Source organism: Hyaena hyaena, unplaced genomic scaffold, assembly GCF_003009895.1.
Source record: "Hyaena hyaena isolate Hyena2069 unplaced genomic scaffold, ASM300989v1 scaffold_836, whole genome shotgun sequence".
Classification (NCBI taxonomy): Eukaryota; Metazoa; Chordata; class Mammalia; order Carnivora; family Hyaenidae; genus Hyaena; species Hyaena hyaena.
Window position 1 is genome coordinate 152,593 of NW_024081464.1, and position 144,179 is coordinate 296,771.

General features: G+C 45.3%; 1 protein-coding gene across 3 annotated transcripts; it reads left to right on the plus strand.

The window, feature by feature from the left end:
• The first annotated feature begins 11,055 nt into the window (after positions 1–11,055).
• BLK (BLK proto-oncogene, Src family tyrosine kinase) lies at positions 11,056–84,115 on the plus strand. 3 transcript variants are annotated; one of them, XM_039219731.1, is made up of 13 exons: positions 11,056–11,398; positions 64,074–64,182; positions 66,597–66,648; positions 68,234–68,327; positions 69,274–69,372; positions 70,596–70,699; positions 74,856–75,002; positions 75,436–75,588; positions 76,857–77,036; positions 78,225–78,301; positions 81,097–81,247; positions 82,403–82,534; positions 83,250–84,115. In XM_039219731.1, the coding sequence occupies exons 2-13, from the start codon at positions 64,075–64,077 to the stop codon at positions 83,453–83,455; spliced, it is 1,503 nt and encodes a 500-aa protein (XP_039075662.1). In that variant the 5' UTR covers positions 11,056–11,398; position 64,074; the 3' UTR covers positions 83,456–84,115. The 3 variants fall into 3 exon arrangements, with proteins under 3 accessions (XP_039075662.1, XP_039075661.1, XP_039075663.1); XM_039219730.1 differs by lacking the exon at positions 83,250–84,115 and having other exon boundaries at positions 82,403–83,196; XM_039219732.1 differs by lacking the exons at positions 64,074–64,182; positions 83,250–84,115 and having other exon boundaries at positions 82,403–83,196.
• Positions 84,116–144,179: the final 60,064 nt, after the last annotated feature.

Here is a 144,179-nt window from a genome sequence, read left to right on the forward strand (position 1 = left end):
ACAGATACCATATGTTTGCATGTATACGAGGATCAGGAGGAACTTAACAGAGGATCGTGGGGGAGAAGAAGGGGAAAAGTAGTGGGGGAGAGGGAAGGAGGCAAACCATGAGAGATTCTTGAATGCTGAGAACAAACTGAGGGCTGCTGGGGGTGGCAGCGAGGGGAGGGGGTTTTGGGCATGGAGTAGGGCATTTGTGGGGATGAGCACTGGGTGTTATATGGAAACCAACTTGACAATAAACTGTTTTTAAAAAAAGAAAAGAAATAAAATATTAAACAATTAAAATAAATTGAATTAGTTGATAGCATTTCTCAGGTCTTAACCTTGCTGATTTTCTTTCTACTTATTCTATCAATTCCTGAAAGAATACTATAAAAATTTTTACTGTAATTTTTGTATTATAAACTACATTAAAAAAATTTTTAATGCTTATTTTTGAGAGAGAGAGAGAGAGTGTGTGAGCAGGGGAGAGGCAGAGAGAGAAGGAGACACAGAATCCAAGACAGACTCGAGGCTTTGAGCTATCAGCACAGAGTGCAATGTAGGGCTCAAACCCACAAACCATGAGATTGTGACCTGAGCTGAAGTTGAACACTTAACCGACTGAGCCACCCAGGTGCCCTTAAACTACATTTTTTAATTCTGTCAGATTTTACTTCATATGCTTCAGGGTGTTGTTGTTATTGTTGTTGTTTTGTAAGTGCATACACATTTATAATTTTGTACATCTTCTAGCTTTACTCACATTTTGTTACTATAAAATAACTCTCTTTTCTCAGTGATAGCCCCTGCCTTAATGTCTTTTTTGTCTGATATTAATATAGACACTCCAGTTATATTTATTGTTTGCAGCATATATATTTTTCTATCTTTTACTTTTAATTTACTTGTTGGTCTAGCTTTACTGTTAGTCTTAATTTAAAGTGCATGTTTTGTAGCTACCATTGGGTTAGAGCTTGCTTTTTTTCCCCTCTCTATTAAATGAACCTTGTCTTTTGATTGAAATGTTTAATACATTTATATTTGATGCAATTATTTGTAATTAGAGCTATAACTTTACTATTTGTTTTCTACTTGTCTCATCTCCATTTTGTTCTTTTGTTCATCCTTTATTGCCTGCTTTTGTATTAAAAAATATTTTTGGTATATCATTTTAATACCTCTTTACTTTTTCCCTCAGCTTTATTTAGCTGTTCATTTATTTATTACCATGTTGTTACAACTGGCAGGATTTCCTTCTTTTTAATATATATTAAACTTTTATTTATCAATGGATAAATTCAACAAACACCTTGTTTCTATATCCTGGCTACTGTGAACTTAATGCTGAAATCAACATGGGAATGACATTCTCTTTGAAATACCGATTTCATTTCCTTCAGATATACACTCAGAAGTGGATTCATAATGTAATTTAATTTTTTTTATATTTTTTAAGGAAACTCCACATTGTTTTTACATAATTGCCTGTAACAATTTACTGTCTCACCAATAGTGTACAAAGATTCCTTTTTCACCACATCCTTGCCAACTTGTTATCTTTAGTCTCTCTGATAATAACCATTTTAACAAATGTGAAGTGATACTTTATTGTGGTTTTGATTTGCATTTTTGTGATGACTAGTGAAGTTGAGCACCTTTGCATGTACCTATTGGCCATTTGTATGTCTTCTTTTGTGAAATGTCTATTCAGGTCTTTGCCCATTTTTTTTTTAATTTGTTTTTTTTGTTTTGTTTTGTTTTGTTTTGTTATTGAGTTGTATGAGTTCCTTATATATTTCAGTTCCTTATATATTATCAGACATGTGTTGTGAATATTTTCATCCATTCCATAGACAGTTTTCTCACTTCATTGATTTTTTTCCTTTGCTGTGCAGAAGCTTTTTTCATTTTATGCAATCCTATTTAGCGTGTTTTGTTTCAATCTGAAGAACTTGAGCTTTATTGTTAAGTCATGTCTAGTGGTGATGAACTCTCTCAGTTTTTGTTTCTTGGGAAAACTTTATCTCTCCTTCACTTTTAATGGATACTATACTGGTTATAGTATTCTTGGTTGGCAGATGTTTCTTTCAGTACTTTAAATGTATTACCCAAGTCTCTCTGGGAATGCAAGATTTCTGCTAAGAAATCACTGATAGTCATATGGGGATTTCCTTATATGTGATGAGTCTCTTTTCTCTTGCTGCTTTCAAAGTTCTTTTTGTCCTTGACTTTAGACAATTTGATTATAACATGTCTTGATGTAGTCCTTTGTAGGTTAAGCTTATTTAGGGACTTTTGAGCTTCATGAATCTGGATGTCCTTTCTCCTACCAAGATTTGATAATTTTTCAGGCATTATATATATATAATATATATATATATATTAATGTAGTTCATTGTCAAGTTGGTTTCCTTATAACACCCAGTGCTCATCTCAACAAGTGCCCTCCTCCATGCCCATCACCCATTTTCACCTTTCCCTCCCCCCACTTCAACCCTCAGTTTGTTCTCAGTGTTTAAGAGTCTCTTATGGTTTGCCTCCTTCCCTCTCCTTAGCTATTGTTTTTCTTCTTCCCCTCCCCTGTGGTCCTCTGTTAAGTTTCTCCTTTTCCACATATGAGTAACATATGGTATCTGTCTTTCTCTGACTGACTTATTTCACTTAGCATAATACCCTCGAGTTCCATTCACGTTGCTACAAATGGCCAGATTTCATTCTCATTGCCATGTAGTATTCCATTGTATATATAAACCACATCTTTTTTTTCTTAAATAGTTTATTGTCAAGTTGGTTTCCATATAACACCCAGTGCTCATCCCAACAAGTGGCCTCCCCCATGCCCATCATCCCCCTTCCCCTCTCCCCCACCATCATCAGCCCTCAGTTTGTTCTCAGCATTCAAGAGTCTCTCATGGTTTGCCTCCCTCCCTCTCCCCAGCTATTTTTCCTCTTCTCCTCCCCCATGGTCCTCCGTTAAGTTCCTCCTAATCCACCGATATGTGCAAATATATAGTATCTGTCCTTCTCTGCCTGACTTATTTTGCTCAGCATAACACTCTCAAGTTCCATCCACGTTGCTACAAATGGCCAGATTTCATTCTTTCTCATTGCCATGTAGTATTCCATTGTATAGATGAGCCACATATTTTTTATCTATTTGTCAGTTGACGGACATTTAGGCTCTTTCCATGATTTTTGTTGAAAGTGCTGCTATGAACATTGGGGTATGTGTGCCCCTATGCATCAGCACTCCTGTATCCCTTGGGTAAATTCCTAGCAGTGCTGTTGCTGGGTCATAGGGTAGTTCTATTTTTAATTTTTTGAGGAACCTCTACACTATTTTCCTGAGTGGCTGCACCAGTTTACATTTCCACCAACAGTGTAAGAAGGTGCCCGTTTCTCCACATCCTCGCCAGCATCTATAGTATCCAGATTCGTTCACACCTGACCGGCATGAGGTGGTATCTCAGTGTAGTTTTGATTTGTATTTCCCTGATGATGAGTGACGTTGAGCATCATATCATGTGTCTGTTTTCAACCATTATATTTTAAAATAAGTTGCCTCTCTCATCCTTCCAGAAATCCCATAATGCATAAATTGATTCATTTGTTGGTTTCCTGTAAATCATACAAATTTTCTTCACTGTTTTTTCATTCCTTTTTCTTCTCTACCTAGATAATTTCAAATTGTCAAGTCTTTATTTTGCATATTATTTTAGTTGATCAAGTCTGCTGTGATGCTGCCTATTGAATTTTTCATTTTATTAATTATGTTCTTCAGCTGCTGAGTTCTTTTCAATGATTTCTATATCTTTGTTAAACTTCTCATTTTATTTATGTATTGTCTTCCTGACTTCACTGAGTTACATATCTGTATTCTCTCATAGCTTCTAAGCCTCCTTAAAATAATTATTTTATCATAGATTCATAGATTTCCATTTCTTTGAGTTCAGTTATTGAGAAGTTTTTGAGCTCCTTTTATAATGTCATGTTTCCTTGATATTTCATTTTCCTTAGAGCATTGTGTTGATATCTGCACATTTAAGGAAGCAATAGCATCTTCCACACTTTATGAACTGGCTTTAGTGGGGAAAGAACTTCACCCGTGGTTGGGTTCTAGGGCACTGGCTGGGTGAGATGCTATGGCTCCAGCTCTGGGGGGCATAGTTTTAGCTCCAGATCTGAGGAAGACACAGTAGTGTAGTCTCTATGTGTCTCTGGAAGCTTAGACCAACAACAACAAAGAGGTTCTTAGCACCCAAAGTCGCAGGTGTTTACTGTGATGGTGATAGGTCCTTATGTGTTGGAGTCCATGTTGGCAAAGGTTGTGGGGCCCTCCTGTTCTTTTTATTCCCCACAAGTAATTGTTGTAGGCCAGAAGATCTTTCTCGGTGCTTGGTTTGGCATGCAGTCATCCTCACTGTAGTGGTGGTACCAGTGTCTGATGCACATTTAAGTGATCATGGTGCCAGGTGTGGTGCATGAGCGTGTGCAGGGCAGCTGTAGTTTCAGGGTCTGGGGTACAGACATGCTTGTTGCAGCAGGAGCACTGGTGTCTATGATGTAAGCACATGTCAAGTGGTCATGGCTCTGGGACCAAGGACACAGGTACAGTTGTTGTAGCGGTCCGGCCATTGAGGCATGACTGTACAGGGAGCAGCTGCTAAGCTAATGTCTGAGTGTTACTGTTGAGTAGGCGGAGTGGGGGATGCAGCAGTAACACCTTCTCAGGGCAGGGAGCATAGCAATGGCTCTCTTGGGGAGGGGCAGAGCAGTGGCTTCTTCTCTGGATGGGGAGCACAGCAGTATCAAGAGTATCAACTCCAGGCAGCTTCATCATCTGAAGGCAGCACCAATAAATACTGTGGAAGTCTTTGGTGGTGAAAGCTTTGGGTGTCTGCAGCAGTGGTAAGGGGTGCTGGGATGCTCTTGATCTCTTTTCTCCCAATGTGGGGAGGTCAAGTTGAGGGAATCTCTCTTGGTGTACTGAGTTATGTCAGACTGGAGTGTAGGGTGGTCTAGATAAGATACTTTCTATGCTTTTCTATGCAGCCATTTTTGGATTTGTGCTCCACCAAGTTGCTGCAAGTTCTTCATTGTACTTCAGATTTTTCCCAGTGCTATTTTCACCTGTTTGTAGTTCTTTATTCTATACTGGTTGTTGTCTTTTATGTGAGGGACAAGCATTGAGATGTCCTAGTGTGCTAACTTGCTAAGATCTCCTCTTGATTTACTTTTAACTAAGTTTCTTTGAATTTTTTTTCTTTGGTCGCTGCTCTGGGGATTACAATATGCATCTTCAATTTATGACAATCTACTTTAAATTAAAACTGATTTTTTTTGGGTGAGAAAAGAAACTTTGCTTTAGTGTAGTTCCATTTCACATCCCCCCATGTTATTATTGTCATATTCATGTATATGTGTTATAAACCCTCAATCTGATGTTATCATTCCTGCTTTGAACAGTCCTATGTGTTTTTAAAAAGAGAAGAAAACTTAATATATATTTATATTATTGTATATGTATTTTTTATTTACCATCATGGTTGCCATTCCCAGTAACTTTCATTTCCTCTTTGTGAACTGATTACCATCTGGTTTCTTTCAGCTAAAAGAATTTCTTTTAGGGTTTTGGGGTGGTTTTTTTTTTTTTTTGTACTGTAACTTAGATAAAAAACAAATTCTTTCAGTTTTCTTTATCTGGAAAATGATTTACTTTATCTCCATTTTTACAGATAGTTTTATTTGATAATAAATTCTTAGGTGGTAACCTTTTGTTAGTTTTTACTTATTTTTTTATTTGAGAGAGAGAGAGAAAGAGAGAGTACATGAGCTAGGGAGAAGGGCAGAGGGAGAGAGAGTCTTAAGCAAGTTTCATGCTCAGCCTGGAGCCCAATGTAGGGCTCAATTCCATGACCCTGGGATTGTGATCTGAGCTGAAATCAAGAGTTGGATACTCAACTGACTGAACCACCCAGGGACCCCTCTTTTAGTATTTTAAATATGTTATTCCACTGCTTTCCAGCCTCCATTATTTCCAATAAGAAGAAAACCATAAGTTATATAGTTGCCATATAGGTAATACATTATTTTTCCTCTTGTTCTTGCAAGATTATCTTTTTTCTTTGGTTTCTGTATTTTAACCATGATGTTTAGGTGTGGTTCTCTTTGTATTTATGTTATGTTCACTCAGTTTCTTTTCTTTTCTTTCTTTTTTTTTTTATGTTCATTTTTTAGAGAGAGAGAGAGCATGAGTGGAGGAGGGGCAGAGAGAGGGAGACACAGAATCGGAAGCAGGCTCCAGGCTCTGAGCTGTCAGCACAGAGCCCAATGAAGGGCTCAAACTCATGAACTATAAGATCATGACCTGAGCTGAAGTCGGATGTTTAGCTAACTGAGACACCCTGCACCGCTAGTTCACTCAGTTTCTTGATTGTCCTTGTCTGTTTGGGCTGTTATAACAAAATACCATAGACTACATGGCTTTTAAGCAACATAAACTTATTCCCACTGTTCTACAGGCTAGGAAGTCTAAGATCAAGGTGCCACCAGATTTGGTTTCTAATGAGGACCCACTTCATAGGTCATTATGTTTCCACTGTAACTTCACATGGTGGAAGGGAAGGGGGGCTCTCTTGGGCCTGTTTTATAATGGAATTAATTTTCATTCTATCCCAGATAAAGACTACTGAGGGAATTTGATTCTATCCAACTTACATGAGGTTCCACTTTCATGACCTAATTATTACCTAAACAACCACCTTCTAGTGCCATCCCACTGGGCATTAGGTTTCAACATATGAAATTTGGAGAGACACAAGCATTCAGATGATAGCATTAACTCTTTGAGTTAATGTCATTTATTAACACTGGGGAGTTTTCAAACATGTTTTCTTCAAATAATTTTTCTGTGCCTTTTTCTTTTTCCTCTCTTTTGGGGCTTCTATTAAATTGATATTTGAACCCTTTAAATTGTCAGGCAGATCTCTAAAGCTCTGTTTGTTTGTTTGCTATTGTTATTTGGATTGGATGACTTGTATTGCTCTGTCATCAAATTTGTAGCTTCTTTCTTTGCCATCTCAGATCTGCTATTGAACCTATGTAGTGAATTTTCAGTTAGTTTTTGTAGTTTTTAGCTCTAGAAAATATATTTGATTCTTTTTATATAATTTCCATTTCTCTGTTGAGATTCCTTTTTTCTTGGCTCTTTAACATAAATGCCTTTCAGTTTTTGAGAATATTGTCCTTTTAAAAAATTTTTATTGATTGATTTATTTTTGTTTTATTTCTTTAGAGGGGGGCGGGGAAGTGCAAGCAGGAGAGAGGGGCAGAGGAAGAAAGAATCTTAAGCAGGCTCCATGACAGGGATGGAGCCTGACACAGGGTTCAATCTCATGATTGTAAGATCATGACTTGAGATGAAATCAAGAGTCAGATTCTTAATCAACTGATCCACCCAGGCACCCCAAGCATATTGCTCTTTAATTCCTTGAACATAACTCTAATATTTGCTTTGAAGTCTGTCTGCTAAATCCAACATCTGGGCTCATTTGGAATCAGACTAATTTTTTTTTTTCCTGGTCACAATTTCCTATTTCTTTGCATGTATGGTAATTTTGGTTGAAAATTGGACATTGTAGTGACTCTGAATTCTATTTTATTTTCTTGAAAGTTGTTGAATTTTTTGTTTTAGTAACTTATCTATACCTAAATTGTGAAGTTTTTTTTTCCTCCATGGTGTGCAGCCAGTGGTACCACTGTGCATTTTTATTCTTAGTATTTTATTTTGCTTTTTAGTCTAGCTTTCTAAGGGTAACCCTTGCTTCTGCATTGTTTAATGGTCAGGCAATTATTTGCACAGAAGTTATGTTCAGACACCTTGAATATGTAAACCTTCTGCCTTCTGCTGCCCCAGCTGTGTGTGGTTGGAGGAACAAATTCAAATCTACAGAAAGTTTTTAGCTTTGGCTTTCACTTTTTACTTCACTCTCTCAGTTCTCCCCAACTCATGCATATTATAGCAGTCAGTCAAAGGTGTATGGGGTGTTTATTAGCCCAGCCTTTTTATGGCTCTCTGGGTGATTTTCTGCCCACTCTGAACAGAGGCTATAACCTCAGGCAAGTAAAGCTGCAGATTTTCACTTCCTGTCTAGAACTGATTCCATGACCTCTAACCCATAACACTACTGATTTTCATCTCCACATCACAGACCACATCTGTCACCACTAGCTGGTAAAGCTACTGGTTTTCACTAACAGCCCTCAAACCAAGCTTGCCATTCATTCCCACTTGAAAAGCAGTAGAACCAGTAAGCAAGAAGACCACAGACTCATGGTCATTCTAATGTAGTAGCAGTTTTTCAAGTTTAAACATTTCTCTTTTTTTAATGTTTATATATTTATACTGAGAGAGAAAGAGGGAGAGAGAGCACATGCATGCACAGGGAAGGGACAGAGAGAATCCAAAGCAGGCTCCACACTGTCAATGCGGAGCCCTAGGTGAGGCTCCATCTCATGAACTACAAGATCATGACCTGAACCACAATCAAGAGTCAGACACTTAACCAACTGAACCATCCAGAAACCCCAAGATTAAACCTTCTTAATTTGTTATCTGCCTCTGGTCATTTTACAGTGCCCTGAGATGGTTGGTTTCAACAACTGTGTCTAGTTTTATACTTGTTTTCTTCAAAGAGAGATTGCCCAGGTGCTCACACCACAATTCCTGCAGTGAATCTTGGACTGGATTATTTTAATGTTTCTTCTACTCAAATATTTTATTGCCCACAGCTTTTGGTTTTGATCAGAAATGTACTGGTGACAGGAGACTGGCATAGATATATGGAAGGAGAGCTCCAAATTTTGCATAAGTCACCGAAAAAGTACAAAAATAAATGGGGGAGCTAGTGAGGCTGAACAGTAAATGGGGGGGTTTAAGAGTCCAGTCTCAGTGCAGCCATAAAAGCCCTCTCTGAGGTTCTCTAACACACATGTTTAATAATGACACTCTGGTCTCACCTAACACGTTTCACTGCTTCCTATCTTCTCCCCTGGGTCCTGCCCCCACCTCCCATCTCCTTTTCTCATGGATTCTATGACTCTGTGAGAGTGAAAATGGCTGAAATTAATTTTCACTTCTGCTCAGACATGTGAAACCCAAGAGCAAGGTCATTTCCTCGTTCTTTTCTGAGTGGCTACTAGAATCCATTTTTGGTTTTTTTGAAGCCCTGTCTCTGGAGGTGGATAGAAAGGTGATACTTTTTTTCCAGACCACAGAGAGGCCTGCTTACCCTCCCCTCCATGCAAACTCACATCCCCTTGCACTCCAATCTTGAATAGGTGAACCAGAGTCAGAGGAAAATAGATTTTTTCCTTAGGAGGATTGATTTCTTGTTCCCCATTATACTCTCAATATAAAATTTTGTCTAAAAATCACTTATTTAGTCATTTCTTTAATTATACATAATTGGACATAATTCAGGCAGTATCACTGAGTAGAGGACTCAACCTAGTATCTGCCTCTGAGAGTTTAAAGGATTCTTAGTCACAAATCATGCTCTAAACCATCTCCTTGGTAACTCCCCCCAATAATCTCTGATGCTCCTAACGCTCCTGCCTCTGTTCTACTACTTTGCCTTGTTGGGCTCCTATAGCCACACTTACCATATCCATTATAATGTCTGTCTACCAGACACCCTTCCCAACCTCCCTGGGCTGACTCCCTCAGAGGAGTGTCATGCTTATTTATATCTCTACCCTCAGCCTCTAACGTGTGCTTATCAGAGAGCAAACATTTACAGAATCTGTTGTGTTAATTGAATTGAAATAACAAGACTAAATAATCTCATCTCAAGTCAGCAATTTTTTAAATCATACGCTTAAGGAGTTTGAGATTCTTTCAACTTGTGTTTAATGCTTAGATCCAACTCTCAGGTATCAGGAGATGAATAAATAATAAATTAGTAAGAGCTATGATTCATTGAGCACAAGTGGTTCTGTATGCTGTTCTGGGCTCTTCACTACCAAGGATAGAAAACAAAGCAGTGTTAAGGATTAGATTTGGAACTTAGATTAGGCATATTCACATCAGCTACCAGTTATTTGGAGTTTACTATATGCTAAATACTGTAATAGATATTATGTTTTATGCTTTAATCCATTTACTATCACAAAAACTTTTTGGAGAAATTAAGCAGATTGTTTCCAAGGTGTCTTAGAACCCAAAAACTCTAACTTGCTGCTGCTATTGCTATGAACATCACAAAGCTCTTTCTTACTGAAAACTCCCAGCAACTTATTGTCTTAGTCTTAAAATCCATGAGAAAACTGAGATCTGGACTGTGGTCCCAGGCCAGGAGTAAAGCAAGCATTTCCAAATTATGTCTCGGCCAATGTTCCCAGACATAAAGGCAGGAAAGGAGCATGGCCATGGGCTCCCTTCTGTCCTGGGTCACAAAGCAGGTGACCAGTGGCTTACCACGTCTGGCTGGACCCGCAAGCCCCCTGAGGTTGTCTCAGTAATCTTTCTGTCCTGTCGGTCCCTCAGCTGGTGTAGTGCAGGACAGGCAGGATATCGCCACGCCAGACGGTTAGTTCCATCATTCTCTGCTCCCCTGAGTTTTCAGAGTCATGTGAAGTGGCAGCAATGAAGAGGTTCTGCAATCAGAATCAATGACTGGCTAGAGTACCACTTTTTTTAGAAATGAGAAATCACATTTTTATTGATGGGCCAATTTTGTGCCCATCATTCCCACCCATTCTATCATTTGTGCCCACAGTATCTCTGGGCTGGGCGTCATCGGTGTTATTTGGAAGACAAAACAAAACCAACAAGGCTGAGGGAACAGCTGCCCAGGATCCTATAGATGACACAAGGCAGCAGAGACCAAGCTCTTTCCTGTCTTGCTCTGCAAGGCAGAACGAAATACCCTGTAGACTTAGCTTGGAGGTTTACTAACTCTGCCCATTTTGGTACAAGAAAGCACCACCCATGTTATTTAACCAAAACCCCATGAGAAAACTTTCTAGTGGCAGAGGGTCATTGGGATGAGTGGAGCCCAGGGCCTGAGAAAGACCAGCTGCTTGCGGTCCTTCCTCCCAGGCTTTTCTGGGTCAGCGGTGACCACTGGAGCCAGTGAACCCACAGAAGCCTTCAAAGAGCTCAGTGGGAGGGGCGGAGCTCCTTCGGGGAAGCTGGTGAAGCTCTGACCACAGACCCCGGAGCTGGCCACCTCTGCCTGGTGCTCGCCGCCAGCAGGAAGCCACAAGCTACGTGAACTGATTGAGACAACAGGCATGGGCTTTTTCTTTGGGATTGCATCAGGAGTTGCTGGTTATAGCTAGAAGTCTGCTTATTCACAAGGGTGACGGGATTTAAAAAGCTATGGTGAAAAGCTACTGAGCATTTGTCAAGGTAAGACTGCATCTTCTACTTCTTTGACCATCTTATTCTTTTAAAATGTGCAAACAGTGTTCTGAGGTCTGTTGTTGGGAGAATGGGCAGGAGCATCACTCTGGATGTTACAGAGAGAGAAGACATTAACATGATCTGAGCATATCTGTGAATGGATTGTCCCATTGTTTGTTGGTTTCTACTTTGGAGAGTTTTTGGTTGTGTGTGTTTATGTGTTTCTTTTTCTTTCTTCCTTTTTTTAAAAAAAATATTTTTCTATGTTTATTTATTTATTTTTGAGAGAGAGAGCTCAAGCACAAGTATGGGAGAGGCAGAGAAAGACACACACACAGAATGTGAAGCAGGCTCCAGGCTATGCATTATTTGCACAGAGACCGATGCAGGGCTCAAACTTACGAACTGTGAGATCATGACCTAAGCTGAAGTTGGGCACTTAACTGACTGAGCCACCCAGTCAGTTTTTCCTTTTTTAATGAAAGCTCATCCATCCAGGTAGATTGTGCTTCTTGGGGTTTCTAGGCTGGAAAAGTCGGGGAGTGCACCACAGAGGAAAGACAGGAGAAGACTCTGGGGTGGGAACATGGGTGGGCATGCGCTTGCCAGCTGTGTGGGGGGAGGGGCTCTGGGCAAGTTACCCAGCCTTTCTATAAACCAAGGTAATGGTACCTAAGAGGTAGACATAATAGAGGTTAGCAGTGATGGACAGGGGTGTCAGTCTGGCTCATCATAAATGATTTGTTGTTGCCCTTTCTAAATGTTTGTTTTCACATAACGTTTACCATTACTTAGACATCAGGGTTCGGATGATGAAATATGTTTAATGATGATTTTTTGGCTAAGAGATCCATTTCTGAGAAGAAAAGAACAGTTGATAACATATTTTGAGAGTATTTTTTAAAATTCTAAGTTGTTGGGTTTTGGGGGGGGGCTGTTTTTTTTTATCTTTTATTCAAGTTAGTTAACACACAGTGTAGTCTTGGTTTCAGGTATAGAACCCAGTGATTCATCTCTTACATGTAACACCCAGTAATCATCCCCGAAAGTGCCCTCCTTAATTCCCATCACCCATTTAACCCACACTCCCAATTCTAAGATTTTGACAACAGTTCTAGTCATTTTGCAATTGACCACTGCTTTCACTATCCACATTACCAAGGAACTAAAGAATTGTTATCATCGGGGTGCCTTGGTGGCTCAGTCTATTAAGTGTCTGCCTCTTGATTTCGGCTCAGGTCATGATCTCATGGTTTATGAGTTTGAGCCCTTGTGGGCTACACTGGCAGCACAGAGTCAGCTTGGGATTCTCTCTCTCCTTGTCTCTCTGCCCCTCTCTCCTTCCCTCTTTCTCCCTCCCACTCTCAGAAATAAATAAATAAACATCATGCTTCCATAGTTATAGAGAAATATTCCATGTGATATGTGTAGATGCTTCTCCTTTCTAGATAGAGCTTGACTCCACTTACCTTGAGTGTGGAAGGGACTTAGAATAAAGTATGGAAAGGGAAAGGCAGTACCTATAGTGGGGAATGCCAGCAGATCCCACCTTAAGCAGGTGGTCAAAGTTAATGTCTCGAGGGATAAGACGTGTTATATTGTGTAACTTTGGCTGTGGTGAAAGGAGAAAAGTACTTCCCCTCTGTGCTGTTCTTTCCCCAAACCCTTAACCTCAATCTCATCATGAGAAAACATCAGATAAACCCAAAGGGAGGAACAATCTCCAAAATATTTGGCCTTCGTAATTGTCAAAGTCATGGAAAATGAGGAAAGATGGGGAAGCTGTTACATATCAGAGGAGAGTAAGGAGACATGGCAACTAAACCTGGAATTAACATCTGGGATGGGATTGGACGTTTCCTGGCGGTGTGACCTTGGACAAGTCACCAAATATCTTTGTGAAAAGTCCTTAATGAAAAATAGGTGAAATCTAAATATAGCCTGGAGTTTAATTAATACCATTGTGCCAATGCGAATTTCTGGCAAGTGTACCATGGTTAGGTAAGATGACAATGTTAGGGGAAGCTGAGTGCAAGATATAAGGGAAGTCTCTACACTATCTTTGTAACTTTTCTATAAACTGAAAATTATTCAAAACGAAGAGCTAAAAAAAATTATACTCATTCCGCTCTAGAGCAGATGTGGTCAAAACATGAACATGCTTGGGGAAACCAGAATCCATGGCCGAGTGGTCCCTACCCTCTCTTTGAAGTTTCTGGAACATAGCCTTTTGCATTTTTTTTTTTTTTTACCATTGTCTCTCCCAACCTTAGTCCTAGAAAGTTCTATATTTCTCTTTGTGGCATTTCTCATCATTTATTTATTCTTGCATTCAGCACACATGTGTTGAGCCCTCAGTCTGTGTCAGGGACTTTAGCATTAAGTACCCCACCCTCTGTTTGCCCAGCAGAGCTGTCTGTGCTGGTTCAGACTCTCAAGCCTCCATGTGCATGCCCAGAGATGCCAACCTGACCTCTCCTCAGTGAGGAACTAGAAGGTCAGAATGGAGGCCAGTGAGGACCCCAACCCTGTGTGGAATACCAGGATGGAATCTGCCATCTTCTGGGCCAACCACCCCCACACAATCTGTGGCCAGCCAAGCAGCCATGAGCTGTGCTGGAAAGTAATCCCCTAAGCAAAGCTGTGGCCTGTGGCTCCTGCTGGAGTGACACCCTGGCCTTGGGAGCTCATTGCGTTGCCCTAGAATCTGCAGCAGCTGGACAGAGCCACCAGAGGCCAGCATCCTTGCTTGGAAGGTTCAGGTGTGTGGGGAGGTAACAGGGGAGATGGAGAAACCTGACCCCACCCCACCCCCATACAGTCCCCCCGCCACCAGGCCCAGTGGAGCAGGTGTGCCCTCATTCTAGGGCGATGTACCAGCCAGATTAGAGAAAGCAAGAGATAAAGAAGAAAGAATCATGAAGCTGTAAGAAGACAGCACTTAGATAAAAATCACAACACTTAGATGAAGATCACAACCAAGAGTTGTGATTACCACTGGGCCTAAAGTACCTTCCCTGTCACATCTTCTGCTCCCCCCACTGCTAACTCATATGCACTTTCACTGGGCCAGCCATGTACTGCTCTGAAATGCAGGGGGAGACGAGGGGAAGTGAGTGCTCCCACTGTTCCCTCGGCCTGAGACTCACCAATGCCCAAATCCATTCCTGTGTCCCTGTGAACCTCCAGCACATGCTTAGGGCTACTTGTTTGCAAGAGTTCTGGATCTGAGCTCCTCCAGAACAGGGAGCAGTCCCCCTTTGACCCCTCTCTGGATCCCAGCACTCAGGACACTGTCTGGCTTAGGGATGGTACCCTGCAAAATGGCCCTTGAGTGAAAGAAACAAGGACAAGTTCTTGAAAGCAAGTAAAGATTAGGTCATGAGGAAGAAAGCTCAAAGGAGGAAAAACATGTAAGATTTAATGATCGTCCTTAGCCCTATGAGCTAAGGAGGCCCTTGCGGAAGAAGATGGTTGTCAGCAGGTGTCTGCAAGGTGGTGCTGGCCAGAGGAAGGCGCTGGGCCTTGGGGCCAGCCAGTTCTGCACCAGGACCTACCTCTGCCACTTCCAGCTGGGGGGTGTGAGCAAATGGTCCAGTTCTCTATAAAATGGGAGCAGGTGCACCCAGGTTCAAGCACAGATATGAGAATTAAATTAAACAAGATGATTGGAGCCGGAGCCTGAGGCATAGAAGAGGCTACGCCATGGTCCCTGCTGACCCTGCATGACCTCTGCTCACCACTTTCTCACCAAAGGGCTGATGTCTCCCAAACCATGTGGTAGAAGGAGGCTCCCTTTCTTCTGGCTTCTTTGTATACCTTGATACCTAGGCTGCTGGGCTAGGATGAAAGTGAGGCAAGCATGGCACCTGGGAGGTTTAAGAGTTTAAGGAAGCCCTCATGCTCAGGGGCACTCAAGCACAAGAAGTGTTTGTGCATGTTCATGTAGCATCTACAAGAATATGAGATGACTTGTGCTTAGTGGGTCAGGAATTCTGACCTCCAAGACCATGGAAACTTGATGAGTTGCATGGAGTCTTCGAGCTCTGTGAACTTATCTGCAAACTTTTGTGGACATTTATACTCTTCTCCAGAGTGCTCCTGGCTTCTATCACAGTTCCAAAAGGATCTGCTAATCTCAAATATTTGGAATCACCAAGTCAAATATTTAGTGATGGTAATTTAATTTTATTTCTCAGTGTGTTGTGGTCCCAGAATTAGAAAGGACTTGGATATAGGAATATGACAAAGCAGCTGTGGCTGAGAGGTCCTCTTGCATAGAGGGTGGATGGCCAGCCTGTGGACCAGAGGGCTTGAGTTCAAGGTTTAGCCCTGCTGCTTCCTGGCGTTGTGACCTTGGACTAGTCACCAAATGTCTTTGTGAAATAATAACAGTTTGATCTCATTCTCTACTGGCATTACTCAGGTAGGTTACTTTTACCCTGGAGTCTTATTTCTTTATTTGTTAGTAGCAGCCCATCATGGGGATATAAGAATAAATTCCCAAAGCCTTAATTCTTAGTTGAGTTGAAACTGAAGAGTACACAATATTTCCACCTATATTCTATTGAGTTCTCCACGTGAGAACCACCAGAGTCCTTGCAATTTGAAAAAGCACATTTCACATTGTAATGTTTAACATTTATTTTTATGCATGATATTTATCTTGAAATCTGCAAAAGGGAGACCATGGTTTTGTTATGTTTTTCAAAAAAGCCTTGAGTTCAATGTGACTGAAAGACATGAATCTAGATATTTGGGGTATTCCTTGCTCCCCTCCCCCCATATGAAGCTAGTCAGTCTGAGAGCTGTATGTCTGGATCTCAGTGCTTGGAGTGTTCAGGGAATACATTCCAGAATCAAGCTTGGGCACTCTTTCGTGGTGAGGGCACACCATCCTAGGCTCCAGCTGAAGGCTGCTATACGAAACAAGGGAGGAACCTCACTATGTCATGGTTGCTGAGATGCCACTGAGACTGCCGTCCACCATGTCACTCAGGGTCACCCTAAGAACAGCTGCAGGATAATTACTTTCAGACTCCAAACCTGGGAAATCCATGCTTCTCCAGAGCAAAGGATGTCTTAAAGACATTGACTCGTCAAACCGATCATGTCCCACTCTGTGCTTTGGACTCCAGGACACTGAGAGCCTAATTTGCATCCAACCCTACAATCGGGTAGCCCCAGCTCATGGTCTGTATTTCTGTGTACAAGCTTTACCCTCAAATTTGTTTTTCTGCCCTAATTTACCCTTTGGTCTTGATTTCTTCATTTGTTTTTCTCTCCTACAGTTTCACATTTATTTTTATGAGTGGCTTCAAATCTTTTTGGAAGCACCAGAAAATGAATAAATTAAAACAGAACAGCATTTTTGAAAGAGCTTGATACATGGCATGAGTGTTCAGTAAGAACTAGTTCCCTTTCTGTGTACAAAACATAGACCAATTCCTTGTGGTTTTTGTTTGTTTTGTTTTGTTCCTACAAGGGCACCACCTATGGTGAGATACCAGCTGTGGGTCTGTTATACAAACACAGCTTGTTTCACTGCCTGTTCTTACAGATATTCCACCTTGTACTGCTACAAAGATTATATGTAGTTATTTCAAGTTAAGTTCCCTTAATTCCTGACATTTCTATAGTAGATCAGACTTTTTAAAGAGATATTTATTTTTAAAAAAAACTATTTCAGGGGCGCCTGGGTGGCTCAGTTGGTTAAACAACTGATTTTGGTTGAGCTCATGATCTCACGGCCTGTGGGTTTGAGCTCCGTATCACGCTTTGTGCTGAAAGCCCAGAGTCTGGAACCTGCTTCAGCTTCTGCCTCCCCACCCCACTCTGATCCTACCCTGCTCTCTTTTGCTCTCAAAAACAAATAAACGTTGGGGTGCCTGGGTGGCTCAGTCGGTTAAGCATCTGACTTTGGCTCAGGTCATGATCTCACAGTTCATGAGTTTGAGCCCCGTGTCAGGTTCTGCAATGGTGTCTGCAGAGCCTGCTTGGAATTTTTTCTCTTTCTCCTTCTCTCTCTGCCCCTCCCTTGCTCTCACTCTCTCAAAATAAATAAATAAACAACAACAACAAAAAGACCCTATTTCATTTGATGATGGGATCAAAAGTAATATATAGGAAAGGCTCAAATCACTTTTCCCTATGCATTAATGTGGAAAGGACTCATTTCCCCTTTGTGCTATCTGTCTGTCTGATGGACTGCCTGGCACTTGTCAGTGCAACGGGGAGAGGTGAGGTTAAGACAGGTACCTTTTAGACTGAGAGCAGTGGAATGCTGGTAAATTCAACAACCAGCTTTCTGGGAAACACATATACACACACATACACACACACACGTTTATTATACATTTTATTGGTATAAAGAATATATAACACATAATTTACAAATGATAATAAAATATGTAATGTTCTTGGGTCCCTGGGTGGCTCAGTTGGTTAAGCGTCTGACTTTGGTTCAGATCATGTTCTCCCAGTTTGTGAGTTCAGGCTCCATGTTGGGCTCAGTGCTGACAGCTCAGAGCCTGGACCCTGCTTCAGATTGTGTATCTCCCTCTGTCTCTGTCCCTCTCCTGCTTGTGCTCTGCCTCTTTCTCTCTCTTTCAACAATAGATAAACATTTTTAAAAATTTAATATAATACTCTTTGTTATAAATACCATAGAGCCATCGATTCTCCATAGAACGCTTTTGTTGACTTTTGCCAAATTCTTGTATCCATGGTCAAGCAATGGCTGCAACTGACACACATATATAGGGTTGGCATGAACGTCCATTGATATTTTTGTTATGGTAAGTAGACCAAAGAGACAGAGACATGTTGTAATTGCATTCATGAGGCAGTGATGTTAATGGCTTCTTTGCTAAATTGGATAATAGTTTTTAATTACTCAAAAAACTTTTCTCAATGCTTTTGTGCTATAAAGAGCTATAAATAGTGCACATTTTAAAGTATTACCTACATCATTTTAACATTTTCTCCATCATGGAGAAAGGAGAAAGTCTGAAAAATCAACAAAAAACAAATCAACCTTCGAAGTCCTTTCCTATTTCTGTAGTGAAAACACTTCTAGACTGACAATTTCAACCTGCCAACGTGGCCTGGCTGAATCTGGGGCCAGGAAGAGACGTGCAGCAGCACACCACTACACAGCATTTCCGCCTCATAGACACAGCTGATGTAAATGACCTCAGGAACAGTGATAACAGGGGCACCTGGGTGGCTCAGTCAGTTGAGCATCGGACTTTAGCTCAGGTCATGATCTCACGGTTCGTGGGTTCGGGCCCTGAGTCAGGCTCTGTGCTGACACCTTGCTCAGAACCTGGAGGCTGCTTCAGATTCTGTGTCTCCTTCTTTCTCTGCCCCTCCCCTAACCGTACTCTGTCTCTCTCTGTCTCTCAATAATAAATAAATGTTAAAAAAAAAAAAAGGAAAAAAGAACAGTGATAACAGTGAAATGTAGTGAAACAACTGGGGAATGAGGACATTTGCTTGTTTATTGCCTTTGTTTTAAATATAATTCATTTAATTGTATTTTATATAATTTAATTTTGATTTTATATAATTTTAATTTTTTATGGTTTAATTTTGAATAATGATGTGCTTAACAAATGGCTCACTAAGTTCCCCGGAATTTAACAACTGACTCTTACAAACCTGCACGAGTTGGCCCCAGCACACTGCTGATGAGAAGCAGAATATCTTCATTTCAAATCACAGATCAGCATCCTGTCTGCATCTGGCTTTGGGAAGCAGGGACCAGTGGAGAATAACTTGCCCCCTGGGCTTTCCTGAGGCCCAGGAAAAGAGGCCCAGGTACCCAGAGGGTCCTGCTCTCTGCTTGTTGCAGGGAAAGAAGGGGAAGTACATGGCCCTGGATAGAGACCCTCTCCCTGCAATGGTCATGCCCCTGCACTGACCTAACTTTGGGAGACCATAGTCCCTTGATGAGTTTCTTCGAGCTTATAAGCTTCTTTAACTTGCATGCAAGCTTTTGTGGACACAGGCAACCTTCTATAAAGAGCGTTTCTGGCTTTCATCAGATTTCATCCACCCAGGAGGTTTTAGGACTTGAGGGCACAGGAAGGATTCACTTCTGGTTAACTGCCGGGGGGTAGGGGTTAGTGGCTTTCCTGTGTGCTCCTGAGTCAACATGGGAGTTTCTTCTTTCTCCAAGAATCACTCCTGGGAGGCCTTTGCCACCAGCGTCAGCTAGAAGTAGAAAGCAGAGATGTTTCCTCAACTAGAAACAGGGCTCAGTGAGGTACAGAGTGCTCATTGTTGGCAACTGTCTGAGGCCGAGATTGGCAAGGAGACACCTGCTCATGTCTGTCTTGACAACCAGGCCCGGAGGCTCTGTCACAGGTGTGGAGGAGGTAAGGGTGGGATGTCACTTGTACCCATGTTTCTGCTGGGGCCTAACCTCAGCTGAAGCCACTTGTCTCTTCGGCTGCCAGAGAAAGGAGCCAGCTCCCAAACTCTCCTGGTCAAATAAATCTTCACAGGCTCCTTAGCTCCATGTTGTCACTCAGACAAGCAGCCTCTGAGAATGAGCAAATGGGAAGTGAAAGTCATATCCCCAGAGAGGCTTCTGGCTCAGAGATGAAGGACAGGCCCTGTGACTGAGTCTTCCTCGGAGCTAGAAGCCTGGCCTTTAGAGAGGTCTCATTTGCTTACACAATGGTTTCCTCACAGAAAGGTCATACTCCTTTGTGGCATAGGAAAAAAGGTTTAAAATCTTTCTCCATGAGGCCCTTTGATGAGGTTGAGCATGGAGTGCGATGCAACGTTCATTGGATTCCTGCAAAATGACTCTGCCACATTCATCCCAGTGGGTTTGGAGACTTCTGTTTTCAAATCAGGTTCCTTTAATTGCTGCCTGCACATAAAGCCACTCTCTCATGACATGTGCTCCACCCTCCTTCCCATTCCCCCTCCTATTTATATCTGTGCTGTCCAACCCGCCACGGAGAGACAGCCTGTATGTAAGAAAATTGACATCTCCATGTTTGGTCCTTCTTTTCCTGTCGATTGGAAAGCCTGTTGACATTTGGATGAAGAAGAGGCATGAAAAAGAATGGGGAAAGAATTCTGGGCCCTTGGGAGCTGACTCTATCCATATAGAATGTTGTCATAGTTTGATATTTAAGATCAATGAATCTCAAATCAACTTCTATGAATCTTCATGGTTACATATTGTTAGTTCCTTGCATGTGGGAACGGCAGCCAGCCCATCTCCACCGATGTCTGCAGTGTGGTGGTTTGCTGTTGGAGGGTGGCCTGAGTGACTGACGGTGTCCCCCACCTCCCACCTGCGTCTCCCCGAGATTTGGCCTGAGAAGGGAGCCCTTTTAGTCCCAGCACTGCATATCCTGGAGCTCGCTGGCATGTGGTGTGTAAGGGAAGCTGTCCATCGTGGACCCTGTTTTAAGGGTTTTATAACTAGAAAGACAAGAAAGAACATCTCTTTAGGGAAGGAGGTTATTGATGTAGGATATGCTCCCTCTGTGTCTCACAGACACACGGACACACACAGACACACAGGCACATGCAGATACATGGAGGCAAACAGAGGCAACACACATACCGATCAACAACAAAACATCCCCAAACCCACTGTCGCCAAGGCCATCGCAACAAAGTAAGGAATAAAGTCTATGTCATAAAGAAGTTCCCAAGCTTCATCCGTTTTGTAGAAACCCTGTTGCTAAAGCACCATCCTCCCTAAAGTTCTTCTTGTTCATTGTTTTCATCATACAAAGTTCTCTGCTGTCAAATAGCAAGAAGTGCCTGTCTTGTAGACTGAGTGGGTCTTGAGAAGGGAGGGAGCATCCTCCTCCTCCCCTCACCTCAGACCCCAGACTGGTGTGTTGGCAGCCAGCAGCTCCACGGGGGGCGGGGGGGGTGAGATGGGGGGGTCACAGGAGGGGCCCCATCTTCCTCTTTCCCAGGAGCTGGCCTTCTTTCGCCTGACTCCACACTGAAGACACCAGGTCTGAAACCCTCAGGATCTTTGTCTTGTCTTCTAAGGGGTGCCCGAGTCCCCCCACCACGCCCAGCATTTCCTGGAGGAGGCTCTGTTCCCTGCAGAAGAAATCTAAAGTGTGGGGAAAGTGCAAGTCTTAGCAAAGGCCAGAGAGTATGCTAGAACACTCCACCAGCTTCCCTGACTCAGGCAATGTTGCGATAACATCTGTGATAACATCTGTCTCCTCCTTTCTCAAATTTGTCCTGGGATCTCCACTGCTTTAGCTCAGGCCCTTCCTGCCTCTAGGCAGGATGATTACCACATCCCTAGAGCTCCTGTCTTCGGGCCTCCGTGACCTGCACTGCAATCATCCTCTGTGTGGCTGGAAAGGTCTCTCTGAAGCTCAAATGCGGCCTTGTCACCCCCAGGGGAAGATCTCTGTTGACTCCTCAGTGCCTGCGAACAAAACTCAGGCCTCCAAAGACTAGATGTCTTCATCTCCCATTCCAGCTTCTCTCCTGGTGTTCTTCTGCAGGCACGCTGGGCCCAGCAGTCCCATCCCCAGTGACTCCCTGTTGCCCATCACACCTCAGGGCTTGTGCCGAGCCCTTTTCTCCACTTGAAATGCCTCTCTCCCTGAGGAAAACTCCTGCACGTGCTTGAAGTTCCATTCCCAAGGTCTCAGCCTCCATGAGTCTTCCTGTGGCTGTGCCACCCTAGCCCAAACACCAGCAGGCATGGTTGATGGCTTCTTCCAATGAACCCAGCAGGGGGCTTAGGGTAGCAAGGGCCTCATGCCAAGCGAACACAGCTCTCTACCCTCATTCCCTGTTTGCACAACCCCACTGGGTCACCAGTTCCCAGTGGCACACTCAAGGGGCAGAGTCCCTTTTCTGAGGTCACACAGATAATCACTGACCAGCCTGATTTCCTAGCTCCTCACCCTGTCTGGGCTCACCGTGGGGTGTCTCTAATGCAGCCTTCAAACCACCTTGAAGCTCTCCCACGACCCCTTTGCAAATCTAAAGGGTAGACAATGCATGACTGAATTTGTCCCTTTGCTTTATTCCCTTTTACCTTCCCAAGGTCATATGTGTTTGGCTTATTTATCATTCATTAAAAAAAGAATGTGCTGATTGTAAGAACAATGAGATAAGGGGGATTCTTTGGAATTGTTGATAAGGACATCAACTTCAGAGAATGTAGAAGAATGGGTTGAGCGAGTCTATTATGAAGGTGGTCTTGGCCTCTGGAAGAACATCTGGAAGGTTCAGTGAAGTCTTGACAGAGTAAATCCGTGTGGGGTGAAGTCCACACTTGTTGAGCAAAAATAGAATATCTAGTCTGAATATCTTGATTTCTGCTGGGTAGTGTAAAACAGCCCCAGTGAGTTCAGTGCTCTCTCCCTTTCTCTAGGGCTGGGCCCCAGTCCTGAGTTGGGGGAGGGGGTGCTCATGGGTCTTAGGATTTTGGGGCCACCCATCTGGTCTTCATCATCAATCCACACAGGCTGCTGCTAGGATGTCTAGTTCCAGCCTCTGACCTGCATCAAGCCTTCCTCCAGGACTTCTGTGCCACATTCTAGGCACAGGAGTCATCACGCCGCTCCCCTCCAGCCCTGGGCCAAGGGACTCCAGGTGAGACCACCTGGGTTTCTGTATTGCCCAGACCAACTCACTGTATTTCCCTCAGTCTGAGCCAGGAGAATTCTCTTGTTTCTCCTTTCTGTTTCCCTGTGGCAATGGCTTAAATGTGGGTGAGGAGCAAGATACTAAATGAATACAAGAAGAAAAAAATTCATTCATATCTCAAAGAAACCTTCTGCTCTACCTGCTGATGGAAACCCTGGGTAAGCAACACTGGATTGCAGCTTTGATCTTTTTTCCCAATACAGAATACACATGTAAGCCTTGTTTCTAAATTGTATCTACAAACTTCGGGAGCTGTGAGAGCGTCCATGGATTGGGAAGAATGAGGGGAAGAAGACTGAGGCAGGAGAGGGAGGAAGGACAGTTGGCCAACCAGTTCCAGCTGTGGGAGGAATGGACACAGGAACTTGGGAAGAAAGCAGAGTGCCCTAGCTTCCTACCTGTGGCAGACCACCCCATGCCCAGAAATGATCCTAGACCTGATGAATCCAGCCTGGACCACCAGGATGATGTCAAGACGCAGGTGGACGCTGACGGATCCTGCTGAGGTGGGGGCCTGTCACTGCCTCTGAGGAGGACAGATTGCCCTGATTGGAGGGGAAAGCACCACCCATATCACAGCTTCTGGGAGCCACCAGAAGAAGGGAAACCAATACTCTAAAGAGACTTTAAAGGGACAGGAGCCTAGTGACCCCAGTGGAGATAAAGGGTCCAGCTCAAGAAGCCAGCTAGTACTTGGAATCTAGAAGGGGCCAGAGAATTCCAGTGGGCAGATCTGAGAGTTTGGGGAGGGCAGATCCGAGGGTTCGTGTGGAGATAAAGCTGAAAGGGTGCCAAAGATCAACCAGGCATTAGGGATACAAATGACTTTAGTAAGACAGGACAGTGGCCTCAAGTTAGGACTGCAGGGGGAGCCTGAAACCAGGAGAGGGAAGAAACTGGGAGAGCTGAGAAGAGGATGCCCAAGAATGCCAACCTGTGCCAAGCTGGTTCTGTCCCTGAGGTGGTGTTTTATAGCTGGGCACTGGTCTTGCCATCTTGGCTGAGGGACTTCCTCTCTCTGGTCTTCAGGTTCCAACTCTGCCAACCGAGGGGGTAGGGTAAGTGGGCTCTGAGCATTCCTTCCGGTCAACCCTTTGCTGTGCTGTATCTACTTGGCACATCATGTATATCGATCAAAGGTGGTATAGCTGCCAGTATTTGAATGCCAAGAAATGCGCCAGGTGCTTTGTGCAGTGAACTCCCTTAATTCCTTCCTGATGTTGTCATCAGGAACTCACCAAGGGCCCTGGGCTAGAAGGCCAGGGCCCAGATGCAGACTCAGTTCTGTGTGACTCCAAAACCGGTGCTCTTAGCTCTCGGTTATTCAGTCTATCAACTGCCCACTGCGTGCAGAGCACTGACCCAGGCCAACAGTAAGGGCAAGGGAAGCTTATCACCCACATCAAGGCAGAGGCCAAATGCATGCTGTGAAATTGCAGCTGGTCAAGCCACACACAGCAACTGAGCAGAAGTGGACAGCCAAGCATGTGTGATGCTCACTTATCCTCTGGGAAACCTCTGCCTGAGGAGGCATCCGGCACAAGCTTGCTCTCCAGAGAATGCCTCTCTTGTCCTGTGGGCTAGGTCAGCACCTGTCAACTCGCCTTTTCCCTTGCTGGGTGAGCATCACTCATATCTACACAGTAGCTCGAGCCTCCTTGACATCTCCTTTCATTTTTCTGCTTCTCCCCACGTCTGCTCACCCTTAGGGATCAATCCTCTCCTGAAATTCCTCCTGCCCCACTGTCTCCCTGCCCTGGAACTGTCAGCTGTCCATTGTTACTTATTGTGACATGCGCTAAGCCAGACGCGTGCTGGGCCCCGAGGACACAGAAATGAGAGTCACTAAGTTAGACACGTACAGCCAATCTCTCCACCCCCATCTGTCTGTGATGGGGGTGTCGCCGAGGCTCTGCCACACACTTGGGGACATCAGATGAGGAAGCCACTCATTTAACCAGGGGCCAGGAAAGCCTTGATGGAGGAGCCGCAGGAGGAGGGATTTCACAGGGCCCAAAACCCCGCTGGGGCAGGGACTGCCGCCCCCTACTGTTCACATCCCCCGGGGCCAGGAAGTGCCCAGATGAGAGGGAGGCAGTTAGGGGCTTGGTCTGGGGGAAATGAGCCAGAGCGCACACTGCTTTTACGTGGGAGGCTCTGTACTAATGACTAGTTTGCTGACCATGACTTTTAAGAAGGTCAAGTGGCCTCCTTATGACTGAAGCCGACGCCCCTCCAGCAAGTTGCACAGCAGGAAGCTTTTCTGTAATTTTCTCTTCATGTCTGTTTGAGAGCAGCCAACCTCCCAGCACCCACGGGGACCCGTTGGGGATTCCATGCCTGTTGTTTCCAGCATCAGCAAACATTGGACGAGTCATTTACCTCTGCCTCTGTGGGTCAGCCGACTTGTGCATGGCATGAATCTGAACACCAGAGGCTCACATGGATTTAGACATGAATATCTTCAGGCTGCTTGCATGAATCATTCTCACTGGCTAGACTCAGGTGCCAAGGACCTAAAGCATGGAGAATCCACCAGGGTGGGTGGTGGAAGGTGGGAACAATTGAAGGCGCTCTCACTGCTCTTTCAGTCCCAGGCTTGGTTTTGTGTGCAGGGGGGCCTGGGGGAGCTCTGACGGGGTCTGCCCACCCCACCTGCCTTCTCAGCCTGCTCAGAAGAGAAGCCACAGAAAGAGCTGGCTGCCTGGAGGCAGGACAGCGCCACAGCCATTTGGAAGAACAGGCTGATTTTGTACAGATTTAGCATTTATCTCCTTACCTGACAACTGAAAGCATTATGTAATACCAAACAACAACAAAAAAAATGAAAGCAGCTACACACCATCAATAATTCCACTAACCTCGCATTTTTACCCAAGAGCTACTTGTCTTGATTCATATGATACACTTTTAAAAGGCTAGAATTGTAAGGGACGTGGCAGTTTGGATTCTTGGATTCTTTGGAAAAGCATCTTTTCCGTGGCTGTATGTCTTCACAATGATCATTTTTATGGCTGCATAATTTCATTTCGTTGTGTTAACTCTAATTTCAGCATTTCAACTGGACATTTGGTTCACTTTTTTTTTTTTAACATGTAGTTTGCAAAGCCATTCTGAAGCCCATGAGGCAGCTGAAGGCTATTCTTTCCCAATCCCTCCAAGGAAGGACAGACAATTGCACAGGGAGCCCAGATGCTCATTTTGAGGGTGGAGTCAGGTGGATTTTGAATTGCACTTTATGTCATGGCAACAGTGGCCTGGGTTCATCCTCTGCCATCAGCTCTGCGTTGTCAGCAGCTACATTTGCTGGCCAGGGTGACCAATGAGTAGGTCTTTGGCCAGAGAACAGGCGTTCTTCTTCGTGAAATGAAATGACTCATGAAGAAAGAAAACCCATGACCTTGACCTCATCTGTCCCAAGGTTCTTAATCAGAGGTCTGTGAAGTGCTGTGGGCGTTTTTAGGGGGAAGAGTGCTGAAATTGGGCATGAAATTTAATATGTGTGTACAAAAGTGTATTTTCTGGGGAAAATCTGTACTTTCACCAGATTCTCAAAGAAGGCTACAACCCCAGAAAGGTTTTATTTATTTATTTAGTTGAGAGACAGAGACAGAGAGAGAGAGAGAGAGAGAGAGAGAGGTTGGGAGGGAGAGGGGCAGAGGGAGAAAGAGATAGAATCCCAAGCAGTCTCCATGCTCAGCACAGAGCCTGACATGGGGCTCGATCCCACGATTCTGAGATCATGACTTGAACCGAAATCAAGAGTCGGGTGCTCAACCAACTGAGCCACACAGTCACCCTAAGCCCAAAACTGTTTTAAAAGATCTCTCTCTCCTCACCTCCTACCCCAGCTATGGCTCCTTTTGGGAGTCTGAGATTGAAATGAAAGAATCCTAAAGACGTACGTCTATATACAGAGGTCCAGTCATGGTACAGAGAACATATTATCCCCATTTTAAGGAATGAGGATAGTTGAGGCTCAGAAATACTTCTAAGGGCAGGGTGCCTGGGTGGCTTAGTTGGTTAAGCATCTGACTTTGGCTCAGGTCATGATCTCATGGTTCATGGGATCGATGGTTTGTGCTGACAGCTTGGACCCTGGAGCCTGCTTCAGATTCTGTGTCTCCCTCTCTCTCTGCCCCTCCCCTGCTTGTGCGCGTGCTCTCTCTCTCTCGCTCTCTCTTTCTCTCTCTCTCTCAAAAATAAACTTTACAAAAAGAAGAAAAAAATACTTCAAGGGGCATAGAGGCAGCATGCAGGGAGTCTTGGATCTGAACCCAAGTCTGTTTCACTACCAAGTCTGTATATGCATACCCATTATGCTAAAGTGCCCTATGGTTAAAAGAATTGTTTCTGTTTTTACTTCTTTAACCAAAGCTAATTGCTAATAAGTTAAAATGAGAGACTCTGCTATGATTATGGCCATCCAGGGTGCTTAACTAAAGGAAATGTTTTGGCATTTTTTAAAAACCTTACATTTTTCTCCAGGGAGACAGGCTGGTACAGAAATATTTGTGGTTGGCTAATTGTTCTTTCCTGCTACAAACATTAACCATAGGAGGTGAGCTGTGTTTATCAAACTGAAATGTTGTCACTAAAGGCTTGAGGAGCCAAAGAAACTTTGAAATTCAAGAGACCAAATCCAACAGTTCAACCAACGGGTGGGAGATTTCAGCTCATGATTCTCTGAATGTCACTGGGCCTTTTCAAACAGATGTTTTTATTAACAACAAAGTATTTGGCACCAGTAAGTGACTTTGGCTTCCTAAAAGTGTTGATTTCTTTTCTCTTAGTATTCCTGTGCTAAATCTCCTTAAACCGTAGGATATACCTGGAAATATGTAGATGGGGCATAATTCTCCTTGCTTCCTCTGGGAATCTGCTAAATTAGCCACTTATTATTACTGCAAATTGGCAGCACTTAAAGGGGAAAGACTTCCTTAATGGTTTGTGTGGTGACAGACAGGAGCTACACCTGTGGTAAGCAAAGCGGACTATAGACTCCTTATATCACTAAGCTGTACACCTGAAACTAATGTAACATGTGTGTCAGCTATACTTCAATTTAAAAAAGGTGGGGGAAGACTTCCTGAAATATGGGAAATAATTATGTGATAAAAGAAAGGAAATTGTAATTTAATTTTGGGTATTAAATGTAATACAACAGTAAACTTTAAATCAATGTGCTTTCTTGGCCCCCAAATATTGGCTAATAATCAATAATCAGTATTTAGAACAATACTGGCTTTGGTATAAATGATGCCTTTCTGTCATTGTCTTGGTAAATTAAACTGTTTACGCTTTAGGGCAATCCATCTGAGGGGAGATGGATAAAAAGGCATTTTTTCTTTTTTTTTAACGTTTATTTTTTTAATGTTTATTTATTTTTGAGGGACAGAGCAGGGGCGAAGGGGAGGGTCAGAGAGAGAAAGGGAGACACAGAATCTGAAGCAGGATTTAAGCCCTGAGCTGTCAGCACAGAGCTCAATGCGGGACTCGAACCCACGAACCATGAGATCATGATCTGAGCTGAAGTCCGACGCTTAACTGACTGAGCCACCCAAGTGTCCCCAGTAGCTCAAAACTTTTAAGGAAAATCCTCTCTCTCTTTTTTTTAATTTTTAAATGTTTATTTATCTTTGAGAGAGAGAGAGACAGAGCACAAGCTGGGGAAGGGGCAGAGAGAGAAGGAGACACAGAATCCCAAGCAGGCTCCAGGCTCTGAGTGGTCAGTACAGAGCCCAACGGGGGGTTGAACTCACAAACTGTGAGGTCATGACCTGAGCCCGTTGGATGCTCAACCAACTGAGCCACCCAGGCACCCTGGAAAATCCTCTCTATACAAACTGGGCCTGGGTAAGTTCTCTGTCCCTGATCACCTCCACCATGTGCTGCTAATTGAGGAGTCAAGAGGTCATTCCAGCTCAGCCGAAAAACACAACTGAATAATGGGGCCACAGTGTGTGCATGTGGTTCTCCCATCACTGCTCAGTTTACTTCAAGAAAAGCCCAGTTTTCCCTTTGTGAAGGGTGCATTCATGTCTCAGTCCCGCTCTGAAGCCATAGTCATAAGCAGAACTAAATGTGGGGACAAGGGTGTCTGGGTGGCATAGGTAAGACACCAGCAGTGGTGTCCTCAGGGTGTCGGAGGCCCAGCAGGCCCCCTCAGTTCTGCCGGGCCTTGAAGAGCAGAGTGAGGGCCCTTTGTGAGCGCTGCGCTCTGAGGGGTGGGGGGTGGGGAGGGGAGAAATGTGTGGGAGGCATGGGGATGGGGAACAAGTGTCTTTCCTGGGAACCCTTCCCCTGCTCCCCCCACATGGGCCCGGCAGTCACCACCAACACCCACAGTCCTATGCACCTGTCTTCAGGGGTCTGCTGTCTTGCCCGCAGGCACTGTGGGGAAGGGACCCTCCCTGGGCGGGCAGTGGAGGTGGCCATGGCGGAGGAATGACGGTGGACAAGCCCTGGTTTGCAGCCCTGCCCGACGCCACATGTGGCTGAGGGATCGCAGGCAGACGTTGCTTCTGTCATCCTCAGTTTTTCATTTGTACAGTGGGGTCATCGACGCCTGCCTCGTGGGCGGGGGGTGGCGGCAAAGATTAAATGGGAGCTAGAACACGGTGCCAAAAGGCCAGGGAGCACGTCCATGGCCTAACTCCAGGCCCCCAGGGCCTGACGGAGTGCCCGGAACAAGTGGGCATCTGGTTCCCATTGGTTCCCCCCTTGCTGCTTTTAACTTGGCATATTTCTCACATTACTTTCCTCTCCTTTGTTTCTTTGTTTACTGTTGTCCTAATATGTGCATCTTGTTTTCACCCCTCCCATTTTCTTTTTTCTTTGACTTCATTTTTCTCCTACCTTCTTAAATAGTCACTTAGCTCATTCATGTTCAGGTCCTTGCCTTTTCTAATAGTAGTATATGCATTTAAAATATAACTTTTCCTCAGTTGGTTCAGTGTCTGACTTCAGCTCAGGTCATGATTCATGGTTCATGAGTTCAAGTCCCTCATCAGGCGCTGTGCTGACAGCTCAGAGCCTAGAGCCTGCTTCAGATTCTGTGCTCCCTCTCTCTCGGCCCATCCCCTGCTTACACTCTGTCTCTTTCTATCTGTGTCATAAGTAAATAAACATTTAAAAAAATAAAATATAACTTTTCTTGGAAGTGCAATTTTAGCCCCTAACACTCCTTTCTGCCTTGTATCCTACATAGTCGTGTTGTAAGAGGCAGGGAGCTGGTGGGACATCAACTCCCTGAGCCACTTCATTCACCTCTGTTTTCTTCAGAGCAGTGGTTTCAAATGGGTAATCAAGGACCTTTAGTTATTCATAAAATAACTTAGTGGATTGTCACGAGCCTTTAAAAATTGAAATAAATGGAATAAAAAGACAGCCTACAGAAGAGGAGAAAACATTTGCAAATCATATATCTGTTAAGGGATTAATAGCCAGAAAATATAAAGAACTCCTACAACTCAAAACTAAAAAACAAGTAGCCTGATTAAAAATGGACAGGGACACCTGAGTGGCTCAGTCTGACTTTTGATTTCAGCTCAGGTCATGATCTCACAGTCATGCTGGGAGTGATGCTGTTGGGAGCCTCTCTCCCTCTCTCTCTGCTCCTCCCCTCCGTGCTCTCTCTCTCTCTCAAAATAAATAAACATTTTTTTAATAATGAACAAAGGACTTAATAGATATTTTCCCGAAGAAGATACACAAATGTCCAACAAGCATATGAGAGATGTTCAACATCACTACTTGTTGGGAGAAATGCAAATTAACAGCACAATGAGATATCACCTCCCACTCTTTAGGATGGCTACGAAAGGAAGGAAGGAAGGAAGGAAGGAAGGAAGGAAGGAAGGAAGGAAGGAAGGAAGGAAGGAAGGAAGGAAGGAAGGAAGGAAGGAAGGAAGGAGAAAGAAAGAAAGAAAGAAAGAAAGAAAGAAAGAAAGAAAGAAAGAAAGAAAGAAAGAAAGAAAGAAAGGAAAGAAAAGAAAGAAAGAAAAAGAAAAGAAAGAAAGAAAAGAAAAGAAAGAAAAAGAAAAGAAAGAAAGAAAGAAAAGAAAGAAAGAAAGAAAGAAAGAAAGAAAGAAAGAAAGAAAGAAAGAAAGAAAGAAAAAAAGAAAGAAAGAAAAAGAGTTGGCAACCTCGTGGGAAAATTGGAAGCCCCACGCACTGCTGATAGGAATACAAACTGGTGCAGCTACTATGGAAAACAGTATAGCAGTTCTTCAAAAACTTAAAAAATAGAACCACCTTATGATAATAATTCCATTCGTAAGTATATGTCCCAGAAAATTGAAAACAGGGTCTCAAAGATTTGTATGTCCGTTTTCATAATGGCATTGTTCACAGTAGCCATGGTTGAAGGGATAAACAATAGATAAATACACTGCTGCATATCCACACAATGGAATATTATTTGGCCTTAAAAGGAAGGAAATTCAAATACCTGCCACAACCCGAGATGAACCTTGAGAACATTATGCTAAACGAAATGAGCCAGTCACAAAAGGACAAATTTTGAGTGATTCCACTTACCTGAGGCATCTGCAGTTGTCAACTTCATGAAGAAGGATAGGAGAGTGGTGGTTACTGGGGGCTGGGGGAAGAGAAGGGGAGTTATTTAATGGACATGGAGTTTCAATTTTGCAAGATGAAAAAGTTCTGGAATTGGTTACAGAACAGTGTGAATATACTTAGCATCACTGAACTGTCACACTTAAAAATTAAGATGGTAAATTTTATGTTATGTGTATTTTACCAGAATTAAAACTTTAAAAAAAAGGTAGAATAGGGGTGCCTGAGTGGCTCAGTAGGTTAAGCAGCCGACTCTTGATTTCAGCCTAGGTCACGATCTCATGGTTGGTGGGTTCCAGCCTCCTGTCAGGCTCTGCACAAACAGTGGGGAGCCTCCTAGGAATTCTCTCTCTCTCCCCCTCTCTCTGCCCCTCCTCCCTCCCTACACAGGCTCGCTCTCTCTCTCTCTCTCTCTCTCTCTCTCTCCAATCCAAGTGCATTGCTTGAAGTAAGGGTAAAAAATGTTTCATGAGTCTTTGTTTCACGGTGGGGTTGGGGGTGTGCATAGGTGTACCCGGGTGTGTGCTATTTACAGATGTACAGTATTGCTTATTGAGGGTCACAGTGAAAAAGGCAAAGAATTTTGATACACACTGCAGTGGACAACAACAGAGCACACAGCGCAGGGGGGCACCCGCAATCTGTGTGAGGATACCTCCCTTCCCTGGGTGGTGTGGGCTGAGAGCCCTCAGCAGAGTGGCTGCTGGTGGCCTATTGTTACTTCCCAGGGGGTCTTCCTGATCTACTCAAGAAACACTTGTTGCTGTCTATTCAGAAAAAGATAATCTAGTAGGATTTTTACATTCTCCACCTTCTTTCATTTTCCCCAAGAACTAAAGTCAGAAAAGTCAATGGATGTGGAAGGGAAAAGAAATGACAAGTGTCTAGCACACTCAGTAACTGTGGACGGAGGGAAGCAAGGAAGGAAAGAATGGAGGAACGGAGGGACGAGTCACAGAAGGAAGGAGATAGATGGGAATAAAGAGGGATTGGTCCAGATTTCTCAGGTGTGCAGATTTTATGTAAAACCTCTGTAACTTCAGGAAGCTAAGAGGCTCATTGGAAGCCTTCCCAGGGCTTGAACAGGGGTCCGGAAGTCTCAGGCTTGGTCTGTAGGAGCAATGAGGAGAAGCACCCCATTCTGCTGGGTGTTCAGGGGCACACACTAGCTCTCCTTTTGGGAAAGAAGTGGCTAAGAACTGCCCTACAGGCATGCCCAAAGGGAAGCATTCTTTCTAGCAACTACGGAGGGGGACACATTGAAAGCGAAAGTGTTTGGTGTGTGTTTAATAAAGCAGCTCCTGTTAGCACCTGGTTTATAACTCCTGTAAAGTGCTGTGCACAGAAGATGCCAGGAGCCCCCCCCACCTCCACCCTGAGTGGCCCCCCAGGTGAGGAGGGTGCAGTTCCACAAAGAGGCTGAGCTGTGACTTAAGTGCCTTCATTATGATGTAAATCCCTATTCCTCCTGCTATACCCTGGAAAGTGACAACAGTGGTTCTGGGCCAGGAGAGAAGCCAAAAGGCAATGGCAACGGACTAAGTGAAGGGGTGGGATTCCCATCTTCACACATTAATAACCCCAAGCTCCGCACCCACCCCCAAAACCCCCCAAGGCCGTGTCAGAAGGGGGGCCATGCATTCACTCACTCAAAAACATCTGTGTGCTTTCACCACATGGTGCAGGCACTGGAGTTACAGCCAGCGAGGCCTGTCCTCACGGGGCTCACCTCCTAGTGGGGGAAGACAGAAACTGAACAAATTAGTAAATACAAAGTGTCAGGAGGTGATGGGGACTATGGAGTAAAATAAACCAGACTGACGTGCCTGGGATGGGGTAGTGGGAATTGTGTGATCTTTAGAGGTCAGGGAAGGTCCCTCTGCTACTCAAGTGACATCTGAGCAGAGGCCTGAAGGAGGTGAAGGAGCTGGCAATATCCGGGAGAGAATGTTCCAGGCAGAGGAAGAGCAAGTGCAAATACCCTAAGGTGGGAGTGTGTTTGCTTGTTGGATGGCGAGTACGGAAGCCAGTGTGTGGGAGCACAGTAGGCAACAGGGAGAGTAGAAGGAGAGGAGGGAGAAGAGAGGGGTGAGGCTCATGGGCCTTGTTGGCCGTTGTAAGGACTCTGGAGCGTGTGTGTGTGTGTGTGTGTGTGTGTGTGTGTGTGTGTGTGTGTGTGTGGTAAAATATACATAACATAAAAGTGACCATTTTAAGTGCACAGTTCAGTGACACTAAGTACATTCCCATTGTTGTGTGGTCCATGACCGGCATGGACCTCCCAGCCTCTAGGCACACCTGGACCTTCCAGACACCTCTAGACTTTGGAGAGCCTCCTGCCATTGTAGCTTACACCTTGCTCCTTTGTGCCCCACCTGCTTTCAGAGTGTATTTGAGAGAGAGCTTCTCTGGGGCATGTGAGTGGCACCATGTGAGGGCAGAAGCTGGCCGCCCAGCTCCTCAAGACCATGCCCCTGGCCCAGCCGGGCCCTTGCAGCCCGGGTTCTGCAGTCTGAGCTCTTGGCCCTGTGACACGGTGGTGTCCTATCCCCAAGACCCCAAGACTTGGGCCCTAAGTCAAGGGCCCCTTCTCAGGGCTGAGAGTGGCTTCTGGAAAGCCAGAGAAGTACCCTTTCCCTGCACTGAGAGTAGCCCAGCCCTGTGCTCACAACAGGGATTGAGGAAGGGTCATCAGAAAGATGTGGGAGCCAGGCACTCTCAGATCATGACTGTCAGTGAGTGGCATGGATGCCAGGCTCTTAAAGCTCACTTTACAGAAGGGGAAACTGAGGCCAGAAGAGGGCAAAGGAATGTGCAGGGTCCAAGGCCGGTTGACTGCTGAATCAAGCTTAGGACCTGGTTCTCCTCGTTGCCACAGAGCTGGCAGAGCCCCACTGAGCAGCCCTTTGGCTTCACACAGATCCTGGGGCCTGGGGCCTTCATCCACTAGGCACCAACTTTCAAATTCAGGCTGCAGCTAAGGCTTTAGATGGTGGGTGCCTCTGGCAGAGCTTGGCTTCCCAGATCAAATACCCACTTGCATGCGTGTTTATTCAGCGCATTCAATTTTCACAAATGGTCTGTCAAATCCCTGCTGGATGCCTGGTTCTAATTCTGAAGGCAGGCACCCGGCAGCAGGGGGCTGGGAGTGCAGCGGAAGGTTCTAATTCTTCAGGAGGACTGAGGGGTATCTCTTTCCTCTCCCCTCCCCTCCACGTGTGAAAGTCAGCCCCACCTTGTCATCAGCACCTCATGCTTTCTATGCCTTTCCTCCATTCCCACTGACAAGACCCAGTCCCAGCACTTCTCACTGGGCCTCCTGCGAGGTCTCCCGCCTAGTGACCCTGCTTCCGGCTCGCACCCCCAGCTCATCCACACAGTAGCCACAGAGATCTTTGTAGAAGGTAAGTCAGCCTTGCTTGCAGTAGTTAAATGTGGCATTTTGAAAGAAAGCCAACTCCTTGCCTGCCCCCTTCCTTTGCTTCACCTCCCCTGGCCTTTCCCTTTGCCTCGTTCCAGGCACACCACCCTCCCACTCCTAGAATATGCCAAGTGCTTGCCCCCTCAGGGCTTACCCCCTGCTGTTCCCACCGCCTTTCCTGACCTTGGAAGAGCTGCCACTTCAGTTTAAAAACACCACCCGCTGGGAGAGGCCTTTCCTCGTTGAGTACCCCGGCGCCTCTGCAGTCATTCTATCTCACCGTCCTCCACTCTCTCTCTGCACAGCCCTTACCTCCTTTGGAAGGGATTGGCCATTTACTTATCTTATTTGCTCTACTGACCCCCGTCACCTAGAAAGTATGCTCCGAGCTCCGGAGCAGAAGCATGAACCTGGTCTGTCTTGTTCTCACTCCTTATCTGATGTTCACCCCCCAGAGTGCCCCAGGGTCTGTGCTCAAAGGTATTTGCTGGGGGTGGGGGAGTGGAGAATGAGGTGATCTTAGGGAGGAATGAGACGGTTCTAGCCTGCGCTCGGTGCCAGAGGGCCAAGCTCCTCCTCACATGCGGCTGCTGGGTGTCCACAGTCTTTCTGAAAAGCAATTTGGTATTTTGGATCAGGAATCCTGAAACAGTTCCATGCAGTATTTGTCCAGAACAGTTTTCTTTCTGAGAGCCAAAACCAAGGGTGGGGGGTGGGGATCTGAAATGTAGGCAGCAATTTATACATAAATATTAGGTAAAGCTGTACGTGTACGCGTGCACACACATACAGTAAGAGGAAATTTTTAAATTGTGTTTATTGTAAGTTGGAATGATACGAACAAAAGCCTATGATGTAGTGTTCCGTGATAAGAGGAATACAAAAGTGTACATCCAGCCTGATAATAGCTAATATGTATTTAAATGCTATTTGTGCCAGACGGCATGCCAAGGACTTTACTTACATTTTTCTGCTTCTTTTGACAACCTTGTGAGGCCATTATTATTATTTTACTGGCTGGGAAAATGAGATTTCAAAAGATCAAGGATATTGATGAATGTGGTGTAGTTTATAGATCATAAAGTCAGGATTTAAATCCATTTCAAAATTCCATTTTCAACCATGGTCCATACTGATTTCAGCTTTGGAAGAGTTCCCTCCCCCATACCCCAAAAAAGACTAAGAAGAAACACACCAAAATATTCACAGAGGTTGCCTCTGAGTATTGGGGTTATAGGAAATGATCTTCTTTGTAACTTCTTATGTTTAAATTTTTTCTATTATGAGTACATACTATTTTCATACAAAGTTTTCAATTTTATTTAAAAATAAGTTGTCACACACACATCTATAGATAAATTCAGCTTATCAATAGAGAAGCAAAAATATTTTTAAAAGCAGTTTGAGTCCAATATATTAACATATATTAAGTCACAATATTGTGACTCAGTAGATTTCATTCCATCATGAAAGGAGAATTTAACATTAAGAAAAGTATTAGTGTAATTTGTCACACCAAGTCAAAATGGAAAGGTAATTGTTGACAACTGTCCTGATAGGTACATGTTTAACAGAATTCAGCGACATTCCTGTAAAACTTCTTGTAACTTAGCAAAAAGGAAAACTTTCCCGATAGCCACTGAAAGCCAACAGCCAAATTCAAGATAAATGAGATGTGCCTAATGCTGATATTACTTAACTTTGTTTTGGAAATTTTAGCCTGTGTAATATAACAAGAAAAAGCAGTAAAACTACTTATATAAAGAAAAGACATAATAGATGGTATATTTGTCTTTCTGAGAAATCTGAGACAAGTAACTCAAAAACTATTAGAACTAATAAAATAACTCAAATATGTAAAAACCAATAGCTTTCTTTTTCTAATAATAACATTAGCAAACCAATTTTTCAAAAATAATACATGGACTTAAATGTAATACCAATAAAAATTAGCACAGTCGTTTTCAACTTGTCAAAATTATTCTTTTTTAAAATTTTTTAACGTTTATTTATTTTGAGGAAGAGTGTGACAGAGTGCAAAAGAGGGGAAGAGAGAAAGGGAGACACAGAACCCAAAGCAGGTTGCCGGCTACAAGCTGTCAGCACAGAGCCCAAAGTGGGTCTCGAACTCATGAACTGCAAAATCATAATCTGAGATGAAGTCGGAAGGTTAACAGACTGAACCACCCAGGTGCCCCAACTTGTCAAAATTATTCTTAAATTATATTAGAAAATGAGCAAAAAAGAATAATAAATCCTTTTTTAAAGAAGAATTTTTTAAAGTTTATTTATTTATTTAGAGAGAGAGGGAGAGAGAGAATCCCAAGCAGCTCCACAGTGTCAGCCCAGAGCCCTATGCAGGGCTCTATCCCACGAACTGTGAGGTCACGAGCTGAGCCAAAATCAAGAGGCAGATGCTTCACCAGCGGAGCCACCCAGGCGCCCCAATAAAGAAAGCCTTAAAGGAAGAAATTGAGCTGTATTATTAAACTGGAGGTACAAATAGAGTCCAGAAATAGGCCCATGAACGTGTGGAAATTTAATATGTGATAAGGGAAGCATTTCAAATCATTGAGAAAGATGGATTTTTAAAAATAATTTATTATATAATACTTGATTTGTCAACAAAAAAGTTCTCTTTATTTTAGAGATATTCTATACATTTTTCAAGAACTTTTAATTCTTGCTTTTGACATTTAATTCTTCCATCAATTTGGATAGGACAGTTGAGAGCAGTTATAAGGTAAGGATAAGGTTTCATGTTTTTCTATGTGGAAAATCAGTTGTCCTGGCATCATGCATTGAATGGGTCATCATTTCCCTGGTGATCCTCCATGTCTCTTCTGGAATGTACTATTTGTCCATGTGGGTGAGGCTCTGGTTTCCCTGTTTTATCTGTGTATCTCCACTCTTGATTGCTACAGTTTTTAATAAGTGTTGGTAGCTCATAGGGGTCTCCTATCTTATTCTTTTTCTTTGGGAATATATTTTCCGTTCTTGAGCCTTTGCTCATGGGTAAAATTTTAGGACCAGTTTATAAAGTTCCTCAAAAACAACAGTTGGAATATTGGTTAAAAATACATTCAATTTTTGAATGATTTGGGGAGAATGCACATCTTTAAGATAGGAGTCTTTCTAATCTTTTTTTTTTTTTTAATATTTTTATTTATTTCTATGAGAGAGAGAGACAGCGTGAGCAGGGGAGGGTCAGAGAGAGAGGGAGTCACAGACTGAAACAGGCTCCCGGCTCTGNTTTCTATGAGAGAGAGAGACAGCGTGAGCAGGGGAGGGTCAGAGAGAGAGGGAGTCACAGACTGAAACAGGCTCCCGGCTCTGAGCTGGCAGTCAGCACAGAGCCCGACGCGGGGCCCAAACCCACGAACTGCGAGATCATGACCTAAGTGAAAGTCGGACGCTTAACCGACTAAGCCACCCAGGCGCCCCGGAGTCTTTCTAATCTTGATTAATGTATATCTCTCTTTTTCTTTAGGATACTTCTTTAATGTATTTCAATAAAATTTGTATCATACAAGTTTTCACATTTTTGTTATGTACATTTCTAAGCAGTTCTATTATTAGTTATTAGAAATGAGTTCTTTTTTTTTAAAAAAAAAGGTTACATTTTTCTAAATGGTCAAAGGATGTGAAGGCCATACACAGAGGGAAAACCCATATAATCAAAAAACATCTCAAAAGTAATCAGGGAAAAAGAAATTCAAAAGATTAACTAAATTAAAAGAAATTTAAAGGATTCCATTTATCACCCATCCAATTAGTAAAAAGTAAAAAGCCTGGTCTGATAACACCAGATTTGGTGAGAATATGGAGGAAATGAGAATTCTCAGATATTGCTGGTGGGAGTATAAATCGGTACTTTGGAAACCATTTTGGGAATTCACAGTAGAGCTTAAAAACCTCACCCTACTGCCCATAAGTCCACAAAGTAAATTAAAGCCACATTGGTGAACAAAACTCTCACAGATGTGCACAAGGGGACATACGCATCACATGGTGATTTGTAAAAAATGAATGAATGAATGAATGAATGAGTTAGTTAATGAATTAATGGATAAGTAAAATGAGGTTTATTTTCTTTATGGAATCAAATCAAACAAAAATAGAAGAACCAGAGATCGGTGTAGCAAGATGAACAAATCTTAAAAACACAGTTTTGGTTTAAAAAAAAAAAAGCAAGTTGCAAAAAGTTTACATGCATTATGAAGCCATTTTTGCAAAACATACCAAGCCAGAGTATATCTTGTTTGCAGCTTTTTTTTCTTTTTCTATTTTTATTTATTTTTTCCTTAAATAGTTTATGGTCAAGTTGGTTTCCATATAACAACCAGTGTTCATCCCAACAAGTGCCCTCCTCCATGCCCATCACCCCCCTTCCCCTCTCCCCCACCCCCATCAGTCCTCAGTTTGTTCTCAGTATTCAAGATTCTCTCATGGTTTGCCTTCCTCCCTCTCCCCAACTATTTTTCCCCCTTCTTCTCCCTCATGGTCCTCCGTTAGCTTCCTCCTAATCCTCCTATATGTGCAAACATATGGTATCTGTCCTTCTCTGCCTGACTTATTTCGCTCAGCATTAACACCCTCTAGTTCTACCCATGTTGCTACAAATGGCCAGATTTCATTCTTTCTCATTATGGTTCTTTATCCATATGTCACTAATGTACAAACTCGTACATGGTAGTAGCACTCACTCACTTCAAGGTAATGATTACTTTTGGAGACAAAGGGGAGAAAATAATGATCAAGCTTTAGTTCTATCTGTGACATAAAAAGAGGGGAAGAAGAAAAAGGAAACTGAAGTAAGTGTACAAAATATAAATATCTGTTTGACATTAGTGCTGTTACATTAGCTTCTGCACTTTCATACATATAAACTATTCATAATTAATAGTGAAAAAATTTTAAGCTGGTTGTATCTTACTATCATCTTGGGGTGGAGAAGATATTCCTAAGTGTGAACAGCAAAGGCAAAAATTGGTAAGAAAGATTAATAAATTGACTAGATAAAGATGGTAAGTTTTTTGTGAACAACAAATACCATAAACAAAATTAAAGAGCAAAAAGATAAGTTGAGAAAAATATTTACAATATATGTGACAACAATGTAGGAATTAAATATATTTATCATCTAAAGAGGTCCAATATATCATCAAGAAAATTATAAACACCTCAGTATAAAAATGAGTAAAGGATATGGACAACTAGTTCCATCACCTGAGAAATACAAATGGCTGATAAATACACCATAAATATTATTAGAAAATGATATTACAACTGTTATCATTTTAGTTGAACAGATTGACAAAGATTTCTTGAAAACTTGATAAAGGCCACTGATGAAGGGCCAGTTAAATGAACTTCTTTCCTGGCTGTGAGAATGTAAATCAGCATTACCTTTGTAGAAATCAATCCACCTTCAGAGATGAAGATCCTAATGTATGTGCATCTTCTTTGGCTTAGTAACTCCACTAATAGAAATACAACTTAAAAATATTGGACCAACAACTAAGTGTTTATTTTATAAGGATGTTTATTACAGGTTTATTTGTAATAGTTGAAAGGTGCACATAACTTATTGGACCAACAGTGGTTAAATAGATTAATGTTGAGTCTGTACAATGGCATACAGTTAATAATATTGGCTTCAAGATTGTATTTATTTATATATACTTTACTATACTGCTTACTGAAAATTTGGCCCCATTTTTTAAAAAGTGTGTATGTATCTATAAAAACTGGAAATTCATCACCAAAGTGATCATAGTGGTTCTCCACACATGGTAGGATTACAGATGATTTTTATTTTGTTCTTTGCATGGATCTGAATTTTTCTGACTTTCAACATGCATGTACTACTTGCTTATGATAGATTAGGGGCGCTTGGATGGCTCAGTTGGTTAAGCATCTGACCTTGGCCCAGGTCATGATCTCACAGTTAGTGTGTTTAAGCCCCGAGTTGAGCTTTGTGCTGACAGCTCGGAGCCTGGAGCCTGCTTCAGAATCTGTGTCTCCCTTTGTTTCCACCCCTTTCCTGCTCATGCTCTGTCTCTTAGAAATAAATAAACATTAAAATTAAAAAAAAAAAAAGAGAGAGAGAGAAATTAGATTAAAAAGTAAAAGACAGAGGCACCTGGGTGGTTCAGTCGGTTGAACATCGAACTCTTGATTTCGGCTCAGGTAATGATCCCAGGGTCTTGGGGTCAAGCCCTGCATCAGGCTCCGTACTGAGCATGGAGGCTTTTTAGGATTCTCTCTCCATCTCTCTCCCCTGTTCATGTGTGCTCTCTCTTTCTCGAATAAAATAAATAAAAACTGTTTTAAAAAGTAAACGATGGGGTACCTGGGTGGCTCAGTCGGTTAAGTGTCCGACTTTGGCTCAGGTCACGATCTCACAGTTTGTGGGTTTGAGCCCCACATTGGGCTCTGTGCTGACAGCTAGCTCAGAGCCTGGAGCCTGCTTCAGATTCTGTATCTCCCTCTCTCTCTGACCCTCCCCTGCTCACGTTGTCTCTCTCTCTCTCTTTCTCTCTCTCTCTCTCTCCTCTCTCTCTCAGAAATAAATAAAACATACAAAAAAATTTTTTTAAAGTAAAAGATGACTTTTTAAAAATAAATTAACTTAGTAAGTAGAAACAGAATAATAACCTGTATCAGAGGAAGTATAGGGAAAGACATACATACTGTGATATGAAATGCCTGAAGGCTGATTTGGCAAAATCTACCAGGGGACTAACATGTTATGGTCTCGAGCCTACCAATTCCACTTTTAGGGATTTTAACCTCAACCAAGATTAATAGGGTACATGAGCAACGATTATTACATGAGCAAGGAGCATCCTTGAAGCACTGTTTCTGATACTAAAAAGATAGAAACAGCTTTCGGGTATACAAAAATAGGGTATACAAGGCAGGCCTTGCAGCCCTGCCTACTATGCTACAGGCGAAATGGGCCCTGACATGAACACCTGGCCATGATGCACTCTTTTAAAAGCAGGTCACAAAACAGGATGTAGATAATAATCCCAGCTTTGCTTTTTTTTTTAAAAAAAAAAATAAAACTGGCAATGGAAAATTACATACCAGAATGCTAACAGCAGTTATCTCTGGATGATGGTGTTGTAGGTAATTTTTACCTTCCTCTCTACCTTCTGTATTTCCTGTAACAAAAGCAAATTACTTGTGTAAAGAGGAAAGCATATTTAATGTGATTCTTAATAGGAGGCAAAGTCCTCCAAACAGGGATGAAACACACATAGGATAGTTTTCTGTCACATTCATCCTTTCTAATCTTGCTCAAGGACATACGTCCCCATGTATTTTTAGGTAATTGGCTAGTTTCATTTTTTCTTAACTTCACATTTTAAGGTGATATTTAATGGTATTACATACTTAAGTGTATTTAATACATGTGTGTATGTAACATGTATCACGTGTTAAGTGTGTTTAATCCAAATCGCACTGAGGTATGTAAAGCAAAATTTTAAAGTCCTCCAGTCCTTTGGCTTATGAATTTCATTCTCACAAAGTGGCTCATTAGCAGTTTCATTTATACAAAGGGCTTCCAAACATTTTCTTTTCATTTGCAAATATATTTATACACCACCTCCCCACCAACCCCCCCACCACCATGTTTTTCTTTTATACAACAAGGATCATACTATACAAAGCATTCTGCAATTTATTCTTTCACTTCCATAATAATGTATTCTGGACATTTTCCTTGGCCGATTAGATCTCTTCTTTTACTAATTTATCTACCCACTCATTTACTAAGTTAGATTTTATTACTATGTAAGTTATCCATGAGTATTGTTTTTCAAAATGTGAACAGCCCCAAAAGGTCTCAATTGAAAAATAAAAGCTTGCCATCCCTGCCATCACCACAAAAATCAGCAATAAGAATAGTTTTTGTGGTTGGGGTGCCTGGGTAGCTCAGTCAGTTAAGCATCCAACTTCAGCTCAAATCAGGTTAAGCGTCCAACTTCGGTTCAGGTCATGATCTCACGGTTCGTGAGTTTGAGCCCCACATTGGGCTCTGTTCTGACAGCTCAGAGCCTGGAGCCCGTTTCAGATTCTGTGTGTGCTTCTCTCTCTGCCGCTCCCCTGCTCACGCTCTGTCCCTCTCTCTCTAGAAGAAATGAACATTAAAAAAAAAAAAAGAATAGTTTCTATGGCTAAATCTCTTTTTTCATAAAGTTTACAACTTTAAAGAATACTAACACTTTTAAATATATCTCTGGGCTGATTATATTGATTTCCAGCATGAAGGATGCAGAGTGCACTTCCTTACCTTCCTTCCACCTGTACCCTTTCCTCTCTTACCCCTAAGTTTTTATCAGTTATGTTTCATCCTTCTAGTGATTAACTTTATGATTTAAAATAATATGTTTAAGCCTTTATATCTTGATTTATCAACTTTAAACTGTGTCTACTGACCCCCTCCCTCCCAACACATCACATTCTCCTTTCAAGTTCACATCCTACTTTTTGTTCTATTACTATTTCTTACATGGGTTCCCAACATGTATATTCTGTTCTGTGCCTTTATTAACTTTATTGTACCTCATTGGTAGGTTAATACTCAAATTTTAAAAATTGAAAAACAGGCACTATAATAATTTGATTACGTGAATGTTTTCTGTAGCATCAAGCCAAATAATTGGAAACACAGAGACTGATGACACCCTGTTATTAAAATTTGTCTTTTGAGGAGGAATTTTTCAAATATCAAGGTTTAATGAAGCCTCTTTTGTTTTCCTATATGTATCTGAAATCACACTCAGCTGCCACTATTTCTTGTATCTCACATGCCATCCTCTTTCTTGGAGACTTTTTTCCCCATTTTTTCTAGAGTCATCTATTTCATATCATAGTGTCATTAATTTTCCCCTGTGTACATGTGGGCTTGTGCATGTATGCGAGGGGAGATTTCATTGTTACTAACGCTTCATTTAAGATGCCTGGACAGGAGTAAATCTTTTCTACCACGCTATGAACTCAACACACCACAGAATATGCAATGCTCAACACCTTTCAATGGCTTCCAAATGCCCTTTTTTAATAAAAAAAAAAAAAAAAACCAACAGCTTTAATAAGGTTTCACAAAATTCACCCATTTTAAGTGTACAATTATGAGTTTTACAAATAAATACACTTGGGTAAACACCACAATCAAAATGTGAAATATTTCCATCACCCTCCAAGTTTCCTTAGGTCCCTTTTGCTTCAATCCCCTTACCCCATCCCCTTGCCCCTGGGAATCAGTGATATGCTTTCTGTTACTATAGTTCCACCTTATACAGAGTTTCATACATATGGAATCATACAGCATGTTTTGTTTTATGTTTGGTTTCTTTCTTTAGCACGATGCTCTTAAGATTCGCCTAGGGGCGCCTGGGGGGCTTAGTCCGTTAAGCGTCCGACTTTCGCTTAGGTCATGATCTCGCAGTTCTTGGGTTCGAGCCCCACGTTGGGCTCTGTGCTGACTGCCAGCTCAGAGCCTGGAGCCTGTTTCGGAGTCTGTGTCTCCCTCTCTCTCTGACCCTCCCCTGCTCACGCTGACTCTCTCTCTCTCCTAGAAATAAATTAAAAAAAAAAAAAAAAGATTCCCCTATGTTGTTACAGGTATCGGTTGTCTGTTACTACCACAATTATTTAAATATTTGTAGAGAGAGAGAATGGGGGAGAGGGGCACAGTGAGAGAGAGAGAGAGAGAGAGAGAGAGAGAGAGAGAATCTCAAGCAGGTTCCATACATAGTTTGAAGCCCGACTGAGGGGCTTAATCCTATGACCCTGGGATCATTACCTGATCCAAAATCAAGAGTCCCATGCTCAATGATTGAGCCACCAGGTGTCCTCCATCACAATTTTTTAAATTCATTCATCAATTTCAGTTGGGACCTAATATGAGTAAAGCTCACGGACAGATGCGTACAAGTCTCTCTGTGGTCATATGGTTTCATTTCTTTTTGATAAATACCTAGAAATGAAATATCCAGGTCACAGGATAAGTTCCCACCTGTTATCTAAAGTTTCTGTTCCATTTCACCTTCCCATCAACATTGTAAGAGAATGGAGGTTTCTCCACAGCCTTGCTAACACTTGGTATGATCAATCTTCTAATTTTAGCCGTTCAAGTGGCTGTGTTGGGATATCTCACTGTGATTTTAAAAGCCATTTCCCTAAAAACCGATACCCTTGAGCATCTTGTCATGTGCTTGCTTGTCATTCATGTATCTTCTTTATTCAAACTGAATTTTTGTCTTTTTAAATGAACTTATGAAATGTATTTATATTCTCATATCAGATATATCTGATGTCTCATATCAGACATCACATGGTATTGGTCTTTCCCTAACTGACTTATTTCACTTAGCAATATACCCTCCAGGTCCATTCATGTTGCTGCAAATGGCATGCCTACTAATTTTTATTGGATGCCAGACACTAAATTTTATAATGAGTGCTAAATATTGGTGTTTCTTTAAAGACTATTACGCATACTATTAAGTCTTTTGTGGACCAATTTGATCATTTCAGGCTTGCTTTTAAGCTCTCTTAGGGCCTGTTCAGAGCCTTTATTTTACAGCCAATTTAGCCCCACTATTAATGCAAGATCTTTCACATGACTTTACCCAATGCTCTATGTACTGTATCGGGATGGTGGGAAGCTGAACTATTTCCAGCTCCGTGTAGACTCAGAATTGATAAGCCTACTATTTGCTAGTGGTTCTTTCTGCTGGTTTCATGTATGCATAAATTGATACTCAAGAGGAGGCCAAAGACTTAATTAAGTGCACCCCTCTGTCGTCTGCAGCTTGTGTGCTCTCTTTGTGAGCAGCTCTCTCTTCTTCCTCCTTCTGCTGACAAATTCTAGACAACATGGCCCCTTCACACTCTGATCTCTATTCCCTCAACTCAGTGAAATGCCCAGGTTCCTCAAAGCTCTGGCTTGGGAACTGCTTTCTGGCAGTAATTGGGGCACAAATAGGACCTCATTTGTTCTCCCTTTCCCAGGGATCATAGTTCCATGCTGTCTGTTGTCCAATATCAGAAAATAGTTTTCTGTCTAATTTTCTACTCATTTGGGGGGATACGGCAGTTCCCGTAGAGTTAACTTAGAGGCAGAAATCTTTTGAGTTCCATGCAATGTAGTCTTGGTGATTTTCCTGAATTCTTGCATTTTCAAAACTGTCTTTACCTTCAAACTGGGTTGATCATTTTACTAGGTATGAAATTCTAGGCTTGAAATATTTCCCATGAGGAACCTTCAAAGCCCAACTCCACTTCTAGTATCAAATCTAATAATTATTTGATGCACATTCCCTTGTAGAAAAATTCTTTTTCTATAGAAAATTGTAGGGCCTTATATGTATTTTTGGAGCTCTGACATTTTTATCAAATATGTTTATATATTTTAAAAATCGTTTCAGTTATCAGAGGGCACTTTCCATTTTAAGACTTATTTTTTTAATTCTTGTAAATTTCTTTTATTATTTTTACACTATTTATTTTCTATAGTCTTTATTCCTGTTCTGATTCTCTCCTCATATGAGTGGAACTCTTAGTACTATTTTCCTAATGATTATTTCTTAGTTTCTCTTATTTGAATTGATCATATATTCATTTCATTGTTGTTGTTAATAGGCTTTACTTTTTGTAGCTTTAGGTTTATAGAAAGGTGATGGAAAGTAGGAAGAGTTATCATATACTGCTCGCCTTACCCCCCCACTGTCTCCACTTTCCTCCATTACTAATATCTTACATTCATGTGGTACTTATGTTACAATTGATGGACAATATTGATACATTCTTATTATCTAAAGTCTATAGTTTATATTAGGATTGGTGTGCATTCTATGGGTTTTGATAAATGTATAACATGTATCTACTATTACACTACCATAAAGAATAATTTCACTGCCTTAAAAATCCCTGTGCTCTACCTATTTATCCATCTCTTCCCCTTCTAAATTTCTGGCAGTTACTGATCTTTTATTGTTGCTATCATTTTGCCTTTTTAAGCAATTCATCAAGCTAGAATTATACAGTATGTAATCTTTCAGATTGGATTCTTTCACTTAGCAATATACATGTAAATTTCCTCCATGTCTTTTCATTGCTTGATAGCTCACTTTTTTTAATGCTGAATAATATTACATCATCTGAATAATTTGTCTATTCATGTCACTGAGGGACATCTTGGCTGCTTTCACGTTTTGGCGATTATGAGTAAACCGCTATCAACATGCACGTGTAGGTGTTTGTGTAGACATAAGTTTTCAACTCCTTGGGTAAATACCAAGAAGTATATTTGTTCAATCATAAGGTAAGAGTATGTTTAGCGCTGTAAAAACTGCTAAATCACCTCCCAAAGTAGCTGTATCATTTTGCATTCTGACCATTAATGAATGAGAGATTCTATGACTCCACATCCTTGCCAGCATTTGGTATTGTCAGTGTTTTGGACTTTACCATTTTATTAGTATCTTACTGTTGTTTTAATTTGCAATTCTCTAACAACATATGATGCTGGTATCTTTTCATATTCTTTTTTTTTTTTTTTTGCCATCTGTGTATCCTTTTTTGGTGAGGTGTCTGTTCAGAACTTTTGCCCGTTTTTAAATTGGGTTGTTTTTTTATTGTTGAGTTTTAAGAGTTCTTTGCATACTTTGAGTACCAGTTCTTTATCAAATATGTTTTGCAAATATTTTCTCCCAGGTTTTTCATTTCATTCTCTGAATACGATCCTTCACAGAGCAGAAATTACTTATTTTAATGAAGTCCAATTTATCAATGTTTTTGTTTCATGGATTGTGCTACTAGTATTATATATTTAAAAAATCAGTGCTTCTCCAGATATGAACCAACAGTTTGTTCATGTGAATCATCTTCAAGGTTGGTAAAGAGGCCACATCTGACTTTGCTAGCAATAACTGACCTTCAGAATACAGATCTAAAGGAGAAGGGACTCAGCATGGAATTTGTTTTAAAAAGGAATGAAAGGGACATCTGTGTGGCTCAGTTGGTTAAGCGTCTAACTCTTGGTTTCAGCTCAGGTCATGATCGCAGGGTCATGGGATTCAACCCTGTATTGGGCTCTGTGCTAAGCATGGAGCCTGCTGAAGATTCTTTCTCTCCCTCTCCCTTGCTCATGTTCTCACTCTAAAATTAAAATAATAATAATAATAATAAATAAAAAGGAATTAAAGAGTGTCCCTCTTCTCTGAGTATTCTGACTTTTTAACCGTGTGGCTCCTCTCATTATTAGTTTGGAAAGAAATAAGGGCTTCCTACTTGGCATCAAGGAGGACAGAAGCATATCAGCTTTCATCAGCATGCTGTGTAGAGTGTCCACCTCCTAAGTGGACTTCATTGCCATTAAGTTCCTTCTGAGCTTCATGGAAAGACTTTTTTGTTAATCACACTTTTAGCCAAGGAGGCCATTTATCCAATTGACTAAAAAATACAGTGACTCCCATTTCAATGTATCTTAAGTTTTATGCTTAAAGAAAACTTCAGTGGTTGATCAATAAAGTTGTATTACTTCATCCTGCTTCATCCAACTTCATCCCACATTAAATTGGGCGAAATGTGTACTTATTTAGAAACAGCAAAATATGAAAAAGTTGATATGAAAAATCTGTTTACCTTCTTTGATGTACATAGTACAAATATGTTTGTTATTGTTGTTACATTTAAACTATATCCATGTACATTCGTCTGTTTTGAACTCCTCTGCTGGCATTAAACATAGAAATAAAATCATTTATTTGAAACAAGCAAAAAAAAATAAAGAGAGAGAGAGAGAGAGTCATCACTAAACCCAAGGTCAACTAGATTTTCTTTTTTATTTTCTTCCAGGAGTTTATAACTTCATGGTTTACATTTAGGTCTATGATCCAGTTTTAGTTAATTTTAGTGAAAGGTATAAGGTCTGTGTATGTATATATGTATGTATATATACTCTGGCATGTGGATGTCCACTTGTCCCAGGTCTGTCTGTTGAAGAGAATATACTTTCTTCCTTGAATTACCTATGCTCCTTTGTCAAAGACCAGTTAGCTATATTTGTGGGGGTCTATTTCTGTGCCTTCTGTTCTGTTCCATTGCTCCATGTATCTATTTGTTCATTAATATTACAGTGTCTTGATATCTTTATATTGGGTCTTAAAGTTGAGTCCTCTGATTTTGTTCTTCAATTTTGTATTGGTTATCCTGGGTCTTTTGCCTCTCTAAATAAACTTTAGAATCAGTTTCTTAATATTCACAAAATAACTTGCTGGGATCTTTTAATTTTTTTTTTAATGTTCTTATTTATTTTTGAGAGAGAGATAGAGACAGCCTGAACAGGGGAGGGTCAGAGAGAGAGAGGGAGATACAGAATCCAAAGCAGTGTCCAGGCTCTGAGCTACCTGTCAGCACAGAGCCCGACACAGGGCTCAAACCCACAGCCCTGAGATCGTGACCTGAGCGGAAGTCCTATGCTTAACTGACTGAGCCACCCAGGCGCCCCGCTGCGATCTTAATTGGAATTGCTTCAAAAGTGTAGATCATGTTGGAAAATCTGACATCTTAATAATTTTGAATCTTTCCATCAATGTACATGGAATATTTTTTCATTTATTTAGGTCTTCTTTGATTTCTTTTATCAGAGTTTTAGAGTTTTACTCGTGTTCACATTTTGTTTAATTTATAGTTTAGTATTTCATTTGTCTGGTATAAATGGTATTGTGTTTTTAATTTCAAATTTCCATTAATTATTGCTGGTATATATGGAAGCAATTAACTTTTGTTTATTAACCTTTATTCTGCAACTTTCCTATAATCATTGATTAGCTCCAAGAAGGTTTTTTTCATTGCTGATTCTCTGGGATTTTCTACATAGAAAATTATGTCATCTGTGAACAGCTTTTTTTCTTCCTTCCCAATCTGTATAACTTTTATTTCCTTTTCTTGTATTATTACATTAGCTGTGACTCTCAGTATGGTATTGAATAGAAATGGTGACAATGAGCATTTTTGATTTTCCTAATAGTATACATTAGGCTTTTTACGTTATTTTCTGGGATATTGCTTGACTTTATACTCTAGATCATTAACTTGGGACTCCCACTGTATACATCTTACTAGTTTTCAATCAGATTTTTGATTTATAATAACTCTTTTTTTCCTGATTTTTCTTTTTTGATGTCAGCTTATTCCTTTTAAATTTATACAATACCCTGTATAATTTCTCTGAAGACATGAATTAGAAGTTTTCTTAACAGTTATTTTCTGCACTACGTCTCTACTTTCTCCTGAACTATTCTACTTGTTTATCTTTAATCCTCTCTTTAATATTGCTCATTTTCTTATGAGTCTTTTGACACTTGGCTGACTGTTTATATTTACACATAAAGGACATTGTTCTGTATTGATAGTTGATACAGATTTACTCTGCTGCTGTGCAAGACTGTTTCCCCACAGGCCCCTTCCCTGAATAGAGTGACAGGCTGTGCATTTTACATAAATAGTGTGGGATCTTTGGAAGGTGTGAGAAACAAGTAAGAAGGCAATAAGATTGGCTTTCTAAAAAAGCAATAGAAGGTTTGTGAATCTAATCGTAATGCCTGGCACCAGTAATCATGTTAGTTGCTATAACTGTCCATGGTGGTCATGATGGTGGTTGTACCCAGGTTTGTGAGCTTAATACCTACTAGCACTTCTAAGTCTTTTCCAGTGAAAAAGTGCTACTTTTATGAAGCAAAAACTACATGCCAGCCTCTTATATATAGAATCTTTATTCCTTACAGTAATTGCTCAAGGTAAGCATACTGTTTCCATTATGCAGATGAGGAAACAGAGGTTTGGGTTAATAAATCACATCATCCTATCAAACAGCTATTAAGCAGCAAAGCCAGGAGTCCACATAATTCTGTGAGTCCCCAAACTGGGGAAGAGCTCTCTCCATCACACCCACCACACTGTCGCTCACACACTATTATGGAGTCAGGCCTCTGTGCCATGGCACCTCGCTGGGTGATTTTTTGAGCTTATATTGCATGCATTTTTACTCTTATTTTAATTCAACTTGTTAGTTTCAGGCAATTATTCCTGAGGGATTTTTTAAAAATCTGGCTCTATTAGTTTTTCCTCTCATTTTAGATCTTCTGAAAATCCAATGAACAGAATTTTTGAGTCTGCATACAAATTGCTAATAAAATATTAACTAAGAGAGGCTGAATATCGAGCCCTGGAGCATCCCACTATAGTCCTTCCTCAACGTGAGATCAGTGTATTCTTTAGCGCTACTCAGGAAGGCGGCCCTCTCAGACACATATCCCTGGGATAACAAAGCTGGCCCAAAATGAGACTTACAACAGTAATTATAAATAAATGAATCTCTTTAAATTCTCCAAGATGCTCTTCCTTTCAAATATCTTTAATGTTTATTTATTTTTGAGACAGAGAGAGAGAGAGAGGACAGAGAGACAGAGCACAAGCCAGGGAGGGGCAGAGAGAGAGAGGGAGATACAGAATCTGAAGCTGTCAGCACAGAGCCTGATGTGGAGCTCAGACCCACAAACCGCCAGATCATGAACTGAGCTGAAGCCGATGCTTAACCAACTGAGCCACCTGGCACCGCACCAAGATGCTCTTCATATCCTCAAATCCTACCAGAACCCACCTTGTCTTGTCTATCACTCATACATAACCTTCTAATCAGTTTCATGTTCTTCACAAGTGTCTCATTTTCATTACTTCCCATACTTTGGAACAGAGCGGGATCAACCAGACTTCAAAGACAGACAGAATTGGTTTTTAAATATGTGGTTCCCTATAGGGTCTTGAGCTAGTCCCTACACCTCACTGAGCCTTGGTTTCTTTGTATGTAAAATGGGAGGGAATGCATCTGCTGTCAGGCATAGATATACTATATATAAGGAACTCAGCACAGTGTCTAGCCTTGAGTAGGTAGGAGTACTCAGCACTGTGCTAGTCATCATTAGCTATCATATTTTCATGTATTGGCAAATCATGCAACAAAGACTTTTATACATTAATTCCAAATCTCTGTGTCTCTAGCTGGACATCCTGTCTCTAGATCCATTCAATAATCACAATTAACCCAAAGATGTCAGAGGCCTGAAACCCTTGTTGTATTTTCTTTTTCTGTCTCCAAACTTTCCCCGCCTCATCTTTGAGAGTATAAATAGAGCCAAGGTTTCTAGTCCAAGCGTGAACACCCTACCCCCTGAAACCTGGTAGATAGAGGTGCTTCTCTGCACAAGCCTGCCTTCTGTTTACAAATTCCATCTCCGGGTTGTGCTTCATCAGCGTGGGAGAGGTGGCTCAGAAAGACTGAATAATGGATAGTGTCACTTTAAAGAAGTTCAAGTTGTGAACAGATAGATCTGAGAAGATACCTGTGAACTCAGTAGGAGAGAGCAAGGCTTTGAAGGCAGAGATGAGACTCAAATCCTTGTTCGACACTTTAGTTTCTTTACCTCTTTCTTCGTTCTTCTGTCTGAGGACGAGGAGGATGATGGAGGTTCTGTTTAGCTCATTGGCTCATTTTGAGGCTTCTGTCATACAGTGTGTGAACATGATTTGCAAGTTGGCAAGTATCATACAAATGCCAGCTATTATTACAGAAAGGGCAGTTATTTCCCTCTTGTCAAAATCTTGTAGAAATATATTAATATGTAAGGAATGTATGTAGAGAGGATAGAAAAAATTCATTTCACTTAAAGACAAGCAGATCACTGGCAGGAACACTATGAGCATTATTTATGAGGCATTCATATGAAGAAATACCCAAGGTTGGCAGGACTCCTCATCATTTTTACAAGTAATACTCCAAAAGTGCAGCCACATTAAGAAAAGGCCTTTATGGGGAGCCTGGGTGGCTCAGGCAGTTAAGTGTCTGACTCTTGATTTCAGCTCAGATCATAATCTGATTTTGTGAGATTGAGCCCCGCGTCAGGCTCTATGATAACAGAGTGGAGCCTGCTTGGGATTCTTTGTTTCCCCCTCTCTCTGCCCCCCTCTGCTCTCTCTCACTCTCTCTCTCTCTTTCAATAAATAAATAAAATTTTTAAAAAATAAAGGGTCTTCATAAAGTGGGGTTGGTGAGCCTGTCTGCATCAGCATCACTGGGGACACTGGTTAAAAACGGACCATAAAAGACTCTTAAAAACTAAGAACAAACTGAAGGTTGATGGAGGGTGGGGAAGAGGGGAAAATATGGAAACCAACTTCACAGTAAACTGAAATTTAAAAAATAAATAACTAATTAAAAAATGGAGACCTTGGAGCCCCACCCTGGCCCCAATATCAGAACTGCTAGGTCTGGGCCTCAGAAATCTACAAACTCCCAAATGGTTATAATGCAAACTGAGGTTTGAGAACAATCAGACTAAGGAAGCATAATGGACTCTGTTAGACCGTAGTGAACTCATGAGTTACTTTTTGTTTAATTTCTTAAAATGTAAACAATGCACAGATGTTTAGAAATTGCAAATTAGATTAAGGCCCATAGCACCATCAATACAAAGTACAACAGTAGTTGTATTTATGTTCTGGCATATCAGTGGGATGTTTTAATTATCACTACTCTGAGTTTTCTGAAAATATAAATTTGCATGGTGTCTCCAAATAAAATAGTTTTATTCACAAGCTAGCAATTATAACAAGAACTTAAATATCAACATGGTGCCATTTTTCCTCATAATCGCCTATTAGATGTCAAGCTTCTCTATGTCAGCAGAATCAAATGTCAGTGACTCCGTAAACACGTGTCTGTATTTTACTTACCGCTCAGCACCCTCAAGCCTTTGCCACTTGAAAATCTTCTTTATTAATTTTACCACGGTGGGGAGTACATTTCCACAGTGGAAAAATTTTCACTCTACAAAACTGAAATAGCCACATGTGCATCTCCTCCTCACTGTGCCTAACTTGGCAGCCACTTTGACCAAGAGCACAACCGCGTAACAAGATGTCACTGCTAGCCTGCCCCCCCACCCCGGCAGGGGGTTGTATGTGCTCAGGATCTCCACCTCCTCAGCCAGGAGTTACAGCTCTATATCCGGTCCTATACCAGTAGTGGGCAAATATGCTGCTAGCATTTAAAAGCATCATACAAGGTGTTAACTGAAGTTTCTTAAATAATTCTATCATACAGTCTACAATCCAACCCGTGGAAAAACTCTGTTTCCTGAATAAGGTTCCTAACCTCCACGTCTCTAGGAAAACACTATTTCTCTATATCCAAAGACTACCCACCCCTGGTGGAATTATGTGTGACATTTTTTCTTTCTGATGTTTTACTTTCTCAACTAACAAATGTAGAAGGATTGACGGAATGAGAGTATCAGTATTTAGTAATATTTAGTAATCGCCAAGGGAAACATTAGTTGAAGTGTTGATGAGGAGCTTATCAATGGAGAGATCAGACCAGCATCACCTGAACCCAGATCTATCCTACCATCACTAAAGTGGTGCAGCCAGACAGTGTGAGCCTCCTGGTAGTAGGTGATATGAGGACATGCTCCTTCCAAGGCATGCCTGAGAGAAAAAGATGAACCTGGATCTAATGGAACCCATAGAGTTAAACCTATGTACTAAGAAAAGGGAGACAGAGAAATAAGTCATCACAAGGAAGCAAAATCCAGAATGTAGAACCTTCTATAGGACCACCAACCTGTTTTTTCAAACTGATGGCACAAAACTAACCAGAGTAGGGGGTGCGGGCTACTCCAGTAGAGGGGAGACATAACATCATATGTGATGTAGGAAACGTGTTTGAATCCCAAATAAGATAAACCAACAAGAAACCATTTTTGAGACAACTGGGGAAATCTGAATACAGGCTGGATGTTAGATAATGCCGTGGAATTGTTGCTAGCTTTGTTAGGTGTGATAACAACGTTGTGGTTGTGTAAGAAACCATCTCCACGTTTTAGAGACATGTGCAAAATATGTGGAAGTAACATGGCATGTTTCAAGCCATTCGTTTCATTTCATTTCAAAAAGTTTCAATCCTTTTTTTAGAAAATTATTTGTCCTAAAATATTTCAAACAAGAAAATATTTTTTAAAGATAATTAATGAATGTGGGTGATGTGTATGCCAGTGTTCGTTATAGTCTTTATTTTTTATATTTTGAAATTTTTCATTAAAAGTAATTTTAACCTAAAAAAATGTATCTGAATTGTCCTTTAAGGTCTAGTGTTTCCTCCCAGGTGGAAGTGATTTCTTCTTGCTGAGTTCACAAAACCTCTCTTCTCTATGTAATCCTGCCTACCTTGAATTGCTGTGACTTAGGTAGATGTCTCACCTCTTTATCCTACCATGAGGACAGATTCCTTCCTTATTTCCTCTCTTGGTCTTTGCCTGACACGGTACACAATTGACAGCGACTGAATGAACACAATATAGAGTTCTAAGAGCCAGCACTGCTACTGTTTTATGTTCACAGGTGGAGGGATCCATATTATTCAAGTTGAGCTATCCTGAATTTGAGACTCAAAAAATGGGTTTCAATTCAAGTTCTTTGGCTTCTTTTTTGATTCAAAGTCACGAGGCCATCACTAGGCCTCAACTAGGATATGGGCAGGATTTGGAATGACTGGACGTTGGCAAACACTCCATGGAAGAGAGAATTCACTGAAGGGAAGACAATATCTCATCATGGCCACCAACACCTCTGATGAGACCCGGCTTTGTGAATAGGCTCACCTGTTCCACCTCAAGGCTGCCCCTCCATGTCAGACAGGTCAAGTCAGAAAGGTAAAGCTTTCAGCTAATAACAAGGCAAGGTTTCCAGATTGCAGACTTAGGAAGTAGTCAAAACTGGATGTAAGGCCATCCACACAGCTCACTAGCTGTTTGACCTGGAGAAACCCTTCATGTCCCAAGTTCATCTTGTCTTTAGAAAGAAGGTAGCAATGCCTATCTCACACAGTTACTGAAGAAATCATTATTGATAATTTGTATATGTGGAATAATAGTAAAACCTTTATTAAATACTTACTATTAAATAGTCCAAGCGCCATTCCTAGATGTCCTAATAGCCTGTAATAACTAATTTAATCTTTACAACATTCTGTTGTAAACTGTTATTATCTCTAGACTAAGAGACAGAAATGTTAAGTAACTTGCCCAAGGATACCCAAGTAGAAAATAGCAAAACCCAGGATTCAGAGCTCAACACTCTTGTCTACCGTGCAATGTGGTGACCCTCCATCATGACAGTGTAGGTAACATGTCTGGCTTAGTTTCCGGCACATGGGAAGCACTCAAAACAGTATAGCACCTGCTATTACAAAAGTAAACTAGAGGGGCGCCTGGATGGCTCAGTCGGTTAATCATCAGTCTCTTGGTTTTGGCTCAGGTCATGATCTCACAGTTTGTGAGTTTGAGCCCCACATCAGCGCAGAGCCTGGGATTCTCTCTCTTTCCCTCTCTCTCTGCCCCTCGCCCACTAGTGCTGTCTCCCTCAAAATAAATAAATAAACTTAAAAAAAAAAAGGTAAACCAGAGTTTACCTGAGTTTTCTGTCATGAAATTATATGTAGTCCAGGGTTAACTTCATGCGTGAGACTTTTTTTCAACCAAATCATCCCCTTGCCTCTAAAGTAACCTGCCTGGCTTCTAGAACAGCCAGTGCAGATAAAGGGACTCAGAGTCATCAATAGTTCTCTGGGCCACACAGCAGCCACCATCCACATTGGCCTTTGTCCCCCTGCCCACCACCACCTTGGCTTCCAACACCAGGCCCGCAGGACCCTCCTCCTAAAAAAAAGGTAGCAAATCCCAATGGATCCCAGGGCCACCTTTGGCACCATGATACCAGTGCTATGGAGGGAAAGTGTCACCCAAGTTGCTCTGAATGCCCTCTAGTTAATATGTTTTTAGCACACTCAAGGCTCTGTTCCTTTCTCACCTTCATCTTGCTGGCTCATGTGACAACCGTGAGAAGTATGTACAGACTGTTGGTCTTGACCTTTATAAAACATACATATTTGTGTGTCAATATCCCCAAACATTTTCCATATGCTGCGTTTGAACCTGAGCACGTCAGCTGGTGAGTGAACATTCCCAGCCTTACCGAGGCCTGCAACCGCCTGCCAGCAGCTTCGTCTTGGCAGGACAACCATTTTTGCCTGGGTAGTAGTGTTTGCACAATCGTTTTCATATTTTGGTGCATTTTTCTCTAATTTTACACAAATAGTCAAACGGTCATTGCAATTATGCCCATCATGACAGGTGAGTGCATCATTAAAAAAAACATCTGCGAAAGATTGAAAATAGATTGCAAAGATTTGCAAATGGGCAAGATGTAACTGTGAATTTCATAACATGGTTTAATTCGGCAGAAAACTGCTCCCTCCCCACAAAACAGCAAAGTCCACTGTTTTACTGTTTTCAGCATTCACCTTTGAGTATGCTTTTGCAGGAAGGCTTTGTGTATGAAACAAGGAGCAGTTTCATACCTCCCATTTTTGTAGAGGAGACTGAGACTCCATGACACTAACGGATTTGCCCAAGTTCACATGGCCAATGCCTAGCTTGCTTTCGAGTCCAGGTTCCTTAAACTCCCGTCTCCCCCCACTGCACCAGGGAAGGGAGAAAGGTGCCCGAACGTGCCAGAACTCCAGAGCGACCCACGTCCCCCAGACCTCCCGGCTCCAGCAGCAACCCCTGCAGTCTCTCCTCCGGATAGAGGGCTTCCGAGGCAAGTGGTGGCCCCCACAGAGGAGAGGACTGAGTATCTGAACCTGAACCTGAGCTGTGGGTCAAGGGGGATGGAGCCCTAGGCAGGGCTACCTGTGCACCTGCTTTGAGCAGCAAGTTCCAGGCAGTACTGGGGCAGAGATCACTCTCCATCTCCTGGTTCTGCCTTCCTCAGCGTGACCGTAGCAAGCCACCTCGCCCCGCTCTTATCTTCAGCCATAAAATGAGGATAATTGGAACCAAACTATGGATGCTTTCCTGAATATCACATAAATCATATACACCAAGTGGCTTTTCTACCTATGAACTGCTAGGCAACTGCAAATAAAGGGTTTCTAGTTTCTCTATTTTTAGTTGCTGCTCCACCACATCCCCTGTCAGGCTGTGGCTGTGTGTCAGGCTGTGGCTGAGTGTCAGGCTTTGAGCATCTCCCTTGGGGCAAATGCTGATCTCCGTGCTCTGGTCAGTCAGCATAGCGGGGATGAATCCACACCAAAGGAACAAATAGAAGCCCCTTCCCTCACCTTTCCCTTCCTGTTGCTACCCCCCCCCACTACACACACACACACACACACACACTAGCACACAAGCACACACACATAGGTGTGTTCACACACTTGCTCTGTCATGCACACACACAGGTGCACAAGTGCACACTGTCTTCCCCCAGCCATACTCACTTTCCCTCCCTCTCTCTCACAGACACACACACACACACACAAACTCACACCTTTCTCTCATCTGTCCTTCACCAATGGAAAGGAGACCAGGGTCTTCTCAGTGTAGCAAAGCCATCTGGAGCCACCAAGGACTTGCACATGTTTCACTTCACGTTTGCATGGACTTCTGCATTCGCGGGCTCCACCCAGCCTGAAACTGCGAAAATATCACAGCAAGGTGGCAGCCAGCACCCAGACGTGGCCCTGGCAATCAAATGGCCCCCTGAGTAACTCTAGTCTCCAGTCAGAACCACTGTGGTGTAGGGACCATAGCGAACCTGTGTGTTTATAAAAACCAGGGAAAACCCTCCGTATATATACCGATAAGGAGTCAAAGGACCAAGACGTGTAAGTAGTGGGTGATTTCACTGCAGGAATTTTACTTTGTATCAAGTTATTTAGATGTTCAGTTATGTTGTTTAAGTGAACAGGAAGTTTAAAATTGAGAGCAATATGGAGTCCGTGTTGGGAAAATTCTAGAAGCTGTTGCCTACTGATACTTCATTAAGCCACGAAGCTGGGAGAGATCAGGAAAGGCTTGAGTCTCAGACAGCCCTGGTGGCTGCTCAATGGTCACTATTAAAAATGGGCACTGGCCCTGACTCTCTGTTGCTGGGCACATTATCCGCTTTCTCTTTATTTTTCTGCTCGTGACGATAATGTAGGCTTACTATTAAAGGGTTCATGGAACATATGACATTATATGAAAGAAGAGAAAAGTCACATGAAGTCCTATCACCTGACAAACAACATTAATATTTTAGGAAATATCTTTTTGGGGCACTGCTTTGCATCAACACCCACACCACACATGCTCACACACACGGTTTTTATAATTCACTTTTGTTTTTGTTTTTTTTTACCCTTCTACCTCCCCCACTGATAATGAAAGTAAACAACTTGGTGTTTATCCTCCCAAACCCCACTCCATGTAACATAAAAACATATGCATATGCCTACCTAGAGAAGTTTCTTTTTTTCATTCTTTGGTATTTCCAGATATGGGATAACTTTGTGCACTTTTTTGAAGCTTGCTTTTCTCATGTAACGACATGTTGTAGAAATTCCTCTTAAAATTTTTTTTAATATTTATTTACTTTGGAAAGAGAGAGAGTATAACCAGGGGAGAGGCAGAGAGAGACACACACAGAATCTGCTGAGCTGTCAGCACACAGCCCAACACGGAGCTAAAATTCACGAACCGTGAGATCATGACCTGAGCCGAAGTCGGACACTTAGCTGACCGAGCCACCCAGGTGCCCCAGAAATTCCTTTCAGCTTCACTTGTAAAAATCTAGCATATTCTTTTTAATAATTGCATAATATTTTAGAGAATTTTAGGATGCAGATTTATTCAACAATTCCCTGAACGGTGAGTAGTTACAAAATTCTGTTTTGTTTTGTTTCTTTTTTTTTTGCTGCTGCAAATATTACTACAGCAAACATTTTTATATCTCATACATTACTATATAATGATGTTTTATTACTCTGTGAGATTCCCAGAAGTGAGATTGTAAATGGAAAGGAATATGCATTTAAAATTTTTTTTTAAGTTAATTTGAGAGAGACTGAGAGAGTGAGAGATCAAGCACAAGCTGGGGAAGGACAGAGAGAGAAAGAGAGGGAGAGAAAGAATCCTAAGCAGGCTGTCAACACGGGGCTCAATGCCACTAATGGTGAGATCATGACCTGAGCTGAAATCAAGAGTCAGATGCTCAACCAACCGAGCCACCCAGGTGCTCCTGTATTTTTAAATTTTAATAGAATTTGAAAATTTTCTACATGGTTGGTAATATTTTATATTTTATTTGTCTGATAACTGTTAAGCCCTTACCCCTTGCCTGGCACTGCTTTAACAATTTAGGTTCAACAATGAGTAAGACAAAGATCCCAGCCCTCATAGAAGGTTCATTCAAGAAATACAGTGGGGAAAAAGAAATGAAATAACAATAATATAATAAATAATTTCATTCCAGAAATGTATGAAAACACAATTCTCCCTTGATTTACCATCGACAATTGATATTATCTTTATTTTCCCCCATCTTATTGATAGAATGTGATATTTATTATCATAATTTGCATTTTCCAATTGTAAGTAATTTTAACATTTTCACATGTTCCTTTAGCTATATGGATTTGTGTTGGGTAAACTGCCTTTTCTATCGAGTAGATTGTATGCAAGACCCATGCTTCTTGTTAATTTTCATGACCTCTGTGTACATTATAAATAAGCATTTATCTGTGATATGGTTTGTAAATCTTTTCCCCAATCTATTGCTTATGTACTGACTTCATAATTTTTTTAATCATATAATACCTTCTGTGTTTATAAATTTGTCTTTTTGTTACCAATATATTTTTTAGTTCTCTCTTAGCTTCTGGCAATTCTATCTTGTTAATTGCTATCTCTGAACTTTGGATAATATGTGTAGTATCCTAAATCGTCTTTCAGTTAATTCCTTCTGAAGTTCAAGTAATTTCTTTCAATTAATTAAAGTTTAAAAAAATTTTTCAGTATACATGGAATTTATTTTTTAATATGGTGTGAGGTAGGGGTCTGATTGTACTTTCTTCTAGGTAGACAGCCAATTTTCCTAATACCATTTATTAAAAATAAACTTTCAGTTCTCCATTGAAGTAAAATGCTGCTGTTTTCATATATGCAGTTCCAAATGCAGTGGCATCTGTTTGCGCGCTTATCATTCTGCTCCACTGATTATATCTCTATTCTTACTCCAGTTGTGTGCTATTTTGATTACAGTGCTCTTTTTCATAGTTTTAAACCTAGATTAAAGTTGTATTTGGTCATAGAACACTTCAGATAATTTTATCCAATTAAAAATTGTAATTATTATTGAAAGTACAGTTAATTTATCTTAGGAATGAGGAAGAGGACATAATCAAGAAAGAGAAGTGATTAAAATAATTACAAGACAACACTACATAAAACTTTATGGCAACAAATTAGAAAATGTGGAGGAAACCAAAGGTCTCCTTATAAATCATATAATCATCAAAATGGTGCAAGTAGGAGGAAAAATGGAAACTAACAAATTCCTGTAGAAGAGTGGGAAATGTACTTGAAGATCTACTTTTTATTTTTTTAATTTTTAAAATTTATTTTATTTTTTTTCTCTGAAGATTTTATTTATTTATTTTTAAATTTAAATTCAAGTTAGTTAACATACAGTGTAGTATTGGTTTCAGGAGTAGAATTGAGTGACTCATCTCTTACATACAGCACCCAGTGTGTTCACCCCAACAACTGCCCTCCTTAGTGCCCATCACCCTCGCTCCATCAACCCTCAGTTTGTTCTCTATATTTAAGAGTCTCTCACGGTTTGCCTCTCTCTATGCTTTTACCTTATTTTATTTTTCTGTCCTTCCACTATGTTCATCTGTTTTGTTTCTTACATTAAATATCTACTTTTTAAAAGGACCCCAGAACAGGGGCGTCTGGGTGGCTTAGTCGTTAAGCGTCCGACTTCGGCTCAGGTCATGATCTCACAGCTCGTGAGTTTGAGCCACACATTGAGCATTGTGATGACAGCTCAGAGCCTGGAGCCTGCTTCGAATTCTGTGTCTCCCTCTGTCTCTGCCCCTCCCTTGCTCATGCTCTGTCTCTCTGTCTCAAAAATGAATAAATATTAAAAAAAAAAAAAGGACCCCAGAACAGATGACTTACTGGCTGAGTTTTATCTAGCCTTTAAAGAACAGAGAGTCCCAGTATTACTCAATGATTCAAAGCCATACGAAGGACGGAGAGCCCCCTGTATGTTACGAAGCCAGCATCATCTTAATGTTAACTCCTCATTGACAGACTCCATTTGGGAATATTGATTCTCATTTGAAATAAAACATTATTGTTTATAATAATAATATTATTATCTCATTTAAAATAAAACAAACAGCTTTTGTTTTGGAATACAAGGATATTTCAGTAGCCAAAATTTTATCAACATAATTCATTATATCAACAAATTAAACAATCATTTTAAGAGACGCTAAATAGGGTACCTGATAAAATTAAGTATTAATTCTTAATAGAAATCCATAATCCCTTATTCAAAATTCTGATACCATGAAATCTCTGAAAACTGAAATGTTGGCTTGTAACTTTGGCACCAGATTTCATTTGCTGCTGAGGTTTATCTGAACTGACATAAAGAAGCTACTTGAATACAGAGAAATATTGTTCTTTACAAATGTGAAATATTGCATGTTCTGTTTGCAAGGCACACTCACTTGTTACTGGATCTTGTTATTGGATCTCTTTCTCTCCCATATTTAAAATTATTATAATCTTCCTGTTTTTCAACATTAATTTGAGGAGATTTAATATGAGACATGTACTTTCAACTTTCTGGAAGAAAAGCATCACTGTGTTTCAGTAAATCTAAGACACCGCTGTTGGAAGACTAGCATTTATTCTATGTATCACTAAAAAAGAGAGGGGAAAGATGCTGATATTTACTTTATGAATCATCATCTGTTGTAAAATACATCACAGTTTCAAGAGATATTGAAATGTGAAAATAAGGTGCATTCTGGAGTCGATGAAATACATCTGAATGTATGCAACTGAAACCAGTCAGAAACTCTCCACCAACCACACGGCCCTTGTGACAAGAACAGGGTCCCAAGGTCCTTTCCTCTATATATGTTTGTGTCTTGGGGATGGGCCAGGGTAGTGGAGGGTAGTGGTCTGGGGTCAGCCAGGGCTTCACAGGTGGCTCTTTGTTGGTTAATGGTTTGACCACGAACCACCTATTTAACATCTCAAACCTCAGTCCTGGGACAGGGATGATGCCTACTTACACTTAGAGTTAAAGGGATGATGTGAGATAGGCTTTGTGAAGTTCAAGAATAAGTCCTTCCTAATAGCTGTCCCTGGAATGAAGGCAGTGCTGATGTGGTGATGTTGGCTGTGGTCTCTGGTATCTTTCCCACTTATATGACTCTATGATTGTTTACCCAAGAAAAATCTTGGCCATATCTCTCTCACTTATGGAAGACTCCCTGATATTTCTGAGAGATGCTGTTGGCTTCAGACGCCTGTACCATCAGTGTGCCCTGAATTTATAGCATTTTATATGAAAATCTGAGTGGGAAAGAACCTCAAACATGTCCTAACATGGGCCAAGAAAGGAACTTGGCCTTCCCAAGTAATACAGCCAGTGGCAAAATGAAGGCTAGAACCCAGACCACCAGGAGCATTGGTCAGACTCCTCCTGGATGTTCCTGGCCCCAAGGAAATGAGGTCCACCCCAGCAGTTTCTGGCAGTTTGCTCAGACCCAGATGATCTTTGTGTCCTAAACCCAGTCATTCGTCCTCTCCCGTCCACTTCTTCCTGCTCTGGGAAAAAAAAAAAAAGATGGATGCAAACTTAGCCCCCAAGACTGCTTACTGACTCCATGTTCTGATTTTGGTCTTCACTGCCCTCCCACTTCCACCCCGCCTTTCTAATTGGCCACCTGGAAGTGGTTGGGGGAGCTCTTATGTACTGAGGCTCTGAAGACGTACTCACATCACCAATCTGCTGTGTGGTCTCCAACAGGATGGGAGTGGTGAGCAGCAAAAAGCAGGTGAAGGAGAAGGGTAAGGGCCACTGGAGCCCTGTGAAGGTCAGCACCCAGAGCAAAGACCCCCCACCACTGCCACCCCTGGTGAGTGATGGCTATTCCCAGCTGGGGAGGGAGGGGGAGGAAGAAGAACAGAGAGCAAGGGCAGTGCCCTCAGGGCTGCTGCTTGTCTCCAGCCAGCCCAGTGCCATTTCTAGAAACTTCAGAGCTCTGACAAATCGGCCCCCTGCCACTGCCACCAAACATGGCACCTCCCCTCATGTTGGTGTGGCAGTATAGTAGAACGTTTAGCAGCCAGATTGCCAGTGTTTACATGGATTTGCTGTGTACTTTGAAGCAGCTTACTTAACTCCCTGATGCCTCAGTTTCTGCATCTGTAAAATGGGTATAATTAAAATGCCTTTCTGACAGGGATATAACGGTATGTGATGTATATACAACGATGCAATCCCATAATATATTACCTTTACACAGGACCAGGTTAGTCTCTGATAATTCTTAGCCAATTTTCATTTTGCAAAGGGAAGCTTGAAGGGAAATAGAAATCAAACAGGTCAGCTTGAGAGGAAGGTGTGGTGGGAAAGGGTCTGGGGCATTTAGCAACCTCTGCTGCCCCGCCCCTAGGCAGAAGCTCCTGGCACTGCTGCCTCATTCCAAGGAGCTTAATCTCTGGAGGTGAGGAACCCTAAGACCATCCACATCCCCCCCAGCAAACCCGCAGGTTCCCGCAGAGCCTGTGATGCAGTTCTGACTTGATCACAAAGCAGTTAGCTCCCTTCCACGGAGGTTAGTACATTCCAAAGATGCATTTTTAGATGACTGTGTGTGACACCCCCTCCCGCACCTGCCCACCAACCCCTTTTTGCTTTGAGGCAGTGATGAGTCATGCCTAAGACCTCGTCTCTTAGTCTCTGTCTCCGGGGCACATGCCACTGGTCATCACTTTACTCCAACGGTGACCTGGCGGGAAGTGGAGATCGCTAATCTCATTTCTTAGACAAACTAGGCATTTTATCTGTGTCCCAGCTTAGTCCAGGGCATGGCATGGAACAATGAAATGTTTGTTGAATGAGTGAATAATGGCAGGGGTCAACTCAGACTTATATAGAGTAATTTCCCCAAAGGTACATGCTAATAAGTAATAGAGGCTGGAATGTTTTTAACTTTTAAAAAAATCAGATAATATATACTAATTATGGAGAAAAATTATAAATACTCATTATCCTACTAGCCAAAGATGCCCAGAGTTAAGACTCCAGAGCTCCTTCCACCAGACCCTTTTACTCAATTTTATATTATGTGTTTATATTTTCTTTCTTTTTTAAATGCTTATTTATTTTTGAGAGAGAGAAGAGGACGAGCAGGGGAAGGGCAGAAAGAGAGGGAGTGAGAGAGAATCCTCTCTCGGGACTCAATCTCACAACCAGGAGATCATGACCTGAGCAGAAATCAAGAGTGGGACCCTTAACCAACTGAGTCACCCAGGAGCCCCATGTCTTTATATTTTCAATTGGGTCAAACTATACATACCATTTTGCAAAATCCTACTTCAAAATTGTGTCTGGTAAATATGGAATACAAAAAAAGAATATTCATAGCACATGAGTCAAGTTGAAAGAGTAATGAGATGAGCACACAGCACAGCCCCTCCCGTCTTCAGAAGGGGAAAGTGACCGCCGTCTGCCCAGTCTGTCCTTCACCCCAGGACCCCCTCCCCTGAATGTGTTTATCATTCCGTAGCTTTGCTTTTTTGTGTCATCACGTGTGTATACTGTTAAAGACTGGTTTAATTTTGCCTGTTACGATCTTTCAGTCAATCGAGTCAAACACCATGTGTTCTTCTGAGACTTGGTTTTCAGATCTTCATGACGTTTGTGAATGTCATCCACGTCGACACATGTAGCTAGAGCTCATCAGCTCCCACAGGGGCGCGGAATTTCCTTGCATGACTATGCCCCAGTTTTTCTGTTCCTCTGCCATTAGTCCTAAGGATGATTTCCACACTCGACAATTTTTACGTATCGTTATTATTATTACTTTTGCTGGGAGCACTATTGAATGTATTTCCTGGTACACATACGCAAAAGTTTCTCTACAGGGTACATACCGAGGGACATATTTGCTGAGTTTCAGGGAAATATGCTTTTAAAAGAATTTTTTCCTGGAACAAATACCCTTTTGCAGCTTCATGACTTAATGGCAGAGCCAGGAGTTTAACCCAGGTGATCCAGCTTCCCACCCACTCCCCGCCTCCCCCATTCCATAGCTGCATCTTACAAAGCTGGGGTACCCCCACACCCCTGCCTCTAACCCCATGTAGGGTCCCATGTGAGATGGCAAGGTACCTGAGAGTGGTGGCACCATGTGTATGGTCTACCTGTGCAACCTCCTGCTGACAAAGCAGCTTCCCTCCCCCCCAGACCACCCAGCTGCCTCACTGGGCCCTGCCCAGGCCTCGGGCATTGAACTAATGCAGCATGCCTGTGTCTCTACTTCAGGTCCTGTTTAACCACCTAGCTCCTTTGCCTCTGGACACGCACCCAGACCAAGGTAAGAAGGGGGTGCTTTGGAAGCTGAGGCTCCCTGCCCGGCCATGAGTAGTCAGCACAGGGGCCCAGTGGGGGGCAGCTTCCTGGAGAGGACTGGGCAGGCCAGAAAGAAGGCTGGGGACGGGGGTGCTGAACCAGGCACAGTTTTCACCTGTCTGTGGGAGCCTCTCCAGGAACCAAGCATCAGTCCCTGTATCTGAGCCTGGGTGGGTTTTCTTTAAAAAAGGACTTTACAGACTATAAATGAGACAAAAAGAAAACCGTTACAGTAAATACAAATGGCATAAAGACAAACCCAAATTTTCCAAGATTCTAACTCCCAACCTCAGAGGGGGAGGGCCTACGACAGGTCTGCATCTTCCCTCCTGCCCTCAGTCTATTCTGTGAATGGAAGCATCTTCCGCCCTCCCCCCCACCCCCACCCGCCCGGGAGAGAGAGAGAGAAAGACAGATAGACAGACAGACACACAGAGTGTGAGTTGGGAAGGGACACAGAGAGAGGGAGACACAGAATCTGAAGCAGGTTCCAGGCTCTGAGCTGTCAGCACAGAGATCGATGCAGGGCTCAAACTCACGAACCCTGAGATCATGACCTGACCTGAAGTAAGACGCTTAACTGACTGAACCACCCAGGCGCCCCAGCAACATCTTTTTCCCACTTCTTCCCTACTATCCAAAGCCATTGCCGACCTTCTGACTGCTCATACCATCCTCCCTCACCCCCAGTCTCTACTTCCACTCTGATAGATAGGACAGTTGGGGGTCCCATAATGAGTGACCTTGGCCTTCCTGGGTCAGGGGTGTGGACCGGGGCACTCACAGGATGGTAGCTTCATACAGAATTGGCTTACAGGCACTTATAACCCACTTACACACGGCACCAGGAGCTCTGTCAGCGCCAGTCAGCCATTCTCTCATACAGCATGCATTGAGCCAATAGCATCCAGAGGCTTGCCGGGTCCGAGTCCTGGGGAAACTATAGAACTGAGTGAGATGTGGTTCCTCCCCCGAAAGAGCTCAGAATGGCAGACTCATGAGCAAAATGCTGAACCGAGATAACGATTAATTACCGTGAATCACCATTAATTACCAAGGTTTACCCTTCACTTCCTCCTGGGGGCTTCACATCTCCAGTAAGGAAGTCTGATGGCGGGGGGAGGTGGGGCAATCAACTAACTGCCTTTGGTGCAATAACTTGAATCTCAGAACTGGGGGTGGGGGGCACTGTCATCTAGTCCAATCACCTCTTCCCACCATGGGGAGGTGATGAGCCCGACGTCACCCCACGCATCGGTCACAAAGCTGGGTGGTCTACTCCCAGGTGAGCTAGGTGGTCCTCAAGTGACCTTCTTCCAGGTGGGTCTGGGCTCCCCAGGGCTGTACAGAAAAGCCCTTCTCACTAGCGGTGGTCATTTGAACGTCCATTCCAGGGACCACCGGCAAGCCAGGGGGTCAGCCTGCCGACAGAAAGCTCACCACAGCACCCCCCGCCTCTGCCCCAGCCTAACCCCCTAGCAGCCAGATGCCCCACCACGCAGACTTACCTGCTGGGCCGGGGGTGCCCCTCTCTTGCTTGTTCATTCTAGAGGAGCATTTCGTGGTGGCCCTGTATGACTACACCTCAGTGAATGACAGGGACCTGCAGATGCTGAAGGGGGAGAAGCTGCAGATATTAAAGGAGTAAGTTTCTGGAAGTTGGCCCTGGGGTCAGAGGCCTCTGTGGCTCCCTGTCACAGCAGGACTGCCTCCCTGCCGTCCACCTCCCCACCCCACCCACACCCTCCATGGCTACCTCCAAAGGATCTTCTCCATATCCCACCCCAGCCCATTCACCCACCTTTTTTTTTTTTTTTTAACTTGACCCAATCATCTTCCTTCTAGCCACCATTCCAAAGTCTTCCTCACGTAGTGGTTTCCATTCTCCCTCTTCGGCTCCAGTGTCAAAATCCTCCTCTTCCTTTAAACCCACAACTAACGTCACCTCCTCCATGCAGTCCTCCTGACAGTGCTTGCCTAGCTGCACTGTCTCCCTTGCCCGACAAGACTCACACAGGGTTCTACTCATGAAATTAACTTTATTTCCTTCTCAGAAACTCTGCCAAAGTCTGTTCTCTCTCAAACATCTGGCTTGTCCTGTGAAGCCCCGGGGGCCTGCTTTTGTTCTTGAAGTTCCACAACGGCCTTGAGCCAAAAGTTCAAAAGCCCAGCCTTCTACAGGTCTATGTGGGGTGCCCGGCTCCTCCTCTGAGCAGCTCTCCTCATGCGTTTGGCCTTCCCATCCAGCCTCAACTCACTCACTAAATTCTTCCTCTGTCCCATTAATCAAGAGGAAGGCTACTCGGAAGACAGGGGCCCTCTGGGGCGGTCAGACTGTCTGGACAAACTTCCCCTGGAGGCCCCACCGTCCCCTTCCTCCCTGGGCCTGCCAGATGCTCAGCGTTAGCCCCTCCTCACCCCCCCACCCCCAGCAACTTGTCCAAGTTCCCTCTCGCCAGCCCTCCGTGAATCCTCTGCCTCGGGGAGGAGATCCTACGGGGGGGGGGGGGGGGGGGGGACCGGGAGCCGTCCCCTGGAAAAGGCCTCCGGGAGCCACGATCCCATTTTTGTTTTTCCTCCTTCTCCGTAGAGTTGGAGACTGGTGGTTGGCCAGGTCTCTCATCACAGGAAGAGAAGGCTACGTGCCCAGCAACTTTGTGGCCCGAGTAGAGACCCTGGAGGTGGAAAAGTAGGTGGACGCATGGAAGGCCCTCAAAGTAGAGGCGTGCTTGCTGCTGCTGCTGTTCGGGGGCCGCTGGGCAGGGAGGGGCCCCAAAGGGGCTGAAAAGTGAGCCTCTGTGAGCCCAGCATGGAGGGGCAAGAAAGGGAAAGGGAGTTGGAATTGCTGGGGAAGGCTTGTCCACCATCCCAGATGACACTCACGTCACTGTCTGGTGCGCAGGGAGCCACCCCTCCGTGCTCACCACACTCTTTCCATCTGTGAAACGGGGCTGCCTCTTTCCTGGACCATCGCCTTGCAAAGCTAGCATCAAGGCACAGCAATCAGTGCCTCTCCTCCAAAGCCTCCCTTGGGCAGGACTCAGGCGTTCAGACCTCAGGGGGGCTCACAGGGTGGTGACCTCATTCAGAATTGGGCTACAGAGGGCGCGCTCCCCAGCGTCCTCATAACTTACTTCCATGCGGCACCGGGAAGGTCTATCTCAGCCAGCCAGGGCTTTGGTCATTCTCGCCCTCACACAGCATGCACTGAGCAAACAGTACCCAGGGCCTGGCTCTGCCCAAGAACTGAGAAAGTTGTAAAGATGTGGGACCAAGGGCACTGACTTCCACGATGACTGGTCCAGGCCTGAGAGGAACATGGCAGGAATCTGTGCCCTGAGGGTCTCAGCACTTTGTCTAATTCAGAGACTTGACCTCGAGGAGGGTGTGCTTTTTTTTAAATTTTTAAAATGTTTATTTATTTTTAAGACAGACAGAGACAGAGAGCGGATGGGGGAGGGGCAGAGAGTGAGGGAGACACAGAATCAGAAGCAGGCTCCAGGCTCCTGATGCAGGGCTCAAACCCCAAGCTATGAGATCATGACCTGAAACAAAGTCAGATGCTTAACCAACTGAGCCACCCAGGTACCTGGGGTGTGCTTTGAGGGATGGTGGTTGGGTGCATTTTCCCATAATAGAATTAACAAGGGGCATCGTCCTAAATGTTATCATTTCAAGAAAATAGTAAGTCCATCCGCTGATGGGAAGTGAGAAGACAAGGAGGGCACAGGGACCAAGGGGCATTTCATGAATCAAGATGTGACGACTGTTGTTAGTTCGGGGTTAACTCAAAAACAGGAAAACACTATTTTATTTCTCTGGGTGAGGCATACAGCTTAGGAGAGGTTTGGACAAGAATATTCTGCAGAGCATGGCCAGCCTCTGAGGTTTGCCTGCCTTTGCCTTTTCCAGGTGGTTCTTTAGATCAATTAGCCGGAAGGATGCTGAGAGGCAGCTTCTGGTTCCGATCAATAAGGCGGGCTCCTTTCTTATCAGAGAGAGTGAAACCAACAAAGGTAAGCGTGGCGCCCAGCACGCCCTTCCTGTGCAGTCCCTGGGAAGCCCGACCTGAGGCTGCTTCTGGGAGGGTACAAGGGAGGGAAACACCAGTCAGGAGACCCCAGCGGCTCCTGGGCCTCTGGTCTCCCTTCCAATTCAGGTCCTGCCTGGACAGCCTAGTGGTTGAGTGTGAGGCTGTAGCGCCAACAGGTGTCCCTTGGCCAAGCTGGAAATGTACAAGGTGCAGGTAGGACAGCTGGAAAGCTGCTCCCATCCGGGGCCCCTGTGCACCATCTCTGGCTCAACAGGGGTGCTGAGGCTGGCGGGGTCCGAAGAGGGAGCACGACCCAGAGGCACATTTTGGAATCAAAGGATTTGGGAGCTGAGACTCCTTACAGATCATCTCAGCCAGAGGCTGTGACCTCAGACACTTCCAGAAGCTTGGAAGGTGGCGTAAGTTTGCAGAATGGCCCGTGGCTGGAAATGAAGGAAGGAGGTGGCCATGTGGAGAACTGGGAGCACTCATGCATTCCAACCCACTGACTGAGAAAAACACTTCTGCCACTATCTGCAGCCACTGGGCTTTCTCATTGTCTTTCATTAGGTTTCTCTCCTTCTTAAAGATCCTTTATTATAAAATATAAAACATATAAAAATCACATAAATTATAAATGAGTCCGTAATTATACATATAAAGTCATAATAGGTAAATACCTGTGCAGCCACAAGAGAGAGAACATTCCAGACATCCAGAGCCCCTCTCACTGCTCCACTTGTGCCCCGTATTCAATCTCCCCACCCCCCAAAGAGGTCACAGCTATCTCGAATTTGGGGGAAATCCTTCCTTGCTTTTCCTTAGTCTTACCATCCATGTTTTGTCTGTTCTTCAACTTTATGCAAATGGAATCGTACTATTTTTATTTTTGTGTGTCTTGTTCCTTTCACCCGACATCGTGAGATTCTATATTAATTTTCCAGGCTGCTATAACAAAGTACCAGCCACTGGCATAAACAACAGAAATGTTCTGTCTCACAGTGCTGGAGGTCCGAGGGTCAATATGTCAGCAGGACAAGCCTCCTTGGCTTGTAATGGTCATCCTGTCCCTGTGTCATCACCTGGTCTTTCCTCAGTCTGTGTCCTAATCCCCTCCTCTTATAAGGACACCAGTCATTGGATTAGGGCCCCCCAGGGGCCTCAAAATCACCCCTTTAAAGAGCCCATCTCCAAATATAGTCACATTCTGAAGTACTGGAGGTTAGGACTTCAACATAAGAATTCGGGGGGGGAGCACAAATATATATATATTTGTATATACATATATATATATATACTTCCTGGTAGATGTTTGCCATCTTTGGGATGCTGACCCAATACCCCTGTTTGGAAGATGAGGAAACTGAGTCCCTAAGGGAGGAGGTGACTCACATGAGGCCAACAGTGAACAAGGGTCAGACCCCAACTCATCTAAGAGGCTTCAAAAGCTCTAAAATGTGGGGTGCTTGAGTTGGTCAGTTGATTTAGCATCCAACTTTGGCTCAGGTCATGATCTCGTGGTCTGTGATTTGAGCCCATGTCAGGCTCTCTGCTGTCACCAGAAAACCCTGCTTCAGATTGTCTGTCCCCGTCTCTCTGCCCCTCCCCCATATCCTCTCTCTCTCTCTCTCTCTCTCACTCAAAATAAATAAATAAACTTTTTTAAAATGGTGTTCAGGGCCAGGTTGAGGAGGAGGAGGGGTGCATTGTAAGTTGGGTGCTCTGTGCAGAATTTCTGGAAACACACCAATGGATACATTACATTACACACACACACACACACATACACACAGACATTGCCACTGTTCCATTTTAGCAGCAAAACACCTATGACCAAGAAATAATATGGAAATCACTGGGGATGACATACATGTTCTGTTGTTGTAGAATATTTCAAACATATACAGAAGTAGAGAGAATAGTATAATGGAACCCTCTGTACCCAAGACTCAGCTTCAACAAATGATCACTCAGCCAATCTTACCTCATGTATATCCCCATCCATCCCTATTATGTTGAAGCAAGTTCCAGAATCATGTGATTTCACCCCGGAAATGATGTTTTAATCACTGCCTATTGCTAAGGTGCCCAATGGAGTGAAAGAGACCCATGACCTCAGTATGGAGGAAGGGGTTCTCCAAAGGTGGGGGTGTCCCCTCCTGTCCTTGTCCACTCTAGTCCAAGCTAGAAATTGGCCAGATGGAGCTGGAGCTGCAGGATGGTCCCAGCATCCCCAACCGCACACACATGTATGCACACATACACACATGTGCACACACACTCCTCAGAACTCCAAAACAAGCGCCTTCCATCTGCATCTGAAGGCCACAGCCAGGGGGTGCAAGGCAGGGAAGGAATGCTCCCTTCAGAAGCAGGGGAAGTGAATTCTAGCCCCATGTGGCCTCCAGGACGTCCAGTAGCCTCTCAAGCCTCAGTTTATTCGTATCTGAATGAGGACCGGCTAGTTTCCCAATCTGAAGGCAGGCAGTTCTGCCAGTGCTAAGAAATCTCTATCTCTGGGGGGATGCCTAAGGGTCTCAGTCAGTTGAGCATCCAACTCTTTATTTTGGCTGAGGTCATGATCTCATGGGCATGAGATCGAGCCCCATGTCTGGTTCTGCACAGAGCATAGAGCCTGGTTGGGAGTCTCTCTCACCTTCTCTTTCTGCCCTTCCTCCACATGCAGGGGAGCACTCTCTCTCTCTCTCTCTCTCTCTCTCTCTCTCTCAATAAATAAACTTTAAAAAAAAAAAAAGAAATCTCAGTCTCTGGGAGCCCCAGACCAGAAGCTGATAGGATCTGGAGGTTCCCTTTAAGAAGAACACTGAGCTGTCAAAAAATATTAGGGGCAGGCAGCTGGATGAGCCCAGACAAGAGGGAGGTTCCAAATCACAAGCTTCAGCAGCAGCCCTGTGTGGAAGAGAACGCAGTCTCTTTGGCTACTTGTGAAGCATCCTACGCAGGGTGCAGCTGAAAAAATGAGGAAAAGGGCCCTTTTCCTTGCTATGGTGGTGTGAGGATGAATGAACTTACTAGAGTTATTCTCTGGTTTCTTAGATACTGGGCCACAGTTGCGCCTACCAGAGGGCGGGGGAAGACCATTTGCAGGAGGCAGGCTGGGGCTGGTGTCATGGGCAAGGAATGGGCTTGGGAGCGGCAAGGTGTACACACATCTTGCATCATTTCACAAGTAGGTGATGAGAAGTGCAATACCTAAGAGAGTTGAGAGAGAAAGGGAGTTGAGATGGAGATAAACTGCACAGTGAAAAATCAAGTGTCCACACCCAGAAAAAGAGGTATCTGAGCCTGACACCTGGCGGGGCAGAGTAGTATTGCTTGTGGTAAATGCATCCTCAGGGAGGATCAGGAGCCCTGAAGCCTGCTGTTGATCAGCAGAGTAGCCTGGAACAAGCTAATTCCACTCCCTGGCCTCAGTTTCCTCATCTTCTGAATAAGAGTGGCATGTGTGGTACCCAGAGAGCTGGACAGAGGCATTTTATAAAAACATCAAGTTTATGAAAAGAAGTTTCTCCATTGGAAACTCTTGCTTCCTAAATTGCTCTTAACCTTTTAGCATCTGCTACCCCTGGTCTGCAGCAATCGATAACATACATGACAAAATGCAGAGATGTATGTATGAATTTGAACAAAACTCCAGAAAATAGCTTATTATGTTCTCCTCCACAAACATGAGTGCTTCAAGGTTGGGATGGGCTCTTGTTTGTGGAGGTAAAGTCAGCCTTTTCAGCTAGAATGAATGAGTGAATGATGCAATGAATCAATCAATCCCCTAGTCCCTCCAATAACTCTACATTTCTCAATCGTCCATGGCAATGAGTCCCCAAATGAGGGACAGCATAGTTGCTAGGAGAGCATCCTGTTTGCTCCAGAGTTCTGTGATTCCATGATTGAATTTTAGGAAATTGGGGGAGGAACATCAAGGCCAGAGTTGGGTGGAGACGATAGTAAAGATTTTCTGGAGGGTTGAGGTTGAGATGAAAGAAAAAGTAACTTATTGTGGAAGCGGTCAAAATGGAGAGCAGAATTTCCAGCCGCAGTGAAAGGAAGCCCAAATCCCAATCTTGATTTTCCCTCTGTATGCCTTACTTCTCATGTGCATATCTCTATTACCCCTCTAGGTGCCTTTTCTTTGACTGTGAAGGATGTAACTACCCAGGGGGAGGTGATCAAGCACTACAAGATCCGCTCCCTGGATGAAGGGGGCTATTACATCTCCCCCCGCATCACCTTCCCCACTCTCCAGGCTCTGGTGCAACATTATTCTCGTAAGAGGAGAGGATGTGATGAGGGTGGGGAGCAGAGGACCCCTTGTATCTGTCACTAAGATCTCAAGATAATGTGAATCACTGATGCCATCTTGAGGGCGGTGGATTATCCCAAGGCTAGACAAATGTCAACATAATGACTCAAAGTCAATGTCCCTAATTCCCTCTTCTGGCTGAGCATGTGACCATTTGGAGAATAACAAGTATTTTCAATCTTAGAGCAGGTTAATGATAGCATGCCTTGCTTTATACAAAATGGATGCAAATAGCTGAGTGTGTGTGTAGTATGTGTGCGCCCATGCACATGTGTACTTGGAAATGGGAGTGTAGTTGACAAAAATGACAACAGCTGGGAAGGATATGTTTCCCCAGAGAGAGACGTGATCAGGCTGCTCTGGTAACCTCGAGCCCTATCTCCTTTTCCCTAATGCAGAGAAAGGGGATGGTTTATGCCAGAGGCTCACTCAACCCTGTGTCAGCCTGGCTCCTCAAAACCTGTGGGCCCAAGATGAATGGGAAATCCCCCGGCAGTCTCTCAAGCTGGTCAAGAAACTCGGGTCCGGGCAGTTTGGTGAAGTCTGGATGGGTGAGTATGTGGCCGCCAGGAGCCTCTCTCTCCCTACCCTGTGTCCCGAAGCACAGAAGGTTCAGGATAGGCGCAGTTCATCATGCTTCCCCAAAACATTTGTTTGGGAGAAGCTGCAGAGGCTATGATACCCATTTTGCAGATGAGATCATGAAGGGAAGGCCAGGACATTGAAGTGACTTGCCCTCAGGACACCATGATGGTGCAGTAGGAATAGAATCCAGCCCTCCCAAAACGTTGGTTTGTTCCCTCCCTCACTCTTCACTTCCCAGGGCTAGCTTCCCATTGATGGGTGGGTGAACTTGAACATCAGGCTATCTCCTCCTAGCTTTGGTTTACCAAATGGAAATGACCTGTTAAACATAGTAAGCAGTGAACCAGGAGCTCCAGGAGTCTGATAATAGACCAAGCCACTGCTTGTGACTGTGTGGCTCTGGCCAAGTCCCTTAACTTTCAGGTCCCTGTGTGTATAGTTGATGATCACTCCTCTGTTCACCATGGGCACTATCAGACTATAACAGATAGTGTTTTATTTCATCCCTGGAATAGTCCATATTGGGGTATGATATCAAGGGAGGATCCTGGTGCCTCCCCAAATCCTCCAGCACCCAGCTGATGCTTGAATCACCTATGGCAGGAACTCTACCTAGGTCCTTGCTAAGCTCCCTTGAGAGGGGCAAGTCCAATTATTGCTTTTCCTTTCAGCATGGATGGGGGACTTGATGGAAGGGAGGGAAGAATGTGGAAGTGTGGGTATTATAAGGAGTGGGAAAGGAACATCACAGGGCACAGAAAGCAGGGAAGGAAGCCTACGAGCCATCTCTACCTCCTAGACAATTTTGCCATGGGCTAGAATGCTTATTTCTGTACGGAAGCTACCATGTGGTAGAAGAGACGCATGCAGGGAAAGGCGGAAGGCTCTGTGGAGGACGATAGGGACACAACATGGACCCAGTGTGGGGGCCAGGAGGTAAACCAGCCCCTCCCAGGCAGAGTAAGTTCCTGAGGTTAACTGCCTGAGGTTCCATTTGAGCTCAAGAGGCTGAGACAGGCTGGCATCCTGCCAAATAAGCCAGCTCCGCCTCAGAAGCTGTATATCCTAGCCCAGGGCTTCTTCCTACGGGGACAGCTCTGGGGTGCCTCAGTCCTGCACCTGTCGAATGAGAAGGGCTCCTGGACGCTTATGTACATTTTGGTTAAGGGATTGCCTCCCACAACCTCTGGGTCTCCTGAATGGCTTCTTTATTCTCTCCCCTGTCCGGGCATAGGTTATTACCAAAACAACGTGAAAGTGGCCATCAAGACTTTAAAGGAGGGAACCATGTCTCCAGAGGCCTTCCTGGCTGAGGCCAATCTGATGAAAACCCTCCAGCACGAGAGGCTGGTTCGTCTCTATGCTGTGGTCACCAAGGAACCCATTTACATCGTGACTGAGTACATGGCCAGAGGTGGTGTCTGGTGTGGGGCTGCATCCCTCAGACAGGGGCGGGGAGGGGCGGACAAGGGTGAGGCTGATCTGCCTGGTGGGTCTGCTGGTGAGGGGATTCACTGTGGGGGATCACTGGGCCGTGGGCCGGAGCAATTAGCCAGCGTCCTACAGGTCTAAGCTGTTCTGTGTGCCTGGGGGGCAGGAGGGAAGGGTGGTGAGAAACGAGTGGGTCAGTGGTTCTTACAGAGCTGTGTCCTCCATTTAGAAGCACTTCCACCCGCATTTTTGGAGGGCATCTTCTGTGCCCAGCACTGTTAGATGCCCACTAGGGAGGACAGAGCATTGCAAAGAGTAGCGGGCTGGGCGTCCAGACATGGGTTCTGGTCCCAGTTCTGCCACTTACTAGGCATGGGACCTTTGACAACCATATGAGCACTTGACAACAGGGATGAAAAGAGAGATTGGCCCAGCTGGCCTCTGAGGTCCATGGTGGGGTCAAGGTCTCATGAGCCAGTGGGCCAGGGGTTGAGCGTCAGCCTGTGGCCTCCTTCCCACGCCTCCTGTGACCCTGGTTGCCCACTGCTTCCTGTAGGATCCTAAGATGCCATATTAACACAGTTCCTTAGAAATCGTCCTGCAGGGGACAACTTGAGCTGGGAGTGCGATGGCTCCCCTGCTCACCTCTCAGCCCCACCTCAGATGACTGTCCCTCCCAGCTCTTAGATGCCAGGGAGGAGCTGCGTTGGTCCCCTGCACCAAACCCCAGGGACAGGTCTCTCCATTCTGGCGTTTTCTTGCACCCCTAGTCCTCAGAGGCAGAATGTCTGCAAACAAAGGATGAAGAGTACAAGAAGACACTTTGGAAAATCACGTGAGAAATAAGCACTAAACTTACAGTCAGAAGAACAGGCTCTGTGCCTGGCTTCCAGGCTGGGTGACCCCGAACCTGAGTGAAACCTAACTTTCTCTGAGCAGCGGCGAGTATATTTGCAGCCTCCTGGGGTGCTATGAGGACTGAGAGTAGAATTTCTGTAAAGCAGAAAGCCCTCGGCAGCGATGGGTGGCTTTTCTTCTATGTACTAGAGATCTGCCAGGGCGCCCTGTACTTCCTGATGCCAGGTGGGGAGCAGCCCACACGTGGGAGAGGCTGGCACAGCCAGGGCTGGATCATTTCACAGAAGAGCAGATGCAACATCTCTTTCCTTAGGATGCTTACTGGATTTCCTGAAGACAGATGAAGGTAGCAGACTGTCCCTCCCAAGACTGATCGACATGTCAGCCCAGGTTTGTGAGCTACCAAGGGGAGAGGTGCCCAGGAGTCATGATGCACAAAAGGACCCAAGACCCAAGACCCACGGCCCTCTCTTCTGTGCCCTGTGGCTTAACAAAATCGGCTGTTTAGAGGTTGTATCTATTAAATTTAGGTTGGGCTGTAAAGGACAGAAAATCCAAAGTAATAATGGTTTAAATGCCTAAACATTCAGAGGTGGGCAGTCTGGGGCAGGTAGGTGGGTCCGCCTCTCAAAGCCACATGTTTCTTCCCCCTGTTGGGTACTTAGCGTGTCATCTTATTGTCCAAGATGGCCGCTCACACTTTATCATCTTGTCCTCTTCTCAGTAGACAGGAAGTAGTAAAGGGGGGAGAAAGCCCACCTTCTTCCCTTTAGAGACATGTCCCTGAAGTCACCCACTGTACTTGCTTTAACATCCCTCCCTCCCCCCAGCCATGTCACCTGGCCACACCCAGGCTGCAAGGGAGCTTGGAAATGTAGTCTGCACTCTGGGCAGCCAGGATGGGAGGAGGTGAGTCCTATTACTAAAGAAGAGAGGGAGAATGGATGGTGTGGGAAGCCTATCAGTTCACATAAACCCCATTTAACGCTGTAGGCAGGTGTTTTGTTGTGACCTCACTTCTTCTCCGATGGTGCCCAGAAATGCCTTCTATAGCAGGAGAATCACAATCCAGACTTCATGAAGTAAAGAGTAAAATGAAGAGGAGGGATCTTCCCCCCACCCTGGAGATTTTAGCTGAAGGTTCTAACTGGCAGGAAAACACATCTGGCAGCCCTGAGTGTGTCTGTTAAAACTGAGACCCTCAGCAGAAAAGCTTTGGTCTGTGGTCAGCCTGTGAGACACATAAACACACACACATATCCGGCTGCAGAGAGGAAACCTCCCCCTCACCCCACACCACCCCATCCCCACCCTGTCTGGTATTATCTGCTATTAGTATCAGTGCAGGAACTGATGTCACGACACCCTTTTTCCACTGAGGTGAGCACAGATGGGTTTGAGTAGGCTGGTGAGTGGTCTCGGAAAATTATCGCTGCTAACCAGTTTCGAACCACATAACAGTGATAAGCCTGTCCACCCATTTTCTTTCTTTCTTTTCCTTTTCTCAGTCTCCTCTGTCTCTTCTCAATCCCTGGAGAAATCTTGGATCACTCAGGGGCAAAGGATGTGAAAAGCCACCTGCATTTAGACATAGATGTAGCCAAGAATCTAAGGGTTGGGAAACCAGAAAATCAGAACCTTCCAGGTGAACGACTTCTAAACTGTTAGCGCCTCACCACGCATGCCTGCGTGTGCGCACACTACCCTTCTGGGCACTCCTTTTCTTGCTTTGCAGGATGTAATGCAAACCTCCCCTACAACCACAACCCATGTGCCCTATTTGGCAAAGCCACACAGCAGCTCCCAAATGTGCGGTCACACCTGTGAGCCCTTGCTCAGGTTTCCTCCCTCTGCTTAGAATACCTGGGCGTATTCCTGGCATTTCACTTGACAAACTCCTGATCAATATTCAAGACCTAAACTAAATTAAATTGAATTAGAATTTCCCTGGACAGGAAAGTGGCACAGGGCACTTAGCACCCGTGTTTCTTTAGTATTGCATGTGGTATAGTCTTCTCCTCGAAAGTACATCTGGGTCCTCTCAACCTTTTAAAAAAATTATTTCTAGTACTGCTCAATACATATTTCTTAATGGGATGGGTACTGGTAAGTGCTGTCCAGATACCAGGCATTTGGTATTCAGCTCTACAGCCCCTCCAGTACCATATCAATAAATATATTGATGGAATGATTTAGCAAAGGAATAAATAAGTGAATGGTTTTGCGACTAAGCCAATGCAAATGGACAGATACAGAGAAGTGGGATGAATTCCAGGGCTGGCTTCTTGTGATAGCAAGTCTGAGGAGGTAAATCAGCATCTTATTCTCTGCCTCAGTTTCTTCATCCATCAATTGGGAGTGCAATGGATAAAGCCCGAATGAATTTCCTCCACTAAAAAACACAAGAGCAACTCAAGAGCAATTCAAGTAGTTATTCCTGGCCCAGTGCTGGTGGTCAGGGACAGAAACAGAAACTGCCCATGTTCCATTGGGATTCTGCGCCTGCCTCGGGCAGTGCTGGGTTAGGGCCTTGACCACCTATCTCATCTATTGCTCACCTCAACTCTGTACCCTGGAGACCCCTTTTCTCAAGTTCTAGGTCAGGATAGTGACCCTTCAGAGAGCTTAAGCAACCTGCTGGGGGCGGAGGTCGATGACTCCAATCCAGGGCTCCCTGCTCCTGGAACAGGGCATCCAACGTGACAAGGAGATAAGACCCTTTCCTTCCCTGCTTCCCTGTCCTCTCCTTCCCGTGCCCCCTAAGAGACCTTCATCTCTCCTGGTTTCATTCTGCTCTCCACCTCCCCTGCAGACACTTGCAAGGAGAGAGAAGCGGGTGAGGGTTCAGGTCGTTCTGGCTCTGACGTCAGCGGCCCTGCCTTGCTGGGCTTTCAGGCGGCCGGGGTTTATGGCTTGTCTAACAGGGGAACGAGTGAAGCCATTTTCCTTCTCTACTCAGGAAGCTGCTCCTTCCCCAGCAGAACCACCTTCTATGCACCTACCAACAAACACGAACACACCCCCTCAAGTGTTCCTGTCCCTTCCAGGCTGTGAGAGCATGAAGGCTGGCTTTCCAGACAGGGTCCTTCCTCTCCTGATAGGGGCTGTGCAGGGGACACTGGGTGGGCTCCGTCCGTGCAGAGAGGTCCCTCCGCAATCTTTCACTGTGTGGCCTGTTCCCTCAGATTGCCGAAGGAATGGCGTATATTGAGCAAATGAATTCAATCCACCGCGACCTGAGGGCGGCCAACATCCTGGTGTCTGAGTCTCTGTGCTGCAAAATCGCTGACTTCGGCTTGGCCCGCATCATTGACAATGAATACACTGCCCAAGAAGGTGAGAAGGGCCCCCATCTACAGGGAGACCTTGGGCCTTACTTTCCCCACCTCCCTACAACCCCTTGGACTTCTCCTCGTTGCTACAGAGCAGAGCCCTGTGTGGAGATCTGAGAGTGTTATGGTTGTCACAGTCCTGGCCTTACGCCCACCTAGATCGGCGTTTCCCTAGAGGTGCTCGGCAGAGCACTAGTGCCTGATGAGGGATGGGCTTGTGGTGAAGTAGGTTTGGAGATGCTGCATGGTCCACCCAGGCCCCCTTCAGAGATCCCTGATGCACACCAACATATGAAAGGCTCTGAGAAGTCTTGCGGCGAGGGTGCGGTGTACCTGTGCTTCACCTGGTCTCTCCCAAACGAATTTGAGCTTGAGATACTTTTCCCATTAATCTCACAGAACTAGAGTTTCATGGAACACACTTCGGAAAACATTTTTCTAAAGCATGGGCAGCAAACGCTTATGCCTGAATTAGGGTCCCCACGGAGCACTCTGTTTTAGTTCGTTAGTATACCTGAGGTAGGGCTCCTCTTGACTTGAAGCAGTCAAATATATTGATCAAGTAAGCTGGCAAGCAGGCAATATTAGCTGAGCATGTTAATCCGTTGGTACAGGAAGGATCAATAGGGCTTGTTAGCTGACGAAGCTTCAGGCTGGCTGGGGAGATGGAGAAAGCGAGGCAAGGTGAGGGGTAACCCAGTGTTCGAATGCTGAGCAGGGCTGCAGCCATACACAGGGCTTCCTGGGACAACAGGATTGGAATTCCTTCCTTACTGGGACCCCAGGTGTCCCATTTGGCAGGAAGGGATGAACTGAGGCAGGGATGAGTTGACTGGGCTGCAGATTCCTGGTATTAAACACATGAGGTCGAAAATGAGTCTTCCGTCCCAGGTGGAAACACATGGTGGCCCTCTGAAGCCCACTGGGCAAAGACCCAGTCAGGGTGGCAGAGGTGGTATTTATGTCATGTTGTCCCTCTGTGCTGTGGACCCCCAGTAGTGCCCGCACATGCCCGGCCATGGGGTCTCGTGGGTCTTGGTGGCTCTCCGAAAGCATCTCTGTTGTATCCAGTGGTCCAAGCCCTGCCAAGGGGAGAGGAAAGGGGCATAGGCAGTCACTAGCCATGGCCTCCCAAAGCTGCTCATGGCTTTTCTCACAGGGGCCAAGTTCCCCATCAAGTGGACTGCTCCCGAGGCCATCCATTTCGGGGTGTTCACCATCAAAGCAGACGTGTGGTCATTCGGAATCCTCCTGATGGAAATCGTCACTTACGGGCGTATACCCTACCCAGGTAGGTGGCTTCGCCCTGTAGTGACCAGATGGGCTCCCTGCCTCCCTGAAATGGCCGTGGTGACGGATATGCCATGCTTAGTGCCTGGGGCTGCCCGCACACGTGCCAGAATGGAGTCCCCACAGTCAGAACAGAGACCCACGCATGCCAGTCTGAGGACGGAGGTTCTGCCTCCTTCCTCAACATTGCTTCCTGCAACCGGGCTGCGCTCCCTTCATTCAGCAGAAGTCAGTGAGCCTCCAAACCCTGGAAGTAAGTAAGGGTCAGGGTCTGAACTCAAGTTTACTCTGAATTCATTTGTTCTCCGTTGAGGACAGGTTGTCTCCACCTTGGCCTTCCACCTTGGGTGAACTCCCCCAACGCCCTCTCCTGACTATAAAATCCCCCAGTCTCCCTGTCCCAGGTCAGAAGGGCTTGGGCAGCCTAGCGGCCCACAGAAGAGCAGGCTCGCTCAGCGGGCTGGTGCACTTTCTTGAAGCACCTGCCCAGCAAGCGACAGCCTCAGGCCATGTGCTGGGCAGTCCCAGGTAAGCAAGACAGGGCTCCATACACGGAGGAACTGCGTCACAGCCTCGTCTCCGGCTGTTCTCCAAGCAATGGAGTGTAACTAGAGGGATGTTTGACGGTGGCACTGGCCAGACGGCCAGGTGACCTGCCAGGGAGGGGACAGTGGTCTGCGCCTCAGCCATACTCCGCACCCCCCCCCCGCCCGCAGGAATGAGCAACCCCGAGGTCATCCGCTGCCTGGAGCGCGGCTACCGCATGCCGCGCCCCGACGCGTGCCCACCGGAGCTGTACCACGGCGTCATCGCCAAGTGCTGGCGGAGCCGGCCGGAGGAGCGGCCCACCTTCGAGTTCCTGCAGTCGGTGCTCGAGGACTTCCACACGGCCACCGAAGGGCAGTACGAGCTACAGCCCTAGGTCCGGCTCCAGGACACGGATGTGGCACCCACAGGGCCCGGAGATGCTTCGCGCCCCTGGCCCAACCTGTAAGAACTGACAAGGCGTGTTCACCTCGCGGCGCTTATTCCAGCCCAGGGCCGACTGGAAGGGCAGGGAGGCCTTGATAGGCCCATTTCTCAGATGAGGAAAGTAGAGACAGAGGCAGGCTGACAGGTGGGTCACACAGCATGGACTCCGGAGATCCCATCGCAGTCCCACCCTTCTTGGGCTGTGTGACCCTGGGCAAGTTATTTAGCCTCTCTGTTCCTCCCCTGTCTCATCTGTACAACGGGGAAGAACCATAATAGTACCTACCTCATATGTTCCTCAGGAAGCTTACATTAGTTAACCCCAGAAAGATGCCCAGGATAGCCCCTGGCACGCTCCTGGCACACCGTTAAGTGTTTGGCATCATTTTAAGTCTCCCCTGTGCTGGCGCCCAAAGCGAGAAGTGCGCTGCTCTCATGTGCGCGGACCGCGCCCCTGTGCGGCTCCCTCTCTATTATTACCCCAGAAGCAGCCCTGGGGCCTCCGAGATGTCCGCTCAGACACACCTGCTTCAGCTCTGGGCAGGTAGCTCTGACCTGGACTGCACTCCAGCACTTTGGGACTCTTCCGTAATAAAGGCACGATATCTGACCTTTGTTGTGTCGTCACTGGTGACAAGCCCGGACTTCGCTAGGTGACGTAGGTGGTTTGCAGCAGCGGCGAAGCAAGGTACTTGCAGAGGGTGCTGGGTAGAAACCGAGCTCCCAGCTCCAAGGGCAACACATCGCCTTTAGGGGAGGCTTGAGCAGAGCCAGCAGGTGGCGCCCTCACCTCAGAAATCCTGGCCTCTGGATCTGAGTGGGGACGCTTTGCTCTCACAGTGTAGCTGCGAAGCGTGTTGGGTTGTTGGGCGCGTGCACAGGGAAGAGTGAGCGCCCTGGACTCCAGGCTCATGATCAGGGGATGGTAACACCAAAAACGTTCAAGGCTTTGCACTGCTCAGGCTGCTCGCTGTTTATTTTTTGTTTGTTTTATTTATAATACATTTATTATAATAGATTATTCTGAATTAAATTTATTATAATAGATTATTGAGCATTTAGGTTTACTGAAAAATACACAGAAAGTACAAAGAATGCCCCTCTAACCCTCACCCCGCCCCTCAATTTTCCCTGTTATTAACATCTTGCAATACTGTGGTATGTTTGTTACAATTGATGAAATACACTGACACATTATTATTAACTAAAGCCCATAGTTTCCATCAATACATTATGAGGATTCACTCTTTGTGTTGTGTTCTTTGGGTTTGGACAAATGTATAATGTTATGTCACCAGTATTACACTGTCATACATCGTTTCAGTGCCCTGAAAATCCCCTGTGCTTGTATTCATTCTTCCCTCCCTCCCTTTGAATGCCTGGCCATCACTTTGCCACATTTTGACTCTTTTATCCTGCGATAACCCAAGGAGGTAGGACTATTACCATGCCATGTGCAGAGGAAGAAACCCAGGCACAAAAGAGCCTGGGTAGTATTCCCAAGGTCACACATGAGTGCTGGGGTAGGGATGTGGACCCAAGCACAGAGGCTGGACCGTGGCAGCAGAGTAGTGGGGGGTGGGGAGGCGTTGCTGCCGGCCTGGGAGAACCTCACAGAGCAGCTACCTCTGCAGAGGAACAGAGGTGACTAGGCAAAGAAGGACACCCATCTGTATAGTCCTTGTGATTTCCAGAGTATTCCCACACTGTCTGTGGATTCTCAAACAGCTCTGGGAAGCAGGCATCACCATTGTCATTATGCCTACACTCTTCCCCATACGAGAAGTAAATGACAGAGACTCTATACCACCAGCTTGTCCAGAGGCTTTTAGCTGACCAGTGCTGGACCCCAGATTTGAACCCATTCTTTGCCCCTAGCCCATTGCCATAGGCTACTACGTAGGGGTCCATGACACTCTCAGGAGTAGGAGGGGTGTTTGTACAGGTAAGTCAGACAGAATCACCGAGCAAGTCTCAGGTGAGACTGTGTGTGTGTGTGTGTGTGTGTGTGTGTGTGTGTGTGTGTGTAGCCCGCAATGTGGTCAGATTGGGGCTTGGACAGATCTCCCCTGGGTAGTCCAGCATTTGGGAGGTAGAGGGCTCCAGGGACAGGGAACTCTGTGCTCAGGACAGTGGGAGCCCCCAGAGAACTGTCTGTCACACTCCCCCCCCAGAAACAAAGGGCTTTGGGGGAGATGGCTGCTGAGTATTTTAGGGAAAAAATGCATCTCAGCCTCCCTCACTCTGGGGCAGCTTAGTGCCCACACCCCGTCTCCCCCAGAATCTCTGGAATTGGGGCTGTCAGGCCCAGACTCTGGGATGATGGGGCATGGCCAGTGGGAACTAAGCTGGAATTTAGGGCACCAGAGAGCAGACTGCCCCTGTGGAGGGTTGGGGGAGCACCAGACAGAGACAAATCAGACCCTCAGGGCTCACAGATGAGGATCTAAGGGTGCCTTTGGAGGTAGGACTGAGAAGAGCTAGGATAAGAAATGAGTCCCTCCTTCCAGCTTGGCAGGCTGGACCTACAGCCTGGACACCAGCACCCTGCATCTCACGGCCCCTCTGAAGTGGTTTCCCATGACGTGGGCCCCAGCTATCCACGAGCTGCAAGGCCGGGGGCAGGCTCATCACCTCCCCGAAAGATGAAGGCGTCTCCCAGTGCTTTGGCAACCTCAGTATTTATAAAAAATCACCCGAGGCCTTAGTTTTAGAAGATAGGTTTCTAGACTTCCCTCTCTGAGATTCTGATCCAGCCGGTCTAAGGTAGAATCTGGAAACCTCATCTTTCCTAAGCACCTCCACAGTTCTCAGCTCTGGCTGCCGTTCAAATCACGGTGCGGTGGGGGTCTGGATGATGACCTGGGGCGGGGCACATCTGAAAATACCAGTGCCAGGATTCCAGGCGGGTCTAGGCCCGAGGCACGTTTTAAGTGGTCCCAGCTGGCCCTGCAGTTCAGCCAGGACTGGGCTAGGCTGTGTGGAATCTGGAAGTACCCTTCCCACAGGGTAGCCTGCAAGGTACCTGGGGTTCCAGTGTGATGTTCAGGTTCTGCATTTGCAGGATCAGCTCATGCCTGTGGCTTTTCCCAGTTCTATGTGCAAGTTATAGCCTGCAGAAACTGGAAAAGAAACCCACAAGACCGGCACGTTTTCAGAGGCACATAGAGGTTTCCTGGGGGTGAAGCTGGAGCCCAAACCTTGAAGGACCAGTGAGACCTTTGCCCACCAGGGGGCGCACGTGCCCCGGCGGCGCCCAGAACTGAGACCCGGTGTCCCCGAAGGGTTTTGTTAGGTATATAAGTAAGTTTATGAAGGACAAGGAGCCTTTCAATTCCCAGCCAGAAAGTGAAGTGTGAGAGGATGTGGAGAGAGATACAGCAAGACAGAAACACAGAGAGATAAAAACAGATAGGGACAGAGAGAGACAAGACGGAGAGAAACAGAGACAGAGAGAATATTGAATGTGCATAAGCAGTTATTTCCTCCTCTGAGAGTTTGTCTTCTGAGTGGAAGGGAAGCTTACCCATGGCTGTGGTGGCCAGATTCTCCCTGCCGTGATCCGCATGCGTGAGGAGATTGCAAGGTGGGCCGGGGCCTGAGACACTTGATCGCTGCCCTTAACCCAGAGCTCTGGTGAGGAGCACACCCAACCTTGGACCTCAGATGCCTTCTCGCCTGTGATAGAGACCGTGCCTTCCCTTCTCTCTCCCTCCGCAGAGCCAGGACACATTTGTAGTGCTGTTGGAAAATGAACAACAGCAAAATCTTCGGGGTTAAATAGACCTGGGTTCAAATCCAAGTACTTACTTTCCCAGGACACCATAGATACTTTGCTTGATTTATCTGAGCCTCAGTTTCTTCATCTATAAAATGGACATACTAGAAACATCTGAAATATAGGCTTGTTTCAAGGTTTAGACAAAATAGTAAGTGTGAGGCATTCATCACAGTGCCTGTCTTCTGGCAAATGCTCAGAAACGTCAGCTCTTAGACGCCCCTGGGTGCTCAGTCGGTTGAGCGTCCGACGCTTGGGATTCTCTCTCTTTCTCTGTCCCTCCCCTCACTCACACTCTCTCTCAAAATAAATAAACATTAAAAAGAGAGAGAGAGTTGTTAGATCATATTATTGTTAGAGCCTCCAAAAAAAGGTCTTCAAAGGTGCAGACCCACAAACTCCAACACCCTTGGCTGGGTTTCCCCTGCCCTCTGTGAAATGTCTCCTGGCTTGGGCTTCTAGTTGTACCCTCAGTGCTATTCTCTATTTATTGCTTCGATTTTTCTTTGTCAGCTTTCATACCCCTCCCACCCTCAAGGCAGAAGTACAAAAAGAGCAAACGGAATTTGAAGTCAAGGACCTAGGTTTATCCAGCACTTTCCAGCTGTGTGACCTTGGGCAAATAATTCAAGTTCTCTGAGCCTTAACTTCCTTGTCTATGAACAGGGGAGAACAATGACTCCCTTGGAGGGTTGTTTTAAGGATTTAAAGAGAGCTTTATTTTTATATATATATATTTTTATTTATTTCTAGGAGAGAGAGAGAGAGACAGCATGAGCAGGGGAGGGTCAGAGAGAGAGGGAGATACAGATTCTGAAATAGGCTCCAGGCTCTGAGCTGACAGTCAGTACAGAGCCCGACGTGGGACTCGAACCCACGAACCGCGAGATCATGACCTAAGCGAAAGTCAGATGCTTAACCGACTAAGCCACCCAGGTGCCCCTAAAGAGCGCTTTAATTGTTTATTTTTGAGGGCGAGAGACAGCATGAGTGAAGGCAGAGAGAGACTGAAGGCAAAGCCTGGAGCCTGCTTCAGATTCTGTATCTCCCTCTCTCTCTGACCCTTCCCTGCTCATGCTGTCTGTCTCTCTCTCTCTGAAATAAATGAAAATTAAGAAAAAAAAATTTTTTTAATGGAATGGTATATTGGGCTGCTGTAACAAATACCACAGACTGAAGGGGATTCAACAACAGAAATGTATTTCTCATAACTTTGGAGACAGGAACTTCAAGATCAAGGTGTCAGCAAGGTTGATTTCTCCTGTGGTCTCTCTCCTCGGCTTGCACGTGGCCACCTTCTCCCTGTGTCTTCACATGGCCTTCTGTGTGTGTGTGTGTGTGTGTGTGTCCTAATTTCCCCTTCTTCCAAGGACAATAGTCATCTTAGCCCACCCCAATGAATTTGTTTAATTTAACTACTTCTTTAGAGGCTCTATCTCCATAGATAGTCACATCCTAAGGTACTGGGGGTTCTGGCTTCAACATAGGAATTTGAGGGGGAACACAATTCAACCCATAACAAATAGTAACACATAGAAGTAATAATTATTTCTTATTTCTAATGTTCTCCCATCTCTACCCAATACTAGGCCCACAGTAATTGCTGTGTATTCTAGTGACTGGTTTCAGAAACAAGAATACTGATGTGGATAAATTCCCACCTGCAAATAAATAAGATCCAAAGTTGGAATACCAGTGGACCAGCTTTTTTTTTTTTTAAGTTTACTTATTTATTTTGAGAGAGTGCACTCTCCCACAACTGGGAGAGGACACAGAAATCCCAAGCAGGCTCCGTGCCATCAGTGCAGAGCCCAGTTCGGGGCTCAAACCCATGAGCTGTGAGATCAAGAGTTGGATGCTTAACTGACTGAGTCCCCCAGGAGCCCCCCAGGAGCCCCCCAGGGTTTTTTAAATGTTTTAGTTTTAAGTACTCTCTCCACACAACCTGTGGCTTGAACTCACAACCCTGAGATCAAGGGCTACACGCTCTACCAACTGACCCAGCCGGGCACCCCACCTGTGGACCAGCTTTAAGCAAACTCATATATGATAGTCTGGATTTCCACAAAAGATAATCCTGTCTTTAATGATTTATTTTATAAAAGATTCTACCACAATTCCTTGAGTTACTTTCAGAGTGGTATTCAAGTTTCATCGTGTTGTCATTGTTTTTTTAAATCTGGCAAAACACACAGCATAAAATATACCTACCCCCCTAGATGCTTTCTAAGTGAACCGCTCAGCGACGCCAACCACACTCACCCCCGCCATCCCTGGTTGTGCACACCTGGTGACGGTTGTGCAGCCATCACCCCCTCCCAGCTCCAGAACTTGTTCATTTTCCCAAACTGAATCTCTATCCCCATTGAACCCCAGCTCCCCCTTCTCCCTCCCCCAGCCCCTGGCAACCGCCATTCTACTTCCTGTCTCTAGGTCCTCAGGTAAGTGAACCACACAGCACGTGTCCTTTCGTGTCCAGCTTCATTCACTCAGCATAATGTCCTCTAGGGTCACCTCTGCGGACTGTAGCCTGTGTCTGAACCTCCTCCCTTTTTAAGGCTGGATACTTGTCCACCGCGTGTTGTATATATGGCATTTTGTTCATCCATTCATCGGTGGAGGGACACTGGGACTGTGTCTACCTTTTGGCTGTTATAAATAATGCTGCTCTCAACACGAAAGGACACATAGCTCCTCAGGACGTAGGGCTGGATCAGAGAGCAGTTCTATTTTTAAACTTCGGAGGAGCTGCCCTACTGTTTTCCGCAGCAACTGCACTGCTGTGCGTTCCCAGCTGCAGTGCACAAGAGGTCTCATTTTTCTGCGTTGGTATCTTTTGCTTTTTCAACATAGCCGTCCTAGTGGGTGTGAGGTGAATAGTGCCATTTAACAGCAATAACCCAAACTCCTCCGACCGTGGGCCCCACAGAACCCAGCCCTCTCTGAGACACCCTGGGGGGATTCTGAGTTTCTAGGGGTGCGTTTCTCCCCTGTATGTGCTCATGACCAATCTCTGCAGGCCAATGCTTCTGCTGTCTCCCACTGGGCACTGGGAGTGAGGGGGCTTCAAGGGCCTGGCTGAGAGGTCCCAACTGGGTGGAGGTACCTGGGCAGGAAACAAGACTCTATTCTGAGGAAAGAACCTTCCAGCTTTCCCCCTGGGCGAGTCCACCCCCACCCAGTGCCACCTCAGGGTCTCCTGGAACTGGCCCAAGGCTCTCACCAGACGTCCCCAGGTGGGCCTGCACCCTGGTGGGCACATCCTCAGACCTCTGGCTCACAGTGCTCACAAGGATTTGCATGACACATAGCCTCTCAGTCATCACCAGAAAGAGCCATGTCCAGTTTGGGGCACTCAGCCACAGAGGTGATGAGGAGAGAGCAGAAGGCAGCCACCACCGTGACTCCAGGCAGATCAGGGAAGACAGCAGACACCAGCACCTCTGAAAGTTTTGCCAGTGCACCCTGTGGCCAACTTGAGATCTTAAATTCTTCTGGAATAAAAAGTCAACCTTGATACCTTGTTTAGAATCTTAGCTGAATAAAACCTTCATGATCAGTCAATGTTTATTGGGTCTAAAGTGCCATTACAACCTGGAAAGGTAGGTCCTATGAGTCTTATTTCATAGATGAGGGGGGTACAGAGAACGTAAATAAATAACTGGCCCAAGGCCACACAGCTGATAAATGATGGAGTGAACATTCATCACTTAACCGTTCTTTCAGAAAGAATCTGGTCTAGATATTCCAAGCTGTACCCCTTCTAGAGCCTTGGGGATCTATGGTGGGGTCTCAGGTGTCAGAAGCTCACAGTGGGACGGAGGTGGGAGTCGAGAAGGCTCCACCCACCCACTTCAGGCACTGGCCCCTCTTGTATCTCTTTCACACGTTCAGTTACGTGACTAGGGTTATTTGAACACAGTGTGGCATCAAAATCGTTTTGCAGATCAGTCAGCTAGTTTAATGCTCTGTTCACCTTCTCCATCTCACAAATGGAAACTGAAGGCTAGTTAAGTGTCTGTAGCCAGACAGGGTCCATATACCAGGGCTCAGCCCTCCAGACACTTGGCCAGGTCCTTTCTCTGTCCACCCCAATGCACCCAATTTCCTGGTTTACAGAAGTTCATGTACTCCAGGGTTTTCTGGAAATATAAATCCTTATATCTGAGAACTCTCCAAGTCAGGTTAGTTGTTCCCTGGAAAATCTTGGTCATCCCAGAATAGCTACTTATTTCATGGAGCAGAGCATAGGGCCTTGAAAACAGTTACTCGCTGAATGGGTGCAGCACTTGCCAGTGTACAAAGGGGTGTCCTCTCTCTGTGTGGCCCCCGGTGTTTGCCATCATTTCTCTTTGTTTGGGACAGGAGGAAACCAGCGATGCTGGCCTGTCACTCACCATCACAGCCCAAGAGAGTGGAGGGGCAGGAGTGCAAATCTTGGGCTCCTGGCTCTGTGCCCAGCACTTGAGGGACCCAGCAAGTGCACTGAGATTAAAAGTGCTCTTGAGAAGTGAGGAACAGGGCTTGTTGAGTGCCCCCCGCGGGGCAATCCTTTTAATAAGGTTAAGCAAACCGTTCAGAGAGGTTGACAGGGAGGTTTTGTGAATGCCTGGTGGAAAAGAAGCAGGGAAGAGAAACATCTGGCATCAATGAGGCCGATGGGCTTAATGAGTTCTCATACGTGCAACCGTGACTATAGTCCCTGGAGAGGTGAGGTGGCCAGAGTCCCCATGCATGAGGTCAGGAAATGTGCCGATGATTCATAGAATAACAACTCTGCCTGACATCAGCCCAAGACCTAAAAATAGCCATCAGGGAATGTTCAGAAGATAATGGGGAAAATCTCAACTTTGTGGGCAGAATGGTGGGTGCACATGGAAAATGTCTAACTGGCACTCATAGGGACCTAGTGACCTCAGGTCTTCGCTTGATAGCGACGAGTAGGACAAGAACCTACCCCCAAAGAACTCTTAAATATGCCCTCACCCACGGATGCTGAAATCTCTTATCACCCATGCTCACAACCGAGGATGGTGGTAGCAACATCACCTACCTTCATTGTGTTCCAGACGCTCTACTTATGCTCTATGTGCACAAACTCATTTAGCCCACAAGACAGCCCTTGGAAGTAGGTTCTGCTGCTGGTCCCCTTTGTAGGGGAGAAAACCAAGGCTCTGAGGGGTAAGGTCATCTGCCAAGCTTATGCAGCCGAGATTCAAGCCCAGATCAGCCTCTATGCAGAGCCTCCCCCAGCGAGAATTCCCTAGCAGAGGGAGGGAGCTAAGGCTCTGAGGCTGCCAGCCACACCCCAAGCTGGAGGCTGAGTTGGAATGGGCCCCAGAACCCCCTGGTGGGGGCTTCGCCCATACTCCTTTGGCCTTTCTTCCTTGCCAGTTGCAAATCATGTTGTAGACAAAGAGGCTTTGGAGGAATCAGGCAGTGTGTTCACTTTACCTCTTGGCTCTGCTCCTTGGCTATGGAATCTGTGACAAATTATTCAAACTCTCTGAGCATCAGTTTCATCATCTTTAAAATGGCAGAAACATATGTCAAAGGAAGCTGTGAATGAACTGAGACAATGTAGATAAAGCTTTGGGTACAGGGTCATGCATGCAGTAGGATGTCAAAACATGCACACTCCCTTTCCCCTGTCAAAACTCAGGCCTGACAGCATCTTCTCTGGGGTCACCTGGGAGCCAGTGTGGAAGCCCAGCCTGCTATCCCCAACCCATCTGCCTCCATCTCCAATCAGCAGCTTGGCCCCTAGGCCACCAGGTCCCTGTGGGCAGCAGAGGCTGACAGGGGTTGATAGGAGCCAGTCCCAAGGGGTCTGAAGGCAGATTACTGAGGACTGATGAGGTGAAGAGGGGCTGCTTCCATGAACTGACAATATGGCCTGGGAAGACAGGAAGACAAGAGGGTAAAGGGGTTCCCTAATCTCGGGCTGGTGTCTTCTGGGAGGGAGAAGGTCCCATTTGGGGGCATCTCTGCTAGAGATTTAGGGACATTGCCTTCTGTGCCAAGGTTACTCTGCATCTCTTGGTTAAAATTAGCTTCCTTCTCATTGCTCTGGACTGAATGGCCTTTTCCCATGAACCACCAGGACCTGGCCTTGCACAGATAGGGGCTGGGCTGTGCCCTCTGCTCTTCAGAGAGCATTCAGGAAGCTGGACAAAAAGGTGGGTTGTGTGCATGAGAGTGTGTGCCTGTGTATACATGGATGGACACGCCTACTATACACGTAACTAACCAGACCAGGGCCCCCAGGGAGGAGACATAATCACAGAATTGCGTACACTTTTCATCATTGGTATCATTCTCTGTGTTGCTTTTTTCTCACTTCCAAGGCACCCACATGATGTCTAATGACGTCATCTTACTCATTTCTAGTTCCTAGCATTAAACAGTAGGCCCACCCCACCTGATGTGCCACACCTGAATCCCATGTGATTCACACATATTTATTCAGTGAGGGAACAAATGAGAAAGCCAAATGAAGAATGGTTTGGCTAGACTGTCCTCTCTGTTGAGCTGGGCTGTTCTTTTTCCCACCATGTCCTCAGCTCCTGGCACAGGGCCTGGAATTGGAAAGTGCACAATGGTTATTTGTCAAATATATGAATGACCAGGGACAATTTTGCTCTTTGCCCCTATCCCATAGATAGTAACATAGAAGTCAAAATGTGCTCCATCTGGGCTAGGCAAGGATGGTTTGAGCCATATTTGACAAGGGGGCTGAGACTAGAAAGAAAAGAACACCATGGTCAAGCCTCTGGAGGCTCAAGTCTTGCTCATCTGAGTGGCTGATTCCAGCTTGTCAAGGGCATCCACTAGTGAGCAGCCCTGCCTGGAGTAGATGAGACCCTGGCTCGCTAGTCCCTTGACAGAAAACCTGCATGCAACAGGCACTCAATAGAAGGGTAACTGTTGATATTTTTACCAGAGTCCCATGGGAGAAATGTGGGTTAAACATCCAGAAACCTAGGATACAGAGGAGAACGTCGGACAGCACAGGCAAACAAGTTGAAAGTAAGCATCAGATGGGAGGAAACATTTGTGGTACCCATATCAAAAGCATTACTCCAGAGAAAACTTAAGGAGTTCTCCCCATTCTAAACAACCGGAAACAATGGACAAATGATAAGACACGGAAACTACACCAAAGGAGAATTCCAAACAGTTAATAAGCATAGGAAAATGCGTCCAACCACAGCAGTACATGGAAAAATGCAAATTGAGTAGCAGTGAGATATTTTCTGCCAACAGAATGGCAAATGGCAATCCTGCTAATACCCAATACTACTGGTGAAGGCGTGGGGAAATGGTTACCCTCATCAAGTGCTGTTGCAAGTGTAATCTGATAAAAGCCTTTTGGGAGAGTATGTTTGGGAGTACCACCCAAAATCTGAGACGCGTCTACTCAGTGATGGAGCAGTTGTACTTCTAGAAAGCTATCCACCTCCCAAACATGCTCTTGTTCCCAAAGACGTATGTACAATACCCTTCACAGCAACACGTTTGCCATATGCCAACAGCAAACATTGAAAACAACCTAAAGTTACAACAGTAAGGAAGATATAAGTAAATTGTGGCACATTTATTTCATGGATTACTATTCTGTCATCAAAATGGACAAGACACTTCTATAGGTACTAATAAGGAAAATCATCCAAGACATGTCAAAGAGGGGAGGGAGATGGAGGAAAACATATGTGGCACGATTTTACACACACATGATTTTATATTTATCACACACACATTTATGTGTATGTAAATGTGTGGCAAGGAGATCCAAGTGGTACCCACCCAACAGAGCCCTGCGAGACCTCTGGGGGTGGGGTATGGTTAATAGGACAAAGGCGGATAAGGGAGGGCACTCTGTTTTATCCTGTCCTTCGGAACTGCTCTAAACTTTTAGTATGAGAATGCATTAATGCATTTGGAGGGGAGAAAAAAAAGACAGGCAGAGATCAGTGATGGATTGCTCGGTGCAATTGTGCCTGGTGGCAGAGAATGGATGACATGACCCCTGGGGTTGGGTCCCGCCCCGGGGCTGTAAGCGGCCTCCTGATGTTGGGCCTCACTTACCTACCCGCCCCCGCACCCAGCCCCAGCCTACTTCCTCTCCAGATAGCACCCTCCACCAGGTTATCATCCGGCCACCGAGCCCGGCACCACGCCTTTCATGTGCCATCACGTGGCTTATCGGCTTATCGGCCCAGCACTGAGCAAGGCCGGTGGGAGGTCCGGAGGCTGCGCGTCACAAGCGGTAGACTGGCGCTGCTGGACGGTGAGGAGCCCCCACCTCTCGGCCCAGGGTAGCCTGCTAATGGGGTGGGGGTAGGGGAATAACTTCCGACCACCAGCGTGACCACCAGCGTCTCCGCCCTCTACTACTGTGACATCCCTGTGACATTCTTCAGACTGCCCTCTCTTCCTAGACCAGTAACAGCACCTAACACTGATCCTATGCCTACTATGCCCACCACTGTGTTAGGCAGTGAGCATGTTCTGTTTTCTTCTTAATATTTACACCATACTGGTGTAACAGGTATCGGGGTGCCCACATCACAGATGGGGAAACACTCAGACATATAAGTGACCGAAGCCACCAACAAACACGTGACAGAACCAGGATTTGGACCTGGAATGCTGAATGGATTTCTGCCCAGAAAGGGGGTCCCAGCGGACCTCATCAGTTCCAGCCTTGGGTTGCCCCCAGGTGCTTCACCCCCGAGCAGTGACTCATTCTGTCCCCCTATCCTTGGTAGTTAGCGAGAGACTCTCTCCCCTGGGGGTGGTTCACACAAATGTGATTAAACTTAGCCCAGCTAATTGAGAATGTGTGTCTCTTGGCTTTTTGAGGGAGTGAGTGGGGTGAAAAGAGCACTTCACAGGATCAGAGACATGACAAGCCTCCCTGAACCTCAGCCATGCCATTTGTCAGCCTCACTTTTCCCATCTGTAAAACGGGTATAATAAAAGTACCTGTGGGAGTAAAGGAGGAATCAATGTACATCACGCCCTTGGGTGTCAAGTAAATGGGTGTCAGGAACTGTGGTATCGTCATCATCACCACCATCACTACCACTCTCATTCGTGCCAATCTCTGAGCCTCAGTTTCCTCATTTGTAAAGCCAAGAGGAAAGGTGAGACGATTTTTTAGTTTTCTCCCAACTCTATTTATAATCATGACCAGCCAAGGTGAAGTTTCCTTGGTACCTTCTTTGAGAAAATAAGATTGGCCAAACCAGAGTAAACAAGACTGCAAGGGAGATACTTCTGAGTATTTGAGCAAACAACTTGCATAAGGCTTCCAAGAACCACTGGAAAACTACAGAACGTGATTTCTACTCTGAAAGCAATTGCCTGGAAATTCCATTAACCTCCTACCTCAAGTAACTTTATGTCCCTGAAAGTATCAGAACAATCTTACTTTTTAATTTTTTTTAATTTATTTATTTTTGAGAGAGAGAGACAGCATGAGCAAGGGAGGGGCAGAGAGAGAGGGAGACACAGAATCCAAAACAGGCTCCAGGCTCCAAGCTGTCAGCACAGAGTCTGATGCAACTTGAGCCGAAGTTGGACACTCAACCAACTGAACCACCGAGGCACCCTGGGAAAATCTTACTTTTAAAATCTTCAACTTTCCACCACAGAGCTTTTGTGAGTCAAGCTCACCTTTACCCCACTAGAAAGGGTTGGCATAACTGAACAGAAGCGGGAGCCTGTTGTGTGGCATCTCAGGGAAAGGTGAGGGAGCTTGGGATTTAGGGAACTTTGGAAATTTTTTGGGAAATTCTGGACAAAACCTCTTCATGAGATGAGGGAGCAGAAATTTCTGGTGTTTGGAAAAGTTACCTGGATATTCAGAAACGTAACACCTGTTCCTAGTTCCATCTCTACTTGGTCATGAAACCCCAGCTCTCTGACAGGTCATGATGTCATTTGTGAGTGGGGAAAGTTGCTGCAGGACTCAGCATAGAAGGAGCCCTTAGACCGTCAGAGCTGGAAAGGCCCAGAGTTCCCCTAATCTCTTGTGCCTGGGCCCATTCTTCAAGCAATTGCTGGCAAGTTACCTACATTGTCTGCGCCTCAGTTTCCTCTTGTGCAAATTGTAGCCGCCCCATCTCCTGAGGTTACTGGGAATGCTGAGTGCAAGGCCAGCATGGAGAAAGTCCTCACTTAGCGCCTCCTAGTGGTTGAGGATGTGATCAAGAAGAGGAACTGATTGGGGAACCCTCCCCAACTCCTTGGTTCTCCCAGAGGCCCTTGTTGACTGTGCTCCATTCTACTGGGACTGTTTCCCAAGGTGACTAAAAGTCCTTGAACCCTGTCCCAGGGTTCAGGAAGAAGATCAAAGAGTTGTGGGTGTGTCATGAGCACATGGTGGGCTTTGGGGTGTGGAGTTTCATGGAGGGATGGGTGTGTTGGGGGTGTGGGTCTAATGGTGTGGGGTGTTTGGGGGAAGGCGAGGGAAGGGTGGGTGGGTCGTGAAGATGTGTCTTAGAGGGCATCAGTCTCATCATTGTGGAGCCCCCACCAGCAGGTCAGACATGTTTGTGAGGCCTCTGGCAAGACATCCATGTGGGCTGGTAGAAGAGATGGAGTGGGCAAAGGAGATGGATGGAGAGAGGTTAGAGTGGACACAGGCAGTAACCAGCAGTCACTTCAGGCACCTGCCCACAGCAGGGGAGTTGGCATGGAGGTGATGGATGCCAACACGTCCATTCCGGGGCATGCATCTTCTGAGTTGAACATTGTTCTTGGTGACTCACATTCATCCAACACACCCTTAAATAGCACTGATTGGGTGCCTGGCATGGAGCCAGATGCTTCCCATGTATCATTGTGTTTAATGGTATAGAAACCCTGTGAGAAGGCACAGATGAAGAAACTGAGGCTCAGGAAGGTTGGGTGAATTGTGCACCATGGCTTTAGACTTCCAGTCTTGTGCCCTGCAACTGGACTGGACTGCGACCCAGCCACTCGCAGCACAGTTGTCTCTGGAGAACACGGTGTCAGGAAGTCAGTTGAGTGAGCAAGGACTCAGAGTAAAGTACCATTTCAGACTTCCAGTCAGGGGCTTTCCAGCAAATTCTTTTGGATCAGTGTGACCCTCTCAAGTATGAGGTTGGACCGTATGAAACTGCCATTTTTGTTGGTCAAAAATAATTGAATCTTAGCATTTTCATGTGGCTCCACCCAATAGTAGTTGGAAAAATCTTGTTTAAAAAAAAATGGATGGAGACGGACTGGAAAGAATGACCTCCGTCCAGATTAAGGATTCTGATTTGTCCCTTGAGTTTAATAGCAACTATGATCAGCCTTACTGAAACAATGGCTGGGAGTCAAGAGATACTACCACAGCCACTACCACCCCCCCCACCTGGAGGAGGCAATTCACAGTCTTGGGCAAGTTCCTTCTCCTATGGCTGGAAGCGCCCTAATGCTAACATGCTGTGAGTCGATGGTGATGTTCACCGGGTACTGGAGCTGGAGTGGGGACACTGGTGGGCGAGCTACTCACCAACGCTGACAACACTCAATGCTGCCTCGCGTGTCTCTCTGTGTTTCTTGTGTCCCCCAAGAATTCCTGACCCCAGACACTAATATAAATAAAGTCACGGCAGGAATGCAGGTGGGCTTCAGTCCGGGGCAGCAGAGTGAGATGAGCACTCTGAAGGCCAACACACCTGGATTGTCATCCTGATGCTGTCACTTCCCAGGTGACAAGGTGTATTTACTGTCCCTCTGCTGCATGCCTCAGTTTCCTCAGCTACAGAACCTGGCTGGTGAAGGTAACTACCTCAAGGGCTGTTGAGAAGACAAGTGGAGAAACATTGGTAAAGTGCTCAGTAGATGGTAGCCAGTGCCTGGGTTACTGCCCACGAAAGCAGTGGGCATTTATTTATTAAGCACCTGTGCGGAGCCAGGACTGGGGCCATGGGCCTCAGGGATCCTCCCCTAGTTTCCCCCTCTGCTCCGTCACTGCCCTCGTCCTGGCTACATCGTTGGTGGTCCTGGGCCCACCCCAGGACTGCCTCCCTGTGATAACTCTGGGGTCATGGGGGTCAGCCTGGGGCCAGCAGCTGGTCAGGCTTCCTCGATCTCTCCTTGCTCCCTGCTGCTGGGGGACTGTGCTGGAGGCTTGAGGCTCTCATCTCAGAGACAGCAGTGTAAACACCGAGATGAACACAACAGTACCCGCAGCAAATCTGCATGAGCCAGGAAGCCCCTCTCCCTCAGGTGGGAGCCACAGGCCCTGGGGGGAGGAGGTCCTGGCCAAGAATGGCAGCATCCCAGCACAGGAGCACCTGTGCCAGGGACCCAGTGTCCCACAGGTGTGCCCAAGGTGGATGAAGGAATATCCTCCAAAGCCTTCTTTCCCCAAATTCAGCCCCTCTGGCTGGCTTATTCCTGGAATTCCCTGTTATACTCCTTTTAATTCTATGGAAGCATTGTGAACTTCAGCGTCTTCCTCTGTGAATAGGGGCTACTGTGTCCTCTCTACGTAGCTGGCAGTGATGGTGAGCATGGACTGTGCAGTGCCCAGCACAGTGCCCTACACAGAGAAGCAGTCAGTACCTTCCTGCTGGAGATTCTGCCCTCTCCAAAAGTCCTTTCCCAAGTTGTTAAGGTCCCTGGGATGGGCCACAGAGGCAGCCTGGTCTGTGACATCTCTCAGCTAAGAGAACATGATAGAATTTCAGAACTTTGATGCTGAAAGGTCTCTGCAGAGCTAGGCTGACCCAGTCACATTTCTCTACTTTATAAAGGGCCCCTGTCTCAGGTCAAATCTGCAATTTTAAGTCGTGTGGACTTCAAGCAGGCACTCAGCCTCCAGGCCCCCATGTCCTGGTCTCCATGTGGGGGGTAATCACAAGGTCTGCACTGCCAATCTCACATAAATGAGATGAGGTACAAGAAAATGCCTCATAAATTTAAAGTTCCTCCTAGTTATTTGTGATGTTTTCAGGGGTTCAGGTAGCTAAGTTCCCCCAACTTAGCTTGGTATCAGACTTCCCCATCTTGACCTTTGTGCCTCCTCCCTTCCCTGGTTCACAGATTTGCTGGGGTGGCCAGTCCGGGTATCTGGGCTGTGCAGTCCTGGGGTTGAAGCCAGGCTCCATCGTTGCTGCTCCTAATTCAGTATTAACAGGTGACGTGTGGGGTCCACATCCTGCATGCAGGCTTTGCATATGCCTGGCGTATCCATTTCCCTCCTGCCAACCCCAAGATGCAGATGCACTGACTTCCCTTTCCAGCCTCCCTGTGTGCAGCACATGCTGGGTACTATGTTGTGCAAAGGGACACACACAGTCAAGCATGACCCTGGCCACCAGGAGAATATGACTTCATTGTAATTGTGACCACAAAAATGATGGTAGCTACCAGTTATTGAGTGCTCACTACACCCTTGATGGTTGGTCTTATTACTTCATTCCGCCCTTTTGCAACGAGGCCTATTCTTATCCCCATTTTATAGATGAGAAAACTGAGGACTAATTAGACCAACAATCAGCTGAGACGGGACCACAACATGGGCCTTTCTGACTTCAGAATTCTTGCTCTGCTTTCTACCATTCTTCTACTCTTCCGCTCCATGTACATCTTCCAGCCTCTTGTGATTCTAAACATTTGTGTCATTCTTTCTGGCTCCCTGTGTAATCCAGTCCTATTTCCTTTTAAACTACCAACACTGAACAGTCTTTTCAGAGTACGGCTGCTTTGGTTTTCTTCTGAGCCATCTTGTCAGCTTCTGAGCTCTGGTGACAGCCGGGCCCTAAGTGACCCAGATCAGAGTCCTAGTTAGTGGTGACAAAGAGGCTCAATATGCAGCCACCGGTGAGTGTTCTTCTCCAAGTACAGAGCCTCTTTGATTCCTAGTCTCTCCTTCCAACTCCCATAGGAAATCAGTGGTGTCACGGAGGAAATCAATGTCTGCAGTATTCCCCTTCTCTACCTACTTAACAACTCCACAATTAATTAGTTGACAATTAACACATGAAAGAGGAGGGAGGAAGGGAAAGATTCTGACCCATGAGGTCTGAGGGAACCCATCCTGGCCTTTAGAAATCACCACACATTTTCTAAACATTTACAAACTACTTGAATGTAAGCTCTGTGAGAGCAACTGGTTTTGTTCCCTGGCCAAAACAGGGCTTGGCATATAGTAAGTTCTCAGCAAATACCTGTTAAATGAATAAATATGTAGCTCTTTATGCCTGTTTTCCTCTGCCATGTTTGTTCTGGGTCCCTGTAGCTCAAGGACTTTCTCCAGGCTTTGTCTTCTCCTCTCTCCCCATCGCCTAGCTTGTTTTCCTGGGGTTCTTCGTGCTGCCTTGGCCCTGTCCCCTGCCTTGAAACTTCCCCTGTACAGACCCAGGATGCTAAGTTCATTGACCCAGACTCCTATTTGAGAAGGTAGAGAGTCAGGGAAGTATTCCTAGTGATTGTTTAACAAATCAAAATTTTCACACACTTTAATTCCATCTTTTTTATTTCAATCAGTTCACCTTGATCAAAATTGTTCATGAGAGGAGTGCCTGGCTGGCTCAGTCAGTTAAGTGTCTGACCGGCTCAGGTCATGATCTCACAGTTTGTGAGTTCGAGCCCCCCATGAGGCTCTGTGCTGACAGCTCAGAGCCTAGACCCTGTCTGTCTCCCTCTCTCTTTCTGCCCCTCCCTCCCTCACACTTCTCTCTCTCAAAAATAAACATTTTTAAAAATGTTTAAAAACTGTTCATAAGAATCTCTGTTAAAAGATTTACATTTCCTCTCATTTATTTTACTCTGCACATGTCTTAGAGCAAGCAGCAAAGGGGTGGCAAGAGACACTAGGATGGGAAAATGAGAGGTCCGGAAAATCCACAACTAACAATCAGGATACTCACAAGGACTATTCTAGTAGCTTTGTGGGCTGTCGTATATAAGAATTCTGGAGTGCGGCGAGATGTGCTGTTCCATTTCATCAGCCTGTCTGTCCAGTTACAGAGTGCTCTCTAAGGAAGGTCTTACAGTTGCCCATCAGCTCATATTCTTTACTGTGCTCATCCGGCCTCACTCACCTTGAGGGGAGATGGGGAGCCTCAAGGTAATTTCGTGTTCTGTTTCACAGTTTCTTCCTCAGGCCACCTCTTCCCCAGAACTTGCAAGACCCACTTCAGAGGAGTTCAGAATCTGCTTTGAAGTCTCTTATCTGCTATTTCCTACCTCTCAGTTCTGCTGGATTGAGACTGAATCTTTGATGCATGATATCTTAACTTGCTTTGTATGATTCAAGGAGGCTGACTCCTCCCCTTCCTCTTCATGGAAATGGTGCATGCTTATGCCATCACAGTAAAATTAAAGTTGGCTGGACACCCTGTTTACCGAAGCATTATTCACAATAGCCAAAAGGTAGAAACAACCCAAATGTCCATCAGCAGGTAAATGGATAAACAAAATGTAGTATATCCATACAATAAGATACTATTCAGCCTTTAAAAAAAAAAAAAAGGAAATTCTGACACAGGCTGCAGCATGAATGAGCCTTGAGAACATTATGCTAAGTGAAAGAAGTCAGTCACAAAAAGACAAATAATGTATAATTCCACCTGTAGTCATCAAATCCTTAGAGGCAGAGAGTAAATGTGTATTTAATGGGGACAGAGTTTCAGTTTGGGCTGATAAAGAGTTCTAGAGTTAGGTGGTGATGATTGCACAGTACTGTGAATGCCACCGAACTGTGCACTCAATAGTGGTTAAAATGGCAAATTTTACATTATGTGTATTTTGCCACAGTAAAGAAAACTAAAGAAAATTAAAGTTGGCATCTAACTTGGTAAATAATAGCCCTAAAAAGTTTTTGTTGGACAAATTATCTTTGTTTCAGAATTTGGAACAGCCCTTCCATTGTTTGGAGAGAGCCGGCCAAAATGTTCACTGCTGTGTCTCTGGGCCTTCAATAGGGCCTGGCACATGGCAGGCCCCCAGCAAATAGTGAATGAATGAACACATGCATGAATGCCATAGTGGAAACCCTGGGTGCCTTCATTCCTACTTCCCACTCCACCCACTACCTTCCCTTCCCCATCCTCGTCAGAGTGGTGGTCAGCTGGCTTGGTTTTGATGACCCATGTGGAAGGGACTGTCAGAAGTCATATGCTCATGCTTCTTCCTCTAGGGATAAATGTTTCAGATAATCAATGTCTATGTTCTTAAAGGCCTCCAAGGAATAGGTCTCTCTAATCCCTGGGGTCATGTTTTAAACGCTCGTTGATTGATGGGACATTCTTCCACTTTTTTTTTTTTTTTTTGGCTCTGATGTAGACCTCCCACACCCACCCACCCAATTCTTTTCCCTGAAGAGACATGAGAGGCAACTGGGAGAAACAGGTGGGGAGGACCAGGCTCGGCTAAGGGAGGAGATTGGATAAGAATAGGACTCAGCCACCTGTTAAGTATATCAGCCCAGACAAAATGCTGTGAAGGTTGGTGAGGTCTCCCCTGGAGCTGGAGATGCCCTCAGGAAGTTCCCTTACCAAGTCATGGAATTCTCTCAGAGTCTGTGAGGCCAAATGAGTCTGGCTCTGAAGAGTCCAGGCTGTGTGAGCTGCCATTTTGGAGACTCTCTCTGATAAGTGTGTTTCCAGGAGCAAAGGGAGGCCAATTAATGATTGCTGATGAAAACCCAAAGAAATAGTTGTACAGCAAAAAGGCACCGTGGGAAAATATAAACAAGTAATGTCAAAACTCACATATTAAGCAAATGAATTATATTTCCCAACAAGAAGGAAGAAGGTCCCTGACTAAGGCAATGGCTTGGTTGAACGTATAAGGAAATGATGAGGTGGCCTGATCTCCCAATGTTCTCTTACCTGAAATTGAAATTTAATCAGTTTTCCACAGATCTTAAAGATTATGAATAATTAATATTATTAGTATAAGAAGACAGTAAGAGAGGCACCTGGGTGGCTCTGTCGGTTAAACATCCAACTTTGGCTCAGGTCATACTCCTGAGTTTGAGCCCTGAATCGGGTTCTCTGCTGTCAGTGCAGAGCCTGCTTCAGATCCTCTGCGATGTTCTATCTCTGCCTGATCCCCGCTCGTGCACATGTGTGTGTGCTGTCTCTCTCAAAAATAAAGATTTTTTAAAACTTAAAAAATATATTAAAAAGAAGAAGATGACAGTTAAGTGTAGAGGACACATGGTTAATTAAACATATCAGCAGAATAAAGGTCACTATGGCCAGGGACTTATTCCCACAAAAGTAATCACACTGTTGTCTTCCAGTCAGTGCACTTCATGTGAGAATTGATACAGGAATGAGATCAGATATTCCCAAAGAATGTGCTCTATAGCCCTATATAATGAGATTTCTTGAGAGAATAATACATCTTAGCATACTTTAAAATGTGAAAAATACTTCAATAAAGAAGTAATCTAACCTAATTACTTTACCTAATGTAGCACTTCTCCAAACTAATTTTCTACAAATACAAAAACCTCTGTCCACCAATATTTATCATTCAATGGAAATAAAATTTCTTGGAATATATTTAGGAAAATACTTAAGTATATCATTCAAATATCCTTGACTCATTCCATGATTCATTAAATAGGTGATGTCCATTCATAAAGATGGACTATGCCGTCCAGACACAAGGAAGGCAGAAACGCAGGAGAGATAGTCCCTGTCCACCAGAAACTCACACCACACAGGAGATGCTATGGACAGTGGTTTAGCGGGGCTGTGTTATTCCACAAAACAATCCAATAGGAGTTGGAATAGAGGATAGCATAGGGTGCTGGAGAAACACAGGAGGGCACTTCCCCAGGTAGGCAATTAGGGAAGGCTTCCTGGTAAAAATGCTGCTTGAGCTGAGCTCTGCAGTCAACTAGCTGGGTTTATATTGGGAGAATGTTCTAGAAAGAAGTAAACACTTTTGAGGGACTCAGAAACACAAGCAAAAAAACCTACCCAGGAGACAGAAAGGAGTTTCTGTATGTCTAGAGAAACAAGTGTGCATAAAGGAATGGGGAGAGGGATGGCTGGAGAAGAAGATGGGGAAAGATCGTGGAATCTACCATTCCCTACTCCTTAAAGTGTAGGATTCATCCTCAAGGTCATGTGGCACCATCGAGGCTCTAAGCATGTGACTGTCGTGCCTCATGATATTGGCCAGTACAAGAGATTTAACTGCAATAGCATGGGAACGGATCAGGAAGACCAAGTGCTAGAGAGACAATCCCAGCACAGGGGATGGGAGAGACTTCAGACAAGACCTACCATCATGGGCAAAGGTAGCATCCAGGAAAGCAGTTTTCATCAGAGAAGTCAAAAATGGATGACATTCTTTACGTAGGCAGTGACGTTCAGGAAGTTCTGGCACCAGGTTTAAGGCCTGCGGCATGAGATGGTGGGGGGGAGGCGGTGGTGACAAGACTCCAGGTCTGAGGGTAGAGAGGAGAGATGAAACGGAGATACAACAGCAATCTAGGGAGGCTTTTTTTTTTTTTTTTTTAAGAAGAGGAAGTAGTGGTTAAGAGGCAAAAGAGGGTGGTGAGAACTAGGATGAGAAGTTGGCATCAAGAACAAAAATCGAAAGCTTTGGTGATACAGTAATAAGATAAGAGGGTAAGCATGAAAACAATAGCTCCTTAAAACTCTGGTAACTAAGATCAAGACTGGTTTCAAAGCTTGGGGTGCAGGCAAGTGATTTTGTGGCCTTGGCGGTGAGGTGGAGCTGCTGCATGAAAGCTGGAGACCAGGCAGGTCCTGAGAGGAGCTGGATTTTGCCTCCACAAGATGAGGGAAAAGCAACAAAACTGTTCTGGTCTATGCTGCCATCTGGTGGCTGGAGAATTGGGAGACCAAATCTCCAGGGCGGCCATCTCCCCTTTCTCTCTTGAAAGAATGCGTACACTCTGCCCTCACCTCTTGGCAACATTCTTTGTTTCTCCATGCAAAGCTTAGCGCAATGCAGATCAGACACATGCTCACATATACACACGTCGTTTCTTAACTCCTGCATCTTGGTCTTCAGTGTCACCCAATTATCTCAGAGGAAGCTCCCTCCCCCGCGTCCGATCTTGTTTTCTCTTGTGCTTTTCTGCATTTTGTTTTGGGACAGAAGGAGATTGTCTTAAATGACCCCAATTGTAATTGGGGAAAGATAGCAAAGGGTCTGTATTAATGGAAGGAAAATGTATCAGGTTTGAAGCTAAGCACAATTTTAAAACACAGAGCAATGCCATCCATCTTCATAGTACAACGCTAATTGGATGAACGCCTCCATCTATCTCTCCGCTTCGGATTAAATCTCTCTCTCTCCTTGGGAACTAGCATTTGGGGAAGGAAAGCGACTGCTTTTTCAAATTTGTTATTTTGTTCACTTAAATCATGAATTTGTGATAGCATTCACTTTTCATTGCACATATATGGCATTTGAGGCATTGGATTTAATAGATTCGAGGATTTTGGAGGACTGGAAGTATTACATTGTTTTACAGGGAAGTGTGTCACGATTTGCAGAGAAAGCCCCTGTAAGCCGTGGCTGCCTGTGCCATCACTCCATTAGCTTTGCGGGTGAGTCCAGCTCTACCAGGATAGAGGGAGGGACAGCAGGGACAGCAGGTCCTGACCGCTTCACGTGAGGAAGTAAGAGAACTCAGTGATTGAGCTTCTCTTTCTAGAAACACCAGCACAAGACCCATACCGGACAAGGGGGCCAGGAGCCAAGGGCAAAGCCGGAGCAGTTGTGAAAACAGGTTAGTCTCCCAGAGACTGCGCTCTCTTCACACCCTGGGCAGAGCACCTTCGGAACAAAAGGCAAGGCAGGTCCACAGGTGGAACCTCCAAGTGAGACGTGCAGCGGGAAGCCGGGTGTGAGCCAGAAGAGAGCGTGCAATTCCCACGAGGCTCACCTGGGATGCACACGAGTCAGGAAACCAAAATACTGTTTGCAGGCACCAGAACAGCTCAGCAGCTCCAGCTGCAGGTTCCCAAACTATGAATTTTGTCTTCTGTGCTCCTGGTCCTGGGAGAGCAGGAGCCAATGTCTGCCTGTGTCCCTGTGTCTGTCAGTCTCTCTCTCTCTCACATGCACGCACACACAGACACACACACACACACTCGCACACATATGCATGCAAGCACATTCTCACCCAGGACCTCCCCTTATGTGGGGCTGAAGGTGGTGGCCTGTGTTCTCCCAAAGGCCACAAGAGCTACAGGCCCTCTCGGGGACACTCTGTGCCTGCATTCGCAGAGTCACCTCCCGGAAAGCCAAGTCCACTTGAGTAGAAACTCCTGGAAGTCTCTTCTCCCCAGCGGGACTGCAGAGAGCTCACTCTCGCCCTGCCGTGGAAGATCCAGAGCACATGAGGGCAGCTACCACCGTGACATGCGTCACTACAGGGGAATTCTGCAGTCTTGTCACTTGTAAAAAAGAATATCAATGACATTAAGGGGTTTGTTTTTTTCCTCATCTTTCCTTTCTTGTTTCTTTTCTCTACCCTCCCTTCTCTCAGGATTTCCCATTCCTATTCCATGCCTGTTGATTCTGGAATGTCCACATAGAAGGGTCTCAGGATTCTTAGAAGGACATGAACCTGATTTTCTGCACGGCTCTTTTTGTAAGGCTGCTTCAGAGCCTGCAGGTGCCCATGGAGGTTGGGGCGTCTGGACCCCCTGCTTGTCCTGGTATGGCTCCCGTCCTCTCAGCCCCTGTCTCTCCTGCTCCCTGTCCCTCCTCCCCCGCGCCCCTCCCCCCCACGCAGACCGCCACCCTCTGCTTCACTGCTTGCTGCTCTCCTGTCCCGCAGGGTGGCTATCTGGCTGCCCATCAGCTGGACAAAGCATTTGTCAGCTTTAATGGATGTACAACTCCCAGCCCTGACATGTTTTATGCATCCCCAGGGGGCTTTGATCTCCTTGTCTGCATACATAAATGAGAGGATTACCGAGACATCCAGAACAGGGCACCAAAAATGTCTTTCACTGAGGTGCTTTTGCCTCCGGCAGATAAGAACAATAAGCTGCAATCCCCGGGAGCCATTAGGGCCCTGAGCTACAGGGTAACTTCACTCAGGAAGAAATGGTTCAGGACACTGGCCTAGAAGGATCTCCCTGTCATGATTCCCCAATATTGTTTATATCTGGGTGATGTGGATAAAGAAACTGATCACTTCTGGCACCGCCTTACCTCCCTGAAGATTACAAGCAGCTGTGGCTGACATTTGCCAAGGTTGCTTTGACTGACTCTGCGGTGGCATATGGTTACTGTCAGGACTTCCGGACATGGGGGCTGGGCTAGGACACTGGGGTGGCGACTGGTATTTTTAGGACACTTGGAGCCCATGGCTGGATTTAGGCCAGCTCTCCAGACTGTTATGAAGTCTCAATGTCACTGCTGCTTTGCTTCATCTCCTGAGACAGAAAGGAAAGACAAAAGAGAGTTTGGGGACTGTTGTCCTGACCATCTTATAAGTCCAGGGGATGCTGAGGGCCATTGTTTGGAGGTAGGGTTTCTTTGAATGCACACCCAGAGTTTCAAGATGGCAATGTAGATAGGGTAACTAACCAGCAGAGAGGTAGGGAGGAGATGACCAGAAGGGAGGTGGGAAGGATCTTCATTAACTATATCAGCCAGGTGACTGGGGACCTCACATGCAGCTCAGCTGAGCAAGCAGCAGCTCCAATCCTGATTCTCCAACCCTCATTTGTTGAATAAGGATACAATATCTACTGACATATTTATTACATGTGCCCATATGTCCTAGGGACAGTGAGTCCATGACGAATAAGGCATATTCCTTCCTTCAATAAGCTCCAGATTTGTCATCATTTTCTTCTCAGTGAAATGATGTAGCCCAGTAGCCTCTCTGGGTTGGAAGACATCCTGAAAGACTGTCTAATCCATCCTCATCTAAAGTCTGAAGGTCTTCTACAATATTACTAAGAAAGAATCATCTGCTTCAGCTCAGATATGTCTGATGATGGGCACCTCACTACCACAAATCTTGTAAAGCTCTTTCTGTATTGGACCAAAGTTTGCTTTCCCTTACCATCCACTCCTTAGTCTTCCTTCTTGTCTCTGAGGCCAAGTAGAATGAGGGTGACCTACTTCCATAGATCCTGTGTGAAGTAGTGTCTAACCCATTGGCAGATCATGCTCCACACCTGTCAAAAGGCAAAGGAAAATTCCACAATGCTAAGTCCTGCCCCTCCCCCAATCCTAGTCCACCCACCAACCCATACAAGGCCTTTGTGTGAGTTAGAAAGTAGAGGCTCTATCCAAGACTCATTACCGCCACCTGCTGGAAGACCTCACCAAGCTCTTGTGCTATGTACAGACTGCGCACCACTCCCTGGTTTTGCCAGCCCACGGCACTGTGACTCTCTATTTCCTTTGAGTTACTATAGGACATGAGAAGAAAGAAAGTTCAGGAGTCTCAGCAAAGGAAGGGGGTCAGCAATGTGTAATCTAAAGCCAAAGTGATTTCTTGAATTAATTTTATAAGAACAAACAAGAAATTCTTAAGCATCTAGACCAATCCTCCTAAATTTCAGAAAACATCTCACAGTTCCAGATACGTTTAGCCTCTGTTCTTACCCCCTTTTGCTTTCTTGGCTCTGCCTTTTTCATCTTCTTTCCTATGTTGGTGCCTTATTCCCAGGGCCTGAACCCCTGCTGCCTCCTTCAGGATTGGATGGAGAGGGACTGAGATAATGAATTATGGAAGCTTGCTAAAGAATAAGCCAGCTTTACAGTTCTCTAATCCTGAGCCCCTGGGGGCAATCAGGAGAGGCAACCTCAGTCGTCATCACTCCCTCAGGCTCTGAGGGATGAGCTGGGGACCCATGTGGTGGGCACGAGAGGCCCAAACCTTCCCCACCCCCATAACCCTCCCCCCCCACCCCCCGTCCAGTAGCTTCCAACCCAGTAGAGTATCTGACCTGGACTTGACACAAACATTTCATTCTTGGGAGAAAAGGCCACTCTATCAGTCTGATTTATTCAATTACTTCCAACAATGACTATCAAGGCCAAGAATACAATACCAAGCCCTGATCTGGCACAGGCTTCGGGCAACAGGCAGACCTTTGCTGTCTATCTTGTTCAGGCCACCTGAGGATGCTGGGGGAGAATGGGCCTGACTCTCCACTGCAAGTTCCCAGACAGCTCTCCTCCTCCAGTCCCGCATGCCTTCAGCAGTTATGTGCAGTGCAGTTTCGTGGAGGAGACAACATCTGAGCTGGGCAGTGAAAGGTAGGTAGATTGGCAGAAGTGAACACAATCCAAGGCACCATGAAGAGATGAGTGGATAAACCAAAGGTGGTCTATCCATACAATGGAATATTATTCAGCCTTAAAAAGGAAGGAAATTTGGGATGCCTGGGCTGCTCAGTTGGTTAAGCATCTGACTTCAGCTCAGGTCACAATCCTACCACTCGTGGGTTCAAGCCCCATGTTGGGCTCTGTGCTGACAGCTCAGAGCCTGGAGCCTGCTTAGGATTCTGTGTCTCCCTCTGCCCCTCCCTCACTTGCACTCTGTCTCTCTCTCAAAAATGAATAAATGTTAAAAAATTTTAAAAGGAAAAGGAAGGAAATTCTGACATATACTTCAACATGGACAAACTTTGAGGACATTTGCTAAGTGAAAGAAGTCAGGCACAAAGGAACAAACACTGTATGATTCATTCATGTGAGTCAAATTTATAGAGACAGAAAGTAGATTGGGGGTTGCCAGGGGCTGGGGGAAGCAGACAGGGAAGTTAGCATTTAATGAGTGCAGAGTTTCAGTTTGGAAAGATGACACTTAATGTCACTGATGGTACACTCAAAGAGAGTCAAGATGGTAAATTTTATGTTATGTATATTTTACCACAATTTCTTTTAAAAGTTAGGTATATTTGGAGATTGGAGGCCAGTGGTGACAGCATTCAGGAGGTAGAGCAAAGGCACACACGAAGCATCTCTCTGGTCTGTACAGGAAGCAGAGTTTAAAATCCTTGGTACAATCATTTATCTAGGAAAAGGCACCCCATGGATCTAAGCCACAGCTTTGTCCTCAGTAGAGTGTGACAATGTTAAGCAGCATTGCCCAGTCTCTGTTGATGAGGACCATGTGGAAGAGCCTGTGTCAGCTTTATAAACTACAGAAGCATGAACTGGTGGCAGTGACACCATTGCTGGTGGCTGTGATGGCAAAGACTTGGGCTGCAGACTCACCAGATGCAGGGTCAAATCCCAACTTCTCCACAACTGGTTATGTGGCCTTGATCAAGTCACTGGACCCCTCAGCTTTGGTTAATCTCATCTGTAAAGCAGGGCCAGCATTAACTGCCCTCCCAAATGTATCAGCCAGGGTCCAACCTGGAAAGAGAAACCTGTTCTGAGACTTAAAGCCATGGGATTTTTTAAAAGTTTATTTTATTTATTTCAAGAGAGAGTGCGTGTGTGAGCAGGGGAGAGACAGAGAGAGAGGGAGAGAGAATCCCAAGCAGGCTCTGCGCTGACAGCGGGGCTTAATCCCATGAACCATGAGATCATGACCTGAGCTGAAATCAAGAGTTGGACACTTAACTGACTGAGCCCCCCACGCGCCCCAAAGCTATGGGATTTCACACTGAGGAATTGGTTAATTAGATGATGGAATTGCCAATAAGCCTAACAAAGGATAGTGAGGCCCCCAGAGGTGAGTGGTGCAGAAAGACACCACCCTGCACCTGGGTGGTGGTCAAGGAGGAGAACATGTTCCTGAAGGCCTGGAACCAGAAAGATCCAGAGGAAAAGGGAATGGAGTGGGCCTATTCAGAGGGAGCAAAGGCATGGAACTGAGGGCAAATAAGATAAGACAGAAGTGCAGTCCACTCGGCACCTGCCTTGCCCTTGTACTGGTATTGAACTCTCAAACAACTTCGCCTGACATGGCAACTTTCCCTCATAACCCTAACCCAGCAGAAGCCTGAGGGCCCAGAGGCAGCCAAAGTGCACGCAGGTCGGCTCCCACAGCAGGCCAGGTGGAGAGGGGAGGAGTGCGGAGGGGCCACAGAAAGGTGTCTTGCACATCGTGTCCTGGAGAGAGCACTGGGCCCTTGAACCTACAGGAGGGGCTGGAATCCTCTGGGTTCTCTGTATCCACATGGGTCTGCACTGGTCAGGTCCAGCCTTGGATTGGAGACCACAGAGGTGAGATCTGGTGAGTCCGGTCTACCCCGGAGGTTGATCCGCCACCAGTTTGTGGGTTTGGTTGGGGCTTGATGTGGCCCCACCCCTGCCCTGGTGGGGAGTCTGACCACCGTTCAGTCTTGCTGAGAGATTCACCTTATAGGTCACTTCCTCAGCCTCAGCCTGGTCACCTCCACGGAGGCCCACCCAGCAGGGTTCTCAGTCGACCCCCAGTCTGGGTCCTCTCCATGCCACATAGGACTAACCCAGAACCTCTCTGCACTAACCGTCCCTGCCACGGGAGGGTTTTCTCTGATGCGGCTTCTCCACACTGCGGCTCCTCGGTCAGTACCCTGACAGGTGGCCCCTCCCTCAGCACCACAAGAGGCAGAACAAAGCCCCTTATGATTATCACCCTGCCTAATTCACCAGCCCCTCTTGGAGCATGGAGCAAGAAGAGGCTGGTGTAAACCACCTCACCACTGGCTTCCTCCCACTTCTCATTTCTTCAATCCTCCAGAAGCCTGGGAGAAGATGTCATCGGCCTGCCCTCTATTGGGCCAGGCCACTCCTTTGGGTCATACTCTCCCCACTCCTGAGATGACAGCTGCCTCCCCTTCCCCCCACCCAGTGTCCTGGAAGGTGAGGTGCAGGAGCAGGAAGCCAATGACCAGTAAGGGAAGAGGAGTCAGGAGGAGTTTCGTTTAGGGGATGGCAGACCAGCCAAGGCTGGGACCAGAGGGCGAAGGCATAGAACCTGCCGGCTCACCAGCTGAGGATTCTGAAGCTTAGCTACCTTTTTGCAAGGGTCTGGGAGCCCTTGGGAAGGTAAAAGTGTCTTCTTTGCTTTGGATTCAGAGATTTGAATCGGGTGCGTAGGGCCCACATGTATTGAGGCAATGGGTCTATGGTTAACGCATCTCCTAGTAGGAAGATCTTGAATGACGGGGTATCACAGCAGCCTTCAGCTTCCAGAGGGCCCTCACCCACAAACACCCACCCACACCCAGCTAAAGCTGCTATCTTAGTTCTCTGAATTCCCTGGTACTAACTGGGACCACACCATCTTCCCCTCCCTTCCCTGCCTGTACCCCCTTCCCCCATCTCTGGACCAATCAAGCTCCTGAGAACCCTTCTCTCCCTGCATTGGGGGCATCCTTCCTTCTGCCACAATCCCACAGGCTGAGACGTGCTCCGAGGGGACACTTGAACAGAGCCATCTGTCTCCTAGAGGCTGTACCAACCAACAACCACCGCTGGGGACCATCACAGCACACCAGGCATCCACCCATGCAGTTCCTCTGGGGGGTGGACAGCACTGAGGAGCCCGCCCCCGGATGCAGAATTCGATGGCCTGTGTTTGAGTTCCAGCCGCAATGCTGAGCCACCCTGCATATGTCGCCAAGCCACTCAGAGCTATAGTTCCCTCAACCAGGACACAGGAAACAGCAAAAGTATACCTTCCCTGCCTTTCTCACCAGACAGTGTCAGAGACCCAAATGGGATAATAAATGTCACAGGGCCATTGCTGACTATACATCAGCTGGCAAATACAAAGGAGCACTCTTATTTTCCTGGGTGCTTTAACAGTGACATATTGTTATGAACAGAAAGCTCTAAGTTCCAAACAGCTCCAAAACTCTCCCTCCCCGAAGACACCTAGCTGACTGCCAGGCTTCACCCACAGGCAGGGGAGTGAATTAGGAGGGGCCTTCAGATGCCACGGATTCTTCAAACTATGTCTATTTCAGTCACTGAATTACTGTTTTAAATTTCTGAAATGCCGGAGAAGCAAAAGCTGCCTCTGACCACGTGTTGCTGCCTCCCACCCGGTCTCCCCAACCGTCCTCCCCGAGGGGCCCCTCCCGGGTGAAGGGCAGACCAGGACCTCCCTCTGCAGCTCTGCACTGCGCCAGGCGGGCCGAAGCCTGGCGCTTGGACCCGGTCCAGCCCCAGGGCCCGGATAACAACACAGCTCTCCTCTGAGCATTTGAGCCAATTAAAAAGACAAATGACCGCTGGCTTATCTTCCCTCCTTCTCTGCCCCTCTCTCCCTTTCCACCCCCACACTTTGGGCCCTCCCCTCCAGGGAAATGGGGCTAGGGACCTCCAGGCTGTGATTCCCTTCTGGAACGACTAGGCTCCCCCAACCTTCTCTCCTGCTGCCCCCACCCCCACCCCAGACCTGCCCTGGTGCCTTTCAAAGTCTTGATGGATGGGGCTTCTCCATCCTCCTCATGGAGCTTCTGAGTGTTTCTGAGACCTTGCACTGGTGGGCAGACAGTGGGGGCAAAGGAGTGGCCTGGGAGAGATCAGAGCAGAAAGGCCACAGGCTCAAGAAAAACTTTTTAATGAAAAAACCTTAGAGTTTATTTTCAAGGTCTGGCCTTGGAGCCTAGAGCTTTCAGACAAGGATCTAATTCTGGAGGGTCATTTGATATATTTACCCCGTGGTTAAGATGACCAGGTCCTCTGCTCTGAAGGAGGGCCAGCCTTCCCAGGAAAGAACAGGAGTTCTGGAGGTAGAAAGCGCCAAGGTCTCATTCAGCCTCCAGCCCGAGTGAGCACTGAAACCCAAAGCCAGTTACTGAAGCCCCTCGAGCCTGTACTCCCATTTGTCAAATGCCTACCTCGCTGGAGGGTTAGAAGGAACAAGTAAGATATCAGGCATTAAGTGCCTGGCATAGCACTGGGCATAGACGAGGCGTGCTATTAATATCCCTTCCCCGTTGTGGCCACCTCAGGACATTTATTCTAATTTCTCTACACCGCACACCTTCACCTTGTGTCATAACTTGAAGGGGCTCATAAGTATCATCAATAGAAAGTGTATCATGAAATCTAACTGAAAAGAAAAAAACCTAACTTTTTGTTACATTTATTCCCTGATGAATCACTGTTAACCCTTCAAAACTCACTCCAACTGTCACCTCTCAGGCTTTTACCTTCTCCACTATTCTCCCAGAACCCTGAACACACTTCCAGTTTTACTCTAAAATATTGTCAATTGTCCCATTCAATTAATCAATATTTAGTGACTGTCTGCCATGCGCAAGGCTCACTGCCAGTTCCAGGGAACACCTTGGTGAACAGGATGCAGGAAATCGCCACTCTCGTGCAGCAAACATTCCAGTTGGAGGAAACAGACGTAAAAATTTTCTAAAAAATAAGCAACGTGTCTGCCTCCTAGACAGTAGACTTTCTGTCTTCTTCTTCTTTATATTCTGAGAAACCACATGGTGCTGACAGAGTGGACGTCCAACAGATGTTAATTCTCCTCTCTAAACCACGCTTCATTTTCCATGTTTCTCTCCTCTGGGAAGATGACTACGGCCTGCTCACAGGCCCTTCTGGCGGTCAAGGTCCATTGCTCCTTGGGTCTGAACAGCTCTGAGCGCCCTGTTTCATGGACACACCAGTAGACTCAACAGCCTGCCCTGATACCGACAGATTTCCAACAGACTCTCACTGCCTCTGGGATGGAGAGCACAGCAATGGGTCTCACCCGTGCTCCCCACAGGTTTGGGCCCTGGGACACAGACACAGGGTAAGGGTTCCCCCCAGGGTTGAGTGTGCAGCAGGCTGGAAGGGACTCCTGCTGACAATCAGAAACTGGCTGCTGAGTCGTGGAGCTGCTTCCCAGAGGACCCCGCCAGGCAGGAGCTGGTTTCCTTCCTGTTCCCGGCTGCAGCCAACTTTTCGTAGAGGAGCGTTTGGGGTAATGTTTGGCTCAGCCAAGGCACAGAGTCGCTGGGGTCCTACAATGATGGAACTAAAAAAGAATTCAGAGGTCAGCCAGCTCAACTTCCTCATTGATAGAGAAGACAACTGAGACCCAATGTAGGGAAGAGTCATATTTTAGACTAATAGAATCTTGCAGATCACCTACTTCAGGAAAGGAAAACTCCTGGCTTTCAGGCTCCTAATCCATTTTAGTGCACATCACCTTGGGCAATTATGGCACTCTCTCTGCGGAACCGAGACAAGGTCCCCAGTCTTCTCAAAATGAACCCAGACACACACTGCCCACCTAGCACAGGGACCAATTATGATAATAGTGATCATTCCTCTGTATACTGGAAGCTTATTCTGAGTCTGAGGTCCCCCAGCTAGTAACCACTGCTCAAACAGCCTTTGGCCCTTGGTCAGCCAGCAAGGAGGACAGGTGTGCAGAGAGGTACACACATCAACCCAACACCTCATTCTAGGCCACGGACACCAACACTATTTTTTAGGACTGTACATCAGGGACTCAGCTCCCACCACGCTAAGCATCTTACTATTAGTTACTATTTACTAAGTATCTACTACATATCAGGCATAGTGCCAACAATTGATATACACGATCTCATTTTCATCCCCAAAGCAGTCCTACAAAGTAGGCGTTATTGCCTTCATTTTACAGGTGGAGAAACTGAGACTCAGAGAAATTAACTAACACCCACAAGGTGGAGCAGCTCATCCATGGCAGCATCAGAATTTGGACTTGAATCTGACTCTCAAGCCCATGTTCTATTTTCCCATGATGCATGCCTCTTCCCGGGAGTGGTCACCCCCAGCAGAAGGTGTTGGGGAAAGGCAAGGTGATCCTATGTTTGTGGGCCCAAGAGCCGTTGCCAGCACACACCCTGGCTCATTGAGGAGATGTAGCAGCTGAGTCAGGGGTTGGATAGGCCAGGCCCCTAGCTAGTGCATACACTCCCACCTGCACCCTCTTCCCGTTCCTTCCAGCCATGATTCATCTCAAGCAGCCACACTTTAAGCACACTGAGGGAAGGGCTTGGTCCCAAACCGACTGGGTCCCACCCATCCGAGGTATGGTGTTATGGCAGAGGAAAAAGTGCCCCAGATCTAAGTCAGGAGAGTCAGTTTAAGTCAACTGTGCCACAAGCTGCCTGCGTGATCTTGAGCACCCATGTAATCCCCAAGCCATCAGCTTCACCGGAGAAACAAAAAGTGCCAGACTCTCCTATCAGGGGTTGTTGAGGGGATCGAAGGAGCACATGCGGGTATAGAGCAGCCAAAGGACTTATTCCCAGATGCAAACACACTACCTACTAGCTGAGCAACCCTTGCTGAGCCTCAGTTTCTTCACCTGCAAGATGGGGGTAGGCACAGTCATATCTGCCCCACCCTCTACCATGCAGATCCAATGGAGGAATGTCTGTGAGGCCACTTTAGATCCTGAAGCACCAACCAGATGGTATTCACCGTGTGCTCAATAAATACCCACCACCTGACAAAACAAAGCCTCATTTCCAAAGTAGTAATGTTAATGGCACCAGATCAGCAGTTATAAAATATTGCCAGCTGCCCATAGTCCTGCGAATGTTCTTGTGCATTCCCAGGATCCTGGATGATTGGTTCCTCGGGAATGGGGCTCTCAGACCCTTCTTCAGATTGGGCTGTTTGTCAGGACCATCCCCTTCAATGCGCTACAAGCAACAAGAACCTTCTGGCTCTCCCTGGGCGGCTGCAGCTGCTGCCTGAGACATCTCCTTGCCCTTGAGGAGGTAGCCTGCCAATGCAAGTTTAGTCTGAAATTCCATTCTGGGGCCTCCCCCTGGCCTGGGTGTGAGGCCTTGAAGACATTGTGTGCTGTGTGGGCTGCACCAGGCAAAAGTAACAGTGCAAGAGAATGAGGAGCACAAGAGGGAGACTATGAGCACAGCGATAGCCAGGGGGTCAAGGCCAGAAAGCACAGTGCAGACTGGAGGCTTCCAGGATCCCTCTTCTAGCTGAAGCAATTGTTAGTGGTGATAAATAAAAACAAGCCTCTTCCGTAGCTCCTTCATCTTATGACCTCAGATTGTTTTCTCAATACAAGTCCTTCTCACATCCTATGTCCTGGAATAGAAGCAATGCCCTCGTGACTCCAGCTGAGAAGTTTTCAGGCCTTTGCCCACATTTCATCTAAATCTTTCAAATGGTGGGCACTTGGCATCATTCTTCACCACCTTGCAAACCCACAGCCTGCTCTGGTTTAGTTATGGACAGAGCTGTGTCCCCTCCAAATTCTTATGTTGAAATCCTAACCCCCAGGATACCGGAATGCTACTTCATTTGAAGATAGGGTCTTCAAAGAGGTGACTGAGGTTAAATGAGGTCATGGGGGTGGCCCTGGTCTGACTTGACCTGTGTCCCAGTAAGAAGAGGAGAGTAGAATACAGGTGTGTGCAGAGAGAAGGCCGTGTGAGGACCCAGGGAGAAGACGGCCACCTGCAGGCGGAGAGAGAGAAGAAACCAGCCCTACGGATACCTTCGTCTCGAGCTTCCAGCCTCCAGAACTGTGAGAAAATAAACCGCTATTGTTTAGGCCACCTAGTCTGTAGTGATTTGTGACAGCAGCCTGAGCAAACTAAAAATGATTTCATATTAGCTTCACTCAATTCAAGAGATACAGGCTGCCCAGCCACAGTTTGCCAGGGGCTGGGCCAGACCGTGTGGATTGAAAGATGAGAAAGTCCCAGCCCCTGCCCACAGGTTGCTCAGAGCCCACCGCAGAGGCAGAGGATTTCGAGGAAATAACTCATTTTGGGGGGTTCAGAAGGAGCACAAAGTATGGATGACTAATTATGTGGGACTATCAAGGAAGACTTCTTAGAGGAGGTGAAACCTGAGGAAATTTTAAAAGGATGGAAGGGCACCTGGGTGCCTCAGTCAGCTGAGCATCCGACTCTTGATGATCAGGTCGTGATCTCACGGTTCTTGAATTCAAGCCCTGCATGGGGCTCTGCACTGACAGCACGGAACCTGCTTGGGATTCTCTCTTTCCCTTTCTCTCTGCCCCTCCTCTGCTCGTGTGCTCTCTCTCTCAAAATAAATAAATAAACCTTTAAAAATACAAATAAAAGGATGGAAAAGACTGGACCATTTACCAGGCAGAGAAGAAGAGTGACTGAGTGCTTGGCAGACACTGACACGTGAAGAGGTGTGGCAAATTTGGGAAATTATCTGGATTACAGTAGCAAATGAAGCACAAACTGGAGCGGAGGATGGAAAACCATGTAACCTCTTCGAGCTTGGTTTCTCCATCTGTAAATCGGGAATAATAACATTTCACACAGTTGATATGAGAGTCAACTACAACAATGGAGAATGCTTAGGGCTGAGCGCTCAAATCTTACTTCAAATAAACTCATCATAAACCCCTTAAATTTCAAATTCTACTCACCTACCCCACTACCACTTGTAATCTTCATTTGGCATGGGCATGCATTAAACCAGGCCAAGCCTTATTTTTTTAATAAAAAAAGAAATTAAAAGTTTAGAATAGATTTAGATTTGCAGCAAAGTTGTAGAGAAGGTACAGAGAGTTTCCATATACCCCCACCCAGTTTCCCCATTGTTAACATTTTGCATTAATATGATGCACTTGGTGCAGTTAAAGAACCGCTATGATACATTATTATAAACTATTGTTATTATTGATATATTATTATTAACCATAATAGACTAGTATTAATTTATTCAAACTTCCTTAGGCTTTACCTCTTTAAACTCCTCTTGCCTGTGACAGTTCTGGCCTGATTCTTTTATTCCAAACATATACCATTAGCTAAGGAAAGTACCAATACACAAAAGTAAAGAGTGGGGGAAAGAGTTGGAAGGTTTTCTGAGAAAAATGTGATCTTTTTCAGTATTGTATCATTTGGCTTGTCAGCAATGTACATTGGTTACAAATGAGACTTCTCCTTTCACTGAAAAGGTGTCAAAGAGCCTGTCCTGGCTGTATTCTCAGCTCATTTTATCCTTTGTGCCAAAATATAATAGATAATTTATATTAATGAATGCACAATTTAAGGATTTTCCCCAGCCTGAGGCCTCTCTGCCTTCCCAATAACCCTTCCATGCTCCAGGTGTCCTGGGGTCCTCGGACCATCTGAGCCCTCAGGCCCCCACCGGGTAGAAAGGTGAAAAGCTGCCTCCCTTCCTGAGGCACGACACACCAACGGGGTGGAGGGAGAAGACACTGGCAGCGCATGCCCAGTGGCGTCCATTCTCTCTCAGGACCTCCACTGTAGCCCATGGGTCCCCGGCCAACGCCTCGTGGTTGGATGAGAGGCTCCCACTCTAAACCTACCCGGGTGGCCTCAGAAGCGAGTGGGCTGGGGTGGGACTGTTACTGGTTGTTCCTCATCCACAGGGTGGATGAATGTCAGCTGCAGGCGTGGGCTCTGGGTTCCTCCGGGAAGCACCTCCCCGAGGTTGCAAGAGTGACCACAGAGGGAAAGTGCCTCGCTGGTTTGCCAGCACAGCCTTCTCTGTCCAGAACACTGGGTGCTAGACTCTGCCAGTTCACAGGTTTCACATCAAGGCCACATCACAGTGACCAGGAACCAAAGAAGACCTTGCCGGAGAGGCAAAATTTATAAGCCTGAAGCATCAGAGAACACCAAGCCCCGCCTCCCACTCCAGTCACAGGGGCTGGCTGCAAGGCTGCAAGGAATCAACATCACACCCTCAGCTGAATGCATCTTTTTTCCCATCTTTTGCTTTTGTTGCTGAAATGAAATAACTTTTTAAATGGCCTGAATCATTGTAAAAAGGTTCACACAAGCAGAGGAAGTGAAAACTCTTGAACACTGCTCCATCTCTGTCCCCTCCCAATGGTAGCTGATGCTATGGGTTAACATGTGTCTTTACAGACCTTTTTCAACGAATTTACATGCATGTGTGAGTACATTTACGAGTAGAGTTTATTTCTAATATACTTCACTAATATGTGAGATATGCTATTCTAATATACTATTCTTATATACTAGAAATATAGACTTTTACATAAGGTTTCTAAGGTAAGAATGTCAAATAGTTTATATAACTACTTGCTTACAAAAATTTGGGCTTTTTCTCATTTTTTCTATATAAATCATACTGTGATTGAATATGTGTTCCTTTTTAAGTTTGTAGGCAAGGGTGGTGCGAGTCCATGTCCTCACTAGGCCAGATGACCATGCATCTTTCTCTTTTCCTGGAAACAGCAAGAGACCACATCTTGCTATGCATATTTGCTCAATGCAGCTCATGTGGAGTGGCCAAGAGCACCCAATGTCATTCCCAAGTTGTGTCTATGTCCACAAATACAGCTCAGGAATCATTAAAAAGGTCGGTATTGTTGAATGGCATTCCCAGTCCTAACTATTTAGGCATCAAGCTGTTTATCCTAAAGATGATCGTAGAGATAATATAGACATTGGATTCCTGTGTTGTGACAGTCCTAACAAATGATTATTACCTGGTGACAAACAACAGAAAAACGTATTCTCTCACAGTAATGAAGGCCGGAGTCTGAAGTCAAGATTTTTGCAGAGCCATACTGTCTCTGAAGACTCTTAGAAGAGAACATTTTCTAGCTTTTTCCAGCTTCTGGTGGCTACAAATGTTCCTCGGTTTGTGCCTATCTCACTCCATTCTCTGCTTCTGTCTTCTTGTGGCATTCTCCTCTATTAGTTCATGTCATCTGCCTCTTATAAGGACACTTGTCACTAGATTTAGGGTCTACCCAGACTATCCAGGATGACATCATCTCAGGATCCTTAACTTAAGTACATCTGCAAAGACCATTTTTCCAAAAGAGGAAATTCACAGGTTCTGGGGGCTTAGGACCTGGACATGTCTTTTCCAGGTCACCATTCAACCTGCTACAGGGATCATTAGCTCAGTCTTCCACTTCACAGATGAGAGTACACTTTCCTTCTAGAAGATGATAAATGCTATGGAGAAAAATAAAGCAGAAGAGAGACATAGGGAGGTGCCAGGTTAAGGGTGGGTTTCCTCTTTCAAATAGGGTGGTCAGGGAAGGCCTCTCTGATAACATGACATTGACCAAAGGACTGCAGAAATAAGGATGTGAGTCATACAAGTGTTTGAGGGGAAAGCCTTCTAAACAGAGGAGACAGCAAGTGCAGTTCTGGCCTCTGTGTTCCCTTAGCATTTTGTTCCTATTGTTGTAGTAATTCGCCACATTACTTTTCCTTAGATTAGACTGTGGGTTGTTTGAAGACAAAAACAAAACAAAACTATATCTTTCTCCTTGTAGCATCCCCAGCACCTAGCTTAGTACATAATGCATGCTACACGGTCAGTAAATATTTGATGAAAAAGCAAATGAATAACAAAAAACATCAAGAGATGCATGGCTTAAATGGCTTACCTGAGGTCACAGAGCTGGTCAGGGGCAATGCCAAGACTAGAACAACAAAGTTCCAGTTCTCATGAGAAAGCAAGGTGGTACATTTCAATGGAAGCTCATTTTCTAACTGATTTTCCTTAAAGAATCAATTATATCAATATGGATTGAGATGCACGGAGTAGATGTGAGCATATGATGGGACAGAGACACAAGTCTCCTCAAGTTATGTGCCTTATTGAGTAAGAATATCCCCACTGCTCTGACCCCAGGAAGCAGTTCATAAATGGCTAGTCATGGGGTCAGAAAGAAGATGGGACAAAATCAACAAATTGGGTGTCTCTTGAAAGTCAATCAGACTCCACAGAATAACCACACAAGAAACCAGGTGGCTATGGGAGGAGGTTGGAGGTAAGGGATATGACATGCAGTGCTAGACAGTTGGGTCAGCTGATTATCAGCAGGGGTATGGTAGTTAAAAGTGAGACCTGGACTAGCTTGGAGGGTGGGAGTCAAGGCCATCATGAATACAGTCAGGTAAGCTCAGCTCAGTAGGACCTAGAAAATAAACACAAGTAAATGTAAATCAGACAGGAAAGGGTATATGAGGTCCAAAGCCAGGAAAGGGAAGGTCAAGAACACAAGTAGAAAGATGGTTGATTACACAAAGCACAGGTCAAAGAATTTGCAGGACCTTGGATAGCTCCACAGGAGCTTCTGCTGAGGGGCATTGGATGACTAGGCTTTCAGTCTCCATGTTCCAAGGGTGAACATTTGGAACCACCTCTCAGAGGAAACTGAGATTTTAAAGGCCTTTTACAATCATGGTGGATCTAAGGTTTTAATTTTGAAGAACAGAAGGGCTGGTACTCTCTGAACACATTTCCCAAAAGTAGTGGCTTTTTCAGCATGTTTAAGATGTGTTGACATGACAGATGGTTGTTAAAACTATGATAAGGCACCGGAGAAATCAGTGGTCAGAGGAGGAGCCTTAGCTAAAGTTCCAGATCTCCCACCCCCAATGGTATAGACCCCACCCATGGCTTGTCAGCTCCAGTTGTTGGGCCCTGTCTGTGTCTTGAGAGAGGGGTAATCTTCACCTCTGCAGGAATCGCCAGGCAACTCCACACCATGCTAGTGCATCTGTGATGTGTCAGCATGAGCATGGACTTTGAAACCATGTAAAAGCAGAGCAAATTTTTTCACTTCTTTGAGCCTCTATTTTGACACTTGTGAAGTGGGGACAATAACATCTTGCAAAATGATTACTAAAGCTACACAAAGTTCCTGGTGTGTAACAGAGCCTCCACAAGGGATCACTGTTGCTAGGACTGAGGCCACTCCCCATCTGTCTTAGGGCCACACTCAGGGTCCAGTGTACACCCCTCAGAGGTGGCATTGTCTTTCTCCCCAGAGTTTTCATCCCTGCCACATCCCACCCAAGTGTGAAGCTCAAGTCCAGGCAGGATCTTGAGATGTGATAGAATCAGATAACCAGAGGTAGGATTTTCAAACGCCAGTGGAAGAAGAACTCAGTCGCTTAAGAATTGTTTCAAACACTAATAAAACACAGCATTTGTGGAAAGCAATAGTTGCACAGCCTTTGAGAATAGCTGATGAGGAACATAATGACAGTATTGCCTCAGTGACAGTATTGCCTGCCTTCAGAACCAGGCTTATTCACTGGGGTGCCTCCTTACCAACACAAAGATCATGGTGGGATCATTTGTGACTAAAAACCTTACCCCTGGAAAGAAGATAAGCCAGAGTGCCCAAATTAGACAGATCTGAATCTGAACCCTGTCTCTGGTTCTCACTAATTCTGTGGCCTTGGGCCTCACTGCACCTTGGCCTCCCTATCTGTGAAATGGAGGGCTAACCCATACTTCAAAGAGCTATGGTGAATACTAAATGAGAAAATACGTCTACAGTTCCTATAGATGGTAAACACTCAACAATCATTAACTCCTTATCTTCCTTCTCCTAGAAGTAAACATCAAGATTGGGGGAGGGGGGTGCAGGGAGAAGTCTTGGCTTTTAGGTTTTGTTGTAAGTTTTATTTTTTCTTCTTTTTTTCAAATTCTCTTAGTGTTTTTTATTTTTTAAATTTTTTTAAAAATTTTTTAGCATTTATTCAGTTTTGAGAGACAGAGAATGAGTGGGGAAGGGCCAGAGAGACAGGGAGACACAGAATCTGAAACAGGCTGAGCCATCAGCACAAAGCCTGATGTGGGGCTTGAACCCACAAACTGAGATCATGACCTGAGCTGAAGTCAGATACTTAACCGACTGAGCCACCCAGGCACCCCTAGTATTTTTATTTTTATTTTTGAGAGAGAGAGAGCACACACAGGAGAGGGGCAGAGAGAAAGGGAGACCGAGGAACTGAAGCAGGCCCTGTGCTGATAGCAGAGAGTCCAATGTGGGTCTAGAACTAATGAACCATGAGATCATGACTTGAGCCAAAGTTGGAAGCTTAATGGACTGAAACACCCAGGTGCTCTTTTTTCTCAATTTTTAAATTATTTTATTTTTTATGTTTTCAATTTGAATTGTAAGCTCTCTAAGTGAGCTGGACCATGTTTTCTCACTTGTCATAGGCAAAAGTAGAATCACAGAGCTGAGAAAACTTCAGCAGTCACCTATTTCGGTACATTTATTTTAATGGAAAAAATGAGTCAATGGGGTGCTAGAGGTGACGTGGTCTTCTGTTTTGCCACTCTTTTAGCTGCAAGTAACCAAAATCCAACTCAGACAAAGTTAAGTATAAGTGAAATATTTGGGGCATCAGATGCTGCTGGATGTCATGCAGGGTCAGGGTTGGGGGTTAGGAAGAGGCTGGGTAGAGAACACTCCCCTTCTCCAGTGTTTGTCAAGTCACCCAGCTGATTAGTGGGTAAGCACTCGAGTGCTCTGGTCTTAATCCACTACTTTTTCCCCTCCATCTGCTCACATTCCTAGACCCATTGACAGACCTTATTTACTGATGGTGGCAATGATTTGTGCTATTTCAATCCCTGAGGAGATGTGGGGGCCTACAGCTCACATTTTGGAGAACAGCCAACCAGAATCTGTGGTGAGATCAGCCTGCAACCATGCTCAAGACTATAATCTGGGACTCCTTAGTACCCCTTGTAACCACCCAGCTAGCCCGCCCCATACATCCAAAGGTGTGCTGGGGGCAGTATTGTTCTCAACATTCCAGCTGGCAATGATGTCAATGCTAAGCTATATCTCCTGTTAGGAATTCCAGAGCCTTAAAATAGACGTACTAGACAGGCACACTATACACTCGCACCATTATCTGCCTGTGAATCCAGCTGTGCCTCTCTAAGGAAACACATCAGGTTGATTCTTTAAAGTGGCCGTTCATGGGGCGCCTGGGTGGCTTAGTTGGTTAAGCGTCCGACTTTCGCTTAGGTCATGATCTCACGGTTCGTGGGTTCGAGCCCCGCATCGGGCTCTGTGCTGACTGCCAGCTCAGAGCCTGGAGCCTATTTCAGAGTCTGTGTCTCCCTCTTTCTCTGACCCTCCTCTGCTCATCCTGTCTTTCTCTCTCTCTCTCCCCTAGAAATAAATAAAAATATTAAAAAAATAAAAAAATAAACTGGCCGTTCATTCATCTGGTGCTATCTTCATAGTTTATAGACCTTCCATCATGGTCACTCCAACCCTCCACTCCCATCAAAACAGCCAAACAAACCTCTGCACCAGCTGATTGTGACTTGTGGCCAACCCACAGGGAACTCTTGGATGGCCGGTTTCGTAGAAGTTAGAGCTGAAAGGAGACAAAGAGATTGTCCAGTCTTTCTTCCATTTTATAGATGAGGAAGTTGAGGCACCGAGAGAACCATGTTACTTCAGGGCAGGCTGGCCATGCCCAAGTGCTGGCTTGGGGGCAAGGTGGCTGCCACATACAGAACACTTGGGCTTTCAATGACCCCCCTCCATGGCCACTCAAGTCCTGGGGGTTGCTGGACCTGAAGTCCTTCTCTCTCACATGGACCAGCAGTGGGAAAGTCATCTGGCCTCAAGGAAAGTCCAAAAAGAATCCTGGTGTCTGGGATTCCCTGGTCCTCTGATGCACCCCCTATTACCCTCTAGAACAAACAGTTGGGGCACTTGGGAAACCTGGCTTGGCCAGCTGTTCCTTGTCTATCTGAAGAACTGAAATTCTAATAAGGATGATTTATGAGTTTCTGAGCGAGAGGAATAGGAGCCCAACTTCCCCCTGACATAGAGCCTGGTCCCGCGGGTGCCGGGATGAGTAATGCTCTCCTGTGGGGCAAAGGGCTCTTGTCTGAGTCAAGGGATGATTTAACTCCTCAGGGAGCCAGCATTCCCTCCAATAACTCACCCTCCTTGAGAAAGGGAGTGAAGTCCCCCTGTCCTGTCGGCATCTGCGCCCACTCAGGGCAGGAGGCGCCTCATGAGCAATCAGTGAGGAAACCCCACGGTTGGCATCCTTCAGAATAAGGCAGGGGCCAGCAGGATGCACAGGGAGTATGCTGATGGCTTGGGCAGCGGCTGACCCAGGCTGCTGAAAGGAAATACCCAGGGAAAGAAGGAACAGATTTAGACGGGCTGATTCAGGGCCAGGCCAGGCCAATTGCAAAGGATACGAAAGTATTTGAACTCCAGATAAAAGAACTTCCCAACAATTTAGATTTGCACCCGACCCCCTTTAAACAATAAGCTGTCTTTTGAGGCACCTGGCAAGGCTGTGAATACACAGGAACCCTGTGCATTGCTGGTAGAGTGTAAAATTGCACAACCACTATGGAAATCAGCGTGATGGTTCCTCAAAAGATTAAACATCAGATTACCACTTGATCCAGAAATTCTACTTCTAGATATATGCGTGAAAGGATGGAAAGTAGAGATTTGGATGGATATTTGTACACCACGTTCACAGCAGCATCCGTCACAGCAGCCAAAAGGCAGAAACAACCCAGGTGTCTATGAACAGACACTTGGAGAAACAAAGTGTGGTCTCCTCATACAGTGGAATACTATTTGGCCCTAAAAGGGAAGGATATTCTGACACAGGCTACAATATGAATGAACCCTGAGGAAGTTTATGCTAAGTGACATAGCCAGTCACAAAAGCACCAATCCTATATGATTCTCTAGGTATTTAGAGAAGTCAAATTCACAGAGGCAGAAAGCAGCATGGGCATTGCCAGGGACTCTGTGAAAGGGGGAGTGAGGAGTTAGTGTTCAATGGGGACAGAGTTTCACGTTGTGCTGATGAAGAAGTTCCAGAGATGAACAGTGGTGATGGTGGGAGCATCATGTGGATGTATCTAAGGCCACTGAACTGTATGGGGAAAAATAACTAAAATAGGTTATGTCAACTTTACCACAATATTTTAAAGAATGGACAAAATGAAGGTCAATAATCACAAGAGAAGGGACTCACACTATTAGGGACCCAGATGACTTTGAAACGAGCAGGGTTTTTGTGATCACTGGGGAGACTTATGGTAAACTTGAGACGAAAATGGGAACACAGACTCTGGCTTGTGTCCAGTGTGGGTCCTCTTGCCCGAGAGGACAATCCTGGGCAAGATGCAAGTGTTACACGGCCTTTGGAAAATAGATGCAAAATGTATATCAACTCTGACAACACGCTTTCTCAAATCACTCTCCTGCGAAGAATCTCCTCCTGATAACTTTTCTGTAGGGGTAATAATAATTACCAGAATAATCATGGCTGATATTTATCTAGTATACACTCTGTGCCAGTCACTAAGCACATTGTATGCACTGTCCCTTTAAAAAACCCACAACAAACCTAGAAGGTACTGTTATGATCCCCTTTTATAGACGAGGAAAACTGAGACTCAATGCAATTATCTCAAGCCACGGACGTCTCCAGAGCTCACTCTCCCATCCAGCATGTTCTTCAGAAAAAGGGGCTTGAGAGATGGGGATGAAGCTTTTAAGAAAGTGGCATTTGAACTGGGCCCTCAAGGAAAATGGGGCTCGAGCCTTCAGGTGTTGGGACTCATTACTTAACCTCCCTGAGCCTCAGCCTCTTGTCGGCAAGTTGAGGATGGTAACCACACCTTCCGCATGGGTTTGCCAGGAGGAGGAAATGAGGCGGCTCTACCAGTGCTTAGCACAGCTGGTGCTGCTAAACATCAGCTCTCCTCATTCGCATCCACCTCTCCCTCCTCTGATCTCTCAGCGTGCTCTGTCGCACTTAGCAATTGCTACCATGTATTAGATACAGCACTTTAACTCAGTCCGGTGACCTCCCCACTCCCCACAAATTACACGCTGTTTGGGGGCAGAGGTCGTATTCTGCTCATCTCTGGGTCTCCAGCAGCGGCGTAGGAAGTGCACAGTAAATGTCTGAGTGAATGGGGACATAATAAATGGATGCATGATGCTCTTTGACCAAAAAACAACCCCTCCCCTGGCCATAATCAGAGCCACAGGCAGCCTACTAATGAGCCAGGCCAGAGCACTGTCCGCCCCATCCTTGGTGCAGACAGCCAGACGACCGCTCGGGACAGGGCTGATGTCTACAAGGATAAGAGGGAGCAGGGGGCTTTGCGGAGGGGACAGACTTGAGTCTGCGAGGGCTGGCCTCCCGACAGAGGAAGTGACAGTCGTGGGCCTCGAGGCCTAGGGGCCAGAGGATCCTGAGCACTAACTGAGGTGCCAATGGGGAGCCTGTAAAAAAATGAGAGTGGGAAACGAGAGTCAAGGAGCCAAGGGAAACGGCAGATCTGTGAACAGGCTGTTTTTGCTTTTGTCTCTGGAGAAGGAAGAGGATGGAGAGTAAAGAGAGGAGAGTCACAGCCCGGCTTCCTGCCCTGCCCGGCCAGGGTGGGATCGCGCCAGATAATGGCTGATAGCAGTGGAAACGGGGAGACAAGATAAAGGGGAGGCCGGCCACAGGCAGCAGACCCCCGGAGCCAGGGAGGAGCCCCGGAGGGACATGAGGAAGATGGTGCGGAAGCACGGAGGAAACGCTAGCAGAAAGAGAAGGAAGGCAGTATTAAGACACCAAGACAGCGGACCAAAGCTGTCACAGCCGCCTGGGGCCTTGGGGTATCAGCTCTGAGCTGTCGTTTGCTCAGGGCCGAGGGCAAACCTCACACTCTCTGGAAAGTTCTTAACCACTCTGAGTGTCTGTCTCATCTGCGGAAAAAATGGGGGCTCTGGAGGGTGGGTTATTACAAACCTAAGCTTCCTCCACTCGCATTCGCTAAAAGAACTGAGACACAGCACGTTAGGCTGGGACAAAGTGGGTGCTCGGTTAAAGGGCCTTTTTCCTCTCCTTCCCTGAAAGTGGCTTCGGGATGGTCCTGTCTCCAACATCTCTTCTGGCTCCAGGTCTAGGAGGCTGCAACCTTGCCTACAAACCCTCCCTGCTTGAGTTCACACCCGCTCCTTCTCCCCTGTGAAACCCGCCTTAGGAACTCCGGACACAGTCCTTTCTCCCCAGGACCGTTGGTCTCTGCACAGCACCCCGGTTTGCATCAGCTCATGCATTCATCCAGCTCGCATTTACTGAACACCTTCCACGGGCCAGCCCCGTGCTGAGACCTGGGGACACAGTAGAAATTTGGGTGACCTGTCCCTGCCCCGAGGGGGCTTGCGATCTGAAAGGGGAGACAAGAAAAGAACAAACAATAGTGACAAAGCATAATAAGTGCTATTAAAAGTTCTGTGAAAGATACAAATCAGGGATGGGGTGCGGGATCAAAGAAGAATACGTCATTTCCTCATCGTGGCCACAGACTCCTTGGGTGGATTGTGATTTCACTTGCAAAGCCACAGATCTCAAAGAGAAAGGAGAAAGGTGAAGGACAAGCAGAAAGGAGAAAGGAGAAAGGGGATGAACCAGACATTGTATGCTAAGACACTATTTGTAAAGCCCTGATAACTCTCTAAACTAAATTGTTTATCTGAGAGGGGGAGGGAGCACTTTAATGTATGTAAGAATTTTCAAAGAAACCTAACTAGACCCTCTAACTTCCTGAAAACCACACACTAAAATCATCAAAGCTTAAGGAGCCCAAGTGCAGGACTGAGCACAGGCATACCCAGAAAATGCTGCCTTGAACCAAAGGAATACATGTACCAAATAGGAAACCACCCATTAAAAAAAAAGTGGGGGTGCCCAGTGGTTCAGTGGATTAAATGTCCCTTGATTTTGACTCAGGTCACCATCTCACAGTTCATGGGTTCAAGCCCTGCGGCGATAGCATGGAGCCTGCTTGGGATTCTTGCCCTCTCTCTCTCTGCCCTTCCCTCAGTCGTTTTCTCTCTCAAAATAAATATATAAACTTTTTTTTAAAAGTGATAGGTCTAGAAGAACTGTCAAGTGGATGGATTCTGTTTCTGTACCCCCTTTCCTCTTGTAACCTCTCTCTCAGTATTTTTAGTTGGCATCTGCATTCTTAGAAGACAGCATGTAAGTTACTCCTTCACACTAAGGTGTTCATGACATTGTGCATTGGCCCACATGGAAATATTGCACCTTAAAATGGGATACATGGAATTTGGTGAAATTTTACCCAATCCCTAGAAGACAGATTTAAGATGTATAGGAGCCCCTCAAATCCTCTGGGGTGAGAGAATTTACTTTGCTCAAAGCTGCCCTTGAAAATTCCATTTCCCATCCCCACAGGCCATTATTCCTGCCCCCCCCCCCCCCCCCCCCCGTCATCCTCAGCCTTCAACATTTGGAACTACCGAAAGTGAGGCCTGTCAGGAAAGAGGAGGTGGAGATCATATAGCCTGGAATTGCAGTCAAGGAATAATACTCTTCTCCTGAACTTCTGGTCGTCTTCGTCTTGGTCTCTGGGCTAAGGTCCCCAAAGATGGTGGTGCATGTGAGAATCCAGCAAGCCTTTTATGAGTGAAGATCACACAGTAAACATAGCGACAAAGTAGACAGTCCCTCATCCCTATTTTCTTTTCATCCCAGGAATATGTGTTAGAGGGAAAGTATTCCCTCTTGGACGCCTGACCTTTAGGGTAGCAGCCTGGGGGAGGGCGGTGGATGGATGGGAAGGCTTTCAACAGTTGTGTTAAGCAGCAATTCCATGAGCCTTGGTGAGGAGACTAGACTCTCCGTAGCCTCTCTGCTATGTTCTGGGTGTCATGGTGCAGGCCTTGAGCCCCCAGCTCTTTCAGAGAGCAGTGCCTGTTTGCAAGGTTTGTGGGTGTGTTCAGTTAGGTTAATGTGTTGAGGCCACTTTGCATGGGTAAAATCTGCTTTCAAATGAAGCTTGCCAACCATATTCCAAATTCAGTTTTCTCAGGAACGCTTCAAAACAGACGCCTTATATATAAATGTTGGCTCCATAGAGGACAGAATTCTCCAAATGATTACAGCCTACATTTCTTTTCTGCTTAAAGTTCAGGCAAGAACTTGAGACCCTGTGGGCTCATTTGACCTCTGGCAGCGCCACACTGGCTGGCCTAGCCTGCGGGAGCCCGCCTGCTCCTCTCTGCCCCAGTGCTCCAAGGAGGGGGCCAGGGGAACTACCTCTCACCCCCACTAGCTCCTCTCCTTTGCCCCACTCACCAGCTCCCCACACCAGGCTTTGTGCAAAGCCCACATATAGCTGCATTAATAACAGCCACCATTTAATGTGGGCCTACTATGTGCCAGACACCCAGCTAAGCACCTTATTTCAATTATTTCAATCCTGGCCTCAGGACAATCCCTTGAGCTGCAATCCTATTGTGCCGGCTTAATGGATGAGGAAACTGAGTCTTGGACAGGGTAAGTAATTTGCCCAAGCAAACAGCAGCAGGACCCACCCCATCCGCGAGCTCACCACTTTCCTCTGAACCAGATTCTCTGAGGGGTATTACAACAACCAAGCACATGAATGTGCTCACACACACACACACACACATACACACAGTCTCCTGTGCTTGGGCCCCCACTATGAACAAAGAGAATCAGAGAAGAACTGAGCACAGGGGCACCTGGGTGGCTCAGTCGGTTAAGCGTCTGGCTTTGGCTCAGTTCATGATCTTGTAGTTCGTGGGTTCAAGCCCTGCGGTCGGGCTCTATGCTGACAGCCAGCTCAGAGCCTGGAGCCTGCTTCAGATTCTGTGTCTCCCTCTCTCTCTGACCCTCCCCTGCTCATGCTCTCTCTCTCTCTCAGAAATAAATAAAAACCATTAAAAACTTGTTTTAATAAAAAAAGGACTGAGCACAGTAGGGACAGCATTTTTAAGACTCTCCTCAGGAGTTCCCACAATTGGGGAGGCAGTTGTTCGGGATGAGGGGAGATGGGGAGATGTAGTGTGGATGAAGCCGGGTCTTGAATTTTCCATCTGCTTTCAGACTGAACCTTCCCAGCTGTCTGCACGTTGGTCTAATCCTGCACATATTTGTGGAGATCCTACTAAGAACAGGCTCAGCGGGGGCCTTTAGGGCTTGCAGTAGATTCAGAGAAGCAAGAGCCATGGCCCCACCCCACCCAGAGCCCAGAGTCCAAAGCACAGAGGGTCAAAAAGTGGCCACCCTTCTAGGCATTTCGGCTTTGAGGGAGGCCAGCGGGGTCGAGATGCAGGGACAGAGTGAAAGGCCAGGAATTGTGGCTGGGAACCCACCCCACCGTGGCGCCCTCCGCGGCCCGCATCGGAAGGAGGAAAGGGGTGAATTCTCGTGAGAATTCTGATAAATGAGCTCCTCCCCCCCTCCCCTTCCCCACCCCCCCCAATTAAAGCGAAGCAATCCCAGAGCCGAGATGCAGAAACCACTTCCAAGCCAGGCATGACATCAACATTTCAGTGATAAGGGGTGGACAATGGGGTGTTAGACTAATAGAAAAACACCGCTGGATAAGGCCGGCTCCTGATACCCAGGCTGATGGGAAATACCATTGTCTGTCCGCTGTCAGCTGAGTCCCGGGGCGACAGGGATTCCAGCGGCCACAGGCGGCGGCGGGGAGGGCGGCCTGCAGGGCTGAACCCTGGAGGGCGCCGCGGGCGCGGGGAGGGAGGGGGGCGGGAGGCGGGGACGTGCCGGGCGGTCCCGCGGGGAGGGCAGAGTGCGGCGCCGGCGGGGAGGGCACGCGGAGGGGGCTCCGGGATCACGGAGCACCTGGGCCTGGTAAATCGGGGAGACCGTCTCGGCCTCTGCCAAGTTCGTGGGTTCAAGTTTCCCTGCCCCCCCCCCCCCCCCCCCCCCCCCCCCCCCCCCCCCCCCCCCCCCCCCCTGCAACACCGGAGCAAAACGTGCGGTTCACCAGCCTTGGACCTGAGGCCGCGGCCGCGAGAGGAAAACCCGAGGGAGAGGTGGACACGGAAAGCNCCCCCCCCCCCCCCCCCCCCCCCCCCCCCCCCAGGTTCGCAACAGCCTGCAACACCGGAGCAAAACGTGCGGTTCACCAGCCTTGGACCTGAGGCCGCGGCCGCGAGAGGAAAACCCGAGGGAGAGGTGGACACGGAAAGCGGCCCACGATTCTCTCTGTGGTGGGACTGTGTTGCTTGACCGTTCCGTGTGCACGGGTGTATTTGCTCCGCTGAGTCTCAGATTTTTTTTTTTAATTTTATCAAGTAATACAGAGTTCTTATATTTTAAGTGACTCAGTAACAAGAAAAAGTTTAACAACAAAGCTGGTTTCCGGCAGTCTGCCTCCCCATCCTGTCCCTGTGTCCGATTCTGCTCGCCACAAACCACTGTCAACGCCTCGTGCTGCTTCTGGCATTTGCCACTTTATTTCTGAATAACGGGTTTATGCTGCTGTTTTTATTTCTCAGGTTTAGACTTCATCTAACGGCCTTTTAATATGACAAAGGAGAACTCAGCAACTGTACACTGCTCTCCCTTTGACTTCTCTCTCTCATCCTTCAGCAATTATATATTATGATTATATTTGAGTAAAATCACGATCAGTCACTATTCTGACAGTAAAGACATTGCTGTGACCCTGTTTCCTAGATCCTGTTCCTTCTGCTTTCTTAAGGTACTCCTTAGTCTTGCTGGAGCACCTCCTTCAGTACCTTCCTCAGAAAAGGTACATTTTTAAAAATTTGGTAAGGTATTGAATTCTAGTTGGGAAATCATTTCTTTCATAGTACTGTAAAAGGATGGCTCCCTTGTCAGACTTCTTAAGACATGCATTCCTCTTTCTGACACTTTGTAATGAAGCTTGTCTTGGTTTGTTTGCTGGAAGCTCTTAGGAAATTCTCTTTATACCTGTTGTGGGAAAATTTTATGATATTTCTTAATGTTTCTTTTCATTCATTGTCTCAGGTAATCAATCAATAGACTGTTAATCTGGAACTCACTTCCTTTAATTCTGAAAAAAGTTCACCTATTATTGCTTGGCTATTTACTCCCCTTTCCCATGTTCTCTACCCCTTCTTTCTAGAACTTCTATTAATTGGATATTGGATATCCTAAATTGATAGTCTAAATGCCTTATCGTTTATTTCCTATTTCCATCTATTTCTTTCTCTTTTTGTTCTACCTTCAGGAAGATTTTTTTCACCTTTATCTTCCTACCCTCCTATAAAATCCTTTTTTTCTCTTCTGTATTTTAATTTCTAAGAGATCTTTCTTGTTTTCTGATTGTTGTTTTTTCATAGCTTCTAGTCCTACTTCATTAAGGCAACATCTTATCATCTAAAATATATTAATTATAATTATTTTGTTAAGTTTTCTTCTCCTCACATTGTTTACTTTAAGCTTCTTTGTCTCTATCTGTCTTGGTCTCTATTTTTGATCTTGGAGACTTTCTTCAGATGTGTGGTGATCTTTGGCTGTGTCACTAAAGGGTCACCGGAAATTCTGAGCGCACAAGGGGGCTTTTGCCCCATGGAGCTTTACCCTGGTGACTGGGGGAGAACCTGATCATTTACTTGGACTAGTCAGTTTCTCCAGCTTCTGTGTTGAGACCGACAGGAGGGCCCTGCATTTCTGGGATTCAGGCCGAAGAAGGCATTTGTGTGGGTCTATATATATATATATATATAGAAAAGGAAAACAGGACACTTATATATATAATATATATTACATATATATATAATATATATATAATATATATTACATATATATATAATATATATATAATATATATATATAATATATATAATAATGAAATAGAAGAATATTATACTATATATATAGTTATGAAATAGAATATATATAGAATATATATAGAATACATATACTATATATATAGTAATGAAATAGAAGAAAATTTTTACAAAAATAAATCTGTAAAAAGATAAATCTATAAATTAAAATTAAGTAGTCCTCAATTTACATATTTGACATTCATATACCCCATGCTTTCATACACAGATACTTAGGAACTCCTTTTTATCTGCCTATCTCGGACCTTTGTGCGGCATTTCTTGAAAGAACTTAGAGTTTCGCATGGTGGTGCTGCCTGGCTACAAACAGATTGCTATTGGCCATATCGCCATCTTTGTTTGTTTAACAGCACACATTACCACAATTATTTGCATTATGTTAGCGTATTTTCCTTCATCGTGTTATGTAACTAAGTGGAAAACAAAAATGAAAGTGCCAGTACTAGTGATAAAGAGGGTTAGGTCTCAGGAATTTAACTCAATTGAGGCAAGAAGCTGCCAGCATGGCCAGCCCATCTTCAGCTGTCAGCTGAATGAAGCATGTTGAATTAACCAGGCTGCCGGTGTTCAGTTTTGAAGGAAAACAGGACACTTGGTGAACAAGGTGTAATTGAAGAGTTCATAATCTTTTTTAGATCTCAAGAAATAGAATCCCTTTAGGATATATAAATACATTGCCTTGTCTTGCACATTTGAAATGATCTATAGTTTGTTTCTTAATTGGAGAGAAAAAGTGGATAAGACAATGGGACTGTCAGAGCCTCCTCAATCCCTGAAAGTGCACCCAGGATCAGCATCCCTGCCTGTGCCGGCAGCTGGACACCTATGAGCCCACTGAAAAAGTACCCGTGGGTTTGGAAAGGTCATATGCAACCCCAGGGCATATGCACAAGGGTCTGGTCATTCCTCCTTGTCCCTGGATGGTTTGCTTCCCTAAAAATATGACTCTTGGGGCTACTTTAAGACAGGGGCTTCCCTGCTGAGCCCACTGTCTGTCTGGATCAACCACACTCCTGTGATTAACCCACCCCCTCATTCTCTACATATGCACCCAGAGAATCCAGGTGCATTGCGGCCCAGTCAGAAACGTCAGCCTGGCTTCTTCCTACCCCCTGCCCCATTCCTGCACCCTCCAAAATATCCTGACCATATTCTCCGAGTCACTAAGCCAAAGGCTTATAAGCCATCCTCAACAACTTTGAGTCTTACATCCAAACCTTTGCCACATTCTTTCTCCATTTTACATCCAAACTCTCCCTCGATATCCCCACAGCTATTGCCCTGGGATAGGCCACCACTGTGTCTCATCTGGGCTGTTTCTATCATCCCCAGGTGGTCTTCAGCCACAACCTACCCCTTGCCCAGTCTATCTTTCATGGTGCTGCCTGAGTGATCTTTCCAGAATGCCATTCTGATCACCTCAGGTCCTTTCAGGACCTCCTTATTGTCCGAGTCCAAACTCCAAAGCATTCATCCCCCACTTACCTCTCCAACTTTTTCCCACCTCCTCGCCACAAATCCCAAATGGAAACCAGAGGATACCACTTGAGACTCCAGACCTGTGGCCATGGTACTCCACGGCATGGAATGCCTTCATCCCCGTGGTGATGACCACATCCTTAAAAGCCGTATTTCCCTTGTTGCTATCCCTCATTCCTTCCCCAGGAAGAATTCATCACTCCTTCCTCCATTTCTACAACTCTTGGAAGTATCTACTCTCCCTTTAAATGGGTGTTATAATGATCACATTGTCTTCTTCTCCATAATCTTCTCAGTCAACACTGTGTTTTCTCTCTTTCTTATTGGCTAACTCAGCTTTGGCATGTAGTTGACACCTAATAAATATCTATTGAATTTCTTTCATTAGATTGAAAATATGTAGCCCCTGACCACATATGCTTTACTATCCAAAAAGTGGTTAGAGAACTGGTTATGTAGAATCAAAGATACATTTTCTTTTTTTTTTTTTAATTTTTTTTTATGTTTTATTTATTTCTAGGAGAGAGAGAGACAGCGTGAGCAGGGGAGGGTCAGAGAGAGAGGGAGTCACAGACTGAAACAGGCTCCAGGCTCTGAGCTGGCAGTCAGCACAGAGCCCGACGCGGGGCTCGAACCCACGAACCACGAGATCATGACCTAAGCGAAAGTCAGACGCTTAACCGACTAAGCCACCCAGGCGCCCCAAAGATACATTTTCAAATACCAATACAAAGCTATAATTATTTCAGGAAATTTGAAATGTCAAACACCATCAAGCTCTGTTTGTCTCTCTCTCCATATCCAGCCTTTTCTTGCCTCATACAGTTATCTTGATTCTTACAAAGGACTCTCAACATGATAATAAATATGCTATGGGAACCTCTGGATGTCCTCATGTCCTCATGAGCCCACAGCTCATGATCCAAAAGTTTTTTTGGAGTCCATGTGTCAAATCTCCCGGAAGGATTCTGACTCGGTCTGCTCAGGTCACATGACCACATCTGGACCAATCACTATGGAGACTGGAGTAAACAATTAGAATTGGAGCAGCCTAGATCATATGCCATTCCTAAGGCTTCTGTGTTTGATACCCCATTAGAGCCATATGAGGTTCATATTGTGTTTCTCCCAGTGAAAGCTTTTTGGCAGATAAAACCTCTCCCCTATAGTCATCCATACAATAGACACCTCATGAACACCCTCTCAGAATAGAGCACCATATTAGGCTTTATGGGGGAAAACAAAGAGTAATCAGACTCATCCTGGCCAAAAGGGACTTAGAGTCAGTAAGGGTTTAGTTATGCACATAACTATCTATAGTAGAATGCAGATGGGCCCTAAAGGCACACACAGTGCTCTTAGAAGCCATAGAAGGGACATACCCAAGGGGTCACCCGTGAGAGCCAGGACAGAAGAATAATCCAATAAACATAGTGGTTAACTGGATAGTGGTTAAGGATGAGGGAGCATCAGCCATGTTTACCCAGAGCTGGCTAGATGCCTGGGCATGACTTTCACAGGCCCATCTGTGATGTTTTCTTTCAGGTCCAACCTCCCATTCTTTTTCCATTAACTGTCCTGTCCTGAATCACTCAGCTCATGTCAGGCCCCAATTCTTCCCTTTACAATCTACCAGCCTGGTCCGTCAGTGGCCGCTTTGTAACACCATATCACAGATATCTCTACTACTGATTCCTGAGCTCTGTTAAGGGACCTGGGTAGTGACGGTCTTTACATCAGACTGGGCTTTGATTCTAAGGGCCTCTTCTATCAAATGCTTCAGCCTCTCTGGACTTCCACCTGGTCCTCAGTCAGTTCACAAGAACTACCATTCCAATCACGGCCAACCTGCTGCCTGTGGAAGCTCAGTTTCCTAAAGCATCCCTCTTTTTTCATCCCAGCTTGCTTCATATCCCTGAGTACCATCCAGTGGTTGAAACTTTTATAGAAGAGGGAAGATGAATGTAGTGCAATGGATAGGGACAATGCTGCTTGGAAGCAGGGACACATCTGGTTAGAGGGAAATTTTCAGGCTGCTAGCTAGATTGGCCTCTTGGGCTCAATCAGTTCATAGTTTCAGATTATTCAGTACATGTGTTTCACAACTCTGCATGCTCCAAAAAATGCATGTGGGGTTCCCCCCACACACACACACACACTCACTCTGGCTAAAATGTGAAAAGTTTATAAGAAGCATACAGTAGGCTTAAAGATTTTTCTTTCTTAATTACTTTCTGAGTAAATCAACTATTTTTTCCCATTTAGGAGAAATTCACATACAATAAAACTAACAATTGTAAGGTATATATGCAGTAACATTTAGTCCATTCAAATATTATGCAGCCTCAACAATCACCACTATCAAATTCCAAAACATTTTCATCATCCTAAAAGAAAACTTCACAGCCCTTAGGAAGTCAATCCCCATTCCCTCCTTGCCTAAGCCCCTGGCAATCACACACCTGTCTTCTCTCTATATAAAATTACCTGTTCTGGATATTTCATTTAAATGAAATCATACAATATGGTATCTTTTGTACCTGATTTGTTTCACCTAGCGTAAGGTTCAGCCACATTGTAGCATGCATCAGTACTGGATTCTTTTTTATGACTGAAAAGAATATTATATGGATATACCACATCTTGTTTATTCATTTGTCTGTTGATGGACATTTGAGTTGTTCCTACCCTCTAGCCATTGTGAATAGTGTTACTACAAACATTCATGTAAAAGTATTTGTTTGCATACATGTTTTCTATGATTTTGGGTATATACCTAGAAGTGGAATTTTTGGATCATATGGTAATCCCATATTTAATTTTTTAAAGAACTACATTCTATCTCCCATGGCAGCTGAACCATTTAACATTTCTGCCAGCAATGTCCAATAGATACAATTTCTCCACATATTCTCCAACACTTGTTATTTTCAGAGTCTTTATTTTTCATTATAGCCATCCTAGTGGAGGTGAAGTGGTATCTCACTGTGGTTTTGACTTGTATTTCCCTAAGTGCTAATGATATAAAGCATCTTTTTGTGTACTTGTTGGCCATTTGTATAACTTGTTTAGAGAAAAGTCTATTCAAGACTTCTTCCCATTTTTAAATTGAGGTTTTTGTCTTTTTGTTGTTGGGATGGAAGGGTTGTCTATATATTCTGGATCCTAGATGTTTATCAGATTTATGATTTGCAAATATTTTCTACCATTCTGTAAGTTGTGTTTTCACTTTAATGCATAAGTTTCTAATTTTGATGATTCCAACTTATTTATTTTTTTTCATTTGCTCCTCTTGCTTTTGGTATCATATCTAAGAGAACATTGCCAAATCTAAGTTCATGATGATATATCACTGTCTTTTCTTCAAAGAGTTTTATAGTTTTAGATCTTATATACAGGTTGTTGATCCATTTTAAGTTAATTATTGTAAATGGTGTGGAGAGGGGTTTCAACTTCATTGTTGGACATGTAGATATCCAGTTGTCCCAGGACTATCCTTTCCCCATTGAATGGCCTTGGCACCTTTGTTGAAAATCAATTGGCTATAGATGTATGAGTTTATTTCTGGATTATTTTAATTTAATTCTATCTCATATATTTATCCTTATTTCCAGTATACCACACTGTTTTGAGTACTATAAGTCTGGAGTAAAATGAGGAAGTATGAGCCCTTCAACTTTGTTCTTCTGCTTCAATATTGTTTTGGTGAATTGACTCATTTCAATTACAGGAAGAGCTCCTTTCTGGGTCATCCTATGAGGCAAGTCATCCTCTGAGGCATTTTGTTATAGTAGAGGATCCTTGGAGAAAGGAACTAGAGACCTGGCTTCTGATTCTGGTTTTGCCACCAACTCTATAGCTGTTTTTTGTAAACCACTTCTCCTGTCTTGGGTCTTGCTTTACTCTTCTGCACAATGGAGACAAGGGGGGCTCAAAGTTACATTTTCTGCTTGGTGTGGGACCTGAAGCTCTTTAATAAGCTCACCCTGAAAAGTGCTTGGAATCCTACTATTGAGGCCCCAGTTATCAGAGAAGTGACTGCCAGACAACTCTCCTCCCACAAACTCCACATCTATAGCTACCTGGCTTCTTTCTGGCTCCTTCCTGGGTCATGAATAAAGGTGTTGTTCTAGAAAGCACTAAATTGTCAGAGAGGTGAGAAGTCTGGGTCAGGGAGAACGTTAGAGATTGGGTCACCTTCAGTTCTTCCTCCAAATGTCATTGAATTATGCTTGATATTTTCTAGCACTTGTAAAATGAATAAAGAATGCAGTCTCAGGGTGCCTTGGTGACTTACTTGGTCCAATTCTTGATTTTGGCTCAGGTTATGATCCCAGAGTCATGGGACTGAGCCCCACATCAGGCTCTTTGCTGACTGTGTAGCCAGCTTAAGATTCTCTCTTTCCCTCTAACCCTCCCCCACTCATGCACACATGTGCACTCTCTTTAAAAAGAGAAACAATGCAGTCTCATGTAATTTAGATGGCACACATTCACCTATTCAAAAACATTTATATGTGCTAGACATTATGTTGGGTACTATGAGTCCCACCTGCTGGTAATCAGTTTTACATTTGAATAATATCAAGGAGAATTTAAATTATTTGAAAATCCCTACTTTTTTTCATTGATTTGGGTATTGCTTTTAATTTTTTAAATTGATACTGCACAGGTTAATGGTCTTACAGGAAATCAAAGCCCTGGACATAAAAGTTAAACTACTTACACACCTGGATGCCACCTTCAATACCAAGCATAGCCTGTGTTACATGGCTGAAATCAGGGTGTACTTGCTACATGCTGACTCTTTTAACTTGATGTAATTTCAAAGATTTGTATTCTTGTAGAGATATAGTCCAGATTCTAGAATATGTGCTAGAATGTCATCACTTCAATAGTCAGTCCACATTTGTCTTTTGGCCCCATTTCAACTTTAACTGCTCTGTATCTCATGTTTTAATATTGTAGTGTGGATAGAGGCTACTAAGGAAATGACGGTAGGTTGCACAGGGCTGGTGGACCAGATGATGGATTGCATATAGTGAGAAAGAGCGGGAAAGAGGCATAACAGGCATAACTCTGATATTTCTGGGCTGCAATACTGTTTCATTGGTTCTATTCAGTGAGTTCAGGAGCACAAAGAGGATCAGAGATGGGGAAAAGAACAGGACACCACTTTGCTCAACAGTGCCTGGCAGAGTTATACAGCCTGGGAGTCCCAGAGAAGACAACAGTTTCAGATTTTGATAAGTTAGGTTTGAGGTGTCTTTGAGACATCCAAATGATATCAGTAAGGAGGCAGATGGAGCACAAAGAAGAAGTCAGGCCTGGAGATATGCGGGTGGTAGTACAAACAGTGGGTCTGTATGGGATTGCAAAAGAAGAGAGTATGGAGTAGGGAGAGAACCCAGACTTGAGCCTTGAGGAACACCAATCTTTATAAGCACTAGATGGAGGATTTCCTGCAGAGGAGACAGAGATGTAACCAAAGTGGTCAGAGAAAGCAAGGATCATGAGGAAGCACAGAAGCAAAGGAAGAAAGTGCTTCAAACTGAAGGAGGGGATTATGTCAACAATGTTAAATACTGCTGAGAGGTCAAGATGAAGAGAGAAAATGTTCATCAGATTCAGTGACATTGAGGTCATTGGTGACCTTAAGAGCTGTTTCCATGGCATGACTGGGAGAGGAAAGACTGAAAGGGACTGCAGAGCAAGTGACAAAATGGAAAAAGTCAAGGCAACTCCTTTTGCAAGTCTGACTTCCAAGCACAGTCCATTTCCAGTCCTTCCCCATCTTCACTGAGCACTGCATAACTGTCGGTAAATCTCATCACCTCTCTGGATCTGTTATTCACCAAAGAACCTGAGGGAAGCAGGGCGATATGGTATCTCTAAGTACATGGATAATCTTTTACAAACCAAAATCAGATTATGTAATCTGAAAAAGAAAACTACGCACTTAGAAAGACAATGGATCAAAAGAAGTTTGGATAGTGTCATTTCCCTAGGGACTCCCCTCATTTTCTTTGAGTTAAGAGGGACACAGAGCACTTTAGGGAATGGAAGGTACTGAACAACCTCCAAGGGTCAAGTGGGCAGTGAGTCTGCATAAGGAAGAATGAAGAAAGGAGATGAGTAGGGGCAACAGAGGATCAGAGGTAGACCTGATCCAACAAGCCCTGAGAACGAGTTAGTGTTGGGGGAGGGGATTCTGGTCTTGCCAGTTTATTCCTTCCAGAAACTGCAAAGGGGGAGGGGGAGAGGCACAGCTGCTCCCCCGCATCCACTGTAGGCCTGAGGGAAGGCAGGCTGCACTGGGAAGGGATGAGGAAGGTGGAGAGAAAGGGCAGGAATAATTATTTGAGCTGGCAGCCAGCCCCAACTAGAGGGTGACCCCTGGGACCCAAGGGTATAAAAGAGTGAGGGTTCCTTTAATGGCCACAGGTGTTGGAGTAGAAAATTTTCCATCAAAAAGGGGCTGTTCCACATGATTAAAATAACCATTTGGGCCCTTTTGGCAAGCTCAGGCCTTGTTTTTTTTTCACACTTTGCAGCATGTCCTTCAACTCCTTTTGGAGGCTGCTCTGAGGATAAATGGCAAGAGAAATTCCTTTTCTTCTCACACACACACTAATAAGGAAGGAGTGGGAGAAAGTGGGCCCCCCAAGGGCAGGCTGGGGAGGCATAGGCAGGGCACTGGGTTTCTGCTGCAGATGGAGGGAGGCTGGGAGCTGCGGGATGAGGAGGGGCCGTGCTGGGAGTGGAAGCCCAGGTGCTGAGCAACCAGTGGGGTGGGGTAGGGGTTGGTGCAGAGACACTCTGCTTGGGGGCTGCTCCGCAGGAAAAGGTGGAAATAGACTGAGGCCCTCCCCAAGAGAAGGAACTCAGGACCTGGCTCCTAGTGGTCATGAGGTTACATTGACTAGGGCAATGTGCTGGGGGGGAAGCTGAGAAGAAGACAAATTTGCACCTTCTGGGGTGTTTCAAGAGCACCCCATCTGTAGGGAGAAGCCAAGACCAGACACAGCCTAAGAGCAG

Excerpts from the sequence above, each read along its gene's own strand:
- BLK (XM_039219730.1), top strand. The coding sequence starts at position 64,075 with ATGGGAGTGGTGAGCAGCAAAAAGCAGGTGAAGGAGAAGGGTAAGGGC. Across the intron at positions 66,649-68,233 it reads GGACACGCACCCAGACCAAG|AGGAGCATTTCGTGGTGGCC; the intron begins GTAAGAAGGGGG and ends TGTTCATTCTAG. Across the intron at positions 68,328-69,273 it reads AAGCTGCAGATATTAAAGGA|AGTTGGAGACTGGTGGTTGG; the intron begins GTAAGTTTCTGG and ends CCTTCTCCGTAG.